Raw genomic sequence first — 126,695 nt, 5'->3', positions numbered from 1 at the left:
CCTGTAAGTAGTAGAACTTTTGCCTTGATCATTTTGAAATGTAATTTTTAATTTTTAATTTTGGATGTGATATTGTACCTACTGTTGGTTGTCATAATGAAAATAAAATAAAATATCGGTAACTTTTAAAACTTTAATTATTAACCTTTTTCATGATTGTAAATTGTCTATGTTTTGATTTTTGTTAACTCGTCGAAATCTCTGTTGTCGGGGTCTCGTGTGGAGGCCCCAGCGCTGTGGCCTCAGTAGTCCTCTAAATCCGGCCCTGATTATGACGGAATTGTTTGTAAATTAGTTAAAATTTTCAATGGAAAGCTAGGTTGGAGTTGCAGTGTGGTTATGTTCGGGCTAATAGTATTTGGGTAACGGCGATAAAGTCAAACTTTGCACATTTGCCTAAGTTTAATGACACTCTATTTTATGTTGAATAAATGTTAAATGTTAAAGTTTTTTGATTAGTTTTAATTTTCGCCTATGCTTTAATGTATTTTTTCGAATCTGCCGGATTTTTTTTAAAGGGACTGCTATAGGCAGCACACACTATAGGGTGAGTAAATTGTATTATTGTTAAATTGGTTAGTTTATAAACTCAGGTTCAAACCAGGGTTTGCCGAGCAAAACGGTTTTGGCAAATTTTATCAAACTTATAATAATATTGTGCGGGGTATTCATATTAAACGACTAACGTTTTTAATTAAACGTTATAAATATTCTTTATTACATACGGCTTTATTAAATAACATTCTAAAAAGTGTAAAATACTCGAAATATATAATACACGGAAGACGAGAACATTTTATGTATTCGCATAATCTCCTCCATATAATTTTAATTTAAAGTAAATCGCCGTTCAGTAATGCGATATGGACTTGACGTGTTGAAGTGTTGAACGCCCTTAATCATTGGCGTTGTAAGATATGTTAACTATTCCTTGCATCGCCAAAGTGCCTTGAGAACTAAGATGTTAAAAACGGAACACATTAATACAAGCTTGACGGTGGAATTTATACTACCTATTGCTTAATATATTCTCATCATATAATATATGAGGAGTGGGTGGTACCTACTCAGGATTGCACTCAAAACTCTTAAAATAAATTTAAGGTTGCAAAAAAAAATTATAGAATGAGAAACTCAGTAGTTACTCATTTTGTTTAATAAAATTAATTGTTTTTGTAAAATCTATCGATTATTAAATAGATAAATAAAAAATAAGTTAATCTAAATTGCCCTTGGACGGTGAGTCGAACATCTTTGGTTGATTGGTTGACAAATCGCCGTTGAAAATCGTGAGCTACTGTTGAAAATGTTACTTTCTAATTAAATCAGTTACAGTGTGTTTTGTTAGAAATAAACAAGCCGATTTAAGCCCTGATAAACACCACTGAATTTTCATGTACTTAACTAGTATTTATAATTCAGATTAGCGTTTAATTCAGCGCTATACATATGGGATACTACTTAAAGACTTGGCTTCGCAGATGTAGAATAAGGTTTTATATAAAACTTTTATATCATAGAAAACACCTCTATTGGTCGGCATATTTATCCAGAAACTTTTTTATTTTATGACATAGTTACACGAACGAGCAAATGGACCACCTAATGATAAGTGGTCAAAGTGGCCCATAGACAATGGCGCTGTAAAAAATATTAATTCCTAATGGGTCCAATGTACCTCCAACCTTGGGAACTAAGATGTTATGTTTCTTGTTCCTGTAGTTACACTGGCTTATTCGCTCTTCAAACTGGAATTCAACAATACGGAATACTACAGTTTGGTGGTAGAATATCTGATAGATGGGTGGTATTACCCAGACGGGCTTGCACAAAACTCTAAGTGACCCTAACACTAACTAAATGGGTCCGATCTTCAACAATCATTATCATATTTAAAACAATTTACAAATATACATAATGAATTATTCACTGATTTATTATGAATCTCTCCGTCCATTAGTTAAAACCGCATAAAAATCAGTTTGGTTGTTTTCGCGTTCAAACGCGGCGGGAGGACTTTTTTTATAAGCGTTATCTTAAAGAATATTTTTTATTTTATTTATTTTATTTTATTTATTTATATTTTGGAAACAAACAGTGCTATTAATAATTATAAATGTTGTACATAATTAATCCTTAAACCAAAACAGTTTCCTATGACAATTAATACATAAATAACTTTCAGAGTGTAGAAAGAATATTAATAATTACTATTATAAATTATAAATTATCATTATAAATATTAAAATTAAAACTTTAAATTAAAAATTATTGCAATATATAGTTAGGTATGTTAAATATCATTTAGATTCATTCAATAAATATTTTACAGCAGATTTAAATTGACGGAGAGAGAGAGGAAACATATCTAATTTAAAGAACATCTTGTTATGTTGTTTTGCACTTCTAATAATAAAACCATTTCCTGCAAATTTAGTGCGTGTATACGGTATATTAAAAGTAGGTTTACTTCGAGAATTTAATCTTGGACAGTTAAGATCCAGTCTAGAGAGAAGGTAACTGGAGTCGATTCCATTGTTCAGTATCTTGTATAACAATATTTGATCTCTTTCGATCCTTCTATTACAAGGCAGTGGCAGTTGCTTCATAGTTATATTATTACCAGAGGTTCTATATTTTAAGTGTTTTTTAAATAAATAATGGACTTTATTTATTTTTTCTATATAAGTTTCGTATTGAGGATTCCAAACAACTGAGGCATATTCAAGTAAAGGTCTAACAAGTGTTTTATATAAAAGCATAAGAGTTGACATATGCCTAAATTCCTTGGATATCCTCAACACGAACCCTAGTACTCTGTATGCTTTGGATGTAATATGAGTAATATGATCATCAAAAAGTAGTTTGGAATCCAAATAGACACCAAGATCTTTAACGACTGAAACCCTTCTTATGCATCTATCCTCTAATTTGTAGTCAAAATTAATTATACGCTTTTTACGGGTAAAAGTTATAGAATTACATTTATTAATATTCAGATAAAGTGAGTTGAGGTGACAATAATTATTTAAGGAGTCCAGATCTTTCTGTAGATCCAAGCAGTCCGTTTCGTTTTTGATAATAATTTTGAAAATCTTTTTGTCATCTGCATACAGTAAGAAGTTGGAATGCCTAAAAATGGATTTCACGTCATTTATATAAATGATAAAAAATAATGGACCTAAATGAGACCCTTGTGGTACACCGGATGGTACTGGAATAAAAGACGAACAGTAATTGTATTAATTGTAACTGCCTGACTGCGATTGAACAAGTAGGACTCAAATATTAACATACTATATAATAACTAAAAATAAAGTACTCATTTCTTTATAATATATGCAATTTAATATGTACATACATCTTATATTTATTTCTTATACATATATATAAATATATCTCGCTCGGCTATATTAAAGATCCTGTCATACATACGAAACTTTAACCGTTTACGTTTACAGTGCACGCAACGGAGGCTCTCAACATTTTTGCTACATTTTTTATTAAAACTCTGCTCCTACATATTCTTCCTCGATAAATTTGGCTATTTAACTTTTTTTTTTTTATGATATTGGTAGGCGGACGAGCAAATGGGCCACCTGTTGTATGTGGTCACCACCGCCCGTAGACAATGGCGTTGTGAGATATATTAACCATTCCTTACATCATAATGCGCCACCAACCTTGGGAAGTAAGGTGACGTCCATTATGCCTGTAGTTACACTGGCTCACTCGCCCTTCAAACCGAACACAACAATGCACCTGAAAGATTTTTTCAAATCGAACCAGTAGTTCCTGAGATTAGCGCGTTTCGATTTGCCTGTATGTTTAATACTGTCATTTCCAAATGCAAAATAAAAAATATTAAAATATAGAAATAAATTATTTATATAATTTTATTTCATAAATAGCTCATTAATTTTCATCTTTTTTGTGTTATAAAGTGTCTGTATGTATAATTTGTAGATTTCTATCCGACAGTATGACAAAATAGGACAAAGAAAATAAATCCAATTCATTTCGAAATGTACGCAAATAAGAAGTTAATTTAATCGTTAACATAATACATTTTACTCGTTGAAGTTTTCATAATTCTTCGTTAATAAGTTTCTACAAATGGCAACTACGACGTCCGTGTTAAATCGTTTTGTAAATGTTTGCAAAACATTTGACTATCTACTCTGTGACCTGTGTGAAAATATTGACATACATTTTTATATAAAATATGATTTTTATTATATTGATAAAATTTTAAATATAACTATTAAGTTTCGTTTATATATTTGTAAATAATAATATAGTATTTGACCTAAGATGGCCCAGTAGTTCATGAAATCATCGGTTAAGATACATGTTTTCTACGTGCATTTTAACCGATGATTGCGGGTTCAAACCCAATCAAGCAAACAAGTTAATAATTCATCTCATGCTTTCGCTGAAGGAAAACATCATTAGGAAACCTGCATGTATCTCATTTCAATGAAATTCTGCCGCACGAGTGTCCACCAACTCTCCCTAAACCTTCTCCTGAAAGGTTTAGCCCAGCAGGAAGACATTTATAGGATGTTACATACTTTTAATTAAGTTAGAAAGCATTCATTTTCATAATAATTCTAGAGTTCTACTTCACAGTCATGTCCGCTGTTATGAATCAAGAATAGGCCGTTGGGGTAGAACGGACCGTGGGATCATTTTAACAAAGACATCTATGACATCATCATCATCTCGCGATATTGCGCCGGACCCAACTAATCACACAAACAGAGTATCCCGTCTTACTCTGGGCTAGTTAAAATAGTATATATATACTGGTAAGTAAAATGGCAAATGACCTATAAGTGCACCATTGCCTATTTCTCAATCATTTACAATTGAAAAAAAAAAAACCTTTAAAATGTTAAAGTCACCAAAAGTAGACAAACTTGAGAACAGGGCACGCCCTTCATCATAACACATACATCAAATATATATATATACATAGAATTAATTTATTTAAAAAACTTAATTGACGTTTTTTATCCCTATTGAGTTACTTACTAGTTCTTCTCGGTAGAATTTGGTACACGGATCAGTGGTAGCTTTACATTTAAGAATATTTTGATTTGATTTGACTTTTAGTAGTAGGGTGTTGTGCCAGCCCGTTTGGGTAGACACAGTCATCAAATATTCTACAGCCAAGCAGCAATAGAATGCATTGTTGTATTCCGGTTTGAAGGGTTTGTGAGCCAGTATAACTTGAGCCACAAGGGACATAATAATTTAGTTCCTAAGGTTGGTAGCGTATTGGACATTGGACTATTTTCTATGGTCGTTTAAGGCCACTTAACATCAGCTGACTTATATAATTAAAAAAAACCAATGGAATATCAATATTAATGATCGACTTTGGATTAATCAGTTTTTTACAGTATTCTTTCACAAAAGCTGTTCAGCAGAGTAGAAATAATAAATAAAATATTAATTTCGTTAGGGTTTCATCAATTGTAACAAATAATAGCATTGCTTTTGATTTGGGGTAATTACAAAATTGTCCATTTGACAGATTTAATTCCGTGACAGAATGGATCATCGGCAGAGAGGTGAACTGTCCGCAATACATGAATTGCTTAAGAGATTATGATCTCTTAAGCAAGCAATATGAAGTGGCTATTTACGGCTGCAGATGCCGACTCGGCATCAGCCAATCAAAATGATTGAAAGTCGCCAGAAGATTGTAGTTGAAGTGTTACGTTCCACTAATGTAATTGGTAGTAGGGCTTTGTGCAAGCCCGTCTGGGTACCACCCATTCATCAGATATTCTACCGCTAAAAAGCATTACTCTGTGTTGTTGATTTCCGGTTTGAAGGGTGAGTGAGCCAGCTTAACTTCAACATCATAGTGTCCAAATTTAAATGATTTATATTTCTTACAGCGCCAATCTATATGAGTAGAGTCTATATACGTCCGGTGGTACATTTTTTTATTAATGTACGTAACATCGACGTCAGGAAGATTATTATGCATTAGCATTAGCAGCCCGTAAATGTCCCGCTGCTGGGATAAAGGCCTCCTCTCCCTTTGAGGAGAAGGTTTGGAGCATATTCACGCTGCTCTAATGCGGGTTGGCGGAATACACTTGTGGCAGAATTTCGTTGAAATTAGACACATGCAGGTTTCCTCACGATGTTTTCCTTCACCGCCGAGCACGAGATGAATTATAAACACAAATTAAGCACATGAAATTTCAGTGGTGCGTGCCTGGGTTTGAACCCGAAATCATCGGTTAAGATGCACGCGTTCTAGCCACTGGGCCATCTCGGCTCAGATTATTATGAAGGACGTATTATTTCAAGTTTTGAATGATATTCTGACATAAAGATATATAACTCTCATTGCTTGCTCCAAGAAAGTAGTACTAGATCTTTAAATTCCCCTAGCGCCAATGTATTTGGGTGATCTTTATATTTACCTCTACCAAGTCGGGAAAGATACCTAATATCTTATAAATTTATAAATAAAACAGCTTGCTATTAGATGTGAATTTCTCATCGTCACTGTCAAACTCTATAATAAGGAAAAGTTTGAAACATCCCATTTGAATATTTGTAATTACAAACAAACAAATTAGGTTAATGTATTTTTTGAAGATATTTTGAATTGGTCGGATATATCCTTACTATATTTTTCTAAGCCATACATGGAAAGTATGTTATCAGTTTTGCGTGCCCAGCTCTCTCACTCGACTCTCCTAGCTGTAAGCGTTACTGGGAGTAGGGGTTTTTATGCACTGAAAACCTCTCTAGCTTGGAGACCTATATAAATTAGTCAACCGTCGTGATGCTAACAAGCTCACAAACTCCTTTCAAGTACGTTTTAATTTTAAAGCCACGGCTAAATCTTTAATTGTTATTGAGAACATGACGAGGTCAATGCTGTGCCTTTTTTGTCAAATTTCAAATGAATGATAAGTGAAAGAGATGGATAAATGTTGAAATACCCGTTAAACATTTTTATATATTTACATGTATTTAGATATGTTTACTCCTATCTTATAGACTACACAACAAGGTATTTAATTATGATTTTAAGATTTCAAATATTTTATAGGAAATATTACAAAAAAATGTATATTTATAAATGTTACTATATTTATAAGTTTTCGAGTTTATTCCATTAGGAATCCTCGCTTCTATATTTATTCTCTATACTAATATTATAACCTCCTCAGTCTTAAACGGCGGTTGCCGTGAAAATTTTTGCGCTATAAATTTTTATAAATGAAGCGCGGGCAAAGCCGTTATTTGGGCTAGTATATTATATTAGTGAAATTTAGTAAAATTGTCTGCGTCTAAATCTCATTGTCTTTGAATAGATAATATTTGACAGTACGCCAGAAAGGAATGTCAAAGGAAGGCCGGAGGACTCTGTAGTAATTATTAGTATATAATATTTACATATGAACTAAAAAATACTAAGAACTCAATAGTGATAATAACACAGATTCGTATATTTAGATTTAATATATAACGATTTTTTATTGGCAAAACGTTCGGAAGGTATTTATGCGAAAGTAACTCTGGCTTGAAATTTCACGGCCAATTTACTGAAACGATGTTGATGAAACTTGGTGTTAAGTAAGCTTGAACTCCAAAGAGCTACTTAGCGCGTAGGTAAGGTTGAACTCCAATGAAGGGCACAGGATTTTATGCCTGACGAACGACCCGTAAAACGAGCGCCGCGGACGACAGCTGAAACGAGTGAAACTGCGAAGCGCAGCTTTTTGTGATAATATAAATAAAACCTTCTTCAAAAAGATGTATCTTCTGGTATTTTTATGGATGACATTTGTTAATGCACATCGAAATATTAACATAGAGGGCATATCACGCCTTCGTTGACAGCTCTATAACTGATATGTATAGGATTGTCGCCCACCTGACCGTATATTGTTCCCGTTTCACTGCATTCTGGTATCCATTGAAAATCAAATTCTATGCCAACGTGCAACATTGAATACTAAGCGGAATCCCAATTTTAGTTCCCCGTGCACGAAATTAAATAACTTCATTTAGTCTACACACTAGCTACGCGTCCCGGCTTTACACGGGTCACAAAAAGGATCTATATACAACCTATAGATTTATGAACAAACATAAAAATTGAAATTGGCATTTCTTTACTATAATATTCACGTATTATACAAAATATATACCTTCCTCGTTCAATGTCTGTCTGTCCGTTTTGTTGTAGTTCCCATGATTCACGAAATATTATACGTTGTATTGTGACCGGAATATGAATTAGAAATTCACGAGATCTGCATTTATTAAATCATTAATATCTCTCCATGTATCTAGTTAACAATTTAAAACCACCGATGAATTATATATCTAGTACAAAACTCGATTAGTAATAAGTAAGAAAGAGCAATTATCTTTTGTCCCATTTGCAACCAAAACATTTGAACCTTGGAGTTATAAAGCAAAAAACTTTATTAAAAGTATAACACCTCACCTTATTGTCTTCACTGATGGCGAGGCCGGTTCAGTTTTTGCCCAGAGGATCGGAATTGCGATTCAACGGGGTAATGCTTGGTAGTATTGAATTATTATTTGTATAGAATTACGACCTTAACTATAAATTTATGTATATAATCATCATTAGATATAGTATATATCTAATGATGATTATATACATAATTTTATATGTAATTTAAAAACATTAACAAAAAAAGAGCGCGTGATCGCCAGCATCAGAAGTGTGGGTTTACTTTTTGGCGCCTTTTTGGTGCTTCGGACTTATTATTTCTGAGTTAGTTGTTTTCTTTTTGTTATTAATTTAATGTAATTAATGTTATTGTTGATTGCTATATGTTATCATAAAGTCAAATAGTTATTTGTTTATTCTTATTAAAAAGGATTTTACACTTTCGGTCCGTAATATATATATATTTTTTAAAAAAAATATTAGAGTTGTTTCCAAGCTGTCTGTCAGTGACAGTTAATTTTTTCATTTCAATATTCGAATTTCCTACATTTGAATACAAAGGGGAATTCCCCTCATGTATATTTAGAAAAATTAATGCTTATCTATTGAAGAGGGATGTGTCTTTTGGGAAATATCTTTGCGTTACAATCGACGTACTCGTGTCTCGGTCGAATTGGGTGATGTCTTGTGGAAATATATTGAATACGTTAGTGTGGACATCGGTGTGGACTTTAAGACTTGAGGAAAGATTTTTATCCACTGACAATGTTGGTATAACACGGAATCAAATATTATATCTTATTTTTACTTAGTTTTAGGATATACCTGTAGGGTAAGATTTAATTGTGTTTTTTTTTTTTTTGGTTCGCTAATGTTTGTATGCAAGTTGATTTATACAGCCGAACAATAAAAAAACAGGTATTTTTTATTAGTTTTATCTATTGTTTAATCAATCCTGAGTTGGAACCTAAGCCTAAATCCAGACGTCATTATCCAAAAAGTATTATTTTAATGAATAATAAGATTTATTGAAATTTTTTTAATATAATTATAATTATTTATTTTATTTAAATTTTATTAATTTAGTAGGTATCGATTATTTATTAAATAATAAAATATGATTTAAAATAATTAGTACCTGCTAAATAAAATAAATTGATTCATTATACTTAATTATTAATGACAACTACTCAATTCACTGTTAGTTTTAAATTGAAATGTATTAATTTTATTTATTTTAGATCTATACGAACTTATGGCAAAAAGGTAATTTAATTTATAATGATTTGAATCATGCTTTTCAAGGAATTAATAATATTCCTAATTAAATCTCATGTTGCGCGTAAAGCTTGCCCCAGATCGACAATAGCCGAAGGGGTTATCTTTGGATCTGCGATTTTAACGTCGCTTGGCAGCCTTTACTACGTTTTTAGTTTTAGCGACTGTAAAGTGATACTATTTAAGTCTATTTATCTTTGTAATTCAATAATTGAATAAATTTTAGACTAACAATGAGTAGGAAATTTAATAATTTTGATACTTCATAGTCATAAATTTTAGGCCTGTTTATTTCTTTGCGAACCGGTGTTAGTTCGGGGTCAAATTTAAAGGTTTGCTTGATTAATTTGTGTTTATTATTCATCTTGTGCTCGGCGCTAAAGGTGTCTAATTTTAACGAAATTCTACCACATGTGAATCCACCAACACGCATTGGAGCAGCGCAGTGGCGTAGCTATCATAGGGCCAGGTGGTGCAGTGTACCAGGGCCCTGGAGCTAAGGGAGCCCTTCAACCTAAGCTCTGAGAAGAGCGGGTCTGCCAACTCGCCAACTCCTAAGGCTAGAAAAACTCGACCCTAATCATAAGATTTTTTTTATTTTTATATCTATAATTTTGAAGGGCAATATAGGTTAAAGAGGGGGTAGAAAGAGGGGGTGAGTGCCCGATTGTCTTCCTATGCACCGGGGCCATTGCCCACCTAGCTACGCCACTGGAGCAGCGTGGTGGAATATGGTCCTAAACTTCTTCTAAAAAAGGAAGAAAAGGCCTTAGCCCAGCAGTGGAGAACAGGTTGTTACTATCTATCTATTACGTTTTTAACTTTAAAATATTTGATACTTTTTTAACTACTTATAGTTAAATACCAAAAACATTGATTTTGAAGTTTAATTTCTTAACATATATCTATATTTTTATTTACTTAAGTACAGTTAATATTATTATTATTTTACATTGCACATTCTTAAAGTCCTTTTGTAAATTAATAAGTAATATTTGGGCACAAAATCGATGTGTTGTAAAAATATATTATTTTAAAAATGACGTATAAACTACACCCTTTCGAAATTCATCCTTGCGATGGAAACAATCAATTCAATTCGAATCCCGCCGGGATAACTTAATCCCTCCAATTTCTTAACACGTCAGATCTTAATTAACTTATTAGCCAAGCCCATAACCCAGGTAAATAGAATGAGCCTAATAGCTTAACCGGATTACTTGACCCATTTGAAGATTATACGGCCCGAATTGAGAAGAACAAAGTCAATTACTCTATTTGCCTTTGTTTTTAGAATAAGGAATCGAATAAATAGCGATTACTTGGTAGGGCTTTCTTGTAAAGGTGGTAAGGTGTTTATATTCTACCGCCAAACAGTAATTATACTCTGGATTGTTTATATTCTTTTTGACAGTTCAAGTAAGTTCGAAATTAGTGACGTAACCAATTCGATTTGAAATAATAATCGATTTTATTTAAGAAGAACTTTAAAATCGATTTTATGAAATATTTTTAGTTTAAATATAAACTTTTCGTTTATTAGTTTTTATATATATAGTAGATATGTGAGTAAAAGTATATTTGATTTTAACTTGATTTACACTTTATTAACCACGCGTTTTAAAGTTAAATTTCACTAACGAGTGCATAGTTACATTTTAAAGCAGCCGTCAAAAAATAAATATATGAATGAACAGAGTTATTGTTATACTTATATATTATTATACTTTAAACTTGTTTTGAACTGAAACTTCAAGTTTTCGACTAAATTCTTGCAAATAATCAATCTCAGAGACATAGATACTAATTTTACTTCCGCTACTCAATTAAATACTTACATGAAACGAAATTATTTTATATGATCGATTTATCGTATTTCAAGGACTATTTTATAGTCTGTGGTTGTTCGTAATGCACAGGATACTTCACTACCCTTTGATTAAGTACGTCATTACTGTAGAACATTAATAAAAAAAAAAACGGTAAATTTTAGGCATGAGGCCATATCTTAGTTCCCAAGGTTGGTGGTGCCGTGATGATGTATGGTTAACATTTCTCACAGTGCTAACTTCAACGGATGGTGGTAACCACTTACCAACAGATGGTCCATTTATCAGTCTGCATAATTATCTTAACACAAAAAAAAAACGATAATATTATAAATACTAAACTGACTTTGTTTACTTGTTTGTGTGTACGTTTGTTACGCTTTCACATCTAAACTACAAAATCCTGGAATTTTGCTTAAACGTTGTCACGACACAGAAGAGGATACAGAGTATTTAACACAGATCCACTCCCCACTTACTAACACTAATGATAATATAATTTTAGTTTACGTACGCAATATAACGCACAGATTGAGAATGAGAGGCAATAGAGAAGGTGATACTTCAACGCTGGTTTGCAAAGACTGAAATATTTTTTTTTATATTTTTCATACGCGTACCTTCGCATACCTTCAGAAAGGTATCCACTAAAACCATGGCGATTATGCGATTACCTTTTTCGGATCGGAGAGGCTGCGAAAACGTGTTAATATAACCCACACTATAATATATATTCTCCTGCCCTTATCCCTTATTTTATTTCGCACTCGCTCTGACGTCACAAGCAACATTCTTTCCAGCCAAATCGTCTTTCACACAATTCATCCAAGGTTTTGGTCGTCTCCTTCCTCTATATCAATCCACGTCCATGCTCAACTCCTCCCTTACAACACGGTACTCATTCCTCCGCACAACATGCCCATACCATGACAGCCGGTCCACCTATCACCAAAGGAGAAATTCTAAAATAAAGCATAATATTGCTGACAGAAGCAATTGCTTCATCAACATACATTGATAATATTTGTATATATGTCTGTGTGTATTTTTTACAAAGTCTGCTATGAAACTAGAATATCCAAGTAATGAATGATGTATGTATGTATGTAAAGTGTGTATAAATAAAGAATATCATTTGTACTCGGTACTAAGCACAATATTGCAATACATCACGACATACGGACGTAAGTTCCTGCTAGTTTTAAATTAATGGTACCCGTTTTTTATGGTTGGTTTTGTCTACTAATCTACTAGGATTAAATCCTTATTGAAATACTGCGTTTTTATGAAAATTTTGAGACCGAAAAAAAATAGGATTAATATTTTAATGGGTGGTAGGGCTTTTGTAGCACCCAATAATCAGATACTCTAACGCCAAACACCAATACCTAGTACTGTTGTCTTCTGGTTTGAAGGTGAATCAGCCAGTATAACAGGTACATAGAGAATAATATCTTACTTCCCAAGGTTGGAAACACTAACCATTCCAGATAGGAATTAGTATTTCTTATAGCACCAACCTATAGGTCCATCAAACGCCACATTTGCCCGACAACAAATCAAACAAAAAATTAGAAAAATCACGTCCAAGACATTTTTCATAAAGTTTATTTGTCAAATATATTTTATTTTTTCAAGGCCAATGATAAAGGCCTCATATTGAGGACAGGATTTGAATAAAAAATTGGTTACATAAAGTTACATTCTAAACTCAAATTAAGAACATTAGACTTTTTTCGGAATATTCGCAAAATTCACGCGTTTTGGCTGTTGGACCTGGACTCAATAAATTAATTTAATGATTGAAAACTTTAGTTCTTTTTCGATTATTTTTTTAACGATTAAATGACTTCACGTGACATTTCAGACTTGCATCAAAATGCAAAAGGTAAACTCACATATATAATCACAGGTAATTTACATCTATTGTAACTCATCACGAAAAGGCCGACATAGACCGAATTATTTATTGAAATATTCTTGGAAATTTCATAGTCTGTTCCCAAAGGCAGTGAGTCCCGACAAAGCCGACTGGAGTGGTTCATTACTGTTTAACGTCGAACGAATCTATGTTCTCCTGAAACAAAAAGCCGTGTATTTCATTCAAACTCGCACACTGGTTGTTTCATTGAAAATACGTTTAAACGCGTACTGTATTGTCTGTGGCGCTTATTGCCTTGTATTAACTAGTTATATTATATTTGCTGGTTTATATATATATATAAAAAATTGTTAAATAACACAAAATATAATGTTGGTAGCAGTAATTATATTGTACACTAGCAGCCGGCCCCGATTTCGTATAAATAAAAATCATCAACAAAAAAGCTTCAACGACTCCAATTTCCTACCTTGAAGTTGTAATCTCCAAAAATCTTTTTTAAGTGAACGTTTGTATCGCGACATGAGAAATTACCTTATATCATATATACACTACTAAAGAATATATATTATATGTATACTCCAAATAAGCAGACAACCTGAACTCAATAAATTTCAATTTAAAAGCGTTAAGAAAAATATATTTCATAAAACAGTTTCGATTCTAAAAATTAGCTGCTGCAAATAATATATGTATTTGAAAAAAAAAAAAAAAAATCCTACTTCTATTTTAACTTTTTTAGCAAAAGGACATCAATTAACAGCGAGACTGCCAACTATATTGCTACAGATTTTTCATTCAGAGCGACTAACGAATTTCTAATTTGGATCTAATGTTACGTTTATTGGGATGACTATTGAATACTTGACTCCATGCATTTGTTACACGTTGTATTAAAAATGTGTTCCAATTCTATATATAAATGTTTAAACTAGACATTCGTTCCCTTGAAATGTAGTGCAGTTAAGTTATAAACCTAATTTGTCTACCTTTAGCCAGTTCTGTTTTCCACGCACGCCCGACGAATTTGTTTTAACGCTCGCCGTATTTTCTTTGTCAATAGATTTTGTTTCTTATCTATATTTACCGAGAAAATTGTTTAAGCTTTTTATTGCTTGATTTCGTTTGGTGAAGCTGTTATTTATTATTGTAGAACGTGTGTTTTTAATGAAACTGCTTATAGTTTTTCAGTTATTAGCGTTAGAATTTAATTATGATTGTCACCACAAATTTTCTGTGAAAACTGAATTAGTATGGAGATATTTTGAGAATCGATTTACGGTAATACTGCTGTTAGGAGATCATTAGTGTTTTTTCAAAAAGGAATAATTTTCGATAGACTATCGGACAACATTTTAATATAGTTAGAGTATGTAATAGGTATTATAACCACGAAATGATTTATATGCTAACTCATCGATTTTATAATAAGACTTTGATGCTGATTATTTTTAATAATATACATGATATTTATATAGTAAGTAATAAGTATGGTCAGCATGCTGGGTACGGCACGTCTTGGCTTAGAACTCTTCTGCTTTTAGGGAAAAGGTCGAGTTTGTTACCACCACACGGCTTCGACGTTTAAAGGTTGATAAATATATGGCAGAATTTTATTCAAGCTTCGATTAAAATCTACATGTTACAGCACGGGGTCATTTCGCGCTAGCTCGTTTTTCAGTAATAATATATGGACCTCATTATTTTATTATATGTACAGATAAGAACATCGTTATTTGTTAGATTGATTGCATGCAATTAATGTCTCGCTGCGGGAGAAAGGTCCCGCTTATAAATGAGATGATCTGAGTTTATCTTGTGCTTGGTTAGCTTGTTGGTTTTCATTCAACTCAGATGGTACTTATTATGGTTATACGGTAATTATTAAAACAAGTTTAAGACTGGCTAATTGGTTTATTGACTAGATATAAGGCCGTTTTTAAAATCCATGTCGGCCTAATAAAAAGGCATTGAGTTTTTATATGTTCAAATTCGCAGTAACAGCTTGGAAGTCGAAGGTGCGTGAACTCCTGTACCTCAGAAATCTCAATAAGCCGTTGGTCCTGCGCCTGAACTCTACTCGGTCGAGTCCGATTTGCCGTCCCATCAGATTATGATATACCATCAGTATTTCTACACACTCTTGCACTATAATATGCCCTGTGTCTTTGGTTGGTCTCCTTTAAGATTAACCGCCATGACCGAAATCGGTCAGGATGACATCTTAATTACAAGAAGTCTAACCGTATTCTAGGTTCGGATATTTATTACGTCCCCGTAAAGACACATAATGCTTTTAAGTTCTGAGACCTATTTTGTTTAATGGTCATACTAAGGATACTTTGTTTATGATGTCAGATACAGTCCTTTACTTTCTTTGGTTAGTATGCGTGGGTCAATTTTAACACACACATTACTTACTTTAGTTATTTTTAATAAGGTTTTATATAACGCTGACATTAAAGGGTTAGCAAATGCAGTAGTAAAATATAAACGATTAAAATAAAAGAAAAAAACCTTCAAAGCAAGCGTTACGGCGTAACGTGCTTCAATTGTGTGTATAATTAATCTCTTGGAAATCATATTGTGAAAATTGCGTTTGTAAGATTAAATTATGTCGTATACCTAACCACTAGAAGTGGAGCAGCGTGGTGAAATACACTTCGAATTTTCTCTTTAACGTGAAGAGGTTTTTGCCCAGCTATTATTATTTAGTAGTTGCGCTTTGTACAAGTCTGGGTAGATACCATTCCAAGCTACAAAAGTCTGCGAAGTGTTGACCACTTTCCATCAGGTGTATAATTTTCTGTCTAACGATACTCTAAAATATATATTTATGGTTTCTCAATCATCTGTCCTGTCAATCAACTCCTCATAACTCAATAACTATTTGACATAAACGTGTCAAAATTTACATAGAGTTCATGCTTGCACAACATTACAACATAAACAGCCTGTAAATTACCCACAGCTGGGACTCTTCTGGGAATAGGCAAGGTTTGGAGATTTGGTAAAATTGTACCACCAACAGCAAAACTTATTATAATGTTAGCTACCACCCACGTATTGATTCGTAGGTGGTAGATAGCGTTATAATCACTCGTCTCGTATCACTTTATAACATAACCACGTTTTTCTTCTACTCGTTATAATATTTAACGTGTGGTTGGTCATGGTTGCACAATCTCGGTGATAACGGTGTAATGAGAGTAATTGTACGTCCTGCAGTACCAGTAGCCAATTTGCCCAACGAAAATCTCAAAATAAATTTAAAAACAAACTTCAGTCACAAAGGTATAAATAGAAACGTATAAAATTGTCTGTATTCCTCAAAGTTTCGAAATTACTGTTTCTACATCAATACAATTTATTGTTTTATTGGATTCCTGTTGGCGGAACTCTCCCCGCACACTTCTAACTTTTTAAATAACGTTTTCAATAACTAGCGTCGTATCTTGTGAAATCTACTTTAGTTCTAACGATATTATATATTCTTCTGTTAAAGTGTTCTTATTGACACTTTATATAGAAGTTACTTGAATTGTACTATTGAGAATCTGAAGATCAAATAAAATGAGTGACTCCCTTTGGGATAATTTAACAAAGTACTCATACCTAGTGTTGCTATAATTCTTGGTGGTGGGACTTCACAGTGCTGGGATTTCTTGGTGGGCTTTGTGAAAGCCTGGGTAGGTTCCACCCACTCGTCAGATATACTACCGCCAAACAGCAGTACTCAGTATTGTTGTGTTCCGGTTTGAAAGGTGTGTGAGCCAGTATAACTACAGGCACAAGGGACATAACATCTTAGTTCCCAAGATTAGTGGCGCATTTGTGATGTAAGGAATGGTTCATATTTCTTACAGCTTCATTTTATATGGGCGGTGATGACCACTTACCATCAGATCACCCATTTGCTAATCCGCCTACCGATATCATAAAAAAATAATAATTGTTTTTAGCGCTTTATGCGAGCCCTGTGTAGGTCCCTTGTGCATATAGTTACACTAGCTTACTCATGCTTCAAACCGGAAAACAATAATACTAAACATTGAGTGACGTGTAGGTGGTACCTACCGAGAAGGTCTCTACAAAGCTCTACCACCAGACTGGACATTGGGCCTAGTCTGTAAGCCATGTGAGTAAGCAAAACGACCAAGTATTATATCTATAATAATTATTTAAAGATAAAAAAGTTCTGCTGAGTTTTTTTAGCCGGTTATCCTAACGATTGAGATGCTATTGCTATTGAAACTGGTGGTTAATTTTCTATAATCAACTAAAAAACGGAACGCTTTTTTAATTCGATATGGTAAATTGTTTTCGGTACGTTAAATAAGAAAAATATTTGTTTTTAATAGCGCTAGACTCTAGGATCTCTGTTCGCACCAATCAAATGGCTTACTATATTATTTTCGCAGGCGCTAAAATTATTAATATTGGTTTGTTTTCAGCTAAAATTAATGCCTATATAAGCATATAAAAACTCGAAAAAAGTGTTTTGACTCATATATCGCAATCAAAAAATCTGGCGTGCTGCTTTTGCGTATTGCTACCTATAATTATAAAATTTTATATTTAAAACGGTACTAACTTTAAAAGCATTTATAGCTTAAGAGTAATTATAAATCACTATTAATTCTAGTTACAGGAAACCCCATGGTGTCCCTTAGTGTCGCTATTAAACAAAGTGGAATCGAGTTTTTATAGTTATTATGACCATTAGAGGTAACGTCACAAGCTTGTTCTTACTCAGTGTTCTCGATCGAAACTCACATCACTTACTATAAACGAAACCAAGATCTATATATAGAGATTAAATTAAGGTATATTCGGCTTCAACGACATATAGAAAACTAAAAAAAAACTGAATATACTTATTACTGACCTGTGAACATACTATAAGCTAAATCCAAAGTACATATTGTATCTCATTCCAACCACAAGAAGACATAACAATAAACAGCTTCGACTTAAAGATGAATGTTCATTATGGATTCGCGAGAAAAAGGCGTTTTGAATGTCAGTGAAGCTATATTATCAGAAGTAGTAGATTAGATTAGTTAAGCGGAATAGTGTTTTATTATAAACTAGCTGTGCCCGCGACTTCGAGCGCGTTGTTTGAATTTAAGTGATTTGGATATTTTAGCGTGATTTTATTTTTATTCTATATATAATTCTAAAATAAAAGTAGCCTAAGTTATTCCTTATTACATCCGCTATCCAGTGAAAGTAATGCCAGTGAAAGTCCCGTCGAAATCGGTTCAGCCGTTCCAGAGATTAGCCGGAATAAACAGACAGACAGACGGACAAAATTTGTAAAAAAAATATATTTTGGTATATGTACCGTGTATACATTTAGTAAAAATGGGTTATTTTAATATTACAAACAGACACTCCAATTTTATTATATGTATAGATAAATATACATAATATATAAAACAAGTAATGTTTATGGTGCATAATATAGCCGATATATTAGCTAATCGCATTGAATATATAAACGCTTTCGCAAATAGGTTTGTTTACCTTTACCTTTCTTCGGTTAGAAAAATATATACGTATCGACACTGTACTACTAGAGCCGAGATGGCCCAGTGGTTAGAACGCGTGCATCTTAACCGATGATTTCGGTTTCAAACCCAGGCATGCACCACTGAAATTTCATGTGCTTAATTTGTGTTTATAATTCATCTCGTCCTCGGCGGTGAAGGAAAACATCGTGAGGAAACCTGCATGTGTCTAATTTCGACGAAATTCTGCCACATGTGTATTCCGCCAACCCGCATTGGAGCAGCGTGGTGGAATATGCTCCAAACCTTCTCCTCAAAGGGAGAGGAGGCCTTTATCCCTGCAGTGGGACATTTACAGGCTGCTAATGTAAAAAATGTAAAACTGTACTACAGCGGTGATTAAGATAAAACTATACGTAACGTCACGATGCGATTGCGAAACAACGCATACTGAATAAAAATTAATAGAATTTTGTAATTTAATATTAAATTGAGACAGATGGTAGTGGTAACGCTTCTTGACAATTTGAATCGATCGTCACTGGCTCTCGATTTTACATCACTGATAAGCCACGTGCCATTGACGTTTAAAGAAATATATTCTTCCGTATTGACTGAACCAAAAAACTTATACTTATTTGGAGTTTAACTATATAATCATAATAAAACCCATTTTTGTCCACGTGGTATTTGTGTCTCAAAAAATCTCATTCGACTAATTCGAATTTAATTTTTAAACCATAGATAATAAATATAAAAATAAAAGGATAGAGAAGATAAAGATAAAGAAGGAAGCAGAGATGAACAGTGGACACTGTTGGACTGCAATGCAATAATACCCCAAAGGGATGAGTTAAAATAAAAGTAACCTAACTTCACAAGCTTACTTTTTTAATATTTTGTTATCAAAATAGGTTAGGAGCACTTCCAGTCAACCTTAAACTACTTGGTCATAATAACAGTCTGATATTTTTATTATTTATTATTGATTTTTATTTATTTTTACTCATGTATAATAACATTTTTTAAATATAAAATACAAATTTATAAAATATATTTAAAAATATAAAATACAGAGGCCAACCAGTGGCGGGAACAGGGTCCAAGGCCACCGGTGGTCAGGGCTCCAGAGAGAGGAACTTCCTCACAATACGTGCCGTGCCGAGGAGTACTGCCTTCTGCATCAGGCCCTTGACCCAGCTGCCTAACGAGAGCCTCTTAAGGTGTTGGTCGAGGCTCTTGGCCATTAGGCCATTCGCTGAAACGACTATCGGCACAATAACTGCTGTATCCACATCCCACATGTCGACAACCTCGTGAGCTAAGTCGAGATATTTTATTTGCTTATCTTTCTCAGCCTTCACGAGATTCTCGTCATGAGGGATGGTGACGTCAACAATTATCGTGCGGCGCTCTGACCGATCTATCACCACTATATCAGGCTTGTTGGCGACAACAGCCCTGTCAGTGATTATAGATCGGTCCCAGTACAGTGTGATACGACCATTCTCGAGAACTGGGTCGGGCACATACCTGTAGTATGGTACCTCTGATACCACAAGACCATATCGAAGTGCAAGTTGTTGATGGATAATCTTGGCCACTTGATTATGCCTGTGCAAATACTCTCCGTTAGCAAGACGAGAACAACCGGAAATAATATGTCTAAGGGATTCGCCCGGAGTGTGACACGCCCGACATATGTCCACCGTGCCATCCCTCACAATATACTTCCGGTAATTGTTCGTCATGATAACTTCGTCCATAATTGCACAGACAAAACCTTCGGTTTCACCGAATAGGTTACCGAACCGTAGCCAAGATACGGACGCCATAAAGTCCACATCGGGTCCATGAAGGGCCCGATAGAAGCGTCCATGTAACTCCTTGCTCTTCCATACCCCCTTGCGATTCTCAGTACTTAGTACTACGGGTTTGCGCCAGTTCTCTTTGCCTAAGGAGAGCGGAGTTAGCCCCTTGTCCATTGTAACTACATCTCGGTGCATATCCAAGTCAGTGTGGAGAAAATACTCCCTGAGTTTGTATACTTCACGGTTATGTAGGGTCTTGGCATTTAAAAAGCCTCGGCCACCACATCTCCGTGGGATATACAATCTCATCACCGAAGACCGAGAATGATGCATCCGATATGCAGTCAGCAGGACACGGACTCTCCTATCCAAGGTGTCTAGTTCTTTTTGAGTCCACTTGAGTATGCCGAAAGAGTACATCAAGACCGGCATGACCCAACCATTGAAAGCGCGAATCTTATTGCCACCCGACAAAAGACTTTTGAGTACTTTTTTCAGGCGACCAAAGAAACGCTCCTGCAGTGATTGTTTCATGTCGGTCACATTGATGCCTAATGCTTCCGACACACCCAAGTATTTGTATGATTCGTTCGCGGACAGTGATCTAAAGTTTATGGAATCTGAAAGTTATAATCCGTCAGATTACATAATCTCTCCTCGCTCTACATGCATAACCGCGCACTTGTCAACTCCAAATTCCATTCTAATAGAATTACTAAAAGTTTCTGTTACCTTTAGTAACTCCATTAATTGTGAACCTGAAGGTGCAAAGAGCTTTAAGTCATCCATGTAAAGTAGGTGGGATATTACTTTACTTCCTCTCCGCAAACGATAGCCTAACCTTGAACCCTCCAACAGAGTACTTAGAGGGTTCAAGGCTAAACAAAACCACAATGGACTCAAACTATCGCCCTGAAATATTCCCCGCTCAATCCTTATCGGTTTGTCATTACCATGAATCGTTCGACATCCTGGATAGCGAAGGACTGTCCGCCATTGCCCCATACATGATCTCAAGAAACTGCATAGAGTTGTATCTAATTTATACAACTCCAGCACCCTCAAGAGCCATGTATGCGGCACGGAATCATAGGCCTTCTTGTAATCTATCCAGCATGTCGACAGACTCTTTCGAAAACGACGGACCTGTTGGCTAATGATCATATCAATGAGGAGTAGCTCCTTAGTGCCTTGTGATCCACTCCTACATCCATTCTGAGAGACAAACAAAATACTATTATTCTGTATGTGACTATTAATCTTATCTCTCAGAATGGAGGTAAGGAGTTTATAAACCGTCGGTAAACAAGTAATCGGTCTATAGTTTTTAGGATCCGTTGCACTACCTGACTTATGGAGCAGGTGGGTGACTCCGGTGGTAAGAAACTGTGGTAGCGACCCATACTCTAGAGCTGACTGGAACTGAGATGCCAAGCATTCATGCGAGCTGCGCAGCCATTTTAGCCAAAAGCTATGCAGCCCGTCCGGTCCCGGAGACTTCCAGTTGGGAACGGACCGAACTGCAGCGGCTACATCTTCAGAAGCGATGGAAATTTCTCCCATCGCTTCTAAAGGCTGGCATGCTTGCCTGACCTCCCGCATCCAGTCACCTTCAATGTGGTCGACGGGCACCGACCAGATGTTGCGCCAAAATGTACTCGTGGCGTCATCATCTGGGCGACACCCATCGCTCACACCCTGGTCGAGTCGCTCCCACGTTCTGTATACCCACCTTTGATCGCTCTGGAACATGCGATTCAAGTAATAACGGTCCACTCGCCGCCTGTACCGACGGATGCGGCTCGTCCATGCATAAACTTTTTGTTTTAGGAAGTCAATATGCTCCACGACATGGGACGGATATTCTTGCGGAATTATACCAGTCCCCAAGAAGGCCCGCCCCACGTAACGCATTACACGTGGACGCGTATTCCCCTCCTTAAAACAATATAGTTTTCCAATGAGCACTCAGGTCTCATTAATACGCTTCTCAATCCTGCTCTGCCAGGCCGGTGCAGCAGCCTTTGGTCGTGTAGCTCGTTCGGTATCTTCAAATGTAACACCGACGGCGGCAACACAACACAACACAACACAACACAACGGCTACACGACATGCTGCAACAGCCGCACAAAACAGAATTGAGTGCGTATCTTCGAGATTTTCACTGCTCTCAAAATAATCTACGAGCAGTGAATCCAGAGTGCACACTAGGTCCCTATTCCGTTTAGTCATGGGTAAACGTGGCAACCGTGGCCTAAGCTCAGCGGAAGTGTTACGATACTCCCGAATCGCATCCCCCAGTGCGCTCCTCAGTTGATCACTGTACTTACTTGTTATAATAGCCATATCACCCTCGCCTTCATCATCATGATCTGAGCCCTGTGGTGTTGCAGGAAGTGGTCCCTCAACCACAGGCTGTGACGGGGCGGAAGTGACACCGCTATTACTCATTTCTGAGCGAATCCGATCAAGCACGGTGTCACTCAGCCTGTTGTTACGCAGAATGACCCGCACCTGATCCGACAGTCGTTGAGCCGAGACGTTGATAGCCGGTTCAAGCGCCTGAAACAGAGAGAGCATCCTAACACGGTACGCCGTGAGGTTAGTTCCCCCCTCTGTAGCCCCATAATATGCGCGCATGACATTTTCATTAATGGGTTGTGTCCATCGCATGCGCTGCACACCACCACCGAAAGCGGGGACTCCGTTCGAGGCCGGTTGGCCTCTGGCTACCAAGCCCGTCGGTGGCCGGCGTCTCCCCGCTCGACGTACAGGTGTTGGCGACATCGGCGGGGAGAAGTACTCGTCACTTGAGCTCGACGCAATTGCAGACACTAGATTACTTCCATGTGTGGGTTCCTGTGTCTGTGAGGCGGAGCTGAGCGACGGGTCCGGAGATGGATTGTTGTGCGCTCGTTGTCTGGCTCTTGTCAACATGTTCTTGGATTTTAAACATTATTTTTGTTATGACACTGTCACTTTAATTTTTGTTAGAGTCCACATTATTGTTGATATATATTTATTCATGTTTGTATATAGGTATGTATAAACCCTTAGAGAAGTTAAATATATTAAGTTATTTATTATTATTATTATTTCTCCACAGACGATGTTCATGGCATTGTTATATCATATAATTTAAAATTTTTAAGTGTCTGCCTTTTATTGCCAGGCTGCAAAACAATCTCATTTCTTGCCTGCAAATTGACGTCGAAAAGTTTGCATTAAACTCTACCACGTCTCCGTTGACTCGGAGTTTGTTTTGGTTAAGTGATGTTGTATTAGTTTAATAGTCGGATTGGTAGTAATTAGTAACAGAAACTGATATTGCACCTTCTCTATCAGGTCTGGCTTACCACTTATCATGATTAATACGAGATCAATGTTTTAATTAAATTAAATATTCCAGACAATTTAGTAAAACTTTTCGGACCCTGTTTGTATTAAATTATACTTTTTAATTACGTTAGAGGGTGATACATTACTATGTATACAAAATTAAGCCGTACGGACTAAATATATGACGAGCCCAGTGGATAGACTTTTTTTTTTTTTTTCAAAATACAAAAGAAAATACAGCTTAGCTTAACAAGATAAAATGCCACGAAAACCCCTAAAGGGTTTATCTGGGCAAGTTGCCGTTCACAAGTAACAGTAGGTAGATTAGAGAACAGTAGTAGTATTGTATTACATAAACATTACATAAAGATAATTTTCATACGTATAAGATTTTATGTAAATGTCTATATCTGTATAAAAAAAAAACATATATATTATTTCATTGTTATTTTTTTATGCGTAGACATTCATTAGTAATATACAATTTTATTCAGATAAGTGCATTTGATTACTTAGGTAGTATTTTTTTAATACGTTAGTATATTTTGTATTATTTCTATACAGTTGTTGTAACCTTTTGTAACCTTACCTGACTATCAAAGGTTTTTAAATGATTTTTTTTTGTGTCTAATTTTGATGTATAACATCTCCTCCTCGATGTTTAAGAAAATATGAATTGAGGGAATTGGCAGTTTGACTGGTTTTTAAAATCCATTTTATATTATTTAGTAGAGGTTAAGGAAGCCAGTATTTTTTTTTGTTTTTTAATTCTAGTACATATTTGCTAAAAAATATTAAATTAAAAAAATCAATATTTAAATAGCCCGCGAAAACGCTACTTTCACAATATAGGCGCTGCAATGGGGTCGGTGACGTCACTTGCCTGTATTGTAATCTGTGGCACATATTATAATCCCCTTACAGTAGGCAAACGAAGTTAACAAGCAAGTGACATCATCATAAACACGACCAATCAGAAGCGTTTTTTGTCACATGACAAACGTTTAAAAAAAATCATTTTTATTTATGAATTTTTGAATAAATTAATAATTATTTTCAACTTTCGTTAATAAGTAACCATTTTTAAACTCATAATATATACCGATTACAATAATTGACACATTATTTTTCGCATCGTCAAATTGCCTATAGTGTTAGATGAAATTATACCACATGTGTTCCCACCCAGAGTTGTGGGAAAACATTGAAGTGACAGTGTGGTGGAATAATCTCTTGAGCTTCTCCTACAGAGGACAACTTACTCAGCATTGGGCTATTTATTAAACTAAAAAAAAGTGACTACTAATTGAATAGATTGATTAATCGATGGATATTGACACCGTAATAAAAATTAACTATTCTTCACATCGCCAATAAGCCAACCTTGGGAGTTAAGATGTTATGACATTGTGCCTGTAGTTACAATGGCTCACACACCTTTCAAACCAGAACACAACAATACTGAGTATTACCTTAGAATATCTAACGAGATCTTGATACTTAGACATACGGGTTTGCAAGCCATACCATAAAACAATACATTTATATATAATAAGACGATATATGTTTTAAAATTTTGATGCTATTTTTCTCCAAAGTAACTAAAGAGTATCTTTCATCTCCAAGCGCAGCAAAGACATGCTTTATAATGAGAGATAAATATTTACGTCCTTTGATCTTTTGGGCATTTTCCACGTCTTGTGCCGATGACATTGTAAAAACGTCAACGAATTATTTAATAATAAAAAAATGCGTTCGATAAATAAATGTCCATTAGTTATATTAGGAATCCAAACAATTTTAAAAACTTGTGATAACGAGGTCTGTTACAATTATTCTCAAAGGGACTTACTGTAACAAGATTATCCCATTATTTTGCTGTTACTTACTTAGTACTTTACCTTTGAAACATTATTCGTTCGTCTATCATTGAAATAATACAACATTTATTAAAAAAAAAAGACACTTATAATTTAATAAAAATAATAAATCAATATATCTAATCAATGAAATATAAAAGATTTTCTTTTTATTGTAATTTACATACTACCCTTACCAACCAAAAATTTTTACCATTATTTAATAGTTCAGTGCGTTAAGGGGGTACGATCGTACCGATGGAATTTGGGCCTAATTCGACAACTTTCTATAAACGTATTGGAAAACAATGAAGGTATTGATTTTTCTAAATCTACTCGGAAGAAAATACTAACTTGAGACTGAGAGAATAGATAGTGCACCTGTGTTTGCTCACACGCACACAGAGAAAAATTCTCTAATCTACATTAACCTCTTGAATCAGTCTATTCCTGACATGATTTTCAAAGTTACTTCCGCTTTTTTAGTGGATATTCACGCCCATTCTGCATCAGAGAGTACACATACTCCCTGATTTATGCAGAGGAAACGGGTAAATGCATTTTATCAGACATAAGGAAAAAATATATATATATTATGGACCAGGAACCTTCACATATGTATGTAAGTAGAAGATCTAACGAATGTTTGACCATTATGAAAAGAAGGAACACGATGTACCTTTAACGAAATATTTAATTTAAAAACATTTTTTGTCGATCGTTATGATATTTAAACTAAAATGAAAAAAAATTGTTTGAAAAAGTAATATATTACATTTTATATAACTTTTTCATTATAGCTGACAAGAACAAGCCGGTCTAAAACTTAAATAAAGTAAAAAATTAGTCTTAAATTTCCAATTGGTAGAAAAATGGGTACTTTTCCAAGGTTCAAAATAATGTTTGGAGCTTCGTAACATATGGGGCGTGTCGGATGTGTATGTGGTAGAATTTATTCTACACGATGTTTTCTTCGTCGAGTACAAAATAAACGATATAATGTATGTGAATAAAAAACTTAGTGCTATATTCGAATTTGAACCTCGGGCCATTGGTAATCCACGTATTTAATACTACCTCAATTTTTGAAACGATAAGGAAGTTTTGATAGTTCTTATGCATATATAGTTCTTGCCGAGATGACCTAGTGGTTAAACTTTTAAGTGATGATTGCGGATTCAAACCCAGGCAAGCACCATTTCATCTTCCTGTATTTGTAATTATAATTCACCTCATTCGCAGTGTATCAGTGTGGTGGAATAAGCACCAATGACTTCAAATGCCGAGGGAGTTTTGGGACATTTACAGGCTTGTGACCTTTTTTTTTGATCTTGCTGGAAAAACTCGTTACGTGTTTCCTCCACGTGGAAGTGTATGTGGGTTTTTCCCGTTGCCCTGGACACCGAGTGCGCCCCGGTACACTAAAATACCTACTAAAAAACCTGCGGTACCATCTCCGTCTCTTCGGCGGGCGCCACGGGATCACTTTCGCATGCTACCGTGACGCCCTGACAGTCGGCCCGCCTATGCTGGCCTCCAATTCCTAGGGGGGATCCCCGGGGTAACAGGCTTGCGACCTACTTTGTGCAATGTAATCTTTAAATATTATAAAACAAAGTCACTTTTAGACTCCATCTATATCTCCGCTAATTTATTTTAAGCCACTTAACTGATACGGCTTTCGATCACAGAAAGAATTAATATATTTCTTTTCCAAAAAAATCTTTAGATAGCGAATATTTTCATGAGTATATCTAAAAATAATTTAAGTAAAATAACTTGACACAAAAACGTTGTTTAAAACGAGTTACCATTTAACATGGTCAGCATCAACGGTTTACCGAGAATAACGCGTGGGCGAACCGCCCACGACCGATGACAGTGTCGAGACCCTATTGAAGTGGCACTCCACCAGGAGTAATTTTGCAATAAAAAAAAAAGAGTTGCAATTATCTGATATCGTTTTGTCTCTTTTACTCATTGCTTTTAGAGTTAATTAATTAATCGGCACATTATTATATAACATATCTACTATCTCACTCTAACACGAAACTATATAAAACATACGTCATATTATACGAATATTTAAAGGAAGGAATTTGAAATGAAACTTCGTGGAACACATTTTAAGAGTAAATTTCAAACGCAGCGTTTATATGGAATATTTCTGAAGTAAAAAGATGTCACTTCTGACGCATATACTTTGAAACTTAGACTTTATTTAAAATAAAAATTAAAGACCAACATTATTTCAAGAGTTTTTTATGAACAGTTTTGAAATCTTCAAATCAGATGAAAATTATTTTATTTCTTAACGTTAGCAATAAAGGAATTTAGCGAATTTCAGACGTTGCTTTATATGAGTGTTACACGTACGGAGTCAGTACAGGCAGTTTGTCGATATACGATCGTTGAATATTTATTTTTTGGAAGGTGTATGTGCAAGTCTGTCTCGTACCACTTACTCATTATATATTTGCCGCCAAACGACGTACATAGTAAATTTGTATTCTAAATTAAAAGTGAGTGACCCACTAACTTCGACACTTCCGACACATCTTCTTTAAAACTTAGACTTATTTAAAACAAAAATTAAAGACCAAATTATTCCAAGAGTTTCTTATGAGCAGTTTTGAATTGTCATCAATATAATTAAATTAGATACTGCCACGGTTTTGGAATGTAGATCCTAGAGATAAATTCTCAATACATATATACATATTAAATGTTACTTGTGAGATGACGTCTGACAGAGAAGTATGGAAGAAGAAGACATGCTGCGCCGACCCCAAGTAAAATTGGGATAAGGGCAGGAGGATGATGATGATATATACATATTAAAGAAGGAGAAATAATATATTATATAAAGTACAAGAAACATAAAATTGGTGGGAAAATGAAATTGTAAGACATTGTTGATATTTCTAACATTGCCAATATTTATGTGGATCCCTTACAAGAGGCTCGTTTCCCTTACAAGAGGATAGTCCGCCTACCTATTTAAAATACTAAAAAATATCCAGCGAGTTTTATAACATCAATAGAGGAACGGAGTCAGTACGTTGCGTTGGTATTTTGTTAGTCTGCAGCGTTTATTGCACTTTCAAACGGGACAGGAATTCGCAGCATTTGTCGTTAGACATTAAAAGCGAAAATCTGCCTCGAATTCCAATACGCTATACGAAACGCTTACATATTAATTATGGAGGGAAAGATAAACATATAATCAGCCGTTTAAACAAATTTAGACTTAATTTAATTTTAGATGTAATGTAATTATTATTGAAGTTCCATTTTTTTATTAGAAATTTCGAAACCTACCTTGGTTTCCGTTAAAAACAATTACTAAAATTTCCTAAGACAACATTTACATCCTGTAAATTTCCCACTGCTAGGCTAAGGCCTCCTCTCCCTTTGATAAGAAGGTTTGGAGCATATTTACTCGTAATCCACTGCTGGACATATGTCTCTACCAAAGTGCGCTGAAGCTCCAGGTTCTGAGCCTTGCGCATCCAATCGGGTCTTGCCATGTTCCTCAGGTCATGGATCCATGTGGGTGGATTGTGCCTCATGCGATTGCCACTTAAGAATCATCTGCTCCAATGGCCATCGGTCCTTCGATGTACGTGATAAGCTGCCAATACTGTCTGCTAATCATTTCCAGTTCTCGAACTGATAATCTCATGTCAGATTTTATCTTTAACTTTGTGGACTAGATTTGTTTTGGCAGGTAAGACGAATCGGTTGAAACTTTCGTCTTCAAACAGAGCGGTGAAGGCAAAGTAAGTACTTGATCAAAGTTATATAAATTGAAAAAAGCGGCCAAGTGTGCGTCGGATATGCAAAAGACAGGTTCCGTACCATTATCTATAAAAACGGCTAAAAGATCATGTCTGTTATATGGTAATGGTACCCTTAAATATTTATGTTATTCTGTTTTAGTATTTATTGTTACAGCGGCAACAGAAATACATTATCTGTGAAAATTTAAACTACCTAACTATCGCGGTTGTTGATATACAGCCGGATGACTGACAGACGGACAGCGGAGTCTTGGTGAAATTTAAAAATTTACAGGTGCTGTATAGTGGAGAGAACAGGAGTTCAACTTATGTTGTTGTTGGAAAATATATAATAAAAACAAACAAAAGTCACTTATTCTAGGAAATAAATCTATATTTTTTTTAATATCTTTACTTTTTATCAATGATTCTCATTTAAAACTATATAATAAATGGCGCTATGATTGGCAATCATGATAAACGCATCGGCCCACCACCCCACATCGTACGTGTGTAGGCGTACCTCCCACGCACCGTAGTTTATACGTAATGCTGCAAAGGTTAGACGGAGCCTTTTGTTGTTTGTACTATTGTTGTATTTTATATAGTATGTTGTATATATTAATATATGACAAAAATCTGTCTCTCTAAAATACACGTGATAAATATTGTATATCATGGACTTTTAATATTTGGAAAATACCATGATGTAAAAAAAATACTTTTACATACTTTTAAAATACCGACCAGAAGTTTAGAGTAAGTGAGCCAGTGTAACTACAGACACAAGGGACATTGGTTATAATAATAATATAATATTATATTTATTTATTTAAAGTATCATCGACTCATTTTATTAGTAATACTTAAATGTCTATGTTAGAACTTCACCTAAGGCTATCTAAAAAACAAAACATGAATCTTTACAATTATATTACTATAGGAACAGTAAACAACATTGCACAAAACAAGAAGTATACAAAAAATTTCCTTGACACGAAGAGAAGTTAGCGTCTATAAAATTATTAAAATTAGTATTTACTCATTTCCAACATTTCAAACATGGTATGTCAATGTTTTTTAACAAACGATTTATGATTTGACAAAGTTAAAAAAATGTACGGAATTTTATTATAGACACGAATACCTTGCCCCAGGAAGGATATATTAAATTTTCTAAGTCGAATACATGGTGTTATAAGCTTACTTCTGTTAATACAATGATTATTATCATTATATACAAAGTACTCGAGAACTCATAATCTTAGAACTCGAGACTCCGTTTGAGGAACACCCCAGTCTCGAGTTCTAAGATTATAAATAGACAGGACAGATGTCTTTTGTAAGATGATAATAGAATAAATATCTGTAACGTTACACCAATGTAATATGCCATAAGACATAATACTACGAAAATAACAAAAATACAGGAATATATAAAAAAATGTTTTATTTAATTTTATCACGATCATTTGAATTACTAATTTTTGAAGTGATAGCTTCTTATCGGAGGGTAAATCGCTTCGTTACGTAACGCGTTACGGTGCCGGTCTGTCTGCCTTCCCTTTCTTTTACGCATACGGCACCGGTAATCTGGCTCTTCCTGTCTCACTCTTAACGTTTTTTTTTTAAATCTTCACTTTCGTCGGGCGTCCCGAGACGCACAAGCATTTCTTTTTTTTTAATCGAGTTTTATATAGATGTAAAAATGTCAACACAATAGTTTCAGTAAAGTCGAGATCTAAAGAACACAAATAAAGGCTTAACTATTTTATGTAACGATTCTTAAATAAACGTTAAAGCGATTTTATCTGGAATTAAGCTTTAAACCTAAGTCTGCATCACGCTCTTTATTAAACGTTAAGGAAAAAACACTTTGGATTACTTATAGCTTTAAATTATTTTTTTCAAGTCTTTTCGTAAATCATTTAAAAATAACTTAGATTAAAATTAACGTTGATTTAAGTATTATTTATATTATGAGTCTTACTTTTATAAACATTATTGGCTTAATAGCTCGCTGATATCGTTGTAAATCCCCGAGACCTTGATTCGAATCCACGGCCTAACCAATAAACAGTTACCAGGTGTTTCTGCTAATAAAATCTTAGTAGCAGGTAAGTAAGTGGTGAGTCCTCCCGTACCTCGGATAGTTTGTAAATCCGTTGATACTATCCTTAATCTCTCTACAATCGTATCGTATCAGGATTATATGAGATAGAGAGAGACAGAGAATAAGGATTGTATAGCACTTTTATATAGCAGTATAATATCATTAACATATAATGTTAGTAACATTTCATGCTTTGTGCAAGCCTATCTGGGTGGGTACCACCCACTTATCAAATGTCCTACCACTAAACAGTAGGATGAATATTTTGTTCTGGTTTGAAGAGTGAGTGTGCCAGTGTAACTTCAGGGCGGTGGTGAATCCTCACCATCATTGGTCCATTTCCTCGTTCGCCTATAAAGTATATACTTTGGAGACAGTGACTTTTACATTTATTGCTATTTCTTATAAAGTAACAATATTTAAATTACATAAACATTACTAACATTAAAGACTAAATTGTCCACAAATAAAAATTTAAAAATATTGACTGTACAAATCACGATCGCGTTGAATGGTGGCAAGAATGCTAGCAGTGTTTCCCCGTTCATTTCATTTCTAATTCCTTTTGGATTCATTTAATATAACTTCGATTACACTGCTATTTGTTTTTACTTTTGTAAATTATACCAAGCAGATGTTGCACGTGGCTGAATATTTTTTTCCTTTGTTTTAGCATTTCTGTAGACTTGCTTATAAATTATGTTCAATTCAATTCATGTTTTCTTTTATATTACTACTATACTTAGTTGTAGATCTGGGCAGGTCCCACTCATCAGATATTCTGCCATCAAACGGTAATATTTAGTATTGTTGTGCTTCGATTTGAAGAGTAAGCCAGTGTAACTACAGGCGCAAGACATAACATTATTTCCCAAGGTTGATAGCGCATTGGTGATGTAAGGTAATGAATAGTTCCCGGCAGTTCTGAACTTTTAACAAATAGTCCGTTTTCACGTTCTGTTGTGTAAAAAAATATTAAAGTTCGTTCAATTTTCATGCGGATTACTTAAATATAATTATGTATGATTAATAGATGGACATTTTTTGATTGATGAAAATGAGTAACTACTGAGTTTCTTTTCAATTCTTCTCGGTAGAATCTACATTCAGAACTGGTAGATTTTCATATTAACCTTGTTGAATAAAGATAGAATAAATCTTGTTGGTTACTTTAATAATATTTTGATATTGACCTACACTGACACTGCTAAAAACCACTTCATACACCAATGCACTGTCAATCATAAGTGTATGCAATTACACTGGCACCCTCTTTCTTAAACCGAAGCAATAATAGCATTATATTGGTGAGGACAACTTTTTTTTTCATTAACATTCTGTAAATTTCCCACTGCTGGGCTAAAGCCTCCTCTCCCCTTGAGGAGAAGGTTTGGAGCATATTCTACCACGCTGCTCTAATGCGTGTTGGTGGATACTTATTAATAAAATACTTTGTAATAATCTTAAAACGTTCGTTTACTTATTCAATTAAATGAACATTATAAGAAAACTACTTAAAAAGGCTCGTATTATTGAGAAGCATGTAACTATACTATTACTAGTAGTATAAGTATTCCGAATTAATTAAAAAATAAGTACCAATAAAGCATTATTATTTATTATTTGAAGATCTTTAAGTAACGTCTTATTTGTTTCGGTTCGGAAAATATATCTATCGCCTTAACTAAAGGCAAGATTAACAAAGCTGATATTAACATATTTATCATATAAATATGTTAATATATTTAATTTATTACATAATTTTGTTAATTTAAGGTCCAGTAGCTCTGCTATAATCAAACAATTCTTGATTAGTATATGTTTATTTTTAAACTAAACAAAACCTTTAATTTTATTTCCATAATTGCATCTTCGCGGCCATTCAAAAAATTATTTTTCACGAATTTATTATGAAATATTCGGTGATTGGTCGAAAGGTAATTGTGGACTGATTTCCATTCTTTACAAGTAAATTTATATTTACATGACTTTGATCCATGTTGATGAGAAAATGTCGTATAGGTCTTATAGCTGGCGTTCTCTTGTCCCGTGACGTCTAACAAAAGGAATTCTATTGTAGTAACGGCTGTGGAGAGTCACGAGAAACTTTACATAATAAAATTGTATTAGCTTCTGGAATAATCTGTGTAATATTCTTCGAAAAAGACCTCCTGTTAATTTATAATAATATTATGAATCTGAAGAGTTTATTTGTTCGTTTGGGTATAAGTGCTAATCTCAGAAATAATGGGTCCGATTTGTAAAAATATTTCAATGATAGATAGGATATTTATTGAGGAAGGCTATACGTAATGAAACATCAAGTTACGACCAATAGAAGTGGAGTATTAATGAAAATTGTTGTAAAAAAAATATACCTTTTGAGAGCTTCCGGTGCATGCGCTGCGTAAACGGCTTAAGTTTCGCAGTAATCATGTATGACAGAATATATGTAACATAGCTAGAGTATAATCGAGACGAGCAGCTAGTCTAATACACAGACAAATGTTTTAAAATAAAGAAAATCTACCAAAACTTAATGTTGTCTTAGATTTTCGCGATTATTACACATTGAAATAAAACTAGTTTTTAACGGATTTAATCGCGTATATTAATTATTTTAACATCCCGACGTTTCGAGCACTTTGCAGTGTTCGTGGTCACGGGCAGACTAAGGTGACATTTGTCTGTTCGAATTACAAAAAAATCTTTTGTAATTCGAACAGACAAATGTCTACCAAAACTTGTCATGACTTAACATTAAGTACTAGACTACTTTGACGACCTACGTGGTCGAGTAGTGTGTACACAGGTTTTCAGGGGTACGCCCTTTGAGGACCTGGTTTCGATTCCCGGCCGAGTCGATGTAGAAAAAGTTCATTAATTTTCTATGTTGTCTTGGGTCTGGGTGTTTTTGGTACCGTCGTTACTTCTGATTTAACACAAGTGCTTTAGCTACTTGCATTGGGATCAGAGTAATGTATGTGATGTTGTCCAGTATTCGAGTACTCGGGTACTGAAATACTAACTATACTATACCGAATTGGCCTGGTTCGGTTTCAAACCCAGTTATGGCAGCACTGAGTCCTTAATTTCTGTTTATAATTCGTCTCATATCATGATTAAACTTGTATGATGTTATTGATTATTTTCCATAAGTAGAAAAACAACATTGTTGTAATTTAATCTTATATCCACAACAATGAAATACATTATTCATTGATCTAACATTTAAACTAGACTGAGCTTATATCTAAGATGTAAGATTATTTCTTTGTAAGTAGTTTAGTATGCATTAAAAAATTACTATATTTTATTTTATTGCCATGCGTAAATGCTATCTGAAGATTAGTCTTCAGCACCGATTATAGGCAATGGTGCCGTAAGAGTTAATTATCAATCTTTACATCGTCAAATTTGGGAACTAAGATGTTATTTATGGCCTTGTGTTCTTATAACGCTGACTCTCGCAGACTTCAAAGTGGAATAAAACAAATCTACGTATTGCCACATTAGACAAGCTTGCATAAATTGAATAAATAGCAAATACATAACATTATTAACACAAAATAAAATGATAGCATTTTTTATGGCATAGGTAGCAAACGAGGCTCACTTTTGGATTGTGACCAATGCATATGGATGGATATTGCAACACCAGGGGGTTCGCTGTTGCATTGCCGGCCTTTAAGGAATATGTAGGCTCTTTGTTCTTGGTTTGGCTATTCTTCAAGGTTCCTAAGTGGTATTGGTTCAGAAAAACCACCCGTGAAAGCAAAGTCGACAAAGATGTGTGAGAATGTGTGTGATTTTCGGACATCTAGAAGGTGAGAATGAAACTTTGCTTTCGGACACTATGGCTGAAGTTGAAATTCAGCGGCCGTTATTAATCCAAACAATTCTTCGGAAAATTCCAAGAAAAATGGGGTTGAAGATCATCTTTTCTAAGAGAAGAGGCCTTTGATCACTTTTTAATAACTTAATATATTTAATAAAAACATTTTGTAATGCCTTCATAACAATTTTATTTGGTTCAATATCAGCAAAGCTTCGCACAGCCGTCTGTTGATTTGTAAAATAAATCTAATATTGACTCTGAGACTTATTGATGGACTGTTTCCCGATCCTTTTATCGTTTGGATCAATATCTGAGTTAGCGCAAAGGATTTCTCGAAGAACTTCACATAGTGGTTTCAATTATAAAGGATAATTTTATTACAACTTAAATGGTATTGATTTCAGTTGTTAGAACAAGTGAAGTTAATCAAACGCCAGACGAGCACCACTAAATACATTTAACATTTGTCTTGTAAAGAATTTGTAATGAACAAGTGGTTCTCCCTCGAAACTTTGCCTTCATTAAAAAGATTGTTTAGGAATTTCGAAACCTATGACAGGTTTTGTTTTGATTTCATTTCGTTTGCAAGTCCTTTTTTGAATGAAATTATTAATGTCAAATAGTATACATCAGTTCACTTAGAATTGGAGTTTATCGATAACAATTTACTTTAATTTTATTTACGTTTGTCTTTTTTTTTCGTATACAGCCATAGTACCGCTCTCTATCCGGCCAGTACCTTTTTCCACTGTTTAAAATAGTAACAATTTAGTAAATTTTAATCAAGTATCCTCTTTATTTTTCTGCACATTTACGGCAGGAGCTCTTCAAAATGAGACCAATTATATATGTGTTAAAACCGATTATATATTTGCAGCTACCATCCCATAATCACTGGGACAAAAATCGGCTTAAGTTATTAATATATAAAATTCCATACTGGCGTTTCAGGAAACATATCGAGGAAACCTCCATGTTTCGAGTGAAATTTTAGAAGATTTGTATCTTTCCGCATTGTAACAGCGTGGAATTAACTCCGAACAATATCTTCAAGAGGACAGATCTCATTTACTCTTGCTACTAATTCCAAGCGATTAATTTAAATCCGTTACCATAAGAATACATTGAAACTATTTTTATTTACATTAGAACTATTCACATAAGTAAGTTTAATATTGGTCACAGTCGAACCGTACTTTTTTTTCAAATTAAATAATTCGACGGCAAACGAAAAATCGTATCGTGAAATGTAATAATGATTTATTGTTACATGCTAATTTGATGCTTACTAACTTCAAGACTTATAATTATTGTATTCAATATCGCTTGTCGACAAAGAGCCTGTTTTACATTTCGAATTAACGGATGAGTTGATACAATGTGACCCGGTACTAGGGATGAGTGAGCCAGTTTAATTGCAAGCGTTACAACCTAACCCACATAGTTGTGAGCTCATTAAAGTTATATATATATGAATAAAATTACCTTAACATTCACATTACCTACATATATAATAGGAAATATAGTGATGTAGTTTTGTATGTAGCTTTACATTTAATTCAATATATACAACATGACGATTCGAAAGTGTTTTTATGAGTTTATTCGAATAAAGAATGATTTTTTTTTTGTTTGTTTGTTTTCAGTCTTTTTTATTATATACATCTTCCTTCTCAGTAGAATCTACATTACGAACTCATTGTCTTTTTTATAAAATTATTACAAATCGAATGTGCTTGTAAGAGACTAATTGAATAAAGTATATTTTTATTCAATTATTTTTACACTGCGCTGCCAGCCATATTGTTTCGTAATTATACTGGCTCACTCACACTTCAAACGCAGCAATACAGAACATTATATTAGTGAATACAATCTAATAATAAATAAAAAAAAATATATTATATTTTAGTTTCACTTAATTTCTTTATGTTAAGCTTATTGTGTTTTTTTTTTCTACCATTTTTATGAAGGAGACAAAATGAATGGAACAAGGTCGAAGTTTTTTTTTAAGGAAAGTTTTGGCCCAATAGATTCCAGCTGAAGGACTTCATGTTTACGACGCCCTTAATACGTTAATAATTATCTAAATACGTTGGTGACATAAATTGTAAATTAATAATCAGTCTCATAGATAAGTATTATCATAGTTTATGACTTGTAATGATAGGACACCCTCATTACTCTTTATCGAAATATTAACATCAATATATCTTTTGTAGGTTTGATCGGGAAACTGAGTAATAAAATTATTTTTAAGTAATTATTAATGTAATTTTACAAGATCAAAATATTACTTATTCAAATAAGTTATAAAAACACGTTTGATTCGTCATGTTACACTTTTGAAATAAAATTTAAAGCTACCACCGAAAGTAGATTCTAACGAGAAGAACCGACATGTAACTCAGTAGTTATTCTTAGCCAAAATTTTAATTACACATACAGAGTATGTCAGTAAAGAACAATTATTTTTTATATATCCTGTCTAGAAATCATTAAATACTAAGTCCACTTACCTTCGTAAGTTCCATGTTGGTAGCTGCTTACCACTTACCAATTATGGTACCACCAAACAGCAATAGTACTGTTGTGTTCCAGTTTGATGCACAACGGACGTTGCATTTTAAGTCATATCCATGACGGTGTAAGAATGATAATAATAATAATCTTTTATATGCATTGAATGTAGTTTTTTACCTATGGTTGTTTATTTATATGGATGGCGGCTAATGGGCCCCTTGATGGTAAGTTGTCACCACTGCCCATAGAGTGATAAATACTATAAGTAATAATTATTCCTGATATCACCAATGTTCTATCAACTTTGGGAACAAAGATGTTATGTCGCTTTTGCCTGTAGCTATACTGGATCACTCGCTCTACCAACCGAAACACAACAATACGGAGTATCGCTGTTTGGCGGTAGAATATATGACGAGTAGGTGGTACCTATCCGATCTACCACCAAGTAAATTTTGTGGTACAGTATATACTCATCATCATCCTCCTGCACTTATCCCAATTTTATTTGGGTCGGCGCAGCATGTCTTCTTCTTCCATACTTCTCTGTCTGACGTCATCTCACAAGTGACATTCTTTCTAGCTATACCGTCTTTCACACAATCCATCCATCGTTTTTTTGGTCGCCCCCTACCTTTTTATCATATATGCATTATATACACGTCCATGAATACTTTCCTCACAACATGGTCCTCATTCCTCCGCATATCATGCCCATGACAGCCTGTTTCCACACAGCTTCTCGGTTACCGTTGCCACACGGTACAGCATGTACAATGCCTTAAAATTTAAATATTTCTACCATATAATTCCTGAGAATTTTCTGCTGCAATCTGAAGTTTACACTCTCGAAAAGAAGGTAAGACCTAGTCCTGTTGTGTTTATTCAATATTGAAGCCTTAAGTTTGCTTATTATATGGTTATCGGAAAATACTACAAGAAAAGCAAATCTGAATTTTACTCAAAAATACGAAAATTTACTTAACGACACTCAATATACCCTTAGATATATATACCCTTAGACTTTTAACATAGATATACAAATAGTTAATATGTTATTTAGAATATTAGCGCGTATATATTTATTTTAAGTATATCGAAGGGAACAAAATTAAAATTAAAAAAGTATTTAATACATTAATTATTATATTATAACTATTCTTTTTTTAAATAAAAAAAAAAACATCACTTAATTCGAATCATGTAGGAAATAGAATAAAATTTATTACATGTCATTGTTCAGCATCGAACGTGGGTTCAAAATATCAACTCAATTGATTAGATCGAATTTGCTTAAAAAAACCATTGAAATATTTGACATATTCGTACAAGCAGATGAAAGATTATTCAAGTAAAATACAAATAATAAAAACCAATCGTGTATAGCAAATTAAGTAAATACGGAATTACTTAACTATTTTTTATAATACTTTTTGCATATTGCAAAGCGGATCCGTCAGTTTTACGATTAAATTAATCTTGTTAATTCGAGATCGCTTCTAAGAGATTTTGAAAAGAAAAACCTTCAGACACTATTATATATTATGTCACTGTAAAAGCCCGAACAAAAAAAAGATTTACCATCTTAAGATTTTCCAGTAAAACCTAAGATTAACCGACAGGAGTTAGTAAATGTAAGTATTTATTCACCCTTCAAACAGGAACACAACAACACTAAATATTGGGTTCCGATTTGATAGACGGGCTTATACAGCTATACGAGAAAGTATTTTTTTTTATAATTATTAAGTATAATTTTACATAATATAGTGCTTATATGTATATATATATTGTAAGGCATGTAAGACAATTCTATTATTATATTAAAATTAAACACAAAACTTCAATTTTTTTTCAAGTGATATTTAAAAGAATTAAATCGAACATATTCTGAGATATATATATATATATATATATATATATATATATATATATATATTTTATTTACGTTCCTCCTTCGCATAAGTACATTAAATAAAGGTATTAGACAAATATTCTAGCTCAATAAATAAAGAGCTAAGTGATCTACAAATCTATATTTCAAAATGAGCATGCCTTTTTTGTGTTCTTTAATCTTATTCCACCACGCCGCTTCAAGGCGGATTAGTGGAATACACATGAGGCAGATTTGCATCAGACACATGCAACCTCGAGATATTTGTTTTCAGCGCCGAACTCGACATGAATTATAAACACATATTAAGCATAGACATTACAGCTTTCCAGAGTTTGAACCCGTAATCTGCGGTTAAAATGTGGTCTAACCACTGGACCAAATCGATTCGATATATAAAGATTAACACTGTGTCGAATAAATTTGACAAAAAATTAAGTGTGTCTTATTTCTAAAAGATAGAGACACGATACGTCAAAGCTGATTTTTACTGTTGATATTATAAATATCTTCAAACATCTAAGACTACAATTTCATGTATGTATTATAGTTTTCGTGGCAATCGTTTCAATTCAAATCAAATCAAAATATACTTTATTCAAGTAGGCTTTCACAAGCACTTTTGAATCGTCATTTAACAAACTATTTAAAGTAAAGCTACCAACGGTTCGGAATGCAGACTCTACCGAGAAGAACCGGCAAGAAACTCAGTAGTAGATTCCGAAAAAATAGTAGATATATTTTAATATTCCTCATTAATTGGAATCGTTCTAAAACTATTATATAAACATATAAGAAAAATATTCCACTAAGTTTCTTTGAGGTGTTTCTCTCAGAACCGGTGGTAGAATTTTTACCATCAATAAGAAATCTTAATAATTTTAGGTTAAATTAAAATATTTAAATTTATCAATTAGTGGGTTTGCGTGAATCCGAAAAACGAACAAAAACTAAATTTAGCTCTTTATAAAGAAATCAGCAGTGATATCTTCTGTCAAACCTTCTTTTTTTAAGTCGGTTAAAACGATTTTCATATTTTAAATGTCCACGCAAACAAAGTTGCGGGCAAAGTTCGTACCTCGATAAACTCATTCAGTTCAACAAGTAAGGCGGATCAGCCCCCGCCTATGGGTGGCGCCTATAAAAGAGAACTCCGCTTTGAGTTCGCAGTTAGTGACGAACGGGAGGCTATGCTACACTGAAAGCTCAACGCAACGTGAACGACAAGTTTGAGCAAGTGAGTATTTATTTATTTTACCTTTAAAAATATTTCACTTTTTCAAATAACGGGACATAATTACGGTGAAACTTTAAGTTTTCTTGAAAAGCTTTAGTATTATAATAACGAGTATTAAACAGTCTTTATTATGAGTTTTTTTAAAAATAACAAATTTTAATTTTTAGTGAATAGTATACTTTTTTTTAACGTAGAATTAAAAGTTTATTTTTATTTATAACTCAATTTATTTTAACACTTTTTTTATTAACTCTATTAATAATACTTAGAGCCCCTTTAACACAGAAACAGTTAATAAAGTTTATTGGCACCATTATTAAAACGGTTTTAATTAACTAATGAACTTCGTTTCACTATCTGTGAATATGAAAAATCTTCATTTTATTAATTTATAAGCCTACTGTAGTTCGCCTACAGGTTTATCTTTACAAAAAAAAGTTAAATTCTTATTTTAAACTGCATTCTACGTCGTAATCCTCGTCTACACTGTAGCGTGTTCGTAGCACTCCTTAAGCGCAAAGCAAAATATATACATACAAAAATATGTTTTTTTAATAAAGTTTTCTTAATAATGATGAGTTAAATTATCTTTTATTTTTCTTTGGAAATCCCGTGAAACAAACTTTCGTAGCAGCTACGTAGCTAGTTCTACTTAGTCAAGTTAAATTCGAAAAGCCCTTGTAATCATTTTTTATCTTATTTACTTTTTACATCATATAATATATGTTTTATTAAATATTGAATATAAATAATTTATAAGATAATTAATCTATATCGAAAATATTTTAAACGACATTTCACAAAAGCCATATTAACGATATGACGAATATTTACAACATGAAATCTAGAAAAATTAAACTAAAATATTAAAAAATTACCCATTAAGCTATTTGAAATATGTATATATATATAAATATATATATATATATACATATACATGATCATAAAAGGAACAATCATAAAATATAAGAAAAAACAACCAAATTTATACTCATTTCTTACTCTACGCTATATGACTTTTTTAACGTTTATATCAATATAAAACGCCTAATTACAATGCTTACGTTAACTTAACAGATTTGTATAGCAAAGTTTATTAAAACAATCCAAGCGAATAAACATTAAACTTCATTCCTAAAATAACTAGGAAGTGTTAAATTATTAAGTTTTAATTAATTAATTCGCATTAAAGCCAATTATGATAAGATGTCTTGTGAGCTTTTTAACTAATTAAAAACAAATCTCAGCAGTATTGAATGAGTTAGAATATATCTTAAAATAATCTCGTCAGTTTTTCTATGTATCATTTCAAGTTTGATAGTAAAATAAATATAAGTTAATTTAAACCACCTCGATTAAAGAGTACTCGTATCTGGAAACAAAGTATACGTCATATTTTATATATATGAACTTCACATACCCTTGACATACAAATTAAATTAAAAAAAAACTTATTGCTTTACACTATATTGTAATTAACTAAATATATAATGATGTTCGATGTTCAAATTATTAATTATTTTGTTAGACTACGTTATCATTTAACAATATATGATTTATTTATAGTCAGAGTGTTATAAAAATTTATTGTAAGATTTGATTTTACGTAAATCAAAGCTACACGGGAGTGAATAAAATAATATTGTTTTACACAGGAATAGATTGATTATAAACTAAGAAATCTTCATAACTTTGAAAAATATGTAAGTGAATGTGTGTGTGTGTGTGTGTGTGTGTAAAATGGTATGATTTGTTACTTCATACGATGCGGTTTAATTATATATTTTTAAATTGTTTTGTCAAAGAGATTAAATCAAATGTTGTTATAAATTGCTGTAAGTTTGTGTCGGACGAATTACAACAGAATTATCAGCATAGTTTGAGCTTGACTTAGGAAAGTTTCACAGGCTCAAGGATTTAACGGAACGCATTTAGAGAAAACAACATCCATGCAATGAATTTGGTGACGTGTTTTTGCAAAGCCTTACTAAAAAAAATACGAAACCATTATACATTAAAATTATATCAAACGATACACGAGAGAGCTTTTATTATTTTATATTTTTCAATAAATTACTGCGCTTCGCAGTATCAACCGATTCAAATTAAGACTTTTGTTGTGAAGCGTGAATTTTATATTCAACTAAATATTTAGTTTGCTTATTATATATGTAAAGATAATATGTCATCTCAAAGACTATCTTTGTCGGTCTTGTACAATAGTTTCGAAAACGTTGATATTTTTGGAACTTAAAGCTTTGAAGCTCAGTGTAAGTTAGGTTACACGTTCTGAAATAACTAAAAGTCTCGTGTTCAAAATATCTTGTCTATATCTGACACGGGCATGAATTAGAAACCTTCTAACAGAAATTTTAAATACATTAAAAAAAGAAAAAATATTATAAATTTTAAATACATTAAAAAATATATATAAACAAATGTAATAGAGTCAATACTGTGATGCGTCATAAACCATACCCAAATATGACCTTAAAGATTTAAGTAATTCTTAACCTTCCAAATGTTGGAAAAATCTTTTATCCTAATTATGTCAATTAACGTCAGCTACTTTTCAAATCAAATCACATTAAACGCTTACGAATCACGTAATTAAAATCGTTGACAATAAATTGTTCAGAAGCATTAGAAGTTCGCGTATCGTATTGTTTTCATATATGAGTTAATTTCACGAAATATATAATTATTTTACATCGAAATGTAACGCACGACAACAGACAACGAAATTAATCATACAAATTCTAACCTTATGAATGCCTTATGCCATTGAATGTGACTCTATTAACGTTTTAAATTTTAAATAAAGTTTAATTTTTGCATATAATTTCATCATTATGTAAGTTTATTCTTTAAAATACACATTTATTTTATGTTCAAGATAAAAATAATAAGTAACTGTGCATGAATACTATGTATTTGTTAAACATAAAAAAAACTAAACTCTAATAACGATAAAAGCTTATGATGAAATTAAATAAACAAAATCTTACTAAATACATAAACAATAGAATTAAAATAAAAAACATTTTAACAAAGTTATTCTTTTAAACTTAAATATGTTAAGGTTCAAGAAATCTAGTGCAATTATTAAATAATATTCTCATCATATGTGACGTATGACGAGTGTGACAATGTAACGCATGTTGTTTCAATTGGTAAAATATAACGAACAATTTGCCCAAACAACGGCACCCACCTTCTTTGATCGTATCGTGATGTTATACCTGTATAGGTACCACCCACTAATATTTATTATTTCTTATCATCCGATAACCATTTCCGAGCCGAGATGGCTCAGTGATTAGAACGCATGCATCTTAACCGATGATTGCGGGTTCAAACCCAGGCAAGCACCACTGAAATTTTATGTGTTTAATTTGTGTTTATAATACATCTAGTGCTCGGCGGTGAAGGAAAACAGCGTAAGATAACCTGCATGTGTCAAATCAACGAAATTCTGCCATGTGTTACCACTAACCCGTATTGGAGCTGCGTGGTGCTCCAATCCTTATTCTCAAAGGGAGGCACAATTCCCACTGCTGGGCTAAGGCCTTCTGCCTTAGCCCAGCAGTGGGAATTGTACAGGCTACTACTGTTGATAACCATTTCAACCTTTACCATTATAAATAAAAAAATAAATAAAAATCAATTTGAATAGGAAAGAAATCTGGTATAAACTTCAAAAAGAGAGTATACATATGTGTATTTATATACATAAATACAGATACAATTACAGACTGTCGCGTTTTTCCTTTTACTAGTGCAATATGGCAATTACGCATTTAAAAATCAAATATTAAAAAAAAACTAACTCTTTAATTTCATAATATATGGATAATGGATATATAACAATGTCTACACTGTTACTTGTCGATATCGATGTTATCATTAAATAATTTGGTGAAAATAATCTAAGGTGATTACTTTTTTATGGGTGATAACAAAATATGACCCAGCTTCCCGGCAAATTACGTTTGCGATGTTCAATAATAAAATCTATCATTAACTGTTCAGCAAATCTAATCTTAGGTAAAGTGGTCGTTGATGAATTACGCACAGATCTAGGAACGATAATATTACCTTAACTGTTCGTTCTGGCTATCAGGGATACAAAACAACGGTTTTGACTGATTGATGGTCACCATAACTTAATTTAATAAAAGAGTGACTACGGAGTACGGTAGTCGAAATTTATGTGGTTAATCAATATCCCATCTTGATAATAAGCCGCCAAACAGCAGTACCCAGTACTGTTCTGTTATGGTTTGAAGGGTGAGTGAGCCAGTGTAACTAAAGGCACATACATCATTACATGGTATAAAACAAAATCGTTTTCCGCTGTCTGTCCTTGTGTAATGAATAGATAAATAAATAAATATTGGACAAAATCACATACATTACTGTGATCACAATGTAAGTAGCTAAAGCACTTGTGTTATGGAAAATCAGAAGTAACGACGGTACCACAAACACCCAGATCCAAGACAAATAGACAAAGACTCGGCCGGGAATCGAACGCGGAACCTCAGAGTAGCATATCCATGAAAACCGGTGTATACACTACTCGACCACGGAGGTCGTCATTTTAAAGTCAAAGTCAAAGTCAAAAATCTTTTTCTTCAATATAGAAGTGTTTACACTTGCTTATTGATTGTCAAAAATTTACCACCGGTTCGGAATTTAGCACCTCGGACCTGAGAAGAACCGGCGAAACAAACTCAGCGGGATATATATATTTTTTTTTTAACCTTTTTCCATGTACAATTTTAGTTATTTGAAACAGCCTACTTTAAGATTACCCAACGGATGTTATGCGTTTTTTCCAATAGATCGATTGATTCCTGAGGTAGGTTAATAAGTATAAAATATGCACAATATAGTAGACTGATAACTTTAGAGGTTTCTAAAGTGATGACGTTGCGCTTACATTGTAAACGCTGGCTGAGATAGATCAAAATAATGTACTTCAGTATAGTACACCTTAAAAAGGTCTTCAAAAAAGTCCGTGATGGTATATGTCTATCTCTCAGGCTTATTTTTGAAGCGATTTTTTTAACAATACTGCAAAATCCTTATCCAATTAAGTACCTTAAGTACATTGTGCATATAATATAGATCAAAATGGTCCTTTCCAGCGGGTAATTTAAATGAATATTTTCGAAGATAATATAGATTAACGCAGGGATAGGTCGGTTTGTATTGTCTAATTACTGAATAACTGTGAACGTTGTTATACATTCTGTAGTATATTTAGTATCAGCAGTGCACCCGTGCGAAGCCGGGGGCGGGTCGCTAGTGTACCATAAAAAAGCAAAATAAAGCGCGCGTTCCTCGATTTCCTGTTACACACTTCCGTCCCTTTTCACGAAATATCTCGCAAAGATATTACATATAAAAAAGTTCTCATATTCATGTTAAAATTATTTAACGTAATATTGGTAAAGAAGGCATATTATTCGATACAAGATTATATAGATGATAAAAAAGTGTGTAGTTAATACTCGTTGACTTCCTGGCAGGATATTACATTATTACATACATATATAATTGTATTTAACTAACATGACTATATATTTTTAAATGTTGAATTAACTGAGTTTCTTGCCGGTCCTTCTCGGTAGAATCTACATTCCGAACGGGTGGTAGCTTCACATAATATAGTTTGTTAAATGACGTTTCAAAAGTGCTTGTTAACGTCTACTTGAATAAAGTATATTTTGATTTGATAAATAAATGTAATTAACGGGTTAGTCATTAATACCATTAACAAATTATTCAACTGTCAAACAGCATAATCTGTACGTGTCGTTTGGAGTGCAAGTGATTTAGTGTACTTGCAGGTCCAGGGAATATAACGTCTAAGATTTCAGATTACACTTAAATCTTAATCAAAGATTTTGAGTACAAATCCAAGCAGACACCGCTGATAATCCAGATTATGTTTATAATTCATCTCGTGTTCGTGAATTTTAAATTCTTTAGAAAAATCTGTCACGTGTGTATTCACTACCGAATGATGGAATACGTCAAAATTGCTCAAGGATAGGAAGACCTTAGACCAGCAGTGGGATATAAACCTTTTACTTAGCATGTTAATCTTCTTAATTTGCATGTTGTATCTAAAATTACCAATTAAAAAGGTAATTAAAAAGTCCCCATAAGTTTTTAAAATATTCTGCCCGACTAGGTCTATCAATCGATGCGAGACTATTAAAAAGTTAAATGAACTATCGTCGTAAACTAATTTACCTTTGATTATTTATATTTCTATATAGACCGTCAAAGCTTGGAACGCCTTGAAAAAAAATAGTGGTCACGTAAGTTCACGCACACTAGTAAAGTAATCGTTTGGAGATAGGCAAGAGTCGCTGTCATGCACACCAAGATAACAAAGTCGGCTCGTTTTTTTTAATCCGATATTCTATTATAGTTTTGTAGAGCGACACTCTATCAAGATACATAGGTATATAAATAATCTAAGTGGCATTGATGGTTATACAATACAATATGTACAAAACAATACTAGAATTATTGTATTACAAATGAAAAAATATGTATTCATTGTTATTTGTATAAAAGATAATCCATCGAGTTTTATAATTATTTATTAGTTTCATTCAATAGAACAGAGACTCGCTGGAGTTAGACAGAATGGCAGATTTCAAAAATACGTTTGCGTTTTTTTTTTACGTTAGCGCCAATGTCTATTCGTAGTAAAAGATACAACAATGGTTCTGTCAGATATATTAAACATTCCTTACAAGGCTAACTTTTGGTAATAAAGTGTTATTTTGCAAGTGCCTGTATTAAATCCACTAAAGATTCAAACTTGAACACAATAATACTATATATTGTTTGGAGATGAAACATATAATGAGTGCAGTAATCTATCCAGACCCTACCACTAAGTAACATTCAGAATCAGACATTTAAAATTTAATTATCCTTTGTGCCTGTAGTAAAATTGGCTCACTAACGGTTAAATTTAATAATACAAATACGGAATACAATAATACTAAATTTCTGTTTAGCGGTAGAATACGTCATGACTTTTACCTACCCAGATTTGGACAAAGTCCGACAACCACTACATGGTTGTAGGACTTTGTGCAAGCCAGTCTGGGTTACTTACAAAAATATATTTCGATTTTTATTTTCTTATAATAAATGTGATTTATTAATACTAAACATATTTTCGATCGGACATCGATTTTTCTAAACACACACATTATTGAAATTTTAAATATAAATAAACCAAAATTCAATACTACTAAGGTTGTATATACACAAACATAGTGACTTCTTTCGTATGAATACTATTGATTTTTCTATACTAGATTGTTAAATATTTGAAACTAGTATTCCCCTATTTAAAAACATGAACTATTCAGTTAATTATTTTAATAGATTAAAGGATAGCACGTGAGCAAACAAGAATGTAACCAACATTACAATCACTTAAGCCGATTAGCGGAAGGAAAAACTTTTCACAGTATACATTACTGGCCTGTAAAGCTACTTGGCTAAACATAGGACATAATGATTTTAATGCGTGTATATTTCACAAATTAAGTATCAACGGCGCAATGGTTTACGAACCGCCTTCGATGTAAAAAGTCGCAGGATCGTTCCTGACCCCTTGGGCTATTGTCGTTCCCACTCCAACACAAGTGATAAGCTTAAAAAGAGGGGTAAATATGAATATTATTAATTCCATATAATTTGGGGCATGTATAAGAAAAAAAATGTATGTAAATAAATTTGACAATCTTAAAAATAAATCTTCAATAAATCTACGTACAGTGGTGCCCTTATTTAAAAACAAATTCAAACATACATCTGTAGAGGTATTCCGTAAGAAAAAACTCGAAAATCACCGCAAAACACGACCGTGACATGTCAGATTTTGATATTTAAAATACATGTATCAAAATGTCGTATCACCGCAAATCGGTTATTTACATTTCATGAGTGAGATACAAAGTGAATTCTTACAGTATCGCACTTGTGAATACGATAGTGAAAATTAAACGTAACATATGTAAACGCATGTCGTGAATAGCTTTTCAACGGCTAATTTAATATGGACATTAACATTTATGACAACTTTAGCACTAAAGTATAAGTAATTGCACAATTCTTTTACGGTGCTTTCAATACTTTTAATATTTTATTTCTATTATAGACCAACTTATACCAAAAATCAATTTATGTAAGACATAAAGTATCATTGATTTAATCTATAATACATTCTTAATTTAAAATTACAATATTGTACACGACACTAACAAGCCAACTTTTCACAGATAAAACGATAATACTTTAAATTGAAATTTATTATAAAAAAAAATTCTTAAAAGAATAAAAAATAAACAATCAATAATATTTTTTTTATATATAAAATAAAGTTGCATAGAATTAAAAAAGGTATCGTCGTCGAATTATTAACTCATTGAGACTTTGTTTTTAATATAAATATATCTTGAAGTATATTCGACAGCGATTCTCTTGATATCCCACCCGCTGTATTTATTATGACGGCAATTTATAGATTTACTTGATAGAGCTTTATGCTAGCTCGTTTTAGTAGGTACCACCCACTCATCAGATATTATTGTGTTCCGGTTTGAACGGTGTAACTAAAGTCAAAAGGCACATAATATCTTTGTTCCTAAGGTAAGGATTGGTTAATATTTCTTACAGCGCCATTGTCTATGAGCCGTGGTAACCACTTACCATCAGGTGGCTCATTTGCTCGTCCGCCTACAAATATCAGAAAAAGAGACTTGAAATAATTGTAAATTTTATTTTATTAAATAAGTTTGAAATGACTGTAAATTTTCCAACTGTATTTTCTGTTATTCAAGAAAAATAACTTTTCAGCCATCACTTCGGTCTCGTCCAACAGTCTATCTGTTCGTCTGATTGATAACCGTAGAACGCTTAAAGTAGTGCAGATATTTTAAGTAAACACTGAGAATTTTTCTTTAAGGGTTTTAGCTAACGAAGTAATTTATTAAGTAAAAATGATTCTTTAAAATATACTAAAATTAAAATTTAACTAAAATATTTGATATGACTATCGGCTAAGTAGAAGGTAACTTAAATTCGTCTAAACTGATTTGGGATTTGTGCAACCTCTACTCGTACTTAGGTAGGACTCATTACATATTCTACCTCAAATAATAATACTCAGTAATGCTGTGTTCTGGTTTGAAGGGTGAATAAGCCAGTGTAACTACAGGAATAAGGGACATAACATATTATAACCCTAAGCTGGTGTCACACTTATATTTCACAATTCGTTCGTTCGCCTATTTAAATAAAAAAAGAACATTTCATGACTCAATAGAAGCATCTTTTAACATCAATTTTAAATTACAATTCTTTGATTCGCGTGTTATTGAATAACGAAAATTTTACAATTAAAATGAGTGCATGTAAAACCACTATAATTTATTCCCACGATTTGAAACACACGGTTAATACAAGAATATTATCATATGATATAATATAATATCCAACGTGAAAAACTCATATTACAAAACAAAAGACAGGCGAAGAACGCAGCACATTATCGCGAAGCAACGAAAGCGAATTCGTATATAAGTTTATTATTAAATACTAGTTGCTTTTTGTTGCGTTTTGTCGTTAGGTTAGTTTTATGTCTATATAAAAAGTAGCCAATGTTAGAGTTCAAGCTTCATATCAAATATGATCAAGTTCAGTACAGTTGTTTCGCTGTGAAAGAGCAGCACACAGACAGAATTATTTTCTATAATATCAGTATATATAAGTAGATGCGCTTAGCAGTATCACCCGCTTTGAAATAGTATAGACGTGACTAGCGTGAATATACTCTTTTATTTTATAATAATTCAATAGTTAAACATTGTTAATTATATTATGAGTGTATTACACGATATATTAATAATCGCAACAGTCACGCTTGACTGCGAAGTTGGTCTAATAGCTACATAAAGATTCGGAGGTTCCGGGTTCAGTTTCCGACTCCGCAAAGTCAATAAATCATTCTTGGGGCAAGGTATCCGCTTCTATAATAAAATTCCGCAGACATTTTTAACTTTACCGTTTCATAGATTTAAGTCAATTGTAAAAAATACATTGGTAAAGAAGGCATATTATTCGATACAAGAGTATATTGACGATCAAAAAGCGTAGAGTTAATGCTTGTTGACTTCCAGGCAGGAGAGATAACATATATGTATAATTGTATTTAACTCCCGTTAAATACAATTTATTTAGTCCCGTGGGAAGTATGATGCGTGATAATCGTGGCTCCTACGCCTGAGCCATTTACCATTGTGTCGTATTTGATGTCCAATTGAATTATAAGAATGAGAGACTAAGATTGCATCTGTGTTTGCTCACACTTATGGTTTGGCTGGTTTCTCTTCAAATTTGTCGCCGTGACCGAAATCGGTCGGAACGACGTGATTAATCGTAAGAATTTAAAATCTTTACTTTAGCGTTTCTTTGCGTAAATTCCTAAGTGTATCAAACCTCTCCGTTTCCCTTTAAGTGAACCTCAAATTCGTGTGATATAAAGGATATTTTTGCATATCTTAGGATAATAAAATAACCTTAAAAGCTACGAAATACTTAAAGAATTTTCAAACGGAGATAGCGTAAATTTCACAAATCGCTTACGTCGAATAATAATTTTACGGTTTTAAATGCGTATATTTTAAAGTTATCTTGCTTTTGAAATTCGAAATTCATTTTGTGAATACTTGTGAAGTATTTAATATACTTTATGTGTTATATGTAAATCAAAGGTAAAATAGCTGTAATTTAGTTACCGATAATATTTATTCATTATATCTCGTTGTACTAGCTTACTTGTAAGGTTGTAGATCTCGAGGTCCTTGATTCAAATACCGATTCTGTCATATATTTTTTTCAAGGAATTCTGGGTAACAGTCTGGATTAAAGAAGTTGTCAGTGTTAAACTCATAGGACAAAGAAAGCCAGTTAAAGATCGTCTGCGTCTGACCCCTCTCATGTCATATCAGAATAAGTTTGAGAAGATAGGGTGGCATAATTCCTATAATCTCATTGTCAGAAATGTAAATCACCTCTGACTCTTTTCTTGGTTATTCTTGAAATCTGTATTACGAATCGATAGTAGCTTAACATTAATTTTGTAACATAACTTACTTCTAGGAGGCTACTTGAATCTTATTTATTAATAGCGTAAGCCGATATTTGTCCCAGTGATTATGGGACGAAGCTGCATTTAAAAAATCGGTTATAATGACATTTTGAAGATGTGCAGAAAATTAAAGAGGATTCTTAATTGCAATTTACTTAATTGTTACGATTTAACAAAGAATTAATTTTAGAGAGCGGAATAAAGTTACTGACCGGTTAGAAAGCAATACTACGGCTGTATGAAAAAATATTCAAAACGTAAACAATGATCAACGAATGTATACTATTTGATATTAAAAATTAAAACATAATTTTGGCGCCAAATTTCCTAAAAAATATTTTTAAAAAAACGCGAAGTTTTGCGGCAGACCCACTAGTAAAGAATACATTGATATAAAAATATCAATAAATACAAAACCGCTACAGACAGGTTTATCCAACGATATCACATATTTTAATCCGCTTATGTGAAGCTACACACGTAAGCGTGACGTGTACCTTTGAATCGTTAATACCGCGCTCTCTGATCAAGCGCGTATTGGTAATCGGTAAAAATTATTATATTACAGGATTATAGGTCTTTCAACTTTTTTTTACAAGAAATATGTTCAGTAAATCGTTTGACACTTAGTCACTTAGTTATTGCGCTATGATCGACGAGAAGTACTGGATGGTATCTTTCTGATAAAGTTCTGCCAAAGTTCCATCTTTTCTCTCATTAAAAGTTGTTGTTGGTGCTATGCGTACCTTCTCCCCGTAAGCGTTGTCGGGAGTCGGAGTATTCTCAGTACCTCGCGAACGTCCCTAGCTTGGAGTTAAAGCTGTGCCAACCATTGAAACGTCGCTTGAGTATCTGAAAAGGACCGATTGGGTACCGGTGTTTAGTGGATATTCCGGTTATATAAATTACCAGTAACTCATTATTGTCGAGTTAGTACTTCTCTTATTATCACTTTTAAGTTATTGCAATTATATAACTACTAATTAAAATATATATAGTTCTCCGATATAAACCCTACTTATACATAAACTTCGAGTGTACTGTCAAATATAATATATTTTAATTAAGGACAGTTAAACAGCTTGGGTATATATGTAACAGAAAATAGTGGACATTTTGATACGAATATCTCCTCCTGGTTTTGAATTTGGCTGTTGACACTTTTTTATTAAAAAAATAAATTGTTCAAAGGCATCGAACTATGTCGATTATGATTTGATGATATACGCACACTTATACACGTAGAGTACTACACACACAACACGTACCAACACGCAAACGAAACACGCGTGAATATTACAAATGTTGAACCATTTCCTGAAAACAGTTCCACAACTTCAGGAGCCAAATGTTATCTTATCGATATGAGAAATAATCTATTATTATTATCTAGAATCTATGATAGAGCCGAGATGGCACAGTGGTTAGAACGCGTGCATCTTAACCGATAATTTCGGGTTCAAACCCAGGCAGGCACCACTGAATTTCCATGTGCTTAATTTGTGTTTATAATTCATCTTGTGCTCGGCGGTGAAGGAAAACATGAGGAAACCTGCATGTATCTAATTTCAACGAAATTCTGCTATATGTATATTCCACCAACCCGCATTGGAGCAGCGTGCTGGAATATGCTCCAAACCTTCTCCTCAAAGGGAGAGGAGGCCTTTAGCCCAACAGTGGGAAAATTTACAGGCTGCTAATGCTAAAAAATGCTAGAACTATGATACATTCTCCCAAAACAATAAGAGCATAAGATCTAAATCCATAATTGGTAAACATTTCAAAACAAACGTAAAAACTAAATCCACTTAACTAGCACAACAACTGTCGTTAAGCGGTCGCAAGAAATAAATCACTTTACATAAAACTTTACAAGTCGAGTAAAAAGTTAAATACGAGTGTTATTAGTATTCCTTAGCACCGAATTTCGATTCAGCCAAACTGATAGACTTGGCGTCTGTTTCGGAAATATCATAGCGTATAAATATAGGCAGTCATAATTGCACCTTTGATTTTTATCGTATCACGTCTTAGTGTATACAAAGTGTTTACGACGTCTTCAATCGTGTTTCGTCTTCGTCTTTGTCATTCTCAACCATTAAGAATTTTCGGAGACTATTCGACCTCATACATTTTAGATATAAATTTACATATTTAGGCCATATCGTAGGCCTGCATATCATTTTTTGTTTAAACACGAGATTAATCTATATACATATATATATATACATAAGCGAAATACCACTCACTGGTTAATCACGAAATCTCAGAAACTATAATACCTACAAACATAAAATTTGGCAGGTAGGTTCCGTATAGGGTGTAGACATCCGATAAGAATGGATTTTACGAAACTCCACCCCTAAGGTAAAACGGAGTTTGAAAGTTTATCATTGTATAAATTTCGCGCAGATAAAGCCGCAGGTTCAGTTAGTTAATTATAAACACAAAATTAAAGCACATGAAAAATTGTACCGTCGTGTTCACGTACATAGGACTAACTCAGCTCTTTTAAATTATTTTTTGAACGCATTTATGATTAAACACTTTATACATATTTCTAATGAGTATTCCACGTGCCTCGGAAAGCACGTTAAGCCATTGGTCCAGCGATGGAGTTCTTTCCGGTCGTGCCGGATGCGCCGTCCCATCACATTACGAGTGGGGATAAAGCGAGCATGTGTGTTTGTGCACACAATTGAGGTCTACGATAAGTCCTGCAGGCTAGTTTTGGCTGACTAGTTTCCCCGGAGATTGGCCTCCAGCTACAATCAGGAACTACACCTGTCTGTATCAATTATAAAAAATGGTTACAGAGTATTCGTATAAAATAGTACTCATTTTTTCTTCACTTGAAAAATACGTGTTGAATCTAAATTTCAGTCTAGCCTTTGTGTGGCTTTTAAACACTAGTCAGCTTTGTTTGAAGAGTTTATAGAGACAAATAAGCTTGCGTTTCGTTTCACTAGAACCTGAGAATGAATATTCAAAGGTTTGACTAATTCTTGCTAAAATATATATACTTTTTTTTAAGTTATAATTTCGCCACAGGCGTGCTGTCCGCGCCATCGACATTAATCGACAAATTATTTATAATTTTTATTATATTATTTAAATACGCGGAAAAAAAAAACAATTAAAAACTTTAACAAATAAAATGTTTTAATTTTTCCTTTTATAAGTTTCAATAAATAAATAAATCACACTTATGATAAACTAAAAGAAATATGGTAAGTCAATTAATATTATATCGTCATGTTGGCCATGAAAATTTCTCTTTTGAAAGACAGACAGAAAGTCAGAGTTACTTTTATTTATAATATTATTAAAGATATATTTTTAAATAAACTTATATTGTAGAGTCACGTGTCTGTGTTTTTACAACGGACTTCCGATTCTACGAAATACTTCCAATAATACCTTTACAAGCAAATACTTTACGAGATGGCCCAGTGGTTAGAACGCGTGCATCTTAAACGATGATTTCGGGTTCAAACCCAGGCAAGCACCACTGAATTTCATGAGCTTAATTTGCATTTATAATTCATCATGTGCTCAGCGGTGAAGGAAAACATCGTGAATAAACCTGCATGTGTCTAATTTCATCGAAATTCTGCCACATGTGTATTCTACCAACCCGCATTGGAGCAGCGTGGTGGAATATGCTCCAAACCTTCTCTTCATAGGGAGTGGAGGCCTTAGCATAGCTGTGTGAAATTTACAGGCTGGTAATGTAATGTAATTATTATTAATCCATTTTATATAGTTATTTCATTTGTTTATATCAATTTTTCCTACAAAATTATTCAATAGCAGGAGGAGATTATAAATGAAGCTTGGATTAACTTAATCCATGCGATTTGCTAATAGATCTGCTGTAATACAAGTCTTATATATCGATAACGTAAGCCAATTTTTGTCCCAGTGATTATGGAATGATAGCAGCACGTAGAGGATCGGTTATGGTCTAATTTAAGGGGGAAAATTAGAGAGGATTCTTGATTGCTATTTAAATTGTTACGATTTAACAAAATAATTGATTTTAGAGAACGGAAAAGTTACTAGCCGTGTAGAGAACGGCGATAGAGATATGGCTGTATAAAAAAACAAATGTAAAACGTGCGAACATACGTCGTCAGCTTACAACGTAATTAAATCAAAACTAAACCTGCCATTGGTTTCTAAATTCCTAAAATTCTGTTGAATAAATTCGAGTTTTGCGGGTGACCCACTAGTACTTGTTTAATATATGTATAATTGTATATGTATTAATACATATTTGTTTATAATATAAAACTATTCTACCCTTGAGAATACCATTCAAAATAACAAAAAAGGTTTTAGTTCTTATATATGTTTTAAAAAATAACTTTTTCTGTTTATTAATTGATTATTTTTGTTTGCTTTAATCAATAAAATTTGATTGATTTCAATAAAGTGTAATGCGTTCAACGGGGAAATTCTGCTGGCATTCCTGCCATTCCACGCGGTCATGATTTATACAATAACAATTTTAATGAATATTTGTATATTAATTTTAATTACTAATTTAATGTTAATAATTATTATTTATGAAAAAACTTTTTTTATGTTATATGTATGTTGGCGGACGAACATATGGGCCACCTGATGGCAAGATGGTCACCACCGCCCACAGATAATGGCACTGTAAGAAATATTAACCATTCCTTGCATCGTCAATGCGCTACCAACCTTGAAAACTAAGACTCACCCTTCAAACCGGAACACAACAATACTGAGTACTGTTGTTTGGCGGTAGAATATCTGATGAGTGGGTGGTATGAGCCGAGATGGCCCAGTGGTTAGAACGCGTGCATCTTAACCGATGATTTCCACCACCACTAGGAAACTTACAGGCTGCTAATGTGTGTACCCAGACGGGCTTGCACAAAGCCCTTTTTTTTTTTTTTTTTTTTTTTTTTTTTTTTTTTTTTCTCGCTGGAAAAACGCGTTACGCGCTTCCCCCACGTGATGGAAGGTGGGGGGGTGTGTGGGACTCCCCGGAGCCCTGGACGCCGAGTGCGCCCAGGTACGCCGGGTTTACCCACTAAAAAACCAGCGGTACCCTCTCCGTCTTTCGGCGGGCGCCACGGGATCGCTTGCGCATGCTACCGTGACGCCCTGACGGTCGGCCCGCCTATGCGGACCTCCAACACCTAGGGGGGGTTCTCGGGGTACTGAGACCCCCCCTAGTCCCCGCGACGCCTATTGAGGCGGGGGGAGAAGGTGCGCGTAGCGCTTCTTCCTCCTCCCCGGTCGTCTTCGGCGGAGCGGGTCTGCAGCGGCATCCTCTTCCCGCTCCCGCTCCGCGGCTTCCTTCTGCGACATCACGTTTTCGCAGAAGGAGCGCATCTCCGACCAACACGTCTTACTACCGAGCATTTCGTTGACGATGCTCGGCAGCGAGAGGTCTCCGCCCATAGTCGCCGCAAGGGTGTGCCTCTGGGGCCCCCACGCAGCACACTCACTCAGGGTGTGGTGCGCCGTGTCGACTGGCGCACCACACTCGTGGCAGGAGGGTGACACCTCCCGCCGCGCTATCCCGTGCAGGTACTTACCGAAGCATCCGTGCCCGGTAAGTACCTGCGTCATCCTGAAGGTGAGTGTGCCCTTCTTCCTCTCGACCCAGCGACTCAAGTGGGGCCGGATCGCCTCCACTGTCGCCAGGCCCGCCGTGGGTGACCCCAGATCCTCCTGCCATCGGGCGATCAGGGCTCGCTGGGCTAGAGCCCTGATCCGCCCGACCTCCGCCGACCCTGGACGGTCGCCGTGGTTCCTCGTCTCGACCCGGAACCGGTACACTTCCGCGAGCACCTCCGCCTGGAGCTCCCAGGGCGGATCGCCCGCGAGAAGTGTCGCCGCAGCCCACGACACCGTACGGTACCCTCTGATGCCTCTCACCGCTATGACCCTCTGCGGCTTACGCAGCAGGGCCCGGTTGTCAGCGGTGAGGGCGTCGACCCAGATCGGGGCACCGTACAGCGCCATCGACCTCACTACGCCGGAATATAGACGCCGGCATAGCGATCCCGGCCCCCCCACATTCGGAAGGAGGCGGCCGAGAGCGGCGGCGGCGTTGATGAGCCTCGGGCCGAGATGGACAAAATGCTGCCCGAAGCTCCATCGACCGTCCAGGATGAGGCCCAGATACTTCATCTGGGCCTGCACCTTGATCACCGTCCCCCGGACGGTGATACTCGCCCCTCGTGGGGGTCCTTGCCGTGGACCGTGGAACAGGAGGGCCTCCGTTTTGGATATGGAGACCCTCAAGCCCAGCATTCCCATACGGTCCACGGTGAGAGCCGTTCCGACCTCGGCGAGGCGTGCCGCCTCCCGAAAGTCCCGCCCAGTCGCCGTGACGAGGGTGTCGTCAGCGTAGCACAACACCCCCATCCCGGGAAGGACGGGAGCTCGCAGGAGCCAGTCGAAACCGACGTTCCACAGGATTGGGCCGAGAACCGACCCCTGTGGAACGCCGCAGTCCACCCGACGCCGGACCAACCTCCCATCGACCCCCGCCCAGAGGACCTCCCTGTCCTGGAGGTACGCCTCCAGCAGCCTCCTGAGATAGGTCGGCACCCCATGGTATCGGAGTGCCTCCCGTATCGTCTCGAAAGGGAGACTGTTGAAGGCGTTCGCCACGTCGAGCGACACCGCCAGGACGACTTGCCCCCGGGCCACCGCTTCCGTCGTCCGAGTCTTCAGGGCGTCCAGGGCGTCGACCGTCGACCGGCCCGCCCTGAACCCGTACTGAGCCTCTGAGAGACCCGGACCGACCTCTTCGAGGTGCTGAACGAGACGGGCTGCGAGGACCTTCTCGAAGAGTTTGCCCGTCTCGTTCAGCAGCACTATTGGCCTGTATGCCGAAGGGGAATCCATCGGCCGACCTTCCTTCGGCAACAGGACCAACTTTCCTTCCTTCCAAGGCTTCGGAAACTGCCCGCTGCACAGGCACTCGTCGAACAGCTCCCGAAGCCTTGCACCCAGGAATTCCAGGGCGTCGCACAGAACACGCCCTGGAACCCCGTCCGGACCCGGCGCCGTGTTCTTGGCCCTCAAGCGGCCGAGGGCCATCTCCATCTCCCGCTCCGTGATCAGTGGTGGAGCCACTGCGTCTTCGATCACGGAGCGGGGGGCCATCTGCGGAGGGACATGCTCGCCTGGATGGGGAAAGAGTTCCCCGACCAGGCGCAGGAGGAGACTCGGTGGCAGCGTCTCAGTCACGGGGGCGCCTTGGGTGCGGAACTTTCCGCGTACGCCGCGGTACGGGCGCCCCCACGGGTCTCGATTGAGACCCGCCAGAAGCTCCTCCCTGGCCCTCTCCTTGGCCTTGCTTATCGCCAGCTGCAGATCTTTTTTCAACTGGCGATAAGCGTCCAGCATCTGTCCCTCCAGGTCCGTGTCGAGGCCGTTGCGCCTTCGACAGCGGACGTAGGCCCTCCGCGCCCGGCAGCACGTCGCCCGAAGGTCGGCGATTTCGGGCGACCACCAATAGACGTGCCGGCGCGGAACCCTGCGCCGGGTCCGAGGCATGGCCGCATCGCAGACCTCCTTGAGAGAACTGCGCATGCGGCCCGCCAGCTCCTCTGCGCTGGCGCCCTCCGTCCTCCCTGCGGAACCCCACCGCTGCACGATGGCGGCCTCCTTGACCAGCTCTCGATCGACCTGGCCGAGAGACCACCTCGGCAGCGTAGTCGGCACCCTCTGGGGTTCCGCCGGCCTGCGAGAGGTGGAGATCTCGAATCGGATGTACCGGTGATCCGATAGAGTCTCCACCTCCTCCTCCACTCTCCAGTCGACCACTCTGCGTGCAACGACAGGGGTGGCGAACGAAACGTCCACCACGGAACCCCCCTGATGTCGCACGCAGGTGTGTACCTGCCCCCTGTTGAGAAGGGACAGGTCGGAGAGCAGGGCCCACACCTGGACGGCCCTCCCTCGCGGATTCGTGGCGGGGTTGCCCCAGGCACGCGACTTTGCGTTTAAGTCGCCGAGAACCAGTATAGGTTTCGGCGACTGCCTAGCCACCGCAGCTCTGACTAAGCCGAGATAAGTCTCGAACTCAGCCAGGCTGCGGTTAGGGGAGAAGTACGTACCGACGATGACGTACTCCCCCCACCCCACCACTACGTAGCCCGAGCCCCTCTCGATGAGTGAGAGGGGGGGGGCCGTTCCGCTCCTCGTGAGAACCGCCACGGTGTCGTCCGAGTCCCCCAGCCAGTGAGGTAGGGGAGGGACGAAATAGGGCTCGCAGGCCACCGCCAGGTCTACCTGCCACTCCGCCATGGACTGCAGCAGCAGGTCCTGCGCTCCGGCGCAGTGGTTTACGTTCGTTTGGAGGAAGCTCAGTTGTCCGTGCATTTTTTGGTTCGTTGAGCTTCCTCCGAGGCCTGACGGCTACATTCAATTGGGGCGGCCCTGGTTCCTTGGACCGCCTTGCCTTTCGTGTGGGGAGGGTTGCAGTCCCTGCCACCCATCGAGTGCCCTGAGGGCCTCCCAGCCTCTGCACAGACTGCGCAGTGGGCTGGTGCAGAGCACGACGGTGCCAGGTGTCCCGCACCTCCACACCTGTAGCACAGCGAGCTCCTGTCAACCTTTGACGGGCAGAGGGCTCTCGTGTGCCCGAGGCCGAAGCACCGGAAACAGCGAAGAGGTTGCTGCTCTAGTACCCTGACTCTAGCAGAGCTCCATCCCACTAGGAACCTGCCACTGTTGGCGAGAGTCTTAGCCGCCACCGTTGGGCACCTCACTGTAGCCATGCCCACTCCCGCAGGACCTGTGCCGACAGTCCCGACCCGGACAGAGTCAACGGGGCAATTGCCAACCCTGGCTATGGCTGCGGCCAACTTGGTCTTTGTGACCGAGTCGTCCAGCCCCGTGATCCTCAACTCGGTCATCCTCACGGGTAGAACGACGTTGGCCACTCCATCCAGGGCGACGCGGAGCTTATCCGCCAGTCGCCCAGCCTGCTCCTGACTCTGCGACTTAGGCAACTCTAGGACCCTAGCACCGGTGGCAGCGCGGCGGATCTTGATGCCCTCCCCTATGCCCAGCTGCGCCAGGTCGACGCTCTGCTCGGCCTTCTCTAGCACCTGGGCGTACGTCACTCCCTTTTCCTCTGCCTCAGGCTGCAGAGAGATGATGACGGCAGCGGTGCGGGGCATGGGTATTTTGCCCTTTTTCAATGTTACCGCCGGGGTGGTTGTGAGCTTGCTTGCCACTGGTGGGGAAGGTTTCTTATCCTTTTTCCCTTTCCGGACAACAGTGGCCCAACTTTCCTCCTGCCCCGTACCAGCTTGAGCTGAAGGGATGGGTGTCCTATCTGCCGGTGGTACCGTTGCAGCCGGGGTTGTCCTATTGTTTTTGGACTGCTTCTGCTTTTTGGGAGCAGAAGCCGTGGGTGGCATCGAAGGCCTCGGCACGTCCAGCTCTACGGTTGTAGCTGGTGGACTGCTTACTCTCGGGGGAGGGAGTCTGGCGTCCAGCATCGCACCGATCGAGATCGTGATGAACTCTCTCAGTTCATCAATCATTGCATCGGTGGATGGAGTGGCCAGAGAAGGCCCACTCGAAGCCTTCATGGTCGCCCTCATGTCGGCAAACTCCCTCCTGTGAGCCTTCAGGTCCTCTTTGAGGTTTTCGACCTCCCGGCGCAGGCGCCTATTGTCCGCCTGCAGACGCCGTGTCTCTTCCGCCTCAGTGCGAGAAGAGAGGACCTCGACTATAGCCTGTAGGGCGGCAGCCGATTCCTTCAGGCTTTTAATATAGCCGAACTTGAGGTTGCCCGATTTTTTGGCAACCGTGAGGATAGCGGCTACGTTGCGCTCCGCCTCCGCGTGCAGCTCCTCCGCTCCGAGCGTCGCCGGGTCCGCCATGCTTTTTGTTACCGACGATGATGGCACTACTGCGTCCTTTCTTTCGGTTGGTGCCTTTTTAAAGGCACGGCTACGGAGCGCCCTCTCGAAGGCAACTTCTCGTTCCTCCTCCTCTTTTTCCTTTAATTCGGTCCTAGCCCGGGTGAGGCCGTTACCTTTAACTTCGCCGCGGCGGTGGGCAGCGGGTCTCGCCGACTTGACTCCCTCGTTTTCGGAGTCGGAGTCGTCCGTCTCCAGCGGTCGATGTTTTTTAACAGAGGCCTCCGAAGCGGTCTCCATCTCCGAGTCCATCTGGATTTAACAAATCTGGTCCCAGACTAGATTATCCCGCACGACAGGTACGGTCCATAGTTTTGTTTATGCTGCTACGTCATTTTTGTGTAGGGATCATCAGCTGGAGAACAAAATGACCTTATTAAAAGTTAAAAGTTTGCCTAATGTGTAACTGAAACGAGTCTAATTTGGAAAAAATAGAAAAATATTTTTGAATTTCCTTTACAAGGTCACCTGAGTCGATATACCAAATGACAAGAGGGAGGGTGGGGGGGCTTTTTTTTCGATTTCCCGAGTGGAAATCGAGAAAACGAGTGCGGGGTGATGATCTGGGGGTGGATCCGAGTAGGATTCACGAAAAATTGCGGTCAAAATCGAACAAAAATTTTATATGAAAAAATCTAATACTACGTAACGGATAGGACTTAGCGAAATTATAATAGAAAAATTAAAATGTGAAAAAATATGAAAAAATATGAAATAAACGATGAAATTAATTAAAATAAACAAAAGTAAAGCGAAAATGTGCAGTGAGAAAATGCGATATCTCTAATATTTTAGAAGATAGCAAGCCTGTTTGCACAAAGCCCTGCCACAGAGTGAATAATGTAGAAAATGTATTGTTTTTAAATTAACGCTATCGACACAATCGAGTTCTGTGAAAAAATTACATATAGTATTTTAATTATGATAAATATTACATAAACAACTCCCCTAATACCTGCGACCCGCGGTTTATCGCGACCGTAAGTAATTTCGGATACATTATTTAGCACGGTATAATCAGTGTTATACGAGCTTGTGCGCGGAATTCGGAATTTTGCGGTTATCTCACTTTGGTTACAAACTTGTAAATACATGCTTAAATATATATATTTTACGAATGTTGAAAAATATATTTTTATAATTCACAAGTATAGATTATATATTAAAATTATATATAAATATTTCAAGTATTGTCGACATCGTAAATATTATATCGAGATAATTTTTTTTTTAGTTTGTATGAAAACTAACGATATGAATAATTTTCACTGGTAGAAATCATAATGATTCTTGAGTGCTTTGGGGTATAAATAATATTTATATCATTTAATTTTTTTTATATACATATTTAGGACATATAAATTGTAATGGTAATCTTCAAATGTCAAAATATATAACGGATTATTGAGCTATGCTTCTATGTATTTCGTTGTTCATCCATCCACTTAAAAATGTATGTAAAAACGTATCACTTAGGACTACAAATTCATATTTCAATTAAAGCAATTCGATTCAGAGCCAATGGTTTTATGCGTGCGCACTGAGAGGCGACTGTCTTACTGTTCTGCTACAATACTACTGCTGTGGAATAAACATGTGGCAGAATTTCGTTGAAATTAGACACATGCGGGTTTCTTCACGATGGTTTCCTTCACCGCCGAGCACGAGATGAATTATAAACACAAATTAAGCACTTGAAAATTCAGTGTTGCTTGCCTGGGTTTGAACCCGTAATTATCGGTTAAGAGGCACGCATATAGAAGCATTACACTTACTTATTGATTTATTAAACAATCCCACCGGTTCGAAAAATAATATACCCTGACCTGTGAAGAACCGGCGAAAGAAACTCAGCGGATATTTTCATTATGTCCAGGGCTACTTACTCAGGCTAATTTACATCTGATATTTAAAACAACCACAAATAAACTATGAATCCCGAATGTTGCTTGCTCGGATCTAATCCGCGATAATGGTTTACCATCGGCGTAATCTATATCTATAACAACACACAGTGACACAGAATAACACAGTGTTTAAAACATCATATCGAATGACGTGACATAGTGATTTCTCTTTCTGTCAGCCAGCAATTTGTCTTTTGATAGAAGAAGACAAAACAGTGTATAACTATATAACATCATACAATGCTTTTTAGTAAAAATAAAAGAAAATCTTTTTAAAAACGAGGTTTTATTTAAATGCGCTAAAAAAAAAAGCTTTTAACTGATAACGTCGTTTCACATTTCACCAAATTTATATCATATAAAAACTTGCTCTGCTAGGCTCTGCTCAGCTCGGCTTCTAAATTGAGTTGCAAGATTTCAACAGTATATCTTTACATTGCAAGTTATTAAAAGCTTATTATTAATAATATATATATATATATATATAACGCAGGTCTACTACTAATTTTATTGTATATATATATATATATATATATAAATATATACATAAATTAGTAGTAGACCTGCGTTACAATGTTACCTCATTAAATTAACTACTAAAACTACTATCCGATACGACTCACGCTAAATTAATCGTCCGCGCTCAAACGTACTCGTTTATCAATCGCTAGGTTTTTTCTTTGAATTATATTTGCTATTGGCCGTAATGACCTTGACAGCGTCTCCGGGGGGAAGGCGAGTCATAAAATACACAAGGCGGGAATTGCCAGGGCGACTGTAAAATGACGACAAAATTACTTGTATAAGCATTCTTGATTTGTATATTTTGTATATTTATTAATTTGATTTGTTCGGTCGAATAGTATAGAAGTCAATGAGTGAAGGCCATCCGGTAACTACCGAAATAATCTACTCGAACAAAGTTAATTTTAACTTATCTACTATAGGTAGGTCATAATAATTAGTTAAAGTATCTAGGTAATATGGAATTCGGAGTATAAATGACATATTCAGGTAAGTGGCATAGTCACGAAAAAAAAGGAGGATTAGGTATTATCTAGGCTCTCCTAGCTAGGCTTATTCAAGAACCTGTGTTAATGATAACCAGTCTTTTCACCTCAAACACAAATATTCTATAGATAGGACAAACATTGCCTAGATAATTTATAAATATTATAACATTTACTTCGTGGTAGGGCTTTATGTAAGGTACCACCCACTTATCATACCGCCAATCAGCAATTTCTAGTATCGATGTATTGCAGTTTGGAGAAAAATAGAAATTATTGTAACAAATTTTAATTGTAGAAATTATTGTAAAAAGAAATTATTGTAACAATACTAATCTGAATTACGTAGTAAGGATGATATTCGTTTATATGTTTATGCATTATATAAAACGTGAATCGGAAAATCAAATATTAAAAGAGATTTGTCATTCTATTTGCTCCATCCCAACAGCAAATAATAGAATGACAAATATACCAAAACAGGAATACGATTTGTCAACCGAATAAACCAACGGTGACATAACGCGACTGTTTTAAACTACGAATAATGTGAGATCGACAAAAGAATTAACAAACAATTTCGCAAATTTTCATAATATTTATCAATAATAAATCTGGGCAAGCGCAATACGTGTGCTGAATTTGAGTTCATATCATGCTCCCCGCACGAAAACATGTGGAATCTGAAATTTAGAAACGTGTGTCCATGCGATAGCAGCCTGTAAATTTCCCATTGCTGGGTATCCTCTCACTTTGAGGAGAAGTTTCGGACATATTTCACCAAATATTTCACCAAGCTGATCCAATGCGGGTTGGTGATTCACCTGCATGTGTCTAAAATTTGACACATGCAGGTCAGGATGTTTCCTCGCGATGTTTTCCTTCATCGTCGAGCACGAGCTCGATTATAACATAAAGTAAGCACATGAAAATTCACTCGCAATCATCGGTTAAGAGGCGAACGTTCTAACCACTGAGCCATCTCGGCTCTTGTCGTGTGTCTAGTAACCTGCATCGTCTTTGTGATAAACCACAAGCTAGAAATAGACAATGATTATATTACTGGACAAAATTGGTAATCATAAAATACATTTTTTATACGTAAGGTGCACACAACAAATAATATGTATCTGCATAATGTCTTAGATTTGGTCGGAAATTCGAGATAATTCTAGAAGGATTTTGATTTTAAGAATTGAATAATCAAGAGTAAATATTCTGATCAAGCATAAATGACAATTTTTTAGGAATATATTTAATTAAACATCGTTAATAAACCTTATAAGACAAAATAATAATTTTATTATAAAAGACATCAGATGCTTTAAAGTATTAAAAATGTGAACAGTTTTGATATATCGTACTGTATCTTTATGGGGTGATATTTTGTACAATAATAAAATATCGAGTCTGTATTACGAACAAGCCAGTTGTGCCGCGGCTTCGCTCGCATTTGTGGGATTGGTTTCCAGATGTTTGGCACAAAAAAGTAGCATATGTCCTTCCTTGGAGTTTCAGGTTGTTACATATCAAATTTCAATAAATTTTGTTCTGCGATTCGTGAAAGAGCAACAGACAGAATTATTTTATTAAAGAAATTTTATACAAGCGATGTCCTTTACAGATCCTGGTAAACTATTTTTTTAATCCAGATCCCATCAACGAAATTACCCAACGTCTTTTCTTTGTAAATAATCCGCTTTTAAAAGGAGCAATATTTGTACACAAATAAATACTTTTCAGGGTCCGAAAATAATCTCAATTCAAGGAACAGATGTTTGTCGAGAATTCACTTAGTTTATTTGGAATGAATGAAATTGATAAAACAAGCGAATGAATTATTAATTTAGTCTGGTCATCTTATCTGATTTAATCCACAACTATTTTCCACTAAAATTTATCTGAATATGAAAATTCCGATGAATATAATCGGAATAAAAATGTTTTCTTCTTGCCTTATCACAAACTTCACTTTTAAACGTAAATTTAAAAAAAGTTAAAACGTTCGTCATTCAAGCACTCTTTACAGGATTGAATTAAATGTAAAGCTAAAACCGGTTGCGTACTGACTGCTGGAGATTCTATCGAAAGGAACCCCCAATAAATTTCGTAGTTACTTTTTACTTCAAATGAAATAACTGATTAAATTTAAATCCTATATGGAAATCAACAAATAGTAACACTAACATTTTTTGTTATTAAAATAATTATTGTTTTCAGTTATATGGTATATGTATGCGGGAGGACGACATTAAAAAAGTAGTGGGTCCAACATGGACTCGCAAAGCAAAAGATAGAACTGAATGGAAATCTGTAAAGGAGGCGATTGTCGGAAGACAAACTGTAGGAGATTAATGACCGTGAGCCGATAGCTTAATCAAAAAGCTATAAACACATTCAAAAATAAAAATGTCATAATTATTTGTACACACAATACAGCAATTAAGGCTTTATTTATTGTATATGTATGCGGGCAAATTAATCTGGTAAGTTAATACCACTGCTCATAGATAAAGGCAACGTATGAAATTTTAACCATTTCCTTGATAATCATTACGACACCAATATAAAAGTGTATTGCCGAGATGGCCCAGTGGTTAGAACGCGTGAATATTAACCGATGATTTTGGGTTCAAACCCAGGCAGGTACCACTGAATTTTCATGTGTTTAATTTATGTTTATAATTCATCTCGTGTTCGGCGGTGAAGGAAAACATGGTGAGAACAGCAGTGGGAAATTTAAAGGCTGTTAATGTACAAAAATGTACTAATGTGGTATCTAATCAGACGAGCTTGCACAAAACTTACGTTACATTTTTTACGATTTTTTTTTTGAGCAAAGTAAATTAAAATATATGCAAATTTTATAATAGGTTTGAATACCTTACCCCCGCAAGTTTGTATAGGCTTTGCGGTATCGGAAACTCTTGATTTAATAATCTACGTCACTCATCGAACCGGAAACTATCTCTACACATAAACGGACAAATCAACAAACAGGCTCGCTTTCATAATATTAGTAGGGATTCCATATATAAGGATAGTATTAAGGCTGGTTTGTTTTTGGAAAATGAATACGAAATACGTGAACATAATTACGTATATTATGTGTGCCAATCCGGACAAACACCTCTGCAGTTGCACAAGCCTTATTTCCAATTATAATTTCTACACTTTGATAAAGATGTCTCGTGAAATTTTTAGATAAAATTCTGCTACTCACATGATTATGTTCACCCTTAATAAATACCTGGAGATTTGTACGTCCGTCTGGGTAGGTACCATCTACATATCATATTTTCTACCTCCAAACAGCAAAAGATAACATTGTAATATTCCGGTTTGAAAGGTGAGTGACATAACATCACATCACATCTCAGTTCCCAAGCAACATGAGGAATGATTAATATCTCTTGATGTACAAATGTCTCTGAATAGTGATCACGTACCATCAGGGGGCCCATATTATTCATTAATATCCATGGGGGCAACCCATGGATATTAATAAAAAAACGTTACCAACTCATTCTGCTTATAGCGAAAACTTTTGTCCAGTAGAGGGCAACTCTAATGACCAAAAATAATTGTGAGGTATGTGAATATTGTTAATGTACCATAGATTGCGGGTTCAAACCCGAGCAAGTACCGATTATTTTTTATAATGCATCTCGTGTTTGGTTAAATTATGCTTCCATTAAATTTAGTTGGACAGTGTTGGTATAAGCTACAAACCTACACAAGACCCCTCTTGATGGCAGTTGCCCAATAATGAGCAATATAATTTTGTGAAGTTTTAAGATAGACCCGATCGAAACCTATCCATGACTATAGATCTTTAGAAAATATTGATTTTTTAATCGATAACATATATCCGAAAAAATCGTATAATTGAGATATTTCGATATTAAATTCATGAAATTCAAAGACTTGAAGTACAACGGGCGGCCATATTTGACGTTTACGAGTGCGTTCAGAAAGAATCCCATTCGTGCAGGGGCACGGCTGTTAGCGAAGCCGGGTTTTTATCTAGTAAGTAATATTTTTGGGCAGTTAATTTACCTTATTAATAAAAGTGTAGATATTTTCTCACCTTATTTACTAATCTCTGGTTCTAATTATACAGTATTTATTTATTTATTATTTGTCAGAAATGGCCGATTTAATGCTAAATCTATAGTAAATAATTAAATAGCCAATTCAAGTAACATAAAAATATTCATCTCCAAGAATATTTGATGCATACAAAAATTTAATCTCTCAATATAAACGGTATGAAATGGTTAATAGTTTGCAAGATATCTGCTTGTCGTTTTAATGTAACGTCAAGTATCGGTAATGCTGTATGAATTTCACCTGAAACATCATTCATGGTTTAAAAATAAATACTTTATTCGTTACCTTTGTGCAGTTGATTTCGGGTTTATTTTATTTTATTTTAAAAGTACATTCTTTATACCTCTTATTTGTTATTCGATTTATTTATATGCAGCATTGAACAGACCACCTCGTCTAGTGGCTAGATATAAGGCCGCAGATCCTGAGATTCTGGGTTCAAATCAGGTCGGACCTATAAAAAGTTATTATGTCTTCCTATCAAAAAATTCTCAGTAACAGCAGGTAGTATGGAAGTTGGAAGTGTATACTTACGAAGTCTTGTTGTACCTGAAGTCTTTCCAGTCGTAACGGATTGTGAGAATGAAGATATAGAGAGTACACCTGTGTTTGCTCAAATACTTGTGCGTTTGCGGAGTTCGCTGATCGTCCTTGAAATCGCCGCCGTGACCGAAATCAATTACGATTACATTATGCAGTATTTTGTCCAATTCGAATCCTCTTATAATCCTCATTTTAAATATCATTAATGTGAAGGAAAACAATATATATTAATATCAAGGCCTTAATTATATACAAATTATCGAATTTAAAATAGTTACAGTACAAATCATGACCGTGTTGAATGGTGTGGAATGCTAGCAACACGAATCCGTTGAAACGCAATTCCGATCCTCTGAGCAATAGAACGAACCAGCCCATGTCACCAATGGAGGCAATAAGACGAGGTGCTATACTTTTAGTGAAAGTTTTAGCACTAATACTAAAAGGTCAAAATGTGTCAAAGTATTGTTGCGTTTCAAATTTCGTATCTGTTATTCGATTTATTTCATTCGAAAAAAGTTATTATTCAGTATTTGGTTAAACAATATCAATTACATGTTTTGTTACATGTCATGTTTTTTGTACACCATTGAATGTGTACAAAAAGCTATATCTACTAACGCTACAAAAAAAAAACTGAATTTATTTATTTATTCATAGGTACACAAACAGAATACAATCAGAACATACATTAAAATTACGGAATTACACCATTTTGAGCTAGATTACATTCCTAAGCATGTGTACACAGCATGCTCATATCAATTATATATCAATGCAGTCTTGTACTATTTTATATAATAATCAAAAATTAATAAATTACAGCAAAAATATAAATTAAAATCAATAGATCGAAGTGTACTAAATCTAATGATGTAAATTTTAATTAAAATAAACAATTTTACACCACTGTTTAGGATTTAAGAAACGGAGTGAAACAAAAGCACGTCTAGCACCGACTGTCGCGCCCAATTTCACTTGACCGAAACGACATGACCAAAAAGAGTTCTGAAGCAGAACTAATGCTTTACGTGCTCTCCGGGCTTTAGGAATATACACACTTCCATCTTCTACATTTTAGACAATTAGTGAGAATTTATGAAAAAAAATTCCAATGATTTGTTGATAGGATATAACCAAAATTACAAAATTTTTCTTGTAAGTTTTGGGACTACTATATTATTGCTTAGTGGGGTCGATTTATGACCAAGTATAATACACTTAAGCATATTTTAAAAGAAAGTTGTCAGGCATTTATTGTCGGAGCTCCCAAATGTTTCCCGGCTACGGCCACGATGACATGAAAGGTTTTTTTATAATACAAATAAATCAACTTGGCAATTTCCTCGTTGAAGATTAAATGACGTGGCATTTTGGTGAAAAATATTATGTCATTTCGATGGTTTCTTTCAATGTAATTGATAATGTGTCTGGCTTCTGTTGTAATGAGGATACAGTAGGGGTAAAATGCAAGATATATAGAAATTGTTTAACGCTCGTCTATATTACTAAAAAATGTCTTAAACATGATATTCCTTAATGTACTTTATTTACCATATAATTTCATTACTTTAATTAACTATTCAATTAAGTACTAACCGACACTTGATGGAGTAGAAACAGAAGTCCAACTCTTTAGAAAATACAATTTGATTCTTAGGTTAATGGGTTTTCCGTAGATCCAAAAAGTAATAAAAGATTATTTAAGTAGTCTGCGTAAAAATATCTCTATCTCTACAGTTCACAATCTAGCGAGATTATAATCTAACGATATTTACAATTTATCAGTGATATGTATAAGAAATATTATAGGGCTAAAAATTCTGCCTTGTGGAACACTAAAATTGAAATGTTATCTTGTTTGATAAAATATGCAGGATATAGTATAACTTTTAAGGATAACATTAAAGTGACAGTCAGTTAATATCCCACTGCTGGGCAAAATGCCTCTTCTCTAGTATCCACCAACTCACTTTAAAATCATTTCTTCCAATTTCACGTATTCATTCAACGCCATTATGAGATAAAATTATAAACTAAGCGCATGAAAATTTTGTTAAGCAACCATTCGAGTTTGAACCCGCAACCGGTTTACACATTCTTGTAACCATGGGTCACTATGAATCTGCTAAATTATACCATCGTTATACATTTATAAGATTAAATTCATTCGCACTCATAGTTTTCATACGTAGAAATTTTCAAATGCATTTACAGTCAGAAATAGTAGAGTTCTAGGCAATAATTTACAAAATGTTTAAATGTGCGAGCATAGTTATTCAAATGTCTCTAAACCTTACAACTAACTTGGAACAGAAGCCTGATTTGACATTACGTAACGTTTTCCTTTAAACTTTGTAAAAGTTTGTTCTATCGGTGAAACTTCATCTCGTGACTTATTCACAGCGATTAAGTGCATCCAGTATATGTGTATTTGGGTTAACTAACGATGTTTCTAAACGTTACATACCAAAGTATCGAAAAAAAAATATCTCCCAGCTCAGAATTAAAAACAAAATTCGTAACATTTTAGTATAACACAGTATATGTAGTAATTAAAATATTGTGAACGACACGTCATTAATTAATAATACTTTCGCTGTATTGACATTTGCATCATTTCGCTTTACTGGGAATTTATATTCGCTTTTGATTGTATATTCGCATTTGTTGCTTCACTGTAATGTTCCGCGCGCTCCACAGGTCTTTTATTTAAAAATCTAAGATTCTGGTACAAGATAAATAAATATATATCATAAATCGACGTAAAGATTCGTACAAGAAGGCGCTCCTTCACATTAAATTAAGTAATTTGTAATGAAATAAACTAAACAAATTTGATCTAATTTGTGCTAATTGCCGTATTTACTCTTTATCGTTTCACACACACTAAGACATCTTGTAGGCACGACCGTGAGTCACCCACACTTCGATATTAATTTAATGTGCGGAGCGCGCCTTCGTAAGTGAATAAATCAAATGTATTTTATTCAAAGAAACATTAAAAAAAATATTTTTTTTTAAATAGTCATTGCTTAGTATAGTTTTGTCTATACTATCGTTTCAGAAAATAGCCTCCAGCGTGAAGAAATGGCCGTATCATTACAGATTTATATCTTGATGTGATTTATTGATCTATATGTATGTTACACGCTTATATGTGTCATATAAAATAAAAATAGACGAAAATAAATAATTAAAATATAAAATTGTAATTTTTAAACATTTAGCATAATATCGTAATGTATCTTGGTGGTAGGGCTTTGTGTAAGCCCGCCTGGGTAGGTACCACCCACCCATCAGATATTCTACAGCACCAGTACTCAGTATTGTTGTGTTCTGGTTTGAAGGGTGAGTAAGCCAGTGTAACTACAGGCACAAGGGACTTAATATCTTAGTTCCCAAGGTTGGTGGCGCATTGGTGATGTAAGCAATGGTTTATATTTGTTACAACGCCATTGTCTATGGGCGGTGGTGACCACTTACTATCAGGTGGCCCATTTGCTCGGCCGTCTACCGATATCATAAAAAAAAGCATAACGTGCATTCAATTGCAAAAAAATCATGTTTTAACATTAAACATGACTTTTGCGACGTAACATTGTGTGCATCGGAAACCGTAAGTTCTGCCGCCGAGCGAGTTACGTCGAGTTTCGATATCCGTCCACTTTGTGTCTCTCTTATTGCGAATATAAACATTATTCGCGACTAGGTCACCTGTGACGTCAAATGAAATGTTAATCACAATATTATATAGTTGTTAAAAGATGAGGATTACAGAGTAACACTTCCACAGACCGAGATCGGGTTCACCGGGACTTAGACACTAGGATGTTTTGAGACTTCCTCAATTCAAGTTCAAACTCAAGAAAGCTCCACTGACTTTTCGTGTTCTTAATTTGTGTTTTTTTAATTATCTTGGTTGATGAAAGAAACGACGTAAGGAAACCTTTAGTATTAGGTTAAAAATCTGTTACACATGTATCCGCATTTTAGCAGAATAATAAATCTGTAGCCCAACAGTGGGACATTTACACACTACTCTATTATATATATTTATTTTAATTAAATATACATTTTATTATACTGTATTAAGAACGATGCAACGAAAACCGTATTGGATTTATCCGTACATCGGATGTGTGTCTGTCGTGATCAACACTTATAGGCCTAAAACTTTACAATAATACAAAGATAAAAATATAAAAGAAACAAAGAGGTACATAGCAAATAAATAATGTTATGATGAGTTGTTTGTGTTTTTCTTTTATTTGAACGCGACTTTTATTTAACTCAAGATCTACCATTACGATTTGATTGAGATGAGACACATCTTTGTGTCCCCTAGAGGAACAGTTACAGCGAAGGCTCGTGAAATTGCGCGGTGCAGCAAGCAAGTTAAATAAAATTTAAATCCGCGGCAACTCTAGAAATCACATGTTTCGATTAAACTGCACTGCGTAGCGATGACGTCAAATTCAACAAAGATGACGTAGACGCAAAATTTCGCTATAAATAATTCCCGTAAAGTCCGAATATTTAATAATTAATTCCGTTCTATTATTAATTGTATCCCTTCAATTATGAATATTATCTGAATGTTTTAAATGTCAAATAGGTGGGTGGATTAACAAATGGGCGACCTGATATGTGATAACCAAACGCCAGTAACCTTGGGAATGAAGATATTATCTCCCTTGTGCCAGTAGTTACACTGATTCACTCACCATTACCACAATACTAAATATTACTGTTTATCGGTAAAAATTTGATGATTAAGTGGTACCACGCTTACACAAGGCCCACTAGTAAGTATCCACTTCCAATCCCCGTAAGGCGGGTAATCCTTTCGGTGTTCCGTAAAATCCGTTCTTAGTGAATATCTACAGATATCCCTATAAGAAGCCTACTTGCTAAATTTCAAATTTCCCACTGCTGGGCTAAGGCATCTCCTTTTGAGGAGAAGGTTTGAGGCATATTCAACCACACTGCTCCAATGCGGGTTGGTGGACACACAAGTGGCAGAATTTTGTTGAAATTAGACACATGCAGATTTCCTCACGATGTTTTCCTTCACCGCCGAGCACGAGATGAATTATAAACACAAATTAAGCACATGAAAATTCTGTAGTGCTTGCCTGGGTTTGAACCCGCAATCATTGGCTAAGATGCACGCGTTCTAACCACTGGGCCACCTGGGCTTCATAAAGAAGAATAAGAAAAGAATCATAAATAAAAAACACAGCGAGATAATTTATTTTAAATTAAAATGAATAATCATTAGAAACACTATTATCGTGAACACAAAAGAAGGACAATACTGCCTATTGTGTAGGAAATAATGCTGTATTCAAAGCAAAGTCTAAATATTCTTCATTCGACTAGACTTTTAAAACTCTGGAATTGTCATTATTATAATCATTTTAATAGAAAAATATAACGCATTGTTGTCTCGAACATGATTTAAATAAACACAATGCGATTAATAAAATACCTATCAATATAGATAAACTTAACAATTGTATACTTGATCGGGCTTTATGCAGGACGTCTGAGTAGGTACTACGCAATTTTCACATGCTATACCTCTAAACAATAATACTTAGTATTATTGTATTCCTATTTGTTAGACACAAGTCACATAAGACCTTTCCAAGGTTGATGTCTATGTAAATAATGGTTAATATCTTTTACAGCGTCAATAATTTTGGGCAGTGGAGATGTTCCTCTAGTTGGACCATTTTTTCTGTGTTAGAGAAAAACATATGGAACAGGCATTGAACTCGATTCATTCCAATTCAATTGAATAACATTTCTTGTCGCTGTCATAATGATTAATATAATAATAATAATGTTTCAGAATTTTTATTGACTGCAATCACAATTGAGGTCTTCATTCAATCTTCAACAATACAATTTCTCCAAATGATTTAATATCAACCGTTTTCGTTTCGAGATTCCTAAAAATAGCGTTTAGATTGATTAATGAACCTTCAAATACATTTAACATTTTTTATGATAATTATTAAAATGTTACTTTGAAGAGAAAAAATAGAGAAAAAGGCTACTATTTAAAACTTCTTCTTCTTAGCCTGCCTCGTTGATATAGGGCCATCATTTCCGAGGTCTTGAATTGAAAAGCCCGGAGTCAAGGAATAGGGAATTGGCTGGCCTACCTCGAGATTGGTCGCCGTACCTGAAATTAGTCAAGACGGCATTATATTTAATGCCGTCTTGACTATCAATATCTTATAATATATTTTTCTTTGTGCGACAATAACGTGAAAGCTACATAACGTATGAGACTATGGCCTATCGAGGCAGAAACGCTCGTACATAGTTATGGGTTATTCATTTTCTGAATCCTTCCCCTTTATCTTCCAGCTTATTTAGAGCTAGTTATTAAAATTCTTCAAAAAACTATCTTATTATATTCATCTTTATGAGTGATGCATAAATATTTAAAGGAATTATGAAGCCCGCGAGACCAAGATAATATGTACTTCTTGACATACAAAATTCACAGCTCAATCTGAACTTTGCGCGACTATACAGTTGTTTCATGAAAAGAAATCAAATATATTCCAGACTTGTAAATTGCTAATGCAACTAAGATTTTAAAGATTATTGTTGTTTTAATAATATCAATCCGATATAGTCCAGTTAGATCACGAGTCTTATCCTAAATAATGAGTAGGGTCCAATGATCCAAACTTAAGCCAGCTCCAATGAATGTTTGTCAGTGCCGAAAAAACAAAAATATTGTATACGATTACAGGAAGCGTGTCGCAATGGGGTGGAAATGTATTACTTAAATTGAATTATATGACATAATTCAATTTAACAGTGATAAATATTCAATGTTATGTAGATAATTTAATATTTTTCACCCGCACCACCTAGATGTCCGAAAATCCACAACGGTGCGATTTTTAAGACATTTTCTGCTTCGCACAACCACTCTGTGGAACCAGCTTTTGCCGGCGGTTTTTCCGAACCGATACGACTTGGGAACCTTCGATAAAAGAGCGTACTCCTTCCTGAAAGGCTGACAACGTACTTGCAAGCCCCACGGTGTTGCAGATGTCCATGGACGGTGGTAGTCACTTTCCATCAGATGAGCCTCCTGCGTTTGCCACCTATAACATAAAAAAATGTATGATTAATTTTGATTTTAATTTATATAATTACAGTAATTTATTAATTTTTGTTTATCATATAAAACAGCACCAGACTGTATTAATATAATTGTTACGAGCAAGCCGTGTACACATTCTTAGGAATGTAATCTAGATCAAAATTGTGCAAGTCCGTAATTTTAAAGAATGTTCTGATTGTTTTCTGTTTGTGTACCTATAAATAAACAATCTCTCAACCGTCTCCTCTTAGAGGTCAACAGGCTAGCCCAACGTTGGGACATTTACGAGGCTGTTCAATAAATTTTTACTTAATTTTTTTAAAATATCCAATCACTTTTAGAGCGATCATAAAACGTAAATCGATTTGTTCCGCTTTGTTTTGCTAACGACTTTTGGGCTATTTAATCTATTCTGAAATAATAAAATTCGTAAAATAAATTCGGATAAAATATGAAATCTTAGTCTTTTTTTTTATTCAAGCACGATTACACAAAGTGTAATCTATGTATTGAAAAGTTTACCATTAAATCTGTTGATAATTGAGCAATGATATCGAGAGAGATACTCAAACGAAATAATGAAGCCGTGCTCTTAACCTTTTATTGGTAAACTGCGGTCCGTGTTTTTTGGCAATTAAGTTTTACTTGGTGGTACGGCTTCGTGCAAGCTCATCTGGTTACCACCCACTCATCACATCTACCGACAAACAAAAATACTCCGTAATGTTGTGTTCCACTTTGAAGAGTGATTAAGCCAATGTAACTACAAGTAAAAAAAATTTTAATTCCCAAGGTTGGTGGCGCATTGGTTTTGTGAGGAGTGGTTAATATTTCTAAAGTTGCCAATGTCTATAAACGATGGTGACCGATTACCAACACGTGGCACGTTTAGTCACTCGTCTACCCGATTTATTAAAACGATATAATTTTTTATTTAGTTTCCAAGAATTAATCTCGCTATATTGGTTTTAAGGTTACAGGCATTGAGCATCCAGTGGATCATGACAGATTGTCGGCATATTCCCCAATTTGCTGGATGGTTGGCTGGTTGAAATTGTTTAGAATAAAGCTAGACAGATTGCAACCTGTCGATACTAAGTCTAGACAAATTGCAAACTGTGAACGTATCAAATTTACAATAAAATACATACATACGAAATAATGTAAAAATCCTTGTAACTAGTGTTGTCCACTAACGATAGTTAAGGTGTTAGCGATAGTATCGATAGTCAATCGATACAATCGCACTACTATCTGTTGTAAACTTTTAGGTTTGGTTAGGTTTGTAAGTGAAATATTTATGACGATGGTTTACAATCTTGGTCTCTATCTATTATACGAAAGTACTTTAATTTAAGTTGTATAATTGTATGTTAGTTACGCTAAGTAACGATTACAAGATTTTGCATACTACGTCTATGTCACGGGGACAAAAGGCACAGAAAACAAAAGTTGCCAACACTTACATCTACCCTCAGAAATCAGTTTTATGTGAACTAGCGATCTTTACAATTAAACTAAAAATAATGAGCATTTATTTCGACAAATGAAGAACATAATTTATAAACACATTAGCAAATAATTTCCAACATAAATTCATAATAATAACACTATATGGCAGAAATAATAATCGAAACAAATTTCATGGACACTGGTTGTAATTGAATTAAGTTAAGGAAATAATTTTAATTTTTTTATAATTATTAAATTAAATTAATTCTCTATAGTAACATTATGAATGCGAAAGTTACTTTGTCTGTAAACTCTCCACGATTCAGTCCTGAAGGACAAAGACTGATAATAATAAATAAATCAGAAGTAACGACGGTACCACAAACACCTAGACCCAAGACAACATAGAAAACTAATGAATTTTTTCTACATCGACTCGGCCGGGAATCGAACCCGGGACCTCGGAGCGTACCCACGAAAACCAGTGTACACACTACTCGACCACGGAAGTCGTCATTTTTAGGCTTCATTTTTTCATTCATCCCTCGAGGGGTTTACATGTGACTCACGTTGATATACGCGCGAGTAACGTAGGTTTAGCTCGTAATCAAATAAAATTAAAATCAAATGAGATCAATTTAATTAATTTAGTCTAATAACAATTAAAAACAATAGTATAATACACATTTCATATATAATAAGGAGCAACAAATTTTCAAGTAACAATCCATACAATTCGACTCAATCTGAGTACAAGGATATTATTTTAAATATTCCATGACATATATACGTGACATTGTCATGGTATTGTTTTTTTATGAAAGTGATAAGTGTTACTAGGTACGTTTTGTATTCAATGAATTTAGGTTAGTGATTAGTTAATTTGTTGACATTGTAATGGACGTGTGTGTGTGAATATCGATCATTTTCATTTTAATTGGAAATATTTGTATTAAACGTCATTTCGCTTTATGTAATGGTCAATGTTTTGTTATAGTTCCACTGCTAAACTAAGAACTCCTTTCCTTTTGAAGAACCTTGGAGCTTATTCCACCACACTTCAATGCGAGTATACAGAGAATACATATGTAGTATCGCCAAGAACGGCTTTAATTACAAACACAAAAAGCACATGAAAATTAAAAACTTCTTGGCTGAATAAAAACTGAATCAATTTAAAAACCAACTAACTACGTTACAAAGATTTTTGTTAACAGAAATGCAATACAAATTTTATTTATCTAACATTCCGTTAAACGTACAAGAATTGAATAAGATACAAATAATGTCAAAAGGAATCTAAATATACATTTCACAATAACCAATTAGAGTTTTCTTTCAATTAACACATCAAATACGTTCTCAAATTTCAAGATGTTTAATTACACGTCGTGTTCGTTTCACTTATTAATAAATTTATTCGATTCGTAATTAACGTATGTTGTTTAAATTTTAATATTCCATCTGTTCTGTTATTACAATTATGTGAACTGAAATTACCCTTACTGACGTACTTAGTTTACAATTGTTTTTATAGTTGAATTTAACTCTTTGAATAATTTTGTTAAACTGTTAAAAAATTGTATGAAAAAATTACATATTTTTATTTAAAAAATGTGTGGGCGTGCAAATTGTCCACCTTAAGGGTCACCATCAATACATAGATATTACAATGTAAAAATATTAACTATCTTTTCAATGAGCCACTGACCTTTGGAAATAAGATGTTATGTACCTTGTGACTGTAGCTACACTGGCTCACTCACCATTCAAGCTTAAAAACAACCAATATAAAGCATTGTTGTTTATATAAATAGCGATAAAATATATGACGTGTAAGTGGTACCTACCCAAAAGGCTCGCCAAGTAAATAATAGTAAAAAAAGTATATTAGAAAAAAATATATAACATTGAAAAAATACCAAATTCATTACTTGCATATTTGAAATCGGTTAATAATTAAATCATACATAGTATATGTATGTTCGTATTTATCGTATGAAAATAAGTAAGTCCACAAATTTACCTCAAAATTTCATTTCACGAAAACGAACCTTTCCTCCGTTCTTAAGACCGAATAACCGCCAACAGGATCACGGCTATTAGGAGTTATAACCATGTCAGGATAACCGCTTTTATTGATATTTATAGGCCCTCGCTACGATACGGTTAACTAACTAAATTATATCCTCACCGAGATTTCTGCTTACTTTACGTTAAATTTCGTTATTCATTATAATATATTAAATTTCTTTTATTTTATTACTGATCAGATGTTTGTCGTTTTTAATGAGTTTACTGAACAAAAGAAAGAGCGACGTTGTATAGAAAGAAAATGAATAGAACCATCTCAATTAATATCTAATTATTTAATACTCTCTGCTACTCGACTGCATAGATTCACACTTTTTTGTGGGGCAATGCTTCTACAACATCATCCCAGAAAGCGTTCAAAATGCTTCTGTTGCCAAATTTAAATAAATTGTTAAAGAACGCTTGTGTGCGAAAGGTTACTATACAAGTAGTGAGTTTATGTTTGATAGCACATCTTGGGAATGAAACGATCGCCTCCTGGCTGTTTCTATTCATAGACAATTATGTATATAATTAATTTGACGAAAAAAAAAGACCCGCTGAATTTCTTTCGCCGGTTCTTCTCAGGTCAGGTGGTCCTTTTTCCGAACCGGTGGTAGTGTTTAATTTGACCATCAATAAGAAAGTGTAATGCTTCTATATTGATTAAAGGAATTTGAGTTTGAGTTTGAAAAAATAAATATTATAGAGGTATCTTAATGTATATAATATATCTTTATAACAAATTACCATCTTATATAAAAAATGTAAACTCAGTTAACGCGTTTGAGTCTCAACTCTCAAAATATATTTTAGAGAATACCCACTTTTCTAACGGTTAAAATATATACAGCGATTTAATTATATTCTATTCCGTTAACTGAATACCCATAAGGCGAATATTGTATTGTTACATTTATCATATTATTCCCATGTAAGTGAATCTATCTTTTTGAGAATAAACTCTTAACTCTTAAACCTTAATGTCAAAAGATAATCAGTGGTAAAATAATGCACCACAAATGATTTAATTCAAAATGAAAATGAATTCGATTTACACGTTTCATTTGATGCATTTTGTTTTATTTAAAAGGTAAAGGTTTATCTCTTGTTAAGAAAACACCATGATACTCAGTCAAACACCATCCTACTCTATTTGTAACATAAGAATGGCAATACTTCTCCTGAAATATTATAACTCGTCGATAATGTTTGCAGGGATTTGAAATTACATTCCTTTGCAAAACAATTTATCTTTTTTTATAAATAGCTAGCCAATGGGCAATGGTTTACGGGCCGCCTAGAAATGTAAAAAGTCGCAGGGTAATTTCTGACCCACTGGGCTATTGTTGTTCCCACTCCTAACACAAGAGATAAGCTTGAAAGGAGGGGGTAAATAGGAAAATTAGTAAGTCTTTAATTAATTTGGGGCATTGCAAGTATTCTTTAAAAAAATGGCCACTTTATTATTAGTAGGGTCACCACCATAGACATCGGCGCTGTAAGAAATATTAAATATCCCTCACATCTAATCCGCAGCCAAAATTAGAAACTAAGATGTTATACCCTTGTGTATGTATTTACTGGCTCACTCAGATTTCAAAATCGGACTTACTCAAAATCCCACCACCAAGTAATCAGCTATCTCTGCTGCTAAATATTAATGGGATCACAATTTACATTGCTGAGGCGAGAGTGGGTGAATGCATAATTATTATACTTATTTTCTCTAGTCTAGTTTCATCAAGTTAAAACATTATTTCCATAATTAAAATTATAATTAATATAAACGTATGCTGCCGTGAGAATAAAACCGCTAACGTATAAATGTTGCTCTTAAATTTGACTTTAGAATTTGATGATGATATCCAAAATACATTCACGCCAATTGAAATTGCGAGCAAGCGAATAGTACATTTGTAAACTCAATATAGTTTGATAAGCATATTGCTAGTATTAATAGAATTCATTATAATGATGTCCTCCTTATCAAACCTTTTTTTTATCGCTGGCAAAACGTTTTACGCGCCCCTACGTGGATGTGGAGGCGTATATGGGACTCGCCGGTGCCCAAGATGTTGGCGGTACACCGGAATATCCACTAAAAAACTAGCGGTACCCTCTCCGTCTCATCGCTGGATGCCACCTTGCTGCCGTGACGCTCCTAGCCGAACCTGGCCCAACTCAAGGGATACTATCTGATTATGCTGGACATATTATGTGCTCAAACAACGGTGCGCTATTTATTCCCTCACTCTCTAATGGGACGGAAAATCTGATACGACCAGAAAGAGTTCAGACCAACGTCTGACCAACGTATTGACGTGCTTTTCTATGCACGGGAGAGTAAGCAAACCCAAACTTTCAGACACCGGACAGTTACTGTGTATATTTTGACAGAAAACCCAATAATATTTCAGCCATTTTTTCCTAGCCACTAGACGAACGAGGTGGTCAATTTGAAATATAATTTGGAACGTAAACTATTTTTCAAAATAATACACATGTAATTAAACAAGCCAAAATGAAATACAAAGAACTTTAAACGAAGCTGATGGACTAAACCTGGTTAAGCACTACGGCATATAGCTTTAATTCAACTCGATCTCTTAATAAATTAATCAATGAAATGCTGCCACACCATAATAAGGTCGAGTTGGTGTATTAAGCAAACCATCTCCCCAAAAAGTGGTGACTTGTACACAGTATTGTGACATTTAGAGGATGTAACTTACTACACCGAGATTTCCTTTAATACGACCAAATCACAGTCGCTTTTACGTTTAATTATTTATATTTAGAACGTTACATAAAACATTTAACTAACAATAAGTTCGGAATAGGCTTTGTTTTCAATTTCGAAACAGGATATTCGGTATCGTGCAACGCAATACAGTTTTGGGTTAAATATTTATTTGGTAACTGTTTAGTGGATAATTTATATGGATACATAATACAAAGTCATGCTTGAATCGAGGATGAGATCGTAAAATGTATTTGGGATCTTTCTGTGAAAGAATTCTCATTGGTACCTTCATGTGTAAAACTGCTTATCTCCTAACGTTAGAATTATACATCCGGGCACAACAGTGAGAGCCGAGATAGCCCATTGGTTAGAAGGCGTGCATCATCATCATCATTTTCATGTGCTTAATTTGTGTTTATAATTCAACTCGTGCTCGGCGGTGAAGGAAAACATCATGAAAACTTCATTTGTCTAATTTCAAATAAATTCTGCCACATGTGTATTCCACCTACACGCATTGGAGCAGCGTGGTGGAATATGCTCCTAAATTTCTTCTCAAAGGGAGAGGAGGCCTTAGCCCAGCAGTGGGAAATTTACAGGCTGTTAATGTTAATGTTATGTTGTGCACAACAGTACGCAAAGCCGTTGGTCTTGTGTCTTGATCTCTCTCCAGTTGTCTTAAATTCATGTCCCTTTAGACATTATTTTTATAGAATAGTAGCAATGCCCTATTTTAAAGAGTCACTAATATTCCTACTTACCCCACGAATTCAGCATAAAGCTTGAGCTAGAAGTGAGGACGACGTCGACCAAGGAGTCAGGATTGAAGTTGCGACTTTTTACATCATCTTTGGCGCTTAAATGACTCTGAGAAAAAAATATAGAGAGACAACTAAAGAGTCCATATAATGCAGTATTAAAATCTCTTACATTTATGACTAGTAGTTGAAAACGATCGTTGTGGTAAAAACTAAAAGTAAAAGGTAATAAGTATATTGTAATATTATAGTATTTAGCAATTGGAAATACATTCTTCGTTTAACAATACAATATTTTTTTTTATCAAACTTAAAAAAAAGGGTCACAGTCTGATTATAGATTTTTTTTTTATGGTTGTTACCTCAGAACTTCGTCATTTATGAATCGATTTAAATTTTCTTTCGTTTCGGAGGGATATTGCTTCCCTTTAGTCAACCCGTTTGGTACCGTTTCAATTTGGAAAAAAAATTATAAGATTTTTTTATGGGCTTAAATATAATTTCTCATTTGTTATCGCAGAATATTTGTTTGAAGAAGGATTTTGTTTATTATAATTTTTATTAGCCCGGTTAATAGACCAACACCATAAAAGAACTCCAAGCCCAGAAGCTAACAATATACATTTGACTGACCTCAATGATAGTCAAAATATTAAATCAATTATAATTAATTTCGTCGGCTTATAAATTATTAATAGGCCAAAAGAAATCTATAAAATATTAAGTACAAAATCGTTAATTATACGATCACATTTAAATAGTCGTAACGCTCGACGCCGACATACCAATAAAAAAAAAAACATAAAAATATCAGAACGTAATCAGAACTAATAAACTGCTTTAATCAAAATACTTTAATATTAAAATTATATTTTATCAATATTATTGAATTATTTTATTTTTGTTAGTGGTAGGGCTTTGTGCAAGCCTGGGTAAGTACCACTCATTCAATGATCCCCCCAAACAACAATATTTGTTAATATAGTTGAGCCAGTGTACACTATACAGATGAGGGATGTAAAATCCTACTTACCAGGGCTGCTATCGCATGGTTTATTGGATATTTAAGGGATAGTTATTGTATATTTCTTGGGTAGGTCTATGGGCGATGGTAACCTACCACCATGTAGATCATTACCAATCCTAAGAAAAAAAACTGGTGAAGATATTTTTCTTCACGTATCGAGTTACAAAATCCACGAGTCGAGTTATAGTCATAAATTGAACCCATAAACCCCATCACTAATGAGCTATCTATATCGCATTGAACCCGGACTCATCGGTTAAAATCCAGTTGTTCCATCCACTGGACCAGAAAGGTTTTGTTCTTTTAGTTTCATTCTGCATTATAAAGGTTAAAATTTAGCAATTTCGCTTAAAACAAAATCTTATAACGTACTTTTGTCCGCAAAGTTCGGAGATGAAATGTGTTATTTCAATCACTCGATCGAGTGGGAGATCGCTAAGAGATCTTTTATATTCAACTTGAAGATTCTTTGATCATTTTTTTTTTTATAATCCACGCTGAAAATAACGGACCTTAGAGTCGAGTGATTTGCAGAGTACGCTTAGGCATACAAATTAAATGTTCATGTCTTTATACTATCGAAATCAGAATGAATATTCTTAAAAAAAAAAATCATAACATTTTGGTATTTTTTTTTCATGAGTATCGAAAAAGTGACCAAAATTTCAGCCGAATGGATCAGTTTGAAGTAGTTCACCATTTTATTTGTTAATATTTGACTTATATTTAGTTTCAGTTCTCGGCTCCAACTACAGTACCATCTCATCAGTACATGTGTTTTATTCTCAAAAAGGCTTTTCTTATATATAAAGACAATCTAAGAAACAATCTGCTTTTATTTCCGTTACGTCAAAGTATTCTAAAAGACATCAGGAAATGTATGACTATCTTCAAAGCCGGAGATTGACACAGACATCCCGTATAAACATAGTTTTATGCGAATCGAATACTAATGTTCGGAATATACATAAATCTAAAAAAAAATTAAATCTATACTAAAATTTGAAATGTGAAAGTCTATCTGTCTGTGTGTTACTATTTCACGGCTTAATCACTGGACCGAATTCGATTAAATTGGATATGAAGCAGACTTAAACCATTGAAGGATAAAGGCCTTTTTACGCTTAATACTTAACGGCCAAGCCGCGAGTGATAACTAATTGTTAATATTTCGAAGTAAAATACCTGTCGTTGTTACAAATAGTCCTGATAAAATAATTCACCTCATTGAACATATTTCTGGGCGCAAAAGAACATGACGGATACATTTTTTTTAAGCATAAGTCACTACCTCGGGATTCCTGGTACATATTTGTTTATGTCAAATAGAATAGTCCTACTTATATTTAAATATTTAAGATTTTTTTTTATTCACAGTTACAGAATTTCAGTGAATAGAAAGTTAATTTTTTTTTTTTGAATAATTGGTGAACTTACATAATAAATAAAACAATACAAGTGAAATAAAAATAGTCTCCTATTTTTGAAGTCAGTTAATAAATGATCAAGTGCCTTCAAATATATTTTGTATATTCAATAACATTCGTACAAACGAAACAATCAAAAGCCCCAAAATCCATCATCATTCTCATACGTCATGTGTCAAATTTAATGAATTAACCTTGAGTTAACCGAGATTGTGCTTTTTAAGATATTTGGGAATAATATCATTGTCGAAATAATTTTCGTTTGTCTTTTAACAAACATGATCAAAGCATATTTTTTTTTACTTCTGAAATTATTATTCAACCCTTCATGGTACAGCCTTTATGCAGTTGACAAGCTAATTTTTTTTTTAGTAACGGGTTGAAATATTAACTGAACGGATTGTATATTTAATCTGTTAAAAGGAAAAAGATTACAAATTTGCAAAAAAGCTTACTAGATTTTCTATATTTATTTCGTATCTATTAATAAATATTTTCTCTATGACTTTGTGCTTGTTACGAGAACTGGTTCTCTTTACTGAAAATTGGTACAACTATATTTTTAGTTACACAGATTATAGAATTAAAATAAATAACAAAAAAAAATGACTTCAAATGTTTTCTGAAAATTTAAACGGAACCAATAGCAAACGAAATAATTTTTCACATCGGTTTTTAAAAGACAGAATTTTTATACAAATATATTAATTCTTCTATAAGTTTGTATGTCACTGAAATCCTCCATAACGTCTGGACCGGTTTTTGTGATTTTTCCGTGAGATTTTGGATTGGTTTCCAGATGACGATCTAAATTCAGCAATTTTTTAATAAAAGAAATACAATAAATAAAACTCTTATAGCACGCGTTCAAAATCTGATCAGGCAAGCAGGATACATCACGCTTTATGGTACGTAGACATACATATTTCAACTTTCATGTATAGCTCTAACTTTTCCAATATACTGACTTTTGTCTGCGCTGCTTAGTTTCACAGACAAAATTCAGAAGTCTGTGTCGTGTGAACCTACGATTAGATTTAAAATGACATAACATGATGTCATTCATTTATGTCTTCAGAATTCTTTGAAGAGAATGTTTGTGCGCCGTAGTCCATGTTTGGTTAGGACCGCGAATACTTGGTTAGTTTAGGACGGCAGACTTTTTTTATTGCATAAAGATGAACATGTTTATTATTCATTTATTTAACCAAAAGTGCCAATAAAAATACCGTCTATGGGACCTAGACAAAGTTACATAGCGACTGTCGATTTTGTTCTTAGAAAAGATCATTTATGTAAATTATACTTGTTTTCGATTTATGACAACAATCGAAGTATTGGGTCGAATACGAATGAGTATTTAGTTCTTTGTCACTAAACCAATGATTATGTAGTCTGAAATTCAGAAAAGTACATAGAGTACCTAACAATCCACCCCCCCCTCGATCACGTGTTGGTAAGACCGCTAGCGTGTTAGGCATAAAAAGTAGCCTTGTCCTTCCTTAGAGTTCAAACTTGCTCCATACTAAATTTTTTCAAGTTTCGTAGTTTAGCGATAGACAGACAGAATTACTTTTGCATTTATAATATATATAGACTGTACAACTAGTTGTTTTATGAAGAACTCAACGATTCATGAGAAAAATAATATTTTACATACAAGTACAGTATTTGTATATATTAACGTGATTTTGGTGCCATTGTGATTTTCCATCTAGTATATTAGTACTCAGGGTTATGTAAAAAAAAACTTTCGAAACTTACCTCATATTATTTGCGCTAACAATTCCCAAAACATCACGTTGAATTTAAGTTTAATTAAATCTAGTCCAAAATGAGGGTAACTTTATCAAAATGACTTAATTTTAACAAATTGGCTAAAAGTTTAAAATTAAATGTTCAATTTTTGTTTGACGTGGCTAAAACGAGTTGGACCCTTGGGTCCAGACCTTTACTAGAGGTAAGGTTCCCTGGTCATTTTAAAATATTAAATTATTTAGTGACTAATTCTAAAGGTTCCCTTGCATTAAAAATGTCCCATTCCAAACGATCATCTAGATTGAGATGACACACTTTTCTTTGCTACCAAGGTTGGTGGCGCGTTGGCTATCTAGGGAATACCTAACATTTCTATGAGCGCCAATGTCTATGAGACCAATAGCCCAGGTGGTATTTATGTTATTATTATTTTTTATTTCGATTTAGAGGGTTCATGTCCGGGATGGATTTTAATAAGATCAATTTTGTTTATAATTCACACACAATTTAGCATTTTATAAACATTACATTTTATTCAATATTGGAACATGACGATTCAAGTGTTGAGTAATATTCTACCACATCCAACCAACCCACAATAGGGCGTGGTGTAATCCATCAAAACTTTTCCTAGAGTGAAAAGAAACTTTGACCTTGTAGGACTTTTACTAGCATGGTATCTTTTAATTTTTTCTACAAAAAATATTTTTTTAAAAACCAGCAATTACCTTTAACACCCCTGCAAACCGCCGGTATTGCAGACGTCCAGCGTCAGTGATAGACACTTTCCATCAGAATATTACTCGTACGCCACCTGTTACTTAAAAAAATATTGTTCACGTTGATTAATTTTGCGTCTTCTTATAACATACCAATAAACGTATACTTTGAAGCTTTTAAGCTTGTGGACTCGTATAATATTTTTAACAGTACAGTCAAGAAGTATTCCTAAAGCAAATTTGCGCGCATGTTATGGAGCGGTCGTAAGTTTTGTTTTTTAATGTTTTTTTTTAATGGCATTGGTTGGCGGACGAACATATGGGCCACCTGATGGTAAGTGATCACCACCGCCCATAGACAAAGGCGCTGTAAGAAATATTAACCATTCCTTACATCACCTATGCGCCACCAACCTTGGGAACTAAGATGTTATGTCCCTTGTGCCTGTGATTACACTGGCTCACTCACCCTTCTAACCGGAACACAACAATACAGTGTACTGTTATTTGGCGGTAGAATATCTGATGAGTGGGTGGTACCTGTGGTGGTGGTGGTAGGGGCTTGCACATATTATGTCACTCCGTGGAATTCATGCTTGCTTATTAAATAAAAAAACAATTTGGTTCAGCAGTTTAGCCGTTGTAGGATAACAGACAGACATACAATTTTTTTTTATTAATTTCTATTTATAGTTATGTGTGTTTATATTTAAAATTTGAGCAATATGTCCAAATCTCCAAATCATATATTTATTAATAATATATGTTTGTTACAACTATTGATGAACCCTGTTCTCGTAATTGTATCACTTATTGGGTTCGAATAGCAATAGCACTACTAGGATTAAGTTCGAAGACGTAAATATCTTATAATACCATACTTATTTGTGAAAGCCATTTAACTACAAACCATCTAATAGATCCAATATCGAGTCCACTCCAGTTCTTTATTCCAATCAGTCTTTTGTTAAAGCGTCTCGGGGGCAACGCAGACATCAGCCAATACACGACTCATTTTCAACCAAAATTTTCAACGCTATGACTGAGTTATTACTTTATTTTATCAATCAATCAAGTCAAAATATCAAGCGAAGAAAAAAAAATTGCGTTAAAGTTACATTGCCTTCCGCATCTGATCGGATTGGGGGAAACTTTTGGGGACGTATTATTTCTCCTTTAAGCTGCAATGATAGCCTCCGACTACCAGTAGGTTAATGAACATCTGTGCAGTTTTAAATTCCATATTATAATTTAAGATTTTTAGATGTTTATAATTATATTCATTAACATAATATATCTCTAAAAAAAACAGTAGTTTTGTGTGAAACCTTATAAAGCTATTGGGTTTTACAGAGCTCTAAAGCGTGAATTTCATGTTCTAGTATTCCTATCATGAGCTATTTTTGCAAAATAGGTAGGCGAATAGACTATTGGGCCACCCGATTGTAAGTGGTCACCACATACATTAGCATCGTAAGGAATTTTAATAATTTACATCGCCAATGCTCCACCAAAATCAGGAACTAAGATGTTAATTCCTGTAGCTACACTGGCTTAACACCCTTGAAACAAGACCACACATTAAATTATTGCTGTTTGGTGGTAGAATATATAATGAGTGAATGGTACCTACCCAGACTTGAAAAAAGCCCTACCACAAAGTAATTATGTATTATTATATCGTACAACAAATCTTCAAGTATATACACAATTGTCTACTGAAGTTATAGAAAGTCGATCTAATGTCTGCGTTCGACTCGAGTGCACTGCAAATGGACTTTATTGAACTTTATTGTTCATTCACAAAGAGTTTTATTGGCTGTCTAACTTTAATATCCCAAACTTTTTAGAATCGTTGTATTGTCATTTAATTTTAAAATAACAAAAAAACTTATGGTAAATATTCGCCGTGGTTGTCGCACCACTGATTTAATGCTTTATATTATAATTTAATTAATAATATAATTTAATTAATTTATAATTTAATTAATAATAATTAGTAAATATTTATATTTCATCTCGTGCTCAGCGGTGAAGGAAAACATCGCGACTAATCCTGCACGTTGTGAATGAGACTATGCCACGTGCATCCACCAACCCAATCGTGGTATAAGCTCTAAATCTACTCAAGAAGACGAGGTATTCGTGGGACATTTGCAGGCTTCATTTTTTTAGTTCTTCCTACATAAAACAATTAACAAAAAATCAATCAAAAAATGTAATGCTGCTTTAGCAGCATTACATTTCGCAACGCATACATTCCTACAACCAGCCTGTTAATTTCCCACTGCTGGGCTAAGGCCTCCTCTCCCTTTGAGGTTTGGAGCACATGTCACCACGCTGCTACACTGCGGAACATTTTTCTAACTATTAAAAAAAAACACAAACAAAAAAGAGAGTTAAAATAAACGAATTATTTCGTTGGATAAAACTTTCACATCACATTACAAAGTTGGTAACTGATTAATGCAAAGGTAATTGCGTTTTTATTCTCTCATAACATTAGTTTATGTGGAATTAGAAAACAGATACAGATCAGTCGCAGTTGTGAACCAAATTTTAAATTGAATCGAGCTGACCTGTAGTATGTCTACACTTCATGGCTCACAGGCTGCCTTATTGGTCTAGTAGCTTGATAGAAGGCCACAGATCTCGAGGTTCAAGGCTTCAAACCCCAAACCTTACCTCAACTTACCTACTCATAAAAAGTCATTGGGTTTCGTCGAAAAATTCTCCGTAACAGTCCGTATGGAAGTTAGAAGTGTGTACACTCTCGTGCTTTGAAAAGCACGTAAGACCAACCGGTCCTGTTCCTGAACTTTTTCTAGTAGTTTCAAATTATCGTCCCATCGGATAATAAGGGTGAGGGAATAGAGAGTGTATCTGTGTGTTTGCACACACACATGCGTTATAATATGTCCAGCGTAGTTGGCTGGTCTCGTCAAGACATCATAACTACATGTGAACCTCATGTTTATTTTGTTTACTAGGGATATGGTTTTTTTACTAAATTCGAGTTGGTGGTAGAGCTTTGTGCAAGCCCGTCTGGGTAGGTACCACCCACTCATCAGATATTCTACCGCCAAACAGCAGTACTAACAATAGTTTAAAAGATTACCTCCACATACAAACAAACAAACTTTCCCTCTTAATAACATTCATTAATAGTACAGGTATATTTCATTAGAGCGAATCTTTTTAATTGTTTCCGAGTAATTGCCAAAATAACGAACAAACACAAGAATTATACCTTCGAAAGTATTCAACTTCTAAATTGTTAATTGACAAATTCAATTAAAAGACGTAAGGACCTTTCAGACTGTTTGAAGTTTGTAAGTCAATCATTAATTGATTGGCTTAAGAACTTAACGTTTAAACAAAAATATTACTCGTAACAATCTAAGCCCATATTCGCTGTTAGTGTTTGGAATTAAAAAGAAGGTTTATTAACTACAATTGTTATAGCTCAAGAAAAACTTGAAGCGTTGAACCCACCGAACGGCGGGTGGAATTTTAACTATTTATAAGCAAGTGTATTAAGATTTTGCTATACTTATATTGTATTAGTGTGTCTGTTTATCTCGGCCAGATCACTGAATTTAATTTGCTATTAAGAAAGGACATAAGGTATTTTTTATACACAAAACCTGACGACGAATAACGTGAGTAAATCTGCACGCGTCTACTAGTATTGGATAATAATGTTGGCTACAATTTTGTCAACACTATTAATAAATGTATCGCCTACAACTATTAAAATAGTTTACTGTTTGTTGATTTAATAATATACGTACAACAAGTGGGTAGCACGCGAAAGCTTCGCGTTTTTACAAATTTCGAAACCTCTGACAGGTTTTTTTTTATTTAATTTCATTGTGAACTGACGACGTATGTTCGCACGTTTTATATTTATTTTTACTTTTTATATAAAGCCATAGCACCGCTCTCTACCCGGCCAGTAGCTCTCCAAAATTCTTTGTTAAATCGTAACAATTTAGTAAATCGCCAGTAAGAGACCATACCTGATCTTCTACGTGCAGCTATCGTCCCATAATCACTGGGACAAAAATCGGCTTACGCTATTAATATAAAAAATATCGTACTAATTTTTTTTCATCGTCCAAAACTTAACATCTCAGGGGTTGGTCGAAGATGTGAGATAAATTTGCATTTTAATGGAACGCTTAACTTGAACACTTTTGCCCCTAACTCTCTGGATACTGTGACGGCGAATGACAGCCTCTTAAAACGTACTCTTAAAGCAATAACAACGAGAACCCTTGACTAATATCGTGATGGGTGATTGACAACGCCGTCATTACGACTAATCTACTGACTATGTAGATTTTTATATGAAAATATTTTATGTGTTTTTGAATTAATTTTGAACTTAGGTTGAGTTCATTAACATATGGCTTATCTAAATGTTTTAAGTTAATTTTATGTATTGATAAATTTTATACTTATTTTTATTAAATACTTCTGCAGTTCTCAGATTGTTACATCAACCATCCGAGGGAATTAGTTAATTTAGAACTTATTAAGTTTTATCTTAAGTAAAACAAAATATTCATTACAATAATTACTAATATAAGAAAAAAAAAACCATTATTAGTCAAAGCATCAGATATATGTATTATAAATAAACTAACTAAAACTCAAAACTAAAGTACTGAGATCCGTAATAGTCCAGTGGTACGTGTGCTCCTTGACAGACGTTTGCGCTTTCAAACCAAAGAATCCAAGAGTTTATTTTATGTTTACACTTCATCTCGTTCATGTCGGTGAAGAAACACATCATGAGGAAGCCTACATGCGTCTAATATAAAATCTGCGTCAATAAATTTGTGTATCAACCAACCCGCATTGGAACAACGTAAAGTAATTTATTTAATTAGTAATTATTAACTAGAGGAGCTGTTACTTTACTATTCTTTCTTTTCTTTTAACTGCATTCATATTTTAAATTGTACCTAAATAAGGTTTTATTGTTTGAACAAAGGGTAATATTTAAATATAGAACCTCCCAAACAAATGAAATCGTCCGAGCAATAAAATCAACAGGACGGAATCTTTTAATGATCAGAAAATATTGATTGATATATTTTTAGTATAAAAACAAATGTTCAAACAGTACTGGCTGTTTGTAATATATAAATTTATAACGCGGATAGTGTTAAAACCTATACAAATTATGAATATCAGAAAAAAACGCTAATATTTTTATTTTATTTACTTGGTGGTAGGGCTTTGTGCAAGCCCGTCTGGGTAGGTACCACCCACTCATCAGATATTCTACGGGTGAGTGAGCCAGTGTAATCACAGGCACGAGGGACATAACATCTTAGTTCCCAAGGTTGGTGGCGCATAGGTGATGTAAGGAATGGTTAATATTTCTTTCAGCGCCTTTGTCTATGGGCGGTGGTGACCACTTACCATCAGGAGGCCCATATGCTCGTCCGCCAACCAATGCCATAAAAAATATATATATATATATATGCTTTATTTTAACTTTATGCGTGTTATGTTTAAGTAGTTTTTACGTAAACAACTTGCAACTCATTTTATAGGTAGCACATTGTCCAATCCACATTAAATTGTATAAAATGCATTTTTAATAAGTGGTTTGTCAATTATCAGTAATGTTTATTGATGATTTTTTCAATAGATTCTATTAATACGAGACTTTTGTGTAGTAGTTTTTGTCTGAGTAACTTGTAAATATTTGGCTCACAATCCCTTTCAATAATCTCGTGAAAACAGCTAATCCGGCATAAACGCTCTTCATTTCATTGAAAATATCGTATCGTGCTAGGATTGTATGAAAATATAAAAAAATTATCCACCAGCCCGCATTGAAGCAGCATGGTGAAAAAAGAATATCTTAGCCCAATAATAGTACATTCACAGTATGTTTCTTTGTATACAAATGAAGCAGCGAAGAGGATTAGTATAGTCTTTTATAAAAATAAAACCAACATTCATCTATATTAATATAAAAATACGAAAATAATTCTGTCTGTCTGTATGTTACGCTTTGCCAGCCAACAATAAAGGGAGCGAAGCCGGGGGCAACAACTAGTATTACATAATAAAAGAAAATTAAATCCAGTTGCCTATAAAACGGCGCAACTTTTTAATACTCATCATTTATTTTTAATTAATATCGAAGGGTATAAGGCACGTATCCTTACTCCGTGGAACAAGTAATTGTGAACGTGCCTTATCTAAGTCAGACGAAAAGATCGCTAACTATTTCGTAAACGCAATATTATTTGAAGAGTCCATCCGTACGAAGTAAATATAAATTAAACTTAATCTTTCAAAACTCTTAAATTAAATTAAAAAAATAAAAATAAATTAAAACGTGGATATAATTGTTTTGTTACAGTAATTGATATTAATATGAATGAAATCTTTTAGTTATTGGGGAATGACTAAATCAAAAATCAAAATAATTACAATTAACAAGACTAAATTTAATATAAAAGCATAAAAGGTCAGGTCATTTTGGGTTCGCTTATATACATATTTGTGCCTTTATTAATATCGAATCACACATCCTTCAAACCAGAACACAACCATACTGAGTATATCTGTTTGGCAGTATATGGCAATATATGGAATGATTAATATTTTTAAGGTGTTAATGCACATGTCAATTTTTATTGTTCTACCTAATAGATAAACACTTAAAGATTTTCCTGCAGCGATTGATGCTATTAATGACGATCTTGTTTCAATCTCTGAGTGGAGTAAGCGATACGGACTTAACATCAATCCAAGTAAATCGCAGGCAATCATAATTGGTAGTCCAGGCATGATCTCGAAGGTAGATTTATTCGTCGTTCAAGACTCAAGTGGCTTCCTATTCGTCTTCGCCGGAACCTGCATATTCTTTCCCTTCTGTACTGTGCGCTATTTAACTATAGTTTTATTAAGTATTTAAGCGAAAAATTTGATTTTCTTGGGGATCCTTCTTTATTAAGATCTACGCGGTACCTTACACTCAAAATTCCTGTTCACAAAACAAAATTTCTAAACAATTCGTTTACTGTACAGGCCATAAAGTTATGGAATGCCCTACCGATAGATTTAAAAAAAGCTCCATCAATTTCTGCTTTTAAAAAAGCCGTAAAAAACTATTACCTTAATAATAATTAGACGACTTTAATTAATTTCCTTTATATAACATTTTTAGTGTATAATAGAGATATATATTATATATATATGTATATATGTAGTATTTATAAGTATTAGTGTGTAAAGTTTATGACTGCACCGCCTACGACGTTGATTTTAAAAATTCTCTCTCAGATTGGGTTGTCTGGAAGAGATGGCTAATTAGCCATAAGTAAAATTTTACTAATTTTGTATTACTTTTATTTGTGTGTGTTTCATTTTGTTTGTGGTGTACAATAAAGTATATTTCAATAAAGGTCATAAAGATCGGTCAAATTTAAGGCAGCTTATATCATACTTACGTTTAAGCGTATTGGGTCTGAGCATAAGCCTACAGCATAACACTCCTTGATATACGCACACCCTTTCAATAATATCCGATGTTTTTTAATTGTTTGTTTTATTACTGGCAATGTATGGTGAGCCTCTGACAAGGAATACATAAGGAAATAATATATAAATAAATGATTTCGATTGCGTTGAAATTTTGGTGACTACGCGAAGACTTTTTGTGTTTGTCGGGACGATTAGCTAGTAAAAGATAAAAATATGTTAATAAATTTATAAGGCACGATCAAAGATTATTATTATTTATTATCGCAACAACATCTAAAATTGGACGTGCCTTTATTTTTTTAGTATAATAACCTTTCTTATTTTTGAAAATAGATTTTCTATTCTTTATTTGAAATCAAATTAAATAAACACCAATATAACTGGCAATGAACGTCGCATTAAACAATGTATATAATTTATTATTTCCTACTCTCTCTTTTGTATAGCGATTTTTTTTTGTTTCAAGAGACGCCATTGTTGTTATTCACTTAGGTCGTTGAACTTTCTCGGGCAAGCGTAACATGTTTAAAAAGGGATTATCCCTTCATATAATTTGACCATCAATAACAATAACTAATATTCCTTATAATTGGACGCATCAATCACAAAGATGACAGCGTCGAATTAAAAAAAGGTTTTTGACATCTAATATTAACGTCACTTAAGTTACTTTTGACGTTTGCTCGTCCGAATTTAAATATGTAAACTATGTCCAAAAAAATATATCGCTGTTACACATAAACACTGTTTTTCGATATGTTATTGTGCCGTTACATTCAGCATTTATCAAAGGTTTTTGTCTTAGTATTATCATATAAAAGCCGAGATGGCCCAGTGGTTAGAACGTGTGCATCTTAACCGATGATTTCGGGTTCAAATCCAGGCAGGCACCACTGAATTTTTATGTGCTTAATTTGTGTTTATAATTCATCTCGTGCTCGGCGGTGATGAAAAACATCGTGAGGAAACCTGCATGTGTCTAATTTCAACGAAATTCTGCCACATGTGTATTTCGCCAACCCGCATTGGAGTAGCGTGGTGGAATATGATCCAAACTTTCTCCTCAAAGGGAGAGGAGGCCTTTAGCCTAGGGAAAATTTACAGGCTGCTAATGCTAATTATCATATATTCTAATATCATAAATGCGAAAGTAACTCTGTCTGTCGGTCTGTTGCTCTTTTACAACTTACATACTAAAGTGAATTTTTTAACTTTGTTATGAAGCAAGATTGAACTTACACACTTAGACATAAGATTTTTTTATGCCTACTACCATACAACTATAAATAATATAAATCAACGTATAATGTAAACCACAGCGTCCGTCGTCCGGGCCTTCTATTATGACATACAATAACAACACTGTGTATGCATATAAAGCCATTAGTAGGAAACCGTTTGTGCAAAATACGCACAAGTACTTTCGAATAGATTCTTTTCTACAGCCAAGAATCAGTCTGTTCATTCTGATAAGATAAATAACAAAAAGTTATTATCCTGATTTATTGAACTTGTATTTAATTTATGAGTCTATTAAAAAGATACAAATTCTTATATTTAATTAAAGTTTCACGAGTTGTGCCCCTCCAAATATGGGAGACTACACGTACGACATTGAGCTATGTATGTTACTTTTGTCATTTCTTTTTTATCTTCTTATTTTTACTCATGTAGTGTGATCCAAATAAAGACTTTATCTATCTATCTATCTGTTATTATTATTGAGATATTTAAACACAATTACAAAAAAATAATACTACAACAATAAATGAACAAATCAAATTTATTCAAATAAAAACAAATGTATGTTATTGGGATGAGCTTATTGATTTACCATTTTTGTTAGTTTAAAAGATGCAACGTTCAATATCAAAATCATTTTTATTGTTAGAGTGTATTTTGTTGTCTACGGAGTTATACAATAGCAGTATTATGTTCTAAATTTGATTTAAACTGCGGAATAGTAAATAAGTCATACATGTACACACGGGGCATGCGAGACACATTAACTTGAAGCTTTTGAAGCAACCGCCAGAACTATATAAACAATTATCATAATTAATACATTACTATGTAATTTAAGGGTTAAAACTCATTAAAGTAATTCATTGTAATTGAAAGTTTAAAAGTGTTTGACAACAAGACACCAACACTATGATACTGTTAGATATAGTCCATTTGTGTGTGTGTGTGTGTGTGTTGTCAATTACTACGCCCTTATAGTCAGATGGGACGGAAGTTGACTTGTAACTCCAAGTTTCCCACTCCGCAAAGTCAATAAATCCTTCCGGGGGCACAGTATTCATTTCAATAATAAAATTCCGCAGATATTTTTAAATTAGCCGTCAACATTATATATATGGTAAACAAGCGTGGTGCTAATACTTGTTGACTTTCAGGCAGGTGATATTATATAAATTTTATTATATTTAAGTAGCATAATTTTGTATTACAAATGTCGAACAACAGTAAGTTTCTTGTCAATTAAACTCGGTAGAATCTAAATTTCGAATTAGTGGTAACTTTACGTTTTTTTTTTGTAAAAGTGTATTTGTTATGGGTGTTATTACCCGGGATACAAACCCGTCTTTTTACATAGTTAACAACCTATATTAAGTAAAGCTACCACCGGTTTGGAATGTAGATTCTACCGAGAAGCACCGGCAAGAAGCTCAGTAGTTACTCTTTTTCAACATCTAAAAATACAGTCATGTTAGTTAAATACAATTATATATGTATGTTATGTCTCCTGCCTGGAAGTCAACAAGCATTAACTCCACGCTTTTTTTTCATCTACATAATCTTGTATCGAACAATATGCCTTCTTTACCAATTTATTTTTTACAAATGATTTGAATTTATGAAACGGACAAGTTAGATATCTGAAAACTTATTTGGGCACTAAACTGAAACGATAGTTGAGTAGATATAATACTTCCATGACAGATAGTTGTTATCGAAAATATTGTATTAATAAAAATGACAAATCATTAAATACGACGGAGGAATAATACGATTGTGCGGTAACAACGTCTCATTATTTTCGAGGATAGACAGACAGACGTTAGATTACTCTCTTGTTAATAATATTAATGATATATTGACAAATTGAAGACGTCAATTTACATTTAGTTTCGTAATACGTAATAAACACTACTACTTATATGAAATGAAAAAAAAATACGCGTATATTATTTAAATTGATTTGCAATAAAATTATTATGATTATTATGATAAAAGTAATTTCTTCTTATTTCACGACTACTATTAATAACGCTTGCTCGTAAATTTAAATATTCACAATTTAAATTCGTGACGAAATTTTAAAACAAGATATGTTTCGAAGTTGACTATCACGAGATACTTGGACATTTAAATGGCGGCTTAACGAGCAACGTGTCGTTTTGATGTCACCCTGAGCGCGCGCATCATATAAATTCACTCCCATAGTATTTTTATAACGCGATAATAATAGGATAATCTAAAAATAATATCTACCATGCTAGTTAGATACAAGAGCCGAAATGGCCCAGTGGTTAGAACGCGTGCATCTTAACCGATGATTTCGGGTTCAAACCCAGGCAGGCACCACTGAATTTTCATGTGCTTAATTTGAGTTTATAATTCATCTCGTGCTCGGCGGTGAAGAAAAACATCGTGAGGAAACCTGCATGTGTCTAATTTCAACGAAATTCTGCCACATGTGTTTTCCGCCAACCCGCATTGGAGCAGCGTGATGGAATATGCTTCAAACCTTCTCCTCAAAGGGAGAGGAGGCCTATAGCCCAGCAGTGGGAAAATTTACAGGCTGCTAATGCTAAAAAAAAAAAGTTAGATACATACATCATATGTACAGCCTATTTCCAATGAAAGTAGAAAAAAAGATAAACATACCTTAGATTTACGTATTTCATGCGATTTGCTAATAACTCAGGTATATTGTGCACTATTAAGTATTTATGATTAATATATATTTATTTATAATACAACACTATTGCACTTAAACATTTATTTCCACTTTAATTTTACTTCCAAATTTCCGATAACAGTTTCGTCGACGTTCAAACCGCCTTTTTTCGCGAATCCATAGTAAATATCATAGATTAATCAAGCTCTCGAATTTGCCGCCTTATTAGGGTTTTTACCTTTTATGGTTGGAACAGAGAGGAGATTTTCTCACGAAGTAAATTATAAACACATATTAAGTATCCATAAAGACTTAGTTTTAATTGCCAGTTATTATAAATAAACATAACATTACATACATTACTGTTATATATGTAGTTAAGTAAAGCGTTTACGTGTGTGCGTGTGGCTGCGTCCCCGCCGGTGCAACGCCTCGATTAAAACAGTGTGTAACTAGCCTCGTGGTTTAACTGACGCAACCCTACTCCTTAACATATATAACAGTGGCGACGATCGGAAACACGCGTAGATAATTTAAAATTATACATATTATTATACCCGAAAATGTCGACAGGAGTATCGTTTGGGATATTGTCATCATTCGATCATAGTTCGCAAGAGTGGAATAGCTACAAATCGCGTTTAAATCAATGGTTCATCGCAAACGATATTACAAATGAAACGGACAAATCAAAGGTCAAACGAAGGGCGATTTTACTCAGCGCGCTAAGCGAATCTACGTTTAAACTGGCTAGTGACCTGGCGTTGCCTAGAAAGGCCGAAGACGTGGACTACGAGGAAATACTGAGATTACTCGATAATCACTTCACACCTAAACGTATCGGGTTCTCAGAAAAATCTATATTTTATTCGGCAATGCAGCAGTCAGGCGAGAGTCACACTCAATGGGCAGCCAGAATTAGAGGCTTGGCAGCACACTGTGGTTTTAAGAACTTGGAAGAGGCCCTACTAGATAGGTTCATCATGGGCATGATACCCGGACACGAACGAGATAAGTTATTTGCCCAAGATCAGCGGGAAATGACTTTGGCAAAGGCAGTGGATTTGGCGGAAAGCGTGCGTTGTGCACGTTTGGCCGCCATGTCGGCGGTGGCGATGCCAGGTGGCAGCGGGGCCGTCGTGACTGCAGCAGGCCAAGATGGCGTGTTCGCAATCTCCAAAAAAGAAAAGTGCAGTGTATGTGGTTTTACAAACCATAAATCAGTTCAGTGTCGTTTCAAAAACTATAAGTGTAAAAAGTGTAGTAAAAAGGGGCATTTAGGAAGAATGTGTACGGTCGATAAAGTAAAATATGTTGAGGAAGGTAACATGGGTGACGAAGACGATGGTGAGTCTTTCTATAATATTAGGTGTGACTCAGGCAAGCCTATGACTGAAAAAGTGTACATCGGTGACCTATTTTTAGAATTTGAAATAGATAGTGGCTCGGCAGTTAGTGTAATTTCGGAGAGCACATACAAAAAATATTTTCCTAAAGTGCCGTTGTTAGCGACCAATAAAAAACTATTAGGTTATACTGGTACTAAGCTTGAAACTTGCGGAGTCGTACGTTTACCGGTTGCATACTCTGGGAGTGTGCACGACCTTGACGTGTTTGTTGTGCGGAGTGGTGGCCCGCCCCTCTTGGGACGAGATTTTATCCATAATTTTAAATTAGAACTCGCACCAGCGATAAATACGTTGTATATAAATGACTCATCGGGAAATAGTCCGGTTCTGCAGGGATTAATTAAAAAATTTCCTAAAACGTTTTCCGGTCAGTTAGGTGCATTTAATAAATATACAGTTGAGTTACGGTTAAAACCGGATTCAAAGCCAATATTTCATAAAGCTAGACCGGTGCCTTACGCTTTAAGGCTGAAAATCGATAAAGAGCTAGATCATTTAGTGAACTTAGGCGTATTAAAGCCTGTGGAGCATTCGGAATACGCGTCCCCAATCGTCCCGGTTTTAAAAAAAGACGGGAAGCTCCGCTTATGCGCTGATTATTCAGTTACAATTAATAAACAGTTAATTATTGACCAATATCCCTTACCGACTATTAAAGACCTGTTCGCTAAACTTAATGGGGGTGTTCAGTTTAGTAAAATAGATTTATCGATGGCGTACAATCAATTCATTTTAAATGAACCATCACAAGCCCTCACATGCATAAATACACATCGCGGATTGTTTAAATATACTAGGCTAGTGTTCGGTCTGTCGTCAGCGCCAGCTATTTTCCAACGTGCGATGGAATGTTTATTAGCAGGGCTAGAAGGCGTAGTATTCTTACTTGACGACGTTTTATGTACCGGACGAGATGCGGAACAGCATAAACAACGTTTAACAGCTGTATTACAACGCCTAGAAGACGCAGGGTTAACTATACAAGCTTCAAAATGCGAATTTTTTAAGCACGAGCTATGCTACTTAGGTCACATCATCGATAAGAATGGCGTGCGTAAATCTCCAGATAAGGTCAAGGCCATTCTTGAGGTCTCCAAACCAGAAAATGTCACACAATTACAATCTTTTTTAGGTCTAACAAACTATTACCGGAACTTTATACCAGAAGCGGCGTCAATTTTATACCCATTATATAACTTACTACATAAAAATGTAAAATGGGAATGGACGTCAATACACGAAGACGCTTTTAATAAAATAAAAAAACTTATGGCTACCGATAAATACTTAGCGCACTTTGACCCACATGCGACTTTAATATTAACCGTCGATGCGTCACCAGTGGGATTAGGCGCCGTGTTATCACAGATCGGGCAAGACGGGATTGAGAGACCCGTATCATATGCGTCTCGGACTCTCAATGCAGCTGAGAAAAAATACGCGCAGATACAGAAAGAAGCAACCGCGATTATATTTGGTGTTCGCCGATTCCACCAATACCTGTACGGTAGATCGATTCCCTTTATTTTACGAACGGACCATAAACCGCTTTTGACTATATTCGGGCCTTACCGAGGCATTCCCGAAGTGTCCGCAAACAGACTTCAAAGATACGCTATATTTCTGTCAGCATACAATTATCGTATCGAATACGTTAAGAGTAGTGATAACAGTGCAGATTTTTTATCGCGAGCAGTACTCGATACGGGCAATACGACGGGCGTCGGGAGGCGGGGTACTCGGGAAGCGGTTCACCGTGTGCGGACGCTTACAGATGAAAGCGAGGATGACCACGCGACATACGTGCATTTTGTGCTCGACGGAAGCCTGCCGGTGACGTCATACGATTTGCAGCGCGAAACCGATAACGATGCTATTCTAAACAAAGTAAAGTTTTACATTTTTAAAGGTTGGCCAAGAAAAGTTAGGGATTTACAATTAAAACCGTATTATAATGTTAGATTACAATTATCTTTTGAAAAAGGAATTTTATTGCGAGGTCACAAGGTTGTCATACCGACCTCCTTAAGAGATACCATATGTAAGGAATTACATAGCTCACATTTCGGCGTAGTTAAAATGAAAGCTGAGGCACGTAAAAGGTTTTGGTTCCCCGGCATAGACGGGGTAATGGAAAGGCTAGCGGCGGCATGCTCGGTGTGTGCGGCCTTACGGCCTCGGCCGCCGCACGCGCCGCTCGCACCGTGGCCTTACCCGCCTCATCCCTTCTATCGTGTTCACCTAGATTTTTTGGGTCCGTTCAATAATCAAATGTTCTTGATAATAGTAGATGCGTACAGTAAGTGGGTGGAGTGCTATACGATGATGAATTTTTACGGAACTAAAGCTGTTGTATCGAAACTGTATGATTTTATGGCCCGGGTAGGGATACCTCATACTTTAGTAACTGACAACGGCACTTCATTCACTTCACAAGATTTTAAAGATTTCTGTTTATCGAACGGTATTAAACACGTGTTTTCACCTCCGTACCACCCGGTAAGCAACGGCCAAGCCGAAAGTTTTGTTAAAATAATAAAAAAAGGGTTACAAGCTATAATGTTGACTAATAAAAATAAAAAAAATGTAAGTGATCAGATTTTAAAATTTTTATTTGATTATAGAAATTCTAAAAATAGTACCACTGGCAAATCGCCGGCGGAATTGTTGTACGGCAAGCCATTACGCTCGAGGTTAGATCTCATAAACCCTATTGATGTAAGTCCGTCTTCTTCACCCTTAGACCTAACTCAAACTATAGAAAGGCAACAGTGCTTGCAGGGTAAAAGCTACAAAGGGAAGCAAAGAAAAGAATTTAAAAGGAATGAATTAGTGTGGACTACAAAAAACTCAGAAAATAAAAAATTTTGCTGGATTAAGGGCCTCATTAGAGAAAAAATCGGAAGCGTAATGTTTAAGGTTTTCATACCAGAATTAAACCGCGAAGTAACTCGACACGTGGACCAGATAAGGGCACGCACGTCTACAACGGGACCGGATCACCAACCAGCTTGGAATCCCGATGTCGTTCCCGATATACAGTCAATGGTTCCTGCATCTGCGTCTTCAACTCCTTCGCAGGATCCCGGGAGGGAGAAAGCAGAGGATGAGAGCGCCAGTGACGAATTCGATTCTACCTTTGCAACACCTCCACCCGCCCCAGTGTCCACTCGTAGACGGGAACTGACCCCGATAAGTATCGAGTGACTCAGTGACATGCAATTATGAGCATCAAAAACTATTAAATTAAACACTTTGCGTAATCCTAGAACATTCTTAGTTTTATATTAGCTTTAGTTATGTAATTGATACTGTTCTTTACTATAGGTGGAGGGATTGTTATATATGTAGTTAAGTAAAGCGTTTACGTGTGTGCGTGTGGCTGCGTCCCCGCCGGTGCAACGCCTCGATTAAAACAGTGTGTAACTAGCCTCGTGGTTTAACTGACGCAACCCTACTCCTTAACATATATAACAATTACATTAGCAGCCTGTAAATTTCCTACTGCTGGGCCTCCTCTCCCTTTGAGGAGAGGGTTTGGAGCATATTCCACCACGCTGCTCCAATGCGGTTTGATGGAATACACATGTGACAGAATTTCGTTGAAATTATACACATGCAGGTTTCCTCACGATGTTTTCCTTCACCGCCCGCCCGCTTCGCAGCCCGAGATGAATTATAAACACAAATTAAACACATGAAAATTCAGTGGTGCCTGCCTGAGTTCGACCTCGAAATTATCCGTTAAGATGCACGCGTTCTAACCACTGGGCCATCTCGGCTCTTTATTATAAATAAACAAAAATGTGAATATTCCAACATGTCTAATATTTTTACAAGATTTTTCATATTGTATAAAGGAATACATTTATTTATTTAAATATACTATTCAAAGGTAAATAATTGTTGCATAGTTGAACGAACACTTCATCAAGCGTAAAGAGTTCTATCACAATGGGATACCGTTCAATTTCGTTTGTCTACTTAACAGGTCAGTAATTCTCTACACGTAAATCTTAAGCCAAGTAATTCATTAACAAGGTACTTACTATATGAACAATTTGACTTAACCCTACTTAATTATAAATGGAAATGTGGGCTCAAAGTTCAAGACTTGTTGATAAACGTAGGTTAAGACTCTATTACTTGGCATTAAATCTTGGTACTTGTAAATAATTCAAAAGGTCTTAACAGTGAGATAAATCTAACCAATTCATTATTTATTTACAAATTCAATTCTAGTTGTCTTTTATATTTGGAACTAAAGCTCAAAAAGGCTTGGCACATGTTGAACACAGCCTCAAGTAAACAGGAACATCAAATGATTAACAATTTAATTAAGTTTACAATGTTTATTCTTCCAGTTTTTGTTACGATCATCCATTATTTTTCGTTTTTCAATCCAGGTTAACAATTCTCATGTCAAATTCAAAAATATTCTTATACCATACCCTGTACAAGTTAGTTTGATATTTTTGACTGCCTAGTGATGGGAAATATATATCTAATAGTAGTCCAAAAAAATAACGTTTAAAAATATTTGATAGAAATAAATTATTGCGTAATTCAAATTCGAATACATTTTTTTCTTTTTACCTTATTTTCCTAAAAAGAGTTATACTAGCTAAAGAGACCCCAACCAAAAGGACCCCGTTCGTAACAATAACTTAACAATGATATTTGTAACAGTTACTGCCTGTTATTCGTGTCTCATCCGTCCGACCGATTGAACATTGTACAAGCGTCTATTATTTTCAGTGTTTATATTTAAATTTTACTTTGAAGCAATAGTGTCTTAAAAATTTCGGCTAAAGCTTGAATCTTTAGGGACTTTTGTGTTATATGTATTTTTTTAAATATTTTTACAATCTTTAAAATAATTAAATTAAGAAAATAATATATTTGTCATTGCTTATTACATATATCAGCGAGGCTCTCTTATATTATATAGGCCCTAAACTAGGCATACCCGTATGTTAGGGGCCAGTAACCTCCCAATCAGTGCATACATTTGATAGACTTATTATTAAGTTTAAAAAAAAATAAAAGGAAAATTTGCCGAGCTAATGACGTAACGAATTTTATATATTATAACAACAACTGTAACAAAACATAACGGGTTTAAAATTATATAAGTATATGTATATGTATTACTTTACCGAGTTTCACCCGCACCACCTAGATGTCCGAAAATCCACAACAGCGTGATTTCTAAGGCATTTTCTGCCTCGCACAACCACTCTGTGAAACCGGCTTTGCTGACGGTTTTTCCGAACCGATACGACTTGGAAATTATCCAAGAAAAGAGCGTACACATTTCTTAAATGTCAGCAACGAACCTGTAAACCACCCCGGTGTTGCAGTGTCCATAGGCGGTGTTAGTCACTTACCATCAGGTGAGCCTCCTGCTCATTTTCCACTTGTACCATGAAAACTTTTGTATTTGATAAATTCTTTATCAGAGCTGGCTTTGAAGTAAAATTAGTCTATGGATTTAGCAAAGTTGAAAGACGAAATTTTATTTTCCAATATCAATTTTAAATTATCTTAACTGAAAGATCAGTGCAAATATAATGTTTACAAAAAACATCACCTAACTTTACGTTTAATTGTAAGGGTAATTAGAGGGTGATTATTCCTTAAATATAGTCTTTGCTTTTTGTATGTATATAAATGTAACTTCTGTAGAAATGAAGGCTTAACTTCTTATTGGCAAAGTCAAACGATCATTCATTCGAGAATTTGCTTAATTGGCAGATTTTCATGATGTTTTGATATATTATGTATAGAGTGTGCTAGCACTCTTCAACATCAGAAAAGCGTATGAGATAATTAAAGAAACATATAATTTAAATTACATCAAAAAAGGAGTTTATCAATTATTCGATTGCTCTGTTTTTTATTTTTTTAATCTCGCAATCCATCATCCTCCTGCCCTTATTCCAATTTTACTTGGGGTTGTCCCAGCATGTCTTCTTCTTCCATACTTCTCCGTCGGAAGTCATCTCACAAGTAACATTATTTCTAACCATATCGTCTTTCACACAATCCATCCATCGTTTCTTTGGTCGTCCCTTCCATATCCATCCACATCCATTCACAAAACCTTACTCACAACTTGGCCCACATTCCTCCGCATAACATGACCATACCATGACGTAATCCGTCATATATAAAAGTATTTGGATATTTTTTTTTTGGATTGTTTGGCCTATTTTAAATATTGAAGAAAAGAATTAATAATTATTTGATTGAATAGTTATTTAAAATAACGACCGCAGTAAGAGTTTACTTACGACACTTGTATTAGGTGAAGTTTTATGCAGGTTTTTTTTAGCTTAACACGTTCACATCTTAAAATTAAGTGTGACTGAGGATCCCATGAGATACAAGATAAGGCAGGATCGCAATGAATCTTGATACTAAAACATTATAAAACACGATTAGAGCGATTTTTTATGACGATATAAAAAATATATTAAATACAAGCAAATGTATGGTACTCTATTATATTTATATTTCTAACGCTTATCAGTATCAAAATCTAATTATACTTCATTCTAGTAAATTATATAAAGCTTTACTCAGTTTCAACACATTAACTATGTTATACTACGAGTAGGTACCTCTTAGTCTTAGTATTTATCATATTAAATTTTTATGTCTTTTTTTTTCGGGTAAATTCCTAAGTTCTTGTGATGGTTTTCTTCTTGTCAAATTCAGTTTAATGTTTTTTTTTTCTCAAGGATCAGTGCTTTTTATATTTTTTTTTTCTTATAATTTATTTTCACTCATTTCATTCATTTAATTTTCGTGTGCGCGCGTGTTTATTTATGTTCGTGTTTATGTTCACTCAATAGTCAGGGGCCATTTGAAAATCAGTGTTGTGCATTAGCACAGCATATACTGAGATGAACCCCTTGCTACCTACACTATATTCCTTGAATTTAATTATTTTCTTGTGTATAGTCGTTGTAATTTATTTGTATGTGTAGCAAAAATAAATGGTTTAAATGGTTTATTAAATATATGTAATACTAGCGACCCGCCCCGACTTCGCACGGATGCAATGCTGCCAATAAATATAAAATAGAATGTCTTACATCGTTCACAGTTTTTCAGTCATAGACAATACATGTCATATCTTCGAAAATATTCATTTAAATTACCTACTCTAAATGGTCATATTGATATATGTATATTAAATGTACAATGTATTTAAGCTACTTAATTGGATAAGGATTCATACAGCATGAATTTGCTTCGAAAATAAGCCATTATTTCTCGTAAAAAGTAAACGATAAAAAATGGTTATTGTAAGTTATCCCTAAGAGATAAATTATGTATCGTGGCGGACTTTTTGAAGACCTTTTTAAGGTGTAAAATACTGTAGTACATTATTTTGATCTATCTCGTAAGGTTGAACCAGCGTTTGAAATGTAAGAGCAAAATATCGACATCACTTCAGAAACCACCAAAATTATCAGTAATTCTCTACTATCTCCATTGTGCGTATATTATACATATAAACCTTCCTCTTGAATCAATCTATCTAATAAAAAAACCACATCAAAATCCGTTACGTAATTTTAAAGATCTAAGCTGTCTTTGTTTTATACCATGTAATGATTATAATGATAATTTGTTACGTACGTACTATAAGAACTCGTATATCAGTCTTGAAATTCTCAATAATCTAACGTAACTAACATAACCGTAATTATAGTATATCCGACATAAAAATCTATCCGAACCGAATATATCCATAACCAAATCGGATAAAATAATTGTTTGTTATAATTTTATGTTTGGTTAATGTTTTACTTGAAGATATTTAAAAAAATGTTTTTAAGGCTATTTTGTTCCGTGAAAATACCAAATTACAGAGTACAAATAGAGTCAAACCTTTCCGTTCCTTAATAACCTAATATTCGTATCTGAAACAATCGGATAATCCGACATCATTTCGTATCCGTAACCGTATTTGAAACCGGTAAAATATTAATCATATATCTATATCCAGATCCGAAATTACATATCCACTAGATCCCTGGTTCCGAACACTACGTCTGCCTTTTGTTTTATAATTTGACCATTACCAATAAACAATCGCAATATTCAACAATGGCACGTTATAAGTTCACTAGAACTAAGTCTGCAATCGAATATGACCTCCTCAAAACTCTTTGACATCGTCGATCTTTAACCCAGTTGGATGGATAATTACAGCACGGACGTGGATTATTAAACTTCTTTAGAATCAGAGTTAAATAGCCATGTCGAGAGTCTATGGTGAAAGTTTTTTCATATAAAACCTCAGAATAATAGCTATCTTATGTCGTGTTTATTACCCAAGCTACGTGTGTGCCAAATTCCTTGTATTCGTTAGGCGAAGGAACGTGATGTGGTCCCAATAAATAAAACAAGCGACATCGACTTTGAAGATACAGAAATTCAATTTTTCTTGATGTTTTTCGTATTCCATAACTTGGACACAGTTTAATTTGAAATTACTTTGATAACTGTTTTAAAGGATGTATGGAATATATATCGTTTATATAGTAACAGCCACTCAATTTCCCACTGCTGGGCTAAGGCCACCTCTCCCTTTGAGGAGTAGGTTTGAAGCACCACGCTGCTCCAATGCGGGTTTGGTGGATTCACATGTGGCAGAATTTCGTTGAAATTATACACATGTAGGTTTCCTTGCGATGTTTTTCTTCAATTATGAATTATAAACACAAATTAAGCACATGAAAATTCAGTGGTGCTTGCCTGGGTTTGAACCCGTAATCATTGGTTAAGATGTACGCGTTCTAGTCACTGGGTCATCTCGTCTCTTTTGTAAATAAGGAATGCTATAATGATATCAGAGTCCGATTAAGTAACAAGAATAATAATAGTTTCAAGAATAAATTAATTTAATTTTATATGACACTTTATAAATGTTTAAAGTGTTCTATAGTCGTTTAACTTAATAGCTTATATGCAGTAAACCTGGTCGACAAGATATGCATTCATCCGTCACTTCGCTAACACCTCACGATTTTTAACAAACCCGCCCCGGCTTCACCTGGGTACAATAATTGTCTACATTCAAAATTTAGATTGAAGAATTAACATACAAAGAAAAAACTGTTCTATTTCCGGTTATAAAGTTGAAATTCTCTACTATAAAATGTATGTATCTAATACCATCAGATAGATTTAATATGTCACCTTTCTTACTTATCATTATTTTGTTTACGCACTACATATATATATATATATATATATATATATATATTTTTAGTAGACTACCCTATATTTAGATCACAAAATATCCTTGTATTCATAGCACAATACTGATATTGTTGAGTTATTGTAATAATACTCCTATAATGTACGCCTATTCGACTTAATTTAAATGTAAATCTTTTGAGGAAATAAATGTCTTTAACCGTATGTTATATGCATTTAAACCTTCCTTTTGAATCACTCTATTTATTGATGCAAACTTTATTTAAATCCATTGCGTAGTTTAGTAGATCTAAGCGTACAGAGAAGCGATTTTATTTTATACTAAGAAGTACCAAATATTTATTTAAATGTAAGTATCTCTATTCAACTTATCAAAAGTCGATAGAGCTACATCACAGGTAATTATTTATTTTGAAATCGATAAGATACTTAATTATTTAGATAAATTAATTATAAACAACATCTAACAAATATTAAATAAATCGTAATTATTACAATTAAAAAAGAAGAAAATAAACTTAAGCAAAGTGAAATATTTGGAGAAGTTAAAAAAAGTAATGCATAAATAATTCTTATAGTAGTCCATATTATTCTTATTATACTCAAAATCCATGAAAAGCAGCCTAAAATATCTGTTCCAGAAATTTCAATGGTAATAAGCGAATACGCAAAGATTAAAAACTGGCGAATCGCCAGTCCAGAGTACGCCACTCCGAGGTCCCGAGTTCGATTCCATGCGAGTCGATGTAGGAAAAGTTCATTAGTTTTCTACGTTGTCTTGGATCTGGGTGTATGTGGTACCGTCGTTACTTCTGATTTTCCTTAACACAAGTGCTTTAGCTACTTACATTGAGATCAGAGTAATGTATGTGATGTTGTCCAATATTTTTTTTAATTTTAGGATGACATATGGAGTACATATCATTTATTATAAAAAACATTCAAATTGAAAGTCAACTAAACACATGAATATTTAGGTCTCAATACGTAAAGATTTTGTGTACGAAGAAAAAATCCAAAAATACAATAATCAGTCCACTTCATTCAACTGTGACTGTATCTGTGACCGATTCGAACGATCGGTTGAAGAGTTAAACTTAAAACCGAGGTAATTGATTTAACACGACACCAAGTTTTCAAACTTTGCGTTGAAAATTTGAATCGAACTAATGCAATTGTGTCAGTTTCTATTAAAACAAGTTGAGACGCTGAGAATATTTTGCGCTGTCAAATCTATTTACAGCTGAGCTACTGAAACATTAAGATGTTCAAATGTCACGGATACTTTTGGAGTTTCAAATTGTCAAATAGTCGATTTCTTCTACCGATCATTTATTCAGATGACAGAAACACGAAATTTGTTACGGACACAAAATAATCATAATAAAATTATATTAAAACAATATTCTCGAGATGTTCCAATGGTTAGAACGCGTGCATCTTAACCGATTATTACGGGTTCAAGCCCACGCAAGCATTGCTAAATTTTCATGTGCTTAATTAGTGTTTATAATTTATCTTGTGCTCAGCGGTGAAGAAAAACATCATAAGGAAACCTGCATGTCTCTAATTTCCATCCACCAACTATTTACCCACTTCTAAATTCTGCCACATGTGTATCCACCAACCCGCAGCCACCGTGGTGGAATATGTTCTAAACCTTCTCCTAAAAGTGAGAGGACTCGTTAGCTCAAATTGGTGGGAAATTTAAAGGCTGTTAATATAAAACGAAAAAGTTCTTGATCCTCAATCCAATTCACTCTTGTTCTATAACTGGAAATGTTATTGTTGCTAACTATGTCTCGTTTTCATTTTCTTATATATTAATTCCTGACGATTTTGGTCACAACAGCCAACCAACTACGCAGGATATAGTTAGTGTAAAAGTGTGCAAACACAGGTACACTCTCTGTTCCCTCACACTGATAATCACCTTACAATGACCGACGGGTTTACATGCTTTCCGAGGCACGGAACTACACAAACTACCAACTTCCATACTTCAGGCTGGCACTGAGAATTTTTCGACAGCAAACCTAATAACGTTTGATTGGCCCAACCTGGCGTTTGAACCCAGAATCTGGGGATATGCCTTATATCTAACCACTAGACACTATGATATATGAGAACACCGTCAAAAGGTTTAAATCACGCTCAATACGGTTTGATAAGCTGATAACACTTATTGGCAGTTTAGTTATCAACAATAACATCAAGTGTACGTGTAACGGCTTTTAGACATGTTTGTTTTAACAGATATCGTGATAATCGAAATTTTATTGCAAATTTCAGTATAGTTATATATATATTTTTGATTTCATAAAACTTTAGATTATAAAATGAGGCTAATATATCTGCAGAGTAGAGGCCTGTGCCTGGGGACTACAACGATTAGTAGTAGTATTAAAAAGTTAATTCGTTTGTACGCTCAGATCTTTTAAACTAAGCGACAGATATAAAAGCGATTTCCATCAATAAATAGATTGATTCAAGAGGAAGATTTATGTGTATAATACATGCATATTATAAAAGAGAAAAGCAAAGAATTTCAACTTTATAATCGGAAAAAAATCAATAATGTATAATATAAAAGTTGTACATAGACCCTTATTGAACTGATGTGTATCTGAAAAGGGTAGCTAGTAAATTTAATAAAGATAAATCATTAAAACATGTACTAAAACGATAGGAAAGAAAATATTTTTCCACCCTGATAAGCAACGCAAGATGCTGTATAAGACTATTAAGAAAATTCAAATATCGAAAACAACAAACTATATAACATTACCATTAATCAAAACGTTGAATTAACAATCTCCCCCTCCGATATCAATAATCCAACGATTATGACTATCAGATTTAATAACACTTTTGTTGTAAAACAAAAAACACGGGGAATGAATATAAAATATTACTTGATAGCTTCAATTAAAATAGTATAACTCGTCTTGTACATAACAAATTTGTCAAGAGCTGAATTAGAATTCATGGTGTCAAAAATTCAAATATTCTTTAACAAATTGGGCTCATAAAAGCACTTTTGTATCGTTACGTTACAGTGTTGATTATATGTGAAGCCACCATACCACTGATTCGGAAAGAAGACTACAGAGAAGAACTAGCAAGAAACTCTAATTTAATTTAAATTAAATTTACATATATCCTGTCTGTCTGTTGTAATAATCTTGTGCTGAGTGATATTTTTTTTTAGCATTAGCAGCCCGTAAATGTCCCACTGCTGGGATAAAGGCCTCCTCTCCTTTGAGGAGAAGGTTTGGAGCATATTCCACCACGCTGCTCCAATGCGGGTTGGCGGAATACACATGTGGCAGAATTTCTTTGAAATTAGACACACGCAGGTTTCCTCACGATGTTTTCCTTCACCTCCGAGCACGAGATGAATTATAAACACAAATTAAGCACATGAAATTTCAGTGGTGCCTGCCTGGGTTTGAACCCGAAATCATCGGTTAAGATGCACGCGTTCTAACCACTGGGCCATCTCGACTCATCTTCGACTGAGTGATATGGCTTATTTATAAATGTTTTTGACATGAGCACTAATATTTTTAAAAGGCCAAGTTAATAGGCAACCTAGATGACATTAGCAGTGGACAAAGCCTAGTGGATAATCGAATTTGTTCAAGATCTGTGTATGGTAACCCCCATAGCAACTTTTCTTTTCGATAAGATACTATCGAAACTGGTGCTAGATTTACCGTCTCTTTTAAAATGATGATTTAATTGATTGCGCTTGTTGAATAAATTATATTTAGATTTAGATTTTATATAAATGAATATAGTCTATTTGGGGCAGCCGATGTCTCTATAGCCCTATCACAGATAACATCGTTTTGAGACCTGTTTCATAAAGATAAGTATTATGAGGAGGTTTCTTAAGAGAAAATATAGAGCCGCGAAGAGCTCATTTATTGATAGAATTTATGTATATTTGGAACACTAAATTTAAAATCAGTAATTAGAATTTATAACACCATTCTTGGCAGTAAACCATTGTGCGAAAATTAAAACAAATTCTATGAACGGATGATATATAAAGCTTATTGTTATTGAGGCTGCTGATTAAATAAGGACGTTTAAAAAAGGTTAGCCTGTTAGTAAATGGCTAATTAAACTAGACTTTGACGTGTACATCATTAGAGACATTTTTAACTTTGCCGTTTCATAAATTCAAATCATTTGTAAAAGATCCATTGGTAAAGATATTATTCAATACAAGATTATACAGATGATAAAAAGGCATGGAGTTAATACTCGTTGACTTCCAGGCAAGATATATTACATACATATATAATTGTATTTAAGTAACATGACTGTATTTTTTGCTTGCCGGTTCTTCTCGGTAGAACCTACATCCCGAAACGGTGGTAGCTTCACTTAATATAGTTTGTTAAATGACGATTCAAAAGTGCTTGTAAAAGCAATAATAAAGTATATTTTGATTTTGATTAGAAATAAACTTTATGTTAACATTAGAAAAACTGAATATAAATGATTATTATTTTTTTAAGAGTAGTAATGACAATTCAGAAGGAATTAATAATATTAATTTCCCCTCAAATTAAGCTTAAAACTTGTATTGGGAGTGAGGACGACAATAGCCCAAAGCGGCCTTGTTACCATTGCGCTATGGAAATCTGTTATATGTGGGATACTGCATGTTTCGGACATCGTGATGTTTTTCTTTACCGCCGAGATGATTTATAAACATAAATTAATCATATGTAAATTCAGTCATTGGACCATCTTCAGTAATTAACGCACACGTATACCACCATCCCTTGTATCGTTCTACTTCCAAATCATTAAAAAAAGATAAGCTTTAAAATCCACGAAATAACAATTATAATTTTAAAACGATTTGTGGATTAATTCGCATCACTCGTGTACATTTTTTATCATGTACATTTATATAAATGTACGCGATAAAAAATATAATGAAATTATTGTAATTAGTTTTCGTTAAATTGGTAAAATTTTTAAATGAATATACCAATATATATGTATATTCATTAGTATAAAATGTTAATTGCAACCAATTTAGTCGTGCGTGAAGTTGAGTAAAAAGAAAGGGGAATGTATCTTTTTTTACTTTATAGGCAGTCTGGCAAATGAGCCACCTGATGGTAAGTGGTCACCACCTTAAATGGACATTGGGAAATTAGATATTATGTCCCTTGTGCTTTAGTAACACCGACTCACTCATCCATCAAACCATTCATCAAAGTTTGTTCAAACATTTGTTTTAACAAAAATACAAAGTATGACTGTTGGGCCAGTAGATATATATAATAGGTACATGACAGGAGTTACTTACAACATCTTGTACATAAATAAATGGGAATAAAAATATCGCAACATTCCCGGATATTGGAATTGAAGATCTTATTACTCGATACTTTAAAACTGTTGTGTCATAAAAATATGGTAGTTATTTCATCTCTACAATTTAAACTAAAAGGTTGAAGGTAAAAATACATACGTCGTTCTGTCCATTGGCAATAAATTTAAACGTGTTCTAAATTTAAACATTTCACGCCGGTTTAAGTTTTATTTTAAACTGGAGCCATATAGAATATTAAAGTTTGGCGGTAGAATCATTTGTAAGTGACAGATAGAGAGACACTACAAGAGGTCTTAAATAGAACCATACGTTATTATAATTGCGAAAGAAATTCTGTCTGTTTCTCCTTCAAGATTTAACCGCTGATCCGATTTAGATGAAATTTGGTATACATATATAGTTTCAGCCTGTAAATTTCCCAAGGTTTTGGAGCATATTTCACCACGCTGCACCAATGCGGATTGGTGGATGTGTGGATTGGTGATATTGCGTTTTTAGTACGAAACACTTACCTTTTAGGAATACTTTTGGAGGTTATTCCAACATTCAGCAAACTTTCCGGTTCTGGTGCGGTGGCTGACATTTGCACTCGGAATCATCAATTACAAATCACGTGTTCTAACCTCTGCGCCATGGGGCAATGTGTTAGAGTAAGCCCTTACCTTTGAAAGGTGAGATGGTTTTACTAAATTTACATGCTGCCTTTTTTTTAGATTAAGTAATTCAAGAGTGTGATCAACTGTATATTTGAGGAATGTATTGTGAGTTCTGTAAATCAGACGAACTTTAAAATTGTATCCAATTAGGAATAACGTGCGTATTCCATTTTCCTTTATATCGCGCGTAAATTTAGATTTATTTTTAGTTTGACTAAATATATCGTTAACGCAAAACTTTTAATTGCCCCTTAACAGTTTAACAGTTTTGAATCTATCATTGTAAATTATGTGACGGTTACGAAAATACATCAAGACACACTTTTACACGGTGGCAGGGCTTTGTGCAAGCCTGTCAGGGTAGGTACACCCACTCATCAGATATTCTACCGCTAAACAGCAATACTTAGTACTTTTATGTTCCAGTTTGAAAGGTGTAACTACCCAGTGTAACTACAGGCACAAGGTAACATCTTAGCTCCCAAGGTTGGTGGCGCATTGTGTGTGTGTGTGTGTAATGTAGGGAAAAAGCCGGCCCACCTAGTTATTACATAAAAAACTACCACCTCCTACAATACCTTCTTGGTATAAATAAGTCCTAAATGGACTCTTTTTGTGGCTAAATAAACCACCGACCACGTAGTTTTATCACGGAGTACATCTAAAAGAACTCAAGGAAATTCTTTACGTGTACTCCCGTCCTTTACAAAACCATACGATTGAATTTTAAATGAAAACAACATTCCTTTTCAATGGAACTTCTTACATGTATCGTATAAAAAGCAAGGGAAAATCGCCTTTATCTGACCCATTTAAGACCTATTTACAATGAGAAGAAATATGGGCACATGTTAGGCTAACTAAAAATAGCTTACATTTGCCTTTCACGTGAAATCTATTTTTAAAACGGACGACAATATATTCACAACAAAGAACTTATAACGAATTTAATGGAAATAAACTTTATATTCATTTGACTTGAGATGGCTCAGTGGTTAGATTACGTAAATCCTTAACAAATATTGCGAGTTCATAACCAAGAAAGCCTTATCTCCTGATTCAGAAAACAAATATTTTTTTTAAGAATGTTTTCTTCAGCTTTTTTTTCTTTCCTACTGTATTATCTATTAGTTTCATATGTGTTACGAATTAAATATTATTCGAATCGTCTCTATATACATTTGAACTGGTTGAAGGGTTTCAGAAAGCGTCAAACATAAGAAACGATTTCATTCATTATATAATACTATTGAAACATCCGTTTGTTGCTCTTCAAATATAGATATTTATCGAGTAACAAGTGTTCGACTAAATTATTGAAACTATTCAATTGATTGAATATGTTTAATTTACATCGATGCAATGACGGGTCAGTGGACTCAAGCCCCCTTCAAACTAAAACAACAATAGTAATTATTGATATTTGGCGTTCGAATATATGATAAGTGGTTGGCACCAATCATGGTTCTTGGTTCCAAATATTGGTTCCAACCACTTATTGACATTTGATATGTGCATTGTGTCTGCAGTTACATTTACCTTTCAAGCATAATAGGCGGTAGAATACGTAATGAGTGGGCGATGCCTAACCAAACGGGCTTGCACAATGGCCTGCCAAGTGAATATTCAACGTCTTGATCGAATAATTTTCTTCTCAGTTCTGACAAACTTAAATTTTCAATTAAGTAAGTTTATCAATTATCATATAGTCGTGTGGCGTCTCGCTCTAAGCCCATTGTCTCGGATTCCGTCATAACTAAGTTCAGCAGTTATTATCCAATATATTCACCAAATTGTAAATTTACATTCAAATCATACATTTGTACACGCTGAAGCTTGAATTTACCTTCAGAAACAAGCGAAGCGAAAGCGAATTTATAAAGCTGATGCCACATTGGAATCAATTTCTGAAAATGATCTTCACAATATTTAACTCACTTGTCGCAAAAGTGTAGCCGCAATGTAATATATGATTTTGTATCGCACGCAATTCTAATACTAGTCCTTGCGATAGTAAAACTCGGCGTATAATTTTATAGTTTTTACATACTTCATCTCAGTGTTTTTGTTTATTGGAAGTAATGCAAACTCTTTTTTTATAAATCCGATCGTACGAAGCGATTTCAATATTCTAAGCATCCAAACAAATTAAATCAACAAAAATGATTAAAAAATAATCTACTATTATTGATTCATTTTATTTTTATTTTTCCGAACAATTAATTTTACGTAACTTTAATTGAATCTGCTATGAAATGACTATTTAAAAAGGATATATGACTATAATAGTTATGTTTAGCTTAGCTTCTATTTTCAAAAATTACCTCTATATAAAAAAAAATAAACACATTATTATACACATAACATGACACAGAGGAAATTAAATTAAAATTGGATTAATCAAATCATAATTAACAAGTCAATTGAAGTTATTAGTTATATTATTAGAAATACAATCAGATATATATCTGTTGAGGAATACCGAACTAAATATTATCGTATTCCTCGTCAAGAATCTGCTATAAAAGGGATTTTTAGAAAGGGCATATGTGTATAACAATTATGTTTAGCTTAGCTTCTTTCAATATTAACTTATATGACACTATTATGACTTAATCAAATCCCCACCCGCTGCCAACGCTCCACATGACAAGAATATATAAATTAATTAAATTATTTAATAGGCCTAACAATAATCCTTCACTTAATATATTATACGCTTAATATTCTTAATATATAGACCCTTATGGTATCCGATTAGACGCCCCTTAGGGAGCTGCATAAATTTAGAATTTCGAGAATTTTCAAGAGCTGTGATAGCGTATTGGCTAGAATATCTTCAATATCTTAAACAAGGATCGCGAGTTCACAGTCAGGTGAATTTATCCTATTGAAATTGTATAAGTAGAGATAAACAAATTATACATTTACATATTCCATGCGATTTGCTAATAGCTCCGCTATATTATACACTATAAACAGTTCTTGCTTAATACATCTTAAGCTGTTAAACCGAGGGTGTAAAAATTCAGAAAGAACGAACCGAAAGTTCTCGAAACTTTGAAAGGTTTAGGGAGTGTGGCCAGTATCAATACAAAATATGCCCTAAATTAAAAAGGAATTATATCCATATTTAAATCAAATAAATAATTATGGAATTATTTTATTTAATAAAAGACAATTATAAGGCTAAATAAATCTGTCCTAATAAATCTCCGACATTTTCACTGTACTTCAAATTTCCCGAGAACAACATTGCCAACATCAGAAACGCCATTGGTCTACGAATCTACAATGGTTACCACAGTTTATTTAATATCTCGATCAATTATATCCAATGTCAATTCAATGTCAAAGTTCTGAGCCTTGCGGTCTTCTAAAATTCCACTCGACTAATGCGGCAGTTACATATTATAATTGATAATACAAATAACCCGTCGATTCGATCGAAAATCAAAATCACGCTAAGAATAGAAACACGAAAGGAACACTGTTTGTCCGTTTGATACCTCATGTTGACTAAACTACTGAACTAATTATAATGAAAATTGACATCGTTTAGGTATTAATTCCCGTAATGTATAGCCATGTAAATAACTGGAATTATTGGAAAAGTGACACGAATTACGTCACCGATAAAAACTTTTTACAATTATCTGATATTCAACTATTTATACAGTTCTTTTTTTCTCAGAATGTTGTACTCCTCTCTCGTCATCCTCCTCGTCATCGGCACCATAGCTTGCAGTCCTGAGGTCACCCAAAACGATCAGACAATTCACCAAGATCAGGACACTACCCTCCAAGATCATGTCGCTCCATTGGAGAAGAGATCCCCTCATTACGACTTCGGTTTGGGGAAACGAGCCTACAGCTATGTCTCAGAGTACAAGAGGCTACCCGTCTATAACTTTGGATTAGGAAAAAGGTACAGTTTAAATAATCTATACATATTTTCAACCATAATTAATAGCTAATATGGTCAAACTCAAACTCAAATTCCTTTATGGATTGTCAAAGTCAAAGTCGGGTGATGATAATATCCTCTTGGCTGATATCCATGATGACCAAGCACTCTATTTATCCAATCACTCATTATCCAATAATACCAAATCGAAAAGACCCAATCGGGGATAGTTCAGGCAGAAGTAACTGCTTTATATGCTATTCGACACTGAAGTCAACCAACGAGGCAGTCCATAGTTAAAATCAACAAACTGTACTTGGTGGTAGAATCAAATGTTGAGTTAATGAGTAATTTTCAATTTAAATATGATTTAATTATATTTATGTTTGATTGTTCTATAGGTCTCGTCCCTACTCCTTCGGACTGGGTAAGCGATCGGTTAATGAAGAGCAGACTGACGAAGAGTTCCCCAATGATCTGGACCAGGAAACCTTGGCTGAAGTTATTGACCAATACGAAGACGCGCCAGGTGATTTTTCTTATTAATTGAGTTTTTTGAGTTTAGTTTTTTTTTCAAGATATATTCAAATTAAAATAGTTTTAGAAAAAAAATCAATTTAATCATAAAATCGATAAATCTATATTGATATTTAAAAAAGTAAAGTTGTTATATTATATTATTTAACGTGAGGTAACCATCTATTTGCCATCATAAAAGTTACTCTTTTACTTAAATTAAATTTTATCCCCAGGGTACGAAATCAAAAGAGCTCGCCCGTATAGCTTCGGTCTCGGCAAACGCATGTCCGAAGACGACAGCTCAGAGGAGAAGCGCGCTCGCATGTACGATTTCGGCCTCGGAAAACGACCCAACCTCTACAATTTCGGTCTCGGCAAACGGGCAAGGAGCTACAACTTCGGCCTCGGGAAACGTTTGAGCAGCAAATTCAATTTCGGCCTCGGGAAAAGGGAGAGAGACATGCACAGGTTCAGCTTCGGCCTCGGAAAACGTTCCGCGGACATCCCGATCGATGACAACTACTACGACGCTTAGATTAATTGTGGATATGACGTGGGAACTTGTGTGGAATTGAAACAAACGTAACGTTACTGTAAACTTTTATTTAAACGAATAGAATAATTAATTCAGTTATGATAAAATAAAAAGTTAATAAATAAAATGTTACCGTTTTTTTTTCATATTAAAAAAAAAATCCTCTTTAAATAATTCCACGTGAGTTTTCATAATAGTGGTTAATTTAATTGTATCATTACGAATACCGACTGTGTGTTTGAGATAGTGAATAGCATTTAACAACTATAATTACGATACGTATTCATTTATTTTAGATAATATTATTTTAAGTTTTTTATTTTGTAAATTTTCTCGTTGTCCTGTAGCTCGTATTTATTAAACATTGTAAGTTATGCTTATTAATATGAAGTCATAGATCTACGAAATTTGGATATAACTTTTATTGATTAAATATTATTTAAACCTATCCGATTTTGCCTGTTACTAGCTGTCATTTCGTTCTGTCTTTAGCGATATCCGTCCTATCCTCGATTCATCTCTATTATTTATATCAAAAATACAATTTTTTTATAATTTAATCAATTAAATCTTCCGTCAATTCAAATGAATACCAAATGTTTCGTAGCTCTATGTTAGAATCTAACTCTTAAACCTAAGTGAGTTTCTTGAAGACTTGTCGACCTATTGTTTTGAATATAATCATTAAATATACAAATTAAAAGAAATTATACAAATCATAGAAGATTGCATCATTCTTTGTTTTTGATTTAATTCTTACAACTGACCTGACCTTTAACCTTATAACTGATATCTATAACTGAATATATTAATAGGAAATATTTGATAAGGACGTATGTAATTCCATAACAGTAGTCTTTTAAAAATAGTTAGATAGATAATAGAGCAACTTAAATAACAAAAGCAAAAAACACTAAGTGACCTTATTAAAACTCACAGAGCAAAAAGTTAAAACAATTACTGTGTTAATAATGAGCACATTCGATATTGGAAAAGAATGCCAAGAGCATTTTCTCGTACAATTTCTACCTCTTTGCGAAAAATGAACCAGTCACTTTTTCAAATGGAAGTAACAATACCTAAATAAAAAAAAAAACTTTTTATTATACATATCACATAACTAAGAGAAAACTATATTAAAACTGGATCAATAAAATCATAATTCACAAGAAAATCTTAATAAGTATAATTGAAGTTATTACTTATATTATTAGAAATAAAATCAGATATATATCTGCTAAGGAATGCTAAACTAAATATAATTGTATTCCTCGTTATGTAAGGCACAAGGCATTAAAGCTTGTGCGGAGCTTAAACGGCTACAGATCCAGATGTACCGTATTCAAATCCCGGGTCTAAGATAAGTAATTCTGCGGCACGTTAAGCCGTTTTTGCGCCCGATCTCTCTCCGGTCCGTTCTATCGGATTATGAAAGTGCGCTTCAGCTTTGAAGGCTAGTAAGACGTTATTATTATGTTATGCTTTAATAGTTTAGTAGTTTTTATATTTATTTATTCATTGGTACACAAACAGAATACAATACGAACATACATTAAAATTACGGGCTTGCACAATTTTGAGCTAGATTACATTCCTAAGCATGTGTACACGGCTTGCTCGTAACAATTATATTGACACAGTCTGGTGCTCTTTTATATGATAAACAAAAATTAATAAATTACAGTAAATACATAAATTAAATTGAAATTATTTAACATTAATACTTCAATTAAATTATCTGAATAACATGAATATTTATAATAATGAAACTAGTAATAATTATCTATAATTTTACCAATAATAAAATATACAGTATACTTCGTGTTACAGTACAGTAAGAGGGAGAGGAGAGCGGCGAGAATGACGCCAAAAACAAAGCGAAAGCGAATTTCTAAAGATAGTGCTACATTGGAGTCAATTCCTGAGAATTTTCTTAAAATCTCGGCGGTCGCAAAAGTGTGGCCGTCGTGTAATAGATAATTTGTGTCACTGCGTCCACTTCGTCGAGGGTTTATAAGAATTGAATAATCGATATTAGTCCTTGATAAAACTCCAAATATAATTTTATGATTACCAATATTTAAAGAAACCTGGTTTGTCGTTTCCTCGAAAATAAATTCCTAGCAAAATAGCTAAAATCACGTATTCATCATCGCTATTTCTTATCTTGCTATGCTTGTCTATGCATAAATTAAATCAACAAAATCTACTATTTTTGATTCAACTTTTAATGCTTCATTTGTTTTTTTTTTTGTTTTCGTTTGCCGGTAAACGGCGTGCCAATACGTTTCATATCCAGTTTTGAGCCAGTTTTGAGCCAGTGTAATGTGTGTTATGTCCCTTGTGCCTGTGGCACAGGGACATAACTTCTTAGTTCCCAAGGTTGGTGGCGCATAGGTGATGTAAGGAATGGTTAATATTTCTTACAGCGAATTTGTCTATGGGCGGTGGTGACCACTTACCATCAGGTGGCCCATATGCTGGTCCGCCAACCAATGGCACAAAAAAAAATCATAATAGATATATTTATAATATAGTCATTTATATTGTCTCGCTATTACATCAATTCTGATCTATACTCGAAGGCGACTAGACAAGTCGAAGTTTTTCTTTACTTCAAACATTTCACTTAACTTGTTTTAAAAAATAAATAAACAGCCTCTAAATTTCGTACTGCTGGTCAAAGCACTCATCAGCATTGTAGCTAATCCACCATGCTTCTCCAAAGCGTGTTGATACATGAGGCGATACAGGATTACTCACGATGACTTTCCTTCCACCAGGCAGGAGATGAACTAGAAACACAAATTAAGCACTTGAAAATCCAGCGGTGCTTACCTGAAATTGAACCCGCCATCATAGCTTAAAAGTAACCTGTGATCTTTGTTTGCTTTCAAATATCAAAGTACAATTTAATAATACCTTAAAATATAATGAGATCATTAGATGTTGTGATTTTAATCAAACCCTTTTGGTAATCCGATCGACTTCATCCTCATTAAATATGTGCAATAATTGACACGCCAGTTAGTCTCATCGTTAGTTCACTTTCTTAAACGGCGTAAATAATATATTATACTAGTTGTTGTCCGAGGCTTTGCTCGCGTTAAAAGAGGTGGTCAGGTGTTAGGAATAAAAAAGTACCCTATTCGTACAAAATTTTATTGGATTCGGTTTAGTGTTTTGTCCGTGAAAAAGCAACAGTCTGTTGTTGTTGATAGAAAGACAGACAGAGTTTTTTTTATGATATCGGTAGGCGGACGAGCAAATGGGCCACCTGATGGTAAATGTTCACCACCGCCCATTGTAAGAAATATTAACCATTCCTTACATCACCAATGCGCCACTAACCTTGGGAACTAAGATGTTACGTCCCTTGTGCCTGTAGTTACACTGGCTCACTTACCCTTCTAACCGGAACACAACAATACTGAGTACTGCTGTTTGGCGGTAGAATATCTGATGAGTGGGTGGTACCTATCCAGACGGGCTTGCACAAAGCCCTGCCATCAAGTAACTACTTAGTAGTAGAGCTACTTTCGCATCTATAATATTAATATAGATTATATAATAGACATCGATCTACGTCAGTAAACCTAGTCCACGAAGAACTCGCACCTATGTACGCTTTGTTTGCAGAAAAAAGTATCGCGGGTCTACTCAGCAGTCTCGTCCCGCACTGATTTATTATTTGGCAGACGGAATGCATTCCGTAAAAAAATATGCGAGACATTTTGCAAATACACGCTGAAGGTTCCCTTACTTTTGTATTTTAATTTGCCTGTCTCAATAAAAACTTGTGATTGACAGTTTGGGAACAAAATAATGCAAATATGTGGTACGTCGCGTATTTATTTCTATTACTGCTAATTTTTAAACGACTACTAAGAAAAAAAGTTTTAAGATCTCAAACTAACTACTCAATAAGCATAGTATATATCCACGCCAATAATAGCTGAGATGACCCAGCAGATATAAAACAAATATATTATTTGATTGAAGTAGATATAAGGCCGCAGATTTCGAGGTCCTGGGTTCAAACTCCTGGTCGGGCCGATAAAATAGTTATTTGGTTTAGTTTAATAGGTTTTTCTACCAAAAAAAAACTCAGTAAACAGCCTTAAATCTGGAAATTGGAAGTGTGTACACTTCCATGCTTCGGGAAGTACGTAAAGTTTTTGCTCCTGCGCTTGAACTCTTTTCGGCCATGCCAGAATTGCCGTACTATCATTATGAGAGTGAGAGGATAGAGTTTGTTGTGTTTGCATAGTGCACAAATGTGCGCACATTTGTACACTATAATACGTCCTGCGTAGTTGGCTGGTCTCCCTGAAGATTAGCTGCCGTGACTTGGGAACCTTCAAGAAAAGAACGTACTCATTTCTTAAAGGCCACGCACCTGCAAGCCCCCCAGTGTTACAGACGTCCGTGGACGGTTGTAGTCACTTTCCATCTGATAAGTCTCTTGCTCGT

At 34.7% G+C, this 126,695-nt stretch overlaps 3 protein-coding genes across 3 annotated transcripts; 2 read left to right on the top strand and 1 right to left on the bottom strand.

The window, feature by feature from the left end:
* The first annotated feature begins 41,310 nt into the window (after positions 1–41,310).
* On the top strand, positions 41,311–122,754 carry LOC125072421 (allatostatin-A). Its single transcript, XM_047683051.1, has 4 exons — positions 41,311–41,366; positions 120,956–121,189; positions 121,570–121,697; positions 121,921–122,754. The coding sequence occupies exons 2-4, from the start codon at positions 120,957–120,959 to the stop codon at positions 122,220–122,222; spliced, it is 663 nt and encodes a 220-aa protein (XP_047539007.1). The 5' UTR covers positions 41,311–41,366; position 120,956; the 3' UTR covers positions 122,223–122,754.
* Positions 60,927–62,747, bottom strand: LOC125072226. The gene has a single exon (XM_047682751.1). The coding sequence runs from the start codon at positions 62,745–62,747 to the stop codon at positions 60,927–60,929; it is 1,821 nt and encodes a 606-aa protein (XP_047538707.1).
* Positions 100,986–105,430, top strand: LOC125072420 (uncharacterized protein K02A2.6-like). The gene has a single exon (XM_047683049.1). It carries the CDS (start codon positions 101,155–101,157, stop codon positions 105,205–105,207), a length of 4,053 nt encoding a protein of 1,350 aa, XP_047539005.1. The 5' UTR covers positions 100,986–101,154; the 3' UTR covers positions 105,208–105,430.
* Positions 122,755–126,695: the final 3,941 nt, after the last annotated feature.

Source organism: Vanessa atalanta, chromosome 21, assembly GCF_905147765.1.
Source record: "Vanessa atalanta chromosome 21, ilVanAtal1.2, whole genome shotgun sequence".
In the NCBI taxonomy this organism is placed as follows: Eukaryota; Metazoa; Arthropoda; class Insecta; order Lepidoptera; family Nymphalidae; genus Vanessa; species Vanessa atalanta.
The sequence above is the reverse complement of the archived record's forward strand: the minus strand, read 5'-3'. Positions and strand labels throughout refer to the sequence as shown.

Coding starts and splice junctions, on each gene's coding strand:
- LOC125072226 (XM_047682751.1), bottom strand. CDS start 62,747: ATGGACTCGGAGATGGAGACCGCTTCGGAGGCCTCTGTTAAAAAACAT.
- LOC125072420 (XM_047683049.1), top strand. CDS start 101,155: ATGTCGACAGGAGTATCGTTTGGGATATTGTCATCATTCGATCATAGT.
- LOC125072421 (XM_047683051.1), top strand. CDS start 120,957: ATGTTGTACTCCTCTCTCGTCATCCTCCTCGTCATCGGCACCATAGCT. Junction 121,190..121,569: donor AACTTTGGATTAGGAAAAAG/GTACAGTTTAAA, acceptor ATTGTTCTATAG/GTCTCGTCCCTACTCCTTCG. Junction 121,698..121,920: donor CCAATACGAAGACGCGCCAG/GTGATTTTTCTT, acceptor TTTTATCCCCAG/GGTACGAAATCAAAAGAGCT.